The following is a 144,179-nucleotide window of genomic DNA, read 5'->3' as shown; positions in this document are numbered from 1 at the left end:
TCTTTACCCTCTTAGCTTCCCTGAGTGTGGATTCATTGGAGATGGAGACGTTTCCCAGGTGTGACCACGGGGAGCTGTGATACTTAGAATATCACCACTTATAGTACACACCAATGACTTGCTTTTTGTGTGCTGAAGGAAGGAAATGGGATAAGGAAGGGGGCTAGAACCAGGATTTAAAATGAATAAATCGTAATTCGCAAGTGGTCTGATGTCCCCTTCTGGCCTCTGTAGGTACTGCATGCTGATACATGCAAAAATCCATACATATGTGTATGTGTTTGTGTGTAAATGACGCTAAAAAATGTAATTTTCTACAATGATGTCATAGCCCTGAGAAAGACAGAAGCCTCGGTTAGTTGAAATAACTCTCTTTCTTCTTGCATGATGGCAGCTGCGTCTCTCCTCGGAGCCTGCCTTCTCATAGGCAAAAGCCACCTTATTCTGAATTAAGTACAGCTCAGCGTAACTGCTAGTCTATGAATTGGAAACACAGCGCTTATAGTTGATATTTCACTGATGTACTCTGTATTTGTGTTCTCTGTCCTCTGTATGTGTGAGAATTGTACTGATATTTTTTTTAATCTGTCTTTTAGGGTATATGTTTGGATCGAGTAGTTGGATTTGCTCTGTAAGTCTCTGTCTGCTTTAAGGCCTAGATGTGCAGTCTCCTGTTCCTATTGAAATTGTTCAGAGCATAACCTGGGGCCTGTCCTAGAAGAGTCTCAAGGAGGACAGCATATGAGGAATGCAAAATCTGTTTTAGGCTATTCCTCTTTGAGTAGTAGCCAGAGAGGAATGCATTCTCTCATTAAAGATATTTTCCTTCATCGATTCCTTAGGTGTCTGGAGTGCGTGTACCCTGGAATGAATATTCACTCTAGAACAGCTGCACACCAGCCTTTTACAGAAATATTTCTGAGTCAAACTCTCCAAGGTTGAATCAGGTGACTTTGATCCTACACTTAACTTCTTCAGTTAAAGGGATGTGTGTATCACCATCCAGTTTTTCCGTTACTTATTTGAGTCATATAGCCAACTGTCCATTGCAGTCACAGGAAAAAGAGTTGCATGTGGAATTCAGCTTCTGCTGTCAGACCACAATAAGAGGTCTAGCTTATGGTGAACATCTCAGATAGAAATAGGACACTCAAAATAGCTTCTGATGTCACCATTGTGAAAATGAACTGATCGGGGCAGCCTGAGTGATTTTGTAATTTCCCAGCATCTATGAATTGATGTCAGCTGAGTGAAGACAGACCAGGTTGGTGAGTGTACAGTTTGGGGAGGATAGAATTGTGGTGATCAGCAACCAGGTGAGGGAGGTGTGAAAGGTAATGGTTCCCACATCGAATCCTAAGAATCAGACACTGGAGACCAGACTGAAGATGCCAGCCTCAAGCACCAGGAAAAATCAATGAGGTTAGTGTAAACCTAAAGAAATGTGCCAGGGTGGAGGGCTAAGGTCCCCTAAGGAGACTTCTGTAAAGAAGGGGGAAGCAGCCACAGCCCTAGCTTCAGGTCTATTTTGAGACTTCACTAGTTGCTAGGAGTCCCTAGCAGATCAACACTGTGTGCAGTGGATCAGGATTTTTAGGGGAGTCGTAGGAGTCACCGATGCTTCACTCGCCATTCCCTGTGGGCCTCCAATAGGCGTGTCTCCACACTCCCCACATAGAACAATCCAGTGACTATTGACTGTATAACCAGAGGACTCTCCATTGCAGATACATGCAGTCCACAGGCACATTTAAGTCAGCTCTGAAGGTTGAGGCACAGGCCATTCACTGTAGCTGTGTGGATAAGGTTACTGATCTAAACAAGAATCTGGTTTAAAAAAAATTGAACCTATGTGAAAACAAATTGTCTAACAATTGCGATAGATAGTTCAACCAAAAGAGAAGGTCCTGGTAAAATGGTATGGCCCAGCCTAACAGACTGTTAGTTTCCACGTTTAAGATGTTTACCCTGAATTAAGATGTATTTGTAATATCTGACATGCTCTCATAAAAATCCCTGGAACACAAAAGACTGTAAAAGCTTGTATCCACATTTTAAAATATTTTATGGGATCATAATTACTTCATTTCTACAACTCTTTCGAGCCTCCAATCCCTCCCCAAGACCCCTCATGTTTTTTTTTTTTTTTAATTCATGACCACTTTTTGAGTCCTGTTTGAATGTGACTTGTATTTGGCTATAGAAACAAAGGTTACACTGGACATTTGGTCTGTAATGGAAGCTGTACACAGAGGACCCTGTGCCTATGAAGAGAAAGGAGTGTTATGGGCGAGTGGAAGAATTTCTACCAAAGTACAGATTTCCCAGATGAGCTCTCTGTCTGCCCCGGGGTGTTAGGGCAGAGCTCAGTAGGCCTGTGCTGCCTGAGTCCTTTTATCTTTGCTTACTCAATAGGAAAGCTATTTTTTTACCAACCTGAGGGAGAGCTGAGCAGCTTATCTGATGATGGACTCTATGAGGGCCTAGCAATCAAGAGCACCTATAAGAGGCATGCTGTTGAGTTTATCCCCAGGACTTTCCTCTGTTGCAGCTGTAGGTAGTTGTGAAGGAGATCTCAAGCAATATCATAGTGAATTTTGGGTCCACTTCCCCATATCTGGAAGAGCAGGTTGGCTGAACTATCAGAGTTTGATCTGCTGAAACTTGAATGGACCCTGAACCACACTTTTCTTTTGGTACATGTGGTGACCTGAATGTGGATTCCCTTGGGAGGGGCAGGCTCTGCAGCCCTGGCAACAGGAAGCTATGGTGCTTATAATATCACTGTCAAGTGTGCATGCACAGACATCGCTTTTGGTGTGCAGCAAGACAGTTTGAAAAAAATGAAGGTCCGGTTTCTAGAAACCTTAACATTGCGTCTAACCTTCAGTTTTCTGTGATCAATTCTACTAATCATTTAGATACTGGTAGAATGGAAGTGATAGAGTTCCTCTTTCAGCAATATTTCATTAAAATCTCTTTATCTTTCCACAACCAGCATTCACAGTGGTGTACTTCAGGAAGATTCAATTCCAGGGTACAAAGGAGTTTTTGAGCTGCAGAGGTTTTGCAAGCAGGCATGTGTTATGCAGATAGATAGGGCAGATTTCACATCTTGTGCCATTATCCAGGTGGCAGGAAGCAGACACACAATTGTCCTTCAACATTGTTTTCTGTGTGGGCATCATTGAGGCTGGGTTTCCTGAATTCACAAAGAGCATGGGGTGCTACAGAGCCATAGCCCACCTTTGTGATCACCACCCTTTACTGAGAGAACTATATGGCATGGGACCTCTCTGTTTGGAAGAGAAATTAGTAGTAGGTGTTTTGGAGAGCTGCTTATGTGTCAAGCTGCTTTATTCTTGAGTCTGCAGTGGAAAAACATGTTTGCACCTTGGCCTTCACCTTCAGACAGAGATGAGAAGATGTTTTGCCATGTTCCTTTAAACTTGTTTGTGTGAGCGGGGACCCTATCTGCTACAGGGAAGTAGTTTAAGAAAACAAGTTTGTAACATAAAAAATTAATAAATGATATAAAAAAACAAGTCTGGCGGTGTCATGAATTTCTTTCTAGTATTGATGTGACTTGGTTGTGCTTTACCTATGAAAAGGAATGGTGGAATAAACTTGTGACTGCTGTCTTACTGACAGCTGATCCCATGTGCCCTGGACTGTTTTAATTATTTCAATCCTCACTCCCCACTCAGGGACTGTTTGACTGTGCCTGAGGGCTCCAGCAAGCTGTGGAGTCAGAAATATAAGAGTTTAGAAGTAATTTTGAATCAATTTTATGTGAGTTATGAAATTGGTTCTTCTTTATTAATCTTTAAGTGTATGGAGTGATTTCTCCTTGCAAGGGTATTAATTCTAGAACAGCTGCACCTTGAGACATTTAGAAAATATTTTGGACAAACTCTCCTGTGTTGACTCAGTTCCTTGATCCCAGTCTGTTGCCTTGTTGTACACTTGATTAAGATAACAAAAGTCTTCAATTAAAAGGATGTGCCAACACTCAGTATTAAAATTACCCATTTCAGTCATACAGTCAAATGTTCATTGCAGTAACCGAAAAAATATTCACATGTGGAGCACAGTTTTTACCTTCAGACCAGAATAAGATGAGTAGTTTATTGTGGACAAAACAAGGAAAATTAGAGTATGTGAACAGAGGCAGATGTCACCATTGTAACGAAGGACATGATAGATAGTAGAGTGAGTGATTTTGTAATGTCCACATTTACTCATTCATCTCAGATGAATAAAGACAGATCAGATTGGGGGGTGTACAGGTTATGGAGGTGAGCTTGATGCAATGAATATTGAATTTTCTATGAGGGGATTGTTCTTTACAGATGTGTCAAATCCACAGTTAAGTCAGCTCTGAGGGTTGAGACACAGGCCATCGGCTGTAGATGTATCTATCAGATTGCAGGATTCAACAATTAACAATGTACTTCGGGGCCAGATTAGACAGCATCTTTTTAATGTTATTACCTTTGCCAGGGAATGGTCTGCTCTTTTTCAGAGTCACTATTACTCTTGTTTTTTTTTTTTTTTTGTTATTGTTGTTGTTGTTTTGGTTTGGTTTTTTTTTGCAATATTTTTATCATTCTTAAAACTTACTTATTATTTTATCTTTAAATTTGATTTTCTATAAATGCACCATTGCTTGGACTTCTTATTTTTAGCTATTCCCCATTGTTTCAGTGTTAATAAGAAGTTTTTTCAATTTTTTCAGTGATATTAATTATTTATTTCTGTATCAAGCAATATGGCCAGGATTGCATCATGCTATGCAATCGACAATGGCTTTGAACCCCCAATGCTGCCTCTGCTTCCCAGTGCAAAGAGAACACCCCTACTACTCCTTTCAGGCTGGACGTTGGCTGGACAGTGAAAAAAAGAAATAGCTACTTTAATTATGAAGTACATAAAAGAAGGTCTGTGCAATAATTAAGTTCTATGACTAAACTGAAGATGGAATAATCACAGTACCAAAAGAGATGGACAGCAAGGAGGGTGAAAGCTTTCCACCTCTGCCAGTAGCTGACATTAGCAAGGAGTAGTGAAGGAATCAGTTGCTGATGATCAATAAATGTCCTGACATCTGGACATAGCGGCATACTCAGGGCGGCAAGCAGATGACTGTGAATTCATGGTCAGAATGGTCTTCAAAGTGAGTTCAGGACAGCCAAGGCCACATACAAATGTCCTGTCTCAAAAAAATTTAACATAAATAAAAAAAATACACAAGTAAACTAACTAATATACTGGTGGGAAACTTCCCCAAGCCCACAGCGCATGGAATAAAGAATCTGATTTTTTTTTTAAATAAAACTGAATTTATCATGAAACTAAATTACTGTCCTTACAACAGTCCAACCAAAAGAGAAAATCTTGGTCAAATAGTTTGGCCCTGCCTAACAGGACCACAATTTCCCAGGTTTAAAATATTCAGCCTGATATATCCAAAAGAGGCTCAAGTACACAAAAAGGACATTTGCTCAACCATGTTTGTAGCGGCTTTATTTGTAATAGCCAGAAGCTGGAAACAACCCAGATGCCCCTCAACTGAAGAATGGATGCAGAAATTGTGGTACATCTACACAATGGAATATTACTCAGCAATGAAAAATAAGGAAATCATGAAATTTGCAGGTAAATGGTGGGATCTGGAAAGGATCATCCTGAGTGAGTTGTCCCAGAAGCAAAAAGACACACATGGTATATACTCACTCATATAGACATACAACATAGGACAAACCCACTAAAACCTGTGCATCTAAAGAAACTAAGCAAGAGAGAGGACCCTAACTAAAATGTCCAATCCCCATCCGGAAAGGCAAAGAGGATGGACATCAGAAGAAGAAGAAAACAGGAAACAACCTAGGAACCTACCACGGAGGGCCTCTGAAAGCCTCTGCCCTTCAGACTATCAAAGCAGATGCTGAGCCTGATGGGCAACTGTTGGGCAGAGTGAATGGAATTTTAGGTAAGAACTGGGAAATAGTAAGAGCTGGAGAGGACAGGGTCTCCACAAGGAGAGCAACAGAACAAGAAAATTTGAACACAGGGAACTTCCCAGAGACTCATACTCCAACCAATGAGATAACCCAGAACCCCTGCACAGATGTAGCCCAGGGCAGTTCAGAGTCCAATTGGTTCATGGAGATAACCCAGAACCCCTGCACAGATGTAGCCCAGGGCAGTTCAGAGTCCAATTGGGTTACATAGTAATGTGAAGATGGACTGCCTCTGGCATAATCTGATTGGCCTGCTGTTTGATCACCTCCCTCTGGGGGGGAGCAGCCTTACCAGGCCATAGTAGAGGACAATGCAGCCACTTTTGATGTGAACTGACAGACTAAGATCAGAAAGGAGAGGCGAACCTCCCCTATTAGTGGACTTGGGGAGTGGCATGCAAGCAGAGGGAAGAGGGAGGGTGGGATTGGGAGGGGAGGAGGGAGGGGCTTATGGGGGGATGCAGAATGAATAAAGTGTAATTGATGAAAAATTAAAAAAAAAGGGATAAAAATAATTTCAGAACCTTAAATGACTTTCAAAAGTGGAGGAAAACATGGAGTTAGTCAATTGGCATGGAGCACGTCTCGCCCCTGGGGGCAATGGTCTCCTGAACCTACTCAGACCTCGGACACCACCACTGCTAGTTCTAGAACTGACACAGGATGTTCCAACGAGGGGGTTAAGGCTTCTCATAATATTTCCTATAAGCCCACACCTGTTTGTCTATATCCCCCATTTTTAGTCATTATTAGCCAGATAGAGCCAAGTAATTGTGGTAATGATATTTGCTTTTTTGCCCAATGCTGGAATGCTAGTAAGTTTAGGTATGCCCTGTTTACTCGCATGCCTCACTGGGTGCCTGTGCCCGTTGATGCCCCTCACGCTATGACTCTCTTCAGACAGAAAAAGGATCTTGGAACTACAGCCACTATTGTTACTACCATCTCATTGGTGGCTGTTGGAGCTACCACCAGGGCATTAGCCATGAGTCATACTGGGCAGACTGCTCAGACCCTGAACAATCATTTAGCCAATGTAGCTCATGCCTTAGTTGTACATAAAGGAATTAATGCTCAACTAAAAGGAAGCTTGATGGTGTTCAATCAGAGGATTGACCTCGTGCAGGAGCAAATTGATACCCTATGGCAAATCGCTCAACTTGGCTGTCAATGAAAATATGCTGGACTTTGAGTCACTAGCATATAACATGAGAATTTTTCCTGTGCTGCAAATCTGTCTAAACAATTGTCGAGCTATATTTTAGGTAATTGGACTGAAGAATTCGATACTACGATGGAGCAGCTGAGAGTGGCCATTGTCACAGTAAATTCTACCGGAGTGGACGCAGGACTAGCCACAGGATTATCAACATGGATTGCTGCAGCCATGAATCATCTGAAGGAATGGGCAGGCATGGGAGTGTTAGCAGGCCTTCTGGTGTTGGTCTCCTTGGTTTGCCTGTGGTATATATGCAAGATTAGAGTCTCACAACAGTGTGATGCAGCCATGATCATTCAGGCCTTTACAGCCATTGAAGCAGGACATTCTCCCCAAGCATGGTTGGATACCATAAAAAGCTAAAATGTTACGCTCATGATGCGAGGCTAAGCACTGCACTCAGGGTCAGCCGCTTTGGACCCAGAGAAGAGCATGTCTGGTTGCATGCGGGTTGATGCCCCATGTCCCGCCTCTGAGAAAAAGGTTTCGGATGGGTCTGATGCTCTTTGGGTGGATGACGCCTAAATGAACATCGGTACAAAGTCCCAATTTATTTCTAATATCAGAGATCAGACCTCTACTCTTGCCTGATGCGTCTAGAACAAAAAAGGGGAACTGTAGAGAGCTGCGGAATGCTATGCCTTAAAGATGGAGCTGGTTTCCACCTTCCACCTTCCCGATGGTGAGTGCTCTCTGTCAGGAACAATTCCACATTTGGCTAAGGCTGAGGATCTGGCTTGCTTCCATGTATGTGAACCTATCTGCATTGCCCACGTGGCACGCCTGGGTTGGCTACCCAGAGGCTATTTAAGCTGTGGGCTGGCTTTCCCCAGGGTCCGAGGATTGTTCAAGGTTCCTGAATAAACTGCATTGAAAAAAAAAAAATTCAGCCTGAGAGAAAAGGCATGAGTAATATTTAGTATGACCTAATAAAAATCCATAATACCTGGAGCACATGACTCTACAGCCTGGTTTTAAAAGTGATTTTGGAGATTAAAATTACATAATTTCCACCATCTCTTCCCTGCTGTCAAGTCCTCCCATAGTTCTCTTGATTGTTTTCTATTCAGGCCCTTTTTAACCTTAATAACCGTTAATGCCTGAATGTGACTTACTTAGCTTTAAGACTTCACAGGTATGATTCAAAGGGATGGCTGAGCTTTGGTGTGTAATGGAATGTGCACACAAAGGACCCTGTGTCTTGGAGGCACAAATAGTGCTCTGCGAGACTGGAAGAATTTCTACAAAACTAGAAATTTCCCAGGGGACAGCCCTGGCTGGAAGTGCAGAGCGGGAAAGGACTGTGCTATCTGAGCTATTTGATCTCTGCTCAGCCAGTAGGACAGCTATGACTGACCTGAGGCTGAGCTGGGTGTCCTTAGCAAAGGATGGACTTTGGGAAGGCCCAGCAATCAGTGACACCAGTAAGTGGCAGCCTGTGAGCTGTTTCAAGGATTTTCCTGGTGGGCAGCTGCAAGGAGATATGAAGAAGACCTCAGGCCATTCCACAGTGAGTGTCAGGGCTGCTGAGCCTACACCAACATGAATAGGTTGGATGAGCTACCAGAGTCTGATCTGCTGAGACCAGAAATGACTGTGAACTAGACTATAGTTGATTGAAATTACATACCCAGAGGGAAGTGTTCATCCCTGAAACCATATTGAACGAACAGAAATTGACTCAGCAGGTTTTCCTTCTGCATTAACACAGACTTATGCACAAGCTTAAAAGGAAAAAGTAGAAGGGAAAGATTGGGGAAGAGATAGAGAAAGGACATGGAGAAAGGAAAATGGCATAAATGATTTTAATTAACATGTACAAAAATAAATTTACAATAAAAGGTGGCTAGAAAGATAGCATAGCAGTTAGGAGCCCTTGCTTTGTTACAGAAGAAACAGGATTGAATTCAGAAATCAGCTGGTAGCTACCAGGCTCCTATAACGTCATTCCCAAGTGATCTGATGTCCTCTTCTGGCCTCTGTAGGTACTGCATGCAGATACATCAAAAATCCATATGTGTGTGTTTGTTTGTGTAAACAATGTTAACAAATGGAATTTTCTATGATGATGTCCTAGCCCTGAGAAAGACAGAAGCCTGCATTAGGTGAAATAACTATCTTCTTGCATGGTGGCAGCTGCATCTCTCCTCGGAGCCTGCCTTCTCAGAGGCAAAAGCCACCTTATTCTGAATTAAGAATAGCTCAGCGTAATTGCTAGTGTGTGAATTGGAAACACAGAGCTTATAGGTGACATTTCATTGATGTACTCTGTATTTGTGTTCTCTGTCCTCTGTATGTGTGAGAATTGTACTGATAATTTTTTTAATCTGTCTTTTAGGGTATATATTTGGATCGAGAATTTGGATTTGCTCTGTAAGTCTCTGTTTGCTTTAAGGCCTAGACGTGCAGTCTCCTGTTCCTATTGAAATTGTTCAGAGCATAACCTGGGGCCTGACATAGAAGAGATGTAAAGAGGACAGCACATGAGGAATGCAAAATCTGTTTTAGGCTGTTCCTCTTTGAGTAGTAGCCAGTGAGGAGTGCATGCTCTCATTAAAGATATTTTCCTTCATCGATTCCTTAGGTGTGTGAAGTGCGTGTGCCCTGGAATGAATATTCACTCAAGAACAGCTGCATACCAGCCTTTTACAGAAATATTTCTGAGTCAAACTCTCCTAGGTTGAATCAGGTGACCTTGATCCTACACTGTTGCTTTGTTGTCCTCTTGGTGAAGCTAAGTAACTTCTTCAGTTAAAAGGATGTGTGTATCACCATCCAGTTTTCAATTACTGATTTGAGTCATATAGCCAACTGTCCATTGCAGTCACAGGAAAAACAGTTGCATGTGGAATTCAGCTTCTGCTGTCAGACCACAATAAGAGGACTAGCTTATGGTGAACATCTCTGATAGAAATAGGACAGTCAAAAGAGCTTCTAATGTCACCATTGTGAAAATGAACTGATCGGGGCAGCCTGAGTGATTTTGAAATTCCCCAGCATCTATGAATTGATGTCAGCTGAGTGAAGACAGACCAGGTTGGTCAGTGTACAGTTTGGAGAGGATAGAATTGTGGGGATCACGAACCAGGTGAGCAAGGTGTGAAAGGTAATGGTTCCCACATCGAATCCCGAGAATCAGACACTGGAGACCAGACTGAAGGTGCCAGCCTCAAGCACCAGGAAAAATCAATGAGGTTAGTGTAAACCTAAGGAAATGTGACAGGGTGGAGGGCCAAGGTCCCCTAAGGAGACTTCTGTAAAGAAAGGGGAAGCAGCCACAGCCCTAGCTTCAGATCCATTTTGAGATTTCACTTGTTGCTAGGAGTCCCTAGCAGATCAACACTGTGTGCAGTGGATCAGGATTTTTAGGGGAGTCGTAGGAGTCTCCGATGCTTCACTCGCCATTCCCCATGGGCCTCTAATAGGCATGTCCCCACACTCCCCACATAGAACAATCCAGTGAATATTGACTGTCCAATTAGAGGACTCTCCTTTGCAGATACATGCAGTCCACAGGCACATTTAAGTCAGCTCTGAAGGTTGAGGCACAGGCCATTCACTGCATTTGTGTGGATGAGGTTACTGATCTAAACAAGAATCTGGTTTAAAAAAAAAATTGAACCTATGTGAAAACAAATTACTGTATTGTTTAACAATTGCGATAGTTCAACCAAAATAGAAGATCTTGGGAAAATGGTATGGCCCAGCCTAACAGACTGTTATTTTCCAGCTTTAAGACGTTTACTCTGAATTAAGATGTATTAGTAATATCTGACATGCTCTTATAAAAATCTCTGGAGCACAATAGACTTTGAAAGCTTGTGTCCACCTTTTAAAATATTTTATGAGATCATAATTACTTCATTTCTACAACTCCTTCGAGCCTCCAATCCCTCCCCGCGACCCCGCATTTTTTTTAATTCATGACCACTTTTTGAGTCCTGTTTGACTGTGACTTGTATTTGGCTATAGAAACAAAGGTTGCACTGGACATTTGGTCTGTAATGGAATTTGTACATAGAGGACCCTGTGCCTATGAAGAGAAAGGAGTGTTATGGGAGAGTGGAAGAATTTCTACCAATGTATAGATTTCCCAGATGAGCTCTCTGTCTGCCCTGGGGTGTTAGGGCAGAGCTGGGTAGGCCTGTGCTGCCTGAGTCTTTTGACCACTGCTTACTCAATAGTAAAGCTGTTTTTTTACTAACCTGAGGGAGAGCTGAGTAGCTTATCTGATGATGGACTCTAGGAAGGCCTAGCAATCAAGAGCACCTATAAGAGGCATGCTGTTGAGTTTATTCCCAGGATTTTCCTCTGTTGCAGCTGTAGGGAGTTGTGAAGGAGATCTCAAGCAATATCATAGTGAATTTTGGGTCCACTTCCCCATATCTGGAAGAGCAGGTTGGCTGAACTATCAGAGTTTGATCTGCTGAGACTTGAATGGACCATGAACCACACTCTTCTGTTGGTACATGTGGTGACCTGAATGTGGATTCCCTTGGGAGGGGCAGGCTCTGCAGCCCTGGCAACAGGAAGCTATGGTGCTTATAATATCACTGTCAAGTGTGCATGTACAGACATCGCTTTTGCTGTGCAGTAAGAAGACAGTTTGAAAAAAATGAAGGTCTGGTTTCTAGAAACCTTAACATTGCGTCTAACCTTCAGTTTTCTGTGATCAATTCTACCAATCATTTAGAAACTGGTAGAATGGAGGTGATAGAGATCCTCTTTCAGCAATATTTCATTAAAATCTCTTTATCTTTCCACAACTACCATTCACAGTGGTGTACTTCAGGAAGATTCAATTCCAGGGTACAAAGGAGTTTTTGAGCTGCAGAGGTTTTGCAAGCAGGCATATGTTATGCAGATAGATAGGGCAAATTTCACATCTTGTGCCATTATCCAGGTGGCAGATAGCAGACAAACAATGATACTTCAACATTGTTTTGTGTGTGGACATCATTGGGGCTGGGTTTCCTGAATTCACAAAGAACATGGGGCACTACAGAGCCATATCCCACCTTTCTGATCACTCCCATTTACTGACAGGACAGAACTATAGGGCATGGGACCACTCTGTGTGGAAGAGAAATTAGTAGTAGCTGTTGTGGAGAGCTCCTTGTTTGTCAAGATGGTTTCTTAAGGAGTCTGGAGTAGAAAAACTTGTTTTTACCCTGGCCTTCACCTTGAGACAGAGATCATAGGATGTTTTGCCATGTTCCTTAAAACTTGTTGCTGTGACCTTGGACCACATCTGCTACTGGGAAGCAGTTTAAGAAAACAAGTTTGTAATACAAAGAATAAATTATATATATATATATTATATAAATTATAATATATAATTTATATAATAAAAAATTTATAAATTATATAATATATTATATATATATATTTATTATATATATATATAAAGAAAACAAGTTTGGCAGTTCCATGAACTTCTTTCTAGTATTGATGTGACTTGGTTGTGCTTTACCTATGAAAAGGAATGGTGGAATAAACTTGTGACTGCTGTCTTACTGACAGCTGATCCCATGTGCCCTGGACTGTTTTAATTATTTCAATCCTCTCTCCCCACTCAGGTACTGTTTGACTCTGCCAGAGGGCTCCAGCAAGGTGGGGAGTCAGAAATATAAGAGTTTAGAAGTAATTTTGAATCAATTTTATGTGAGTCATGAAATTGGTTCTTCTTTATTAATCTTTAAGTGTATGGAATGTTTTCTCCTTGGAAAGGGTATTAAGTCTAGAACAGCTGCACCTTGAGACATTTAGAAAATATTTTGGACAAACTCTCCTGTGTTGACTCAGTTCCTTGATCCCAGTCTGTTGCCTTGTTGTCCTCTTGATTAAGATAACAAAAGACTTCAATTAAAGGGATGTGCCCACACTCAGTTTTAAAATTACCCATTTCAGTCATACAATCAACTGTTCATTGCAGTAACCAGAAAAATATTCACATGTGGAGCACCTCTTTTACCTCCAGACCAGAATAAGATGAGTAGTTTATTGTGGACAAAACAGGGAAAATTAGAGTATGTGAACAGCTGCAGATGTCACCATTGAAGAAAGACCTGATAGACAGTAGAGTAAGTGATTTTGTAATGTCCACCATGTACTAATTCATCTCAGATGAATAAAGACAGAACAGATTGGTGGGTGTACAGTTTAGGGAGGTGAGCTTGATGCAATGAATATTGAATTTTCTATGAGGGGATTGTTCTTTACAGATGTGTCAAATCCACAGTTAAGTCAGCTCCGAGGGTTGAGACACAGGCCATCAGCTGTAGATGTATCTATCAGATTGCAGGATTCAACAACTAACAATGTATTTCGGGGCCAGATTAGACAGCATCTTTTTAATGTTATTACCTTTGCCAGGAAATGGTCTGCTCTTTTTCAGAGTCACTATTGCTCTTGGTTTGTTTTTGTTTTTTTTTTTTTCTTTTTTTGTTGTTGTTGTTTTGTTTTGCAATATTTTTTATCATTCTTAAAACTCAATTATTAATTTTTCTTTAAATTTGATTTTCTGTAAATGCACCATTGCTTGGACTTCTTATTTGTAGTTGTTCCCCATTATTTCAGGGTCATTACGAAATTTTTTCAATGTTTTTCAGTGATATTGATTATTTATTTCTGTATCAAGCAATATGTCCAGGATTGCCTCATGCTATGCAACGGACAATGGCTTTGGACCCCCAATGCTGCCTCTGCTTCCCAGTGTGGAGAGAACACCCCTATTACTCCTTTCAGTCTGGACGTTGGCTGGACAGTGAAAAGAAGAAATAGGTCAGTGAATGTGGGTCCTTTAATTATAAAGGACATATAAAGAGGGCATGTGCAATAATTGAGTTCCATGACCAAACTGAAGAGGGAATAATCAAAGTACAGAAAGAGATGGACATCAAGGAGGGTGAAAGTTTTCCAGGTTTGACGGAAGTTGACATTAGCAAGGATTAGTGAAGGAATCAATTGGTGATGATCAATAAATGTCCTGACATCTGGACATAGCGGCACACTCAGGGTGGCAGGCAGATGACTGTGAGCTGATGGTTAGAATGGTCTTCAAAGTGAGTTCAGGACAGCCAAGGCCACATACAAATGTCCTGTTTCAAAAAAATTTAACTTAAATAAAAATACACAAATAAACTAACTCATATACTGGTTGGACACTTCCTCAAGCCCACCGCGCATGGAATAAAGAATCTGATTTTTTAAAAAAAAAACTGAATTTATCATGAAACTAAATTACCGTCCATACAACAGTCCAACCAAAAGAGAAAATCTTGGTCAAATAGTTTGGCCCTGCCTAACAGTACCACAATTTCCCAGGTTTAAAATATTCAGCCTGAGAGAAAAGGCATGAGTGATATTTAGTATGATCTAATAAAACTCCATAATCCCTGGAGCACATGACTATACCGCCTGGTTTTAAAAGTGATTTTGGGGATTAAAATTACATAATTTCCACCATCTCTTCCCTGCCGTCAAGTCCTCCCATTGATCTCTTCATTGTTTTCTATTCAGGCCCTTTTTAACCTTAATAACCGTTAATGCCTGAATGTGACTTACTTGGCTTTAAGACTTCACAGCTATGATTCAAAGGGATGGCTGAGCTTAGGTTTGTAATGGAATGAGCACACAAAAGACTCCGTGCCCTGGAGGCTCAAGAAGTGCTCTGGGAGACTGGAAAAATTTGTACAAAACAAGAAATTTCCCAGGGGACCGCCCTGTCTGGAAGTGCATAGCTGGGAAGGCCTGTGCTATCTGAGCCATTTGATCTCTGCTCAGCCAGTAGGACAGAGGACAGGTGTGACAGACCTGAGGCAGAGCTGGACGTCCTTAGCAAAGGATGGCCTCTGGGAAGACCCAGCAATCAGCGACAGCAGTAAGAGGCACCCTGTGAGTTGTTTCAAGTGTTTTCCTGGTGGGCAGCTGCAAGGAGATATGAAGAAGACCTCAGGCCATTCCACAGTGAGTGTCAGGGCTGCTGAGCCTATAGCAACATGAATAGGTTGGATGAGCTACCAGAGTCTGATCTGCTGAGACCAGAAAGGACTGTGACCTAGACTATAGTTGATTGAAATTACATACCCAGTGGGAAGAGTTCATCCCTGAAACCATATTGAACAAACAGAAATTGACTCAGCAGGTTTTCCTTCTGCATTGACACAGGCTTATGCACAGGCTTAAAAGGAAAAATTAGAAGGGAAAGATTGGGGAAGAGATGGAGAAAGGACATGGAGAAAGGGGAATGGTGTAATCAATTTTAATTAACATGTACAAAAATAAATTTAAAATAAAAAGTGGCTAGAAAGATAGCATAGCAGTTTGGAGCCCTCGGTTTGTTACAGAAGAATCAGGATTGAATTCAGAAACCAGCTGGTAGCTACCAGGCTCCTATAACTTTATTCACAAGTGATATGTTGTCCTCTTCTGGCCTCTGTAGGTCCTGCATGCAGAAACATCAAAAATCCATATGTGTGTGTTTGTGTGAATTTTCGATGATGATGTCATAGCCCTGAGACAGACAAAAGCCTGCGTTAGTTGAAATGACTCTTTATCTTCGTGCATGATGGTAGCTGTGGCTCTCCTCGGAGCCTCCGTCTCACAGGCAAAAGCCACCTTATTCTGAATTAAGAATAGCTCAGCGTAACTGCTAGTCTATGAATTGGAAACACAGCGCTTATAGGTGACATTTCATTGATGTACTCTGTATTTGTGTTCTCTGTCCTCTGTATGAGTGAGAATTGTGGTACTGATATTTTTTTTTAATCTGTCTTTTAGGGTATATGTTTGGTTCAAGAAGTTGAATTTGCTCTGTAAGTCTCTGTCTGCTTTAAGGCCTAGATGTGCAGTCTCCTGTTCCTCATGAAATTGTTCAGAGCATAACCTGGGGCCTAACATAGAAGAGTCTTAAGGAGGACAGCATATGAGGAATGCAAAATCTGTTTTAGGCTGTTTCTCTTTGAGTAGTAACCAGTGAGGAATGCATGCTCTCATTAAAGATATTTTCCTTCATTGATTCCTTAGGTTCTGGAGTGCGTGTGTCCTGGAATGAATATTCACTCTAGAACAGCTGCATACCAACCTTTTACAGAAATATTTCTGAGTCAAACTCTCCTAGGTTGAATCAGGTGACCTTTATCCTACACTGCTGCTTTGTTGTCCTCTTGATGAAGCTAAATAACGTCTTCCAATAAAGGGATGTGTATATCACCATCCAGTTTTTCAGTTACTCAATTGAGTCACATAGCCAACTGTCCATTGAAGTCACAGGAAAAAGAGTTGCATGTGGAATTCAGCTTCTGCTGACAGACCACAATAAGAGGACTAACTTATGGTGGACATCTCAGAAAGAAATATTACATTCAAAAGAGCTTCTGATGTCACCATTGTGAAAATGAACTGATTGGGGCAGCCTGAGTGATTTTGTAATTTCCCAGCATCTATGAATTAACGTCAGCTGAGTGAAGACAGACCAGGTTGGTCAGTGTACAGTTTGGGGAGGATAGAATTGTGGGGATCAGGAACCAGGTGAGGGAGGTGTGAAAAGTAATGTTTCCCACATCGAATCCCGAGAATCAGACACTGGAAACCAGAATGAAGGTGCCAGCCTCAAGCACCAGGAAAAATCAATCAGGTTAGTGTAAACCTAAGGAAATGTGCCAGGGTGGAGGGCCAAGGTCCCCTAAGGAGACTTCTGTAAAAAGGGGGAAGCAGTCACAGCCCTAGCTTCAGGTCCATTGTGAGACTTCACTAGTTGCTAGGAGTCCCTAGCAGATCAACACTGTGTGCAGTGGATCAGGATTTTTAGGGGAGACATAGGAGTCACCGATGCTTCACTCACCATTCCCCATAGGCCTCCAATAGGCATGTCTCCACACTCCCCACATAGAACAATCCAGTGAATATTGACTGTCCAACTAGAGGACTCTCCTTTGCAGATACATGCAGTCCACAGGCACATTTAAGTCAGCTCTGAATGTTGAGGTACAAGCCATTCACTGTAGCTGTGTGTATCAGGTTACTGATCTAAAGAAGAATCTGGATTTTTAAAAATTGAACCTATGTGAAAACAAATTACTGTATTGTTTAACAATTGCGATAGTTTAACCAAAATAGAAGATTTTGGTAAAATGGTATGACCCAGCCTAACAGGACTGTTATTTTCCAGGTATAAGACTTTTAACCTGAATTAATATGTATCAGTAATGTCTGGTATCCTCTCATAAAAATCCCTGGAACACATAGGACCATAAAAGCTTGTATCCACATTTTAAAATATTTTATGGGATCATAATAACATCATTTCTACATCTCTTTCCAGCCTCCAATCCCTCCCCCAGACCCCTCATTTTTTTTAATTTATGACCTCTTTTTGTTTCCAGTTTGAATTTGACTCGTACTTGGCTATAAAAACAAAAGGTTGCACTAGACATTTGGTGTGTAATGGAATTTGTACACAGAGGACCCTGTGCCTATGAAGAGAAAGGAGTGTTATGGGAGAGTGGAAGAATTTCTACCAAAGTACGGATTTCCCAGATGAGCTCTCTGTCTGCCATGGGGTGTTAGGGCAGAGCTGGGTAGGCCTGCGCTGTCTGAGTCATTTGATCTCTGCTTACTCAATAGGAAAGTTCTTTTTTATTAACCTGAGGGAGAGCTGAGTAGCTTATCTGATGATGGACTCTAGGAAGGCCTAGCAATCAAGAGCACCTATAAGAGGCAAGATGTTGAGTTTATTCCCAGCACTTTCCTCTGTTGCAACTGTAGGGAGTTGTGAAGGAGATCTCAAGCAATATCATAGTGAATTTTGGGTCCACTTCCCCATATCTGGAAGAGCAGGTTGGCTGAACTATCAGAGTTTGATCTGCTGAGACTTGAATGGACCATGAACCACACTCTTCTGTTGGTACATGTGGTGACCTGAATGTGGATTCCCTTGGGAGGGGCAGGCTCTGCAGCCCTGGCAACAGGAAGCTATGGTGCTTATAATATCACTGTCAAGTGTGCATGCACAGACATCGCTTTTGCTGTGCAGTAAGAAGACAGTTTGAAAAAAATGAAGGTCTGGTTTCTAGAAACCTTAACATTGCGTCTAACCTTCAGTTTTCTGTGATCAATTCTACTAATCATTTAGAAACTGGTAGAATGGAGGTGATAGAGATCCTCTTTCAGCAATATTTCATTAAAATCTCTTTATCTTTCCACAACTACCATTCACAGTGGTGTACTTCAGGAAGATTCAATTCCAGGGTACAAAGGAGTTTTTGAGCTGCAGAGGTTTTGCAAGCAGGCATATGTTATGCAGATAGATAGGGCAGATTTCACATCTTGTGCCATTATCCAGGTGGCAGGAAGCACACACAATTGTCCTTCAACGTTGTTTTGTGTGTGGGCATCATTGGGGCTGGGTTTCCTGAAATCATAAAGATAATGGGGAGCTGCAGAGCCATAGCCCATTGTTGTGATCACCCCCATTTCCTGAGTTAACTATAAGGCAAGGGATCTCTGGAAGAGAAATTAGTAGTAGCTGTTGTGGAGAGCTGCTTCTTTGTCAAGCTGCTTTATTATTGAATATGGAGTGAAAAACGTGTTTTCACACTGGCCTTCATCTTGAGACAGAGATAAGAGGATGTTTTGCCATGTTCCTTAAAACTTGTTGCTATGACCTTGGACCATATCTGCTACAGGGTAGTAGTTTAAGAAAACAAATTTGTAATATAAAAAATAAATTATATAACAAAAATAGAAAACAAGTTTGGCAGTTCCATGAACTTCTTTCTAGTATTGATGTGACTTGGTTTTATTTTGCCTATAAGAAGGAATTGTGGAGTAAACTTGTGACTGTTGTCTTACTGACAGCTGATCCCATGTGTAGTGGACTGTTTTAATTATTTCAATCTTCACTCCCCACTCAGGTACTGTTTGACTCTGCCAGAGTGCTCCAGTAAGCTGAGGAGTCAGAAATACAAGAGTTTAGAAGTAATTTTGAATCATTTTATGTGCGTTGTGAAATTTGTGTTCATTTAATTTCTATACACATACAATTGTAGTTCACACTGGTCAAGTTCACCTTCTTCCTGACTGTGTTTCCTCCTGTCATTTCATGAAATGTTGAATATATTTTGGGGCTTATAGTTTTGAATCCTTTCTGTATCCAGTTATTCTTTCACTAATATTGTATTCCTTTTGATTCTTGTAGTATCAGGTCAGTACAGAAGTTATATTGTGCCAAGGTGTACATAATTTCTTCATAATCCTACTGAGCATTCTAAGTTTTTTTTTCACATGGCACATATCTTCTGGATTACTCTTCCTGTTACAAATGTTTTAACTTTTCTTCAGATTGTTTTCTTCAATTCAATCTGCAAATTGAACATACCCAAAATCTTTTCTCTTTTTCTTTTGAAAAACAAAAACAAAAACAAACAAAAAAATAATTTTTGTTTGTTTTTGTTTTTTCAGGCTGGGTTTCTCTGTGCAGCCTTGTTTGTTCTGGACTCACTTTGTAGACCAGGCTGGCCTCAAACTCAAAGATCTGCCTGCCTCTGCCTCCCAGAGTGCTGGGATTAGAGGCATGCACCACTTCATTTTAAAGGTGGTGTTTACAGTTGTTATAAGACATTATTTTATAATCATTAATTTAGCAAAAACAGTAAGTGTGTGAAACTGAAAGTTTCATGAAATAATGTACAAAGGCATACAAAGAAAACTTTAGAATAGAGTTTAGTGACACAGAATACATTCATATAGGTCACATAACAACCACCTTATACAGAGTTTTCATAAAAGGACAGAATTGCTGTGGATCCCAGCTATCTTTTCCTTAGACTTTCCATGCACATGAAATTGATATTGAGAAATATCAAAGCCACCGGAACTCAGGTAGCTTTAGTTGGCATTCACATTCTAAAATCAGAGCAGCAATTTTTGAAGCAGTCAGTGCTATCAAAAAGACACTTGATCTTCAATGTAAGCATAGGAATGGTGCCTTAAGGGTAAGGCCCCACTCAGCTGAGCCCTCATCATCTGGAAGTACAATGCAAGCCGATTCCTAGTTGCTGAAATCAACTTCATTCAGACCCCATGCTGCTGCTCTGTTCCAAGGGCAGCGGAGTCCATTCACAGCCAGATCCCACCAGAGCAGTAACATCTAACTGCTCCTTATCTAGAAGTAAGGAAAGGACAAAATTTCAAGGTCACTGATTCCTCCTCTGTTGTTTCAGTTCAGCACAGCTGCAGCTATTTACATTTTATGTTGTTGCAACTCCTGACAGGGCATAACATAACATTTTGAGGATGAAGCCTGAGTTGCATTTTGAGACTACAAAATTTTGAGATACTCAAGTTAGGAAATACTTGCCATAGAGATCTGCATACAGCAGGTGAAAATAGCCAGAGAGAGCAAGAGCAAGAGAGAGTAAGAGAGTGACACTGAGAGAGAATACCCCAAAGCTAAGTCCTTATTTCCTCAGCAAGTGGAAAGAGAGAGAGAGAGAGAGAGAGAGAGAGAGAGAGAGAGAGAGAGAGCACTCCATGGGCCTAGGTCTGTGTCGAGCTCCTAGGATGATGTATGTGTTAGGGGTATCTAAGTGACCCCGGTCTGTGTGTATCAGTAAGATGAATGAGTGTGTCTATGGGGGATGGGATTCAGCTTTATCTTTTTGTAAGTCCTGAGTGTTCATTTCTTCAAGAAGCTGGGATCCAGATGGGTCAAGATCAGCAACTGTGTAAGGTCTCCTCAGAAGACTCTGAGTGATGTTTTTAGTGGTGCCCTTGACCAGGAGGGGTGCCAAGCAGCAGGCTGAGCTGATGTCTGTGGATTCAGTTGGGAATCTTCACATGTAAGAGGCAAGGCATTGGTTTGTTTAGAAGGAAAGAGTACATGACTCTAATATTGGTGTCCGTGGATAAGGTGAGTTTCGAGGCTAGACAGAGAAGACAGAAGGCCAAGTGAAAAGTTTGAATGGATGAAAATGCAAGGGATTTTGTGCCAGACTTTGTGTCTCTGTCACTCAGACTCATCTGGCCTGGGCCATCCTGGATCCATGATCCAGGTGCTTCCACACATTGCCTGGTCTCCATGAGGTGACCAGCAAACTGTGCTGGGAACTCAGCTCCAGGAACCCAAATTTTACCTTCAGGAGACCAGGAGGGATCTGATATCTGGGTGCTAAAGTCCCTAACCTGGGAATCCCCACTCTCTGGCATATGTCAAAAGTTTTGGGGGCACAAGTTTCTTAATTCTCAGACATGGGAGACAGCCATAGGGGTCCCAGAACTGACTGACCCCAAAATATCCCAGGAATCCTGAAGTTGCCTGAAGGGGAGCAAGAGAGATTAGATGTCTGGTTGGAAGAATGGAGGTTCCCTAGACCTGGGGATCCTCACTTGCTGACATAAGCATAAAGTGCAGGGGTTCATGACTCTCAGACCTGGGAGATGGCCAAGGGAGGCCTGGATGCGATCCACCTTAACTGCCCCAGGAATACTGAAGCTCCCTTCTAGGAGAGAATTGGCCATCTGATATATGGCTTCTGGAGCAGGAGTTCCTGGACCTGAGACTCTTCACTGGCTGGGATGGGCAGAAAGGGCAGGGGCTCCACATTTTTTACTCTCAGACCTAGGAAACAGCCATCGGGGGTGGGAGGTCTGGTCCAATCGGCCTCAAACCACAGGATGCCCCATCTTATCCAGGAAGCGCCAAGGTTGATGCCCTGGATCCAGCTGCCTATCCACTCACCTATTTCTGAGTCTCAGATCTTCTGTCCCTCTAATAGAGGGCATATTTGTCACCACCATCTTGGAAACCTCCCACACATTGAACAATTTCAATAGGAATTGAAGACTGCAAGTCTAGTTGCTAAGGCAGATGGAGATTTGTAATGCAAATCTATCTTCTAGAGCATCATGCATGATCTAAATGACACATTTATTAGATGCATCAATGCCACAATTCTCTCACATACCAAGGGCAGAGATCACAAATACAGAAAACATCAAGGAAATGTCACCAATCAGCACTGTGTTTGCAATTCTTAGATGAACAGCTATGCTGAGCTGGTCCAACCTCAGAACAAAGCTGCTTTTGCCTCCAGGCAGGTTGGCTCAATGAAGGAAAAGGAGTTCATTTCAACTACCCAAGACTGCTATCTTTCTAGGAGATATGACATCAGTATAGAGAATTATACTTTTTGTAAAATTTAATTAATTTTATTTTATGTGTATGGATGTTTTGGCTACAGGTATTCTGTGGAAGGTGTTGGACCCTGGAGTTTTAGGCAGTTGTGAGCTGCCATGTGGTTGCTGGGAATTAAACCTAAGTCCTTTGGAAGACCAGTCAGTGCTCCTAAGCACTTAGCCATCTCTCCAGCCCTGAGAAAGCCACTTTTTAAGCTTTATGTATCTTGCATTTATATGGATGTTTTGTGTTCATGTGTCTGTCTCCAATACCTGCAAAGGCCAAAGGGGACATCAAATCTCTTGAGAACATAGTTTCATTGTATGGTTATCTACCAGGTGATACCTGAAATGAAACCTATCTTCTGTAACAACACCCAGTGCTCTTAATGTCCATGCTCTCTCTAGCCACCTTTTATTTAAAACTTATTTCTACAGATGTTAATTAAAATATATTACACAATTTTCCCCTTTCTGTCTCCTTTCTCCATGCCTTTCTGAATTCTCTTTAAAAAACTCTTAACAAAGAATGTGTGACTAAGTGTGGACCTTTATATATAAACAAAACCTACTGAGTCTATTCCTATTGCTTTTGTGGATAATGTTTCTGTGCTGAACCCTTTCTATACGATATATATTTAAGAAGGTCATCCCTGCCTGAGGCTAATTCCCCCACTTGCAAGAGAGTTCTAGTGTTCAATGCCCAATAGTAGTCTTACCCTGAAGTGACCTAAGCTGTCTTGGACAGGAAACATTAGAAAGAACAGGGTGGCAAATTCCTTAGAGGGTGCTGGCACATGGTGCTGGCATAGCCCTGATGTTCTAGAACTGCAGGGAAAGGCTATGGACATTGGTCTTAGCCAATCAGTCTATCCTTGTCCTGTTGGCCTCCCATTATACCACTGACCTCAGAGTTTTCCTTGGATGACTTTGAAATCTTGAAATTCCTGCCTCCTCTTTCTGAACACCATGACTACAGGCCTGTGTTACCATGCCTGGCTTAGGTGGTTTCAACTTCAGTGATTTAGGAGAATGTTAGAATGAGTGCAATGAGTAGTTACACCTAACTATACGGAGAATCTACTTATGTGTGTGAGGTTGGTTTTCACTCTCAGTTGAATAAGGACAGAACTCTGATCTACTTTGATGAGTGATAAGAAATCAATGTTAAAGAAAAATGTTATTTTTCTTTATAATGGAAAGAGAAGACTTTAAGCTAAAGAACTGCATTTGAAAAAAGTTTTTTTTTCTGTTAGGATCAGAGCCTGTGTCCTGTCTAACATGACCATTGGGACTCAGTGACTCATTCTCAATAAGCCCATTAAAAGAACTGAGTCATTGAGATAGACCATGACCAACTATACTACAGGTACTAGGGAGGCAAAGCAAGCAGATCTAGTATGTATACCAAGTTCCAGGTAAGCCTGAGATTCAAAACTAAAGCTATTCTTTCAAAAGGAAAACAAAAAGAGAAAGCAATAGTTGAAAATGAAATTATTTTTAATTAACTTATTATAATTTATTTACTTCCTTTCCTGGCTGTATCCACTTCCATCTCACCCCTTCCCATCCACACCCCCACCTCTCTTTATGCACCGTCCTTAGTCTACTGATAGGGGGCTAGAAAAAAAAAAGAAAACAATGGTTGAAACACAAATTAATAATGAAAACTGTAAACATGTTAACATGTTTATTCATTACGACCAAGTTTGACCAGTGATGAATATATAAGGTTATACATTATCTTTTTTTCCAACAGGTAAACTTTGCTACTTGAAGACATTATAAATTATTTAAATGCAGGCTTATTGCAAACAGTTCTCAGGGAGTTCTCAGTTCCCAAGGAATAGGGCCAGGGAAGCTCCCATGCAGGAGGCATAAGTGTGGGCAAAAAGAAGTGTGTGTAGAGAGAGGGAGAGAGAACAGAGAGGAAAAAAAAAGACAGGAAGAGAAGAAACACAGAAAGAAAGAGGGAGAGAAGAAAAGAATATAGAAGAAAACAAAAAATAATCTGGCTCTACAGGGAAGAGCCTCTGGGAGAGGGCAAGCCCATTCTACTGGACTGGAAAGTTAAGGGTAGAGGTGGGGTATGCCAATCATGTCCTTTAGAAGGTAGGGACTGAGGGATGCTGTCAAAGAGGCACCTCAGAAGCTTGTCATGGGTGTGAAGCACAACATATTATAAGTAAATCATCCTTTAGGTTTAATAGGTTTACATAGAAGGCCAGAGATGTCCACAACTAAGTAATCTCACCAGGCCATATATTAAAAATTTCCCATCTGCAAACTCCTCCCCCATTCTAAGCTTACTTGTTTCCTGCAAGGTATTCACATGACATAATGTTATTGAGCAGAAAATATCTCACCCAGGGGAAGAGGTCTATTCAACAATGACATTACAGAGGAGATTAAAATTACATGGAGTCCATTGATTGACTAGATGTTCACCTAAGGGAGATACAGGGATGTTTATTCAGAATATTCTTATTCCTGCCAGGTAGAGATGGATGACATAGGGATGAGAGAGTTGGGACTGGGGAGATTTAAAATCCAATTCGAGACCACCAAGTAGCCACCTGCGTGGTAATTCTGACCGACACATGTATCTGAAAAGACAAGGAAAGAGTGGAAGAACTGGAGAATTGACCCACCACAGCTGAGTAGATGCAGAGAATGCAGCATGAGGCAGCTTGTCCTCAGGTACAGCCCAAGAATTAATTGCTTTCTGGAAGTTTAATCCTTTCTTTAACATCCAAATACCCTTCCCTTATAGCTACTCCATGCTGCACAGGTCTCTATAAATGCCTGATTTCTCCAGCCTTAGATTGACATCTGTTTGAACCTCAGGTTTCCCTAACAACTAAAACATTTGGAGTCTTCAAAACTCAGGGCTCCTAACTGAATGTTTGCATGCATCAAGGAAGCAGAATAAAATCCATTTCAGAAAAGTTAGTCTTCATGCCTTCAAGTTCTTTTGCTCTCTTTACATTAGGCATAATCTCAAGAAGGGGTACACCTGACAAGTGTCCTTGTGGGCTCTCATTGATGCCTATTTAGCACGTGTAAGATAAACTCAGTCTGGTGGCTTTGGTCACGTGCTCAGGCACTTTTTTAAATGCTTGTGTTGTCAGTTTCTGTCCTGATCATTTTTGGATGCTTACATATTTTTGTGGAGAGTTTGGCTCAGAAACTTCTTTAAGCACAAAGCTTAAGTTACTTTCATATGCTCTCAATCTTCTATTTCTTCTGGGTCATCAGGGCTGAGTTAAAGATGAACTTAGGATCAAACTTTCAAACCTAAATGCTATTCATCACACTTTCATGGTGCTAAACATGTGGGTCCGCACCAAGGAGAACTGACTGCTCACTTTCATTTGCAAACAAAATTTGTCAATCAAATTGCCCTGATTTCCTCGATTATTACATGGCAATATGTTTACAATGTGAAAAGACAATATTTTATCAATATAATATCTCAACTACTCTTATTTGAGCATCAGGGAAATACATCTGTAGGAAGGGTTTTTGGTGGCCAAAGCTGGAAACCAGACCTCAATCATCATATGGATATGTCCAAAGGAGATGGGACAAAGTCCCACTCTGTACATATCTATTGTGGCCTAAAACCCCATAATCACGTTATATGCACACACCAGAAGTGTTTCTTTTAAAGTAAATATCATTGCTGTTACATTATCTAGAATCTTTATATTACATATTTCCTGTAGAATTCTGTACTTTAAGATGAAATCATAAATGGACAATTAGGAGGAATGTACTGAAATATAGAACATCCAATCATATATAAATGCTCATATCAAATCAAGCTATGTAGTGAGATGCAGTTGGTTGCTGATTAGACTAATTCATTACATCTCTAGGATACTTGAAAACACAAAGCTTTGAATTACCATATTAAACAAATTCAGTTTCTCTTCAGTTTGATTCATTCATGAAAGTGAAGCTTATAGAAATGTCCAAAGATTTCATCATGCTAAAAATAGTCATAAAGTTTTCTCTCCAGTATGATTTCTCATGGCTTTGAAATAATGTGACATGGAAAGGCTTTCCTGTTTATACTCATAGGGTTTCACTCCAGTATGAGATTTTTCATGCTTTTGGAGATCACAGCAATGTGCAAAGGCTTTACACACATTGATTAAACTCATAGGGTTTTTCTCTAGTATGTGTTCTTTCATGATTGTCGAGACTACTGAGATGTGAAAAGGCTTTATAACAATGATTTTATTAATAGGGTTTCTCTCCAATATGTGTTCTTTTATGCACCTGGAGAGTACTGTGGTTTGAAAAGGCTTTACCACATTGAAAACAGTCATAGGGTTTCTCTCCAGTATGTGTACTTTTATGCCTTTGGAGATTTCCATGTTGGGAAAAGGCTTTCCCACACTGATTATAGTCATACTGTTTATCTCCAGTATGTGTTTTTTATGCTTCTGGAAACTACTGGGATGTGAATTCACTGGTAAACCTCAGGCACTGATAGTGGAAATTTACCACAACTTGTGGCCTGGGCTGGTTAAGAAAACTTACAGAGGAGTAGACAGTGACCTTGTAAAAGAACATAGCAACAAACAGAGTTCCACCATAATCTGTGACTTCAGTTAATACCCTGAGTTCCTTTTCTGAGCTCCCTCAATGTGTGGGTCCTGCCAGCATCAGCCAAAGAAGCCTATTCATCACCTGTGTCATTTTTATTTATTGGCATTAATGACAGCAACAGATAATAAAGGTAGAACAAAATTTGTACCCTCAAAATGGGCTTGTTACTGTCAAAAAGTCAGAATATTGTTATTTGGACCAATACACAATATGTAAAATATCGAGATATCAAAAGCCATTGCAGACTCAACATGGACCTTAATGGTGCTTTCCAGGAAGAACTGAACTGAAAAAAGAGTGGTGAGAGTAATGCAGGCAATGGAGGTCAAGGTAATGAGGATCTAGTGGAAAATTTGGCTACAGGTCATGTGGTAGGCTGAATGATAATGGCCTTATATGATTATATAATTGGAGTCTTGGGCTCAGTTAATGGAACTGAGGAAAAATAAAAGATATGGCATCATTGGCTGAGGTGTGTCTCTCTCTAGAGTCTAAGTATTCTCAAAAAGAATATTGTAGTAGGGACAAGCAGGTGAGAGAGCTTTCACCTCACAATCTTCTGTCTATTGTCTGAGGTAGAGGGCCAGTAGAGGGCACTCTATAGAGTCCATGGAGGTATGTGTGTGAGAGAGAAAGAGACAGACAGACACAACGAGAGAGAGAGAGAGAGAGAGAGAGAGAGAGAGAGAGAGAGAGAGAGTACTCAGCAGGTCTACGTCTGTGTTGAGCAGGTAGGATGATGTATTTTTTATGGGTATCTAAGTGCCCCCAGTCTGTGTGTGACTCTCTCAGTCAGAAGAATGGAGAGCCTGTGTCCATGGAAGATAGGATTCAGCATTATCTTTTGTGAAGTCCTGAGTTTCTACAATAACATGTAGCCATCTCCTCTGCCCTGAGAAAGCCACATTTTAAAGCTTTGTATGTCTTTCATTTATATGGATGTTTTGCATTCACGTGTCCATGTGTCATACCTTCAAAGGCCAAAGAGGACATCAGATCCTTTGGGAATGCATTTACAGGGTATACTTAGCTAGCTTGGGATTCCTGAAATGGAACCTGTCTCCTATAACAACACCCAGAGCTATTAACTCCTATGCCCTCTATAGCCTCTTTTTAGTAAATTTATATTTACAGATGTTAATTAAAATGAATTACACCAAGTGCCCTTTTCTTGTCCTTTCTCCACCCCATTTCAAATTCTCTCCTTCCAATGTCTTAAAAAAAGGTGTGAATAATTATGGACCTATATATATAAGCTGAATCCATTTCATTGATTGTGTGTATAAGGTGTGTGTGCTGAACCATTTCTATAGGATATATAATTAAGGAGCACATCACTGCCTGTGGCTCATTCCCACACTTGCAGGAGAGTTCTAGTGTTTAATGCCCAACAGGAGTCTGACCTGAAATGACCTAAGCTGTATTATACAGGAAACATTAGCAAGCATGGGTTGGCAAATTGTTTAGATAACATATGATGCTGGCATAGCCTTGAAGTTCTGGAGCTGTAGGGAGTACTATGCACATTGATCTTAACCAATCAGTCTCTCTTTGTTCTGTGGACCTCCCATTATACCATTGACCTAGGATGTTTCCTTGGATTACTTTGACATCTTGAAGTTTCTGCATCCTCTTTCTGAACACCATGACTACAGTCCTGTGTTACCAATCCTGGCTTGGATGGTTTCAACCTCAGTGATTTAATAGAATGTTGGGATGAGTGTAACACATAGTTACACTTAACTATATTGAGAACTTATTTATGTCTTGGAGGCTGTTTTTCACTATCTGTTGCATAATAATAGGACTCCAATCTACTATGATGAGTATTAAAAACTCAGTGATAAAGAAAACCAATAATTTTCTTTAAAATTAAAGGAGAGGATTTCAAGACAATAAACTGCAATTGAAGAACACTTTCTATTACTATAGTTAGGATGAGAGCCTGTTTGGACCATGACTATTTGGACTCAGTGACTCATTCTCAATAAGCCCATTGAAAGAACTATGTTACCGAGGTAGACCATGCCCAAATATCCTGCAGACACTAGGGAGGCAAGGTAAGCAGATCGAGTATGTACACTAAGTTCCAGGTCAGCCTGAGAATTATACTGAGACTATTCGTTCAACTGAAAAAAAAAAAAAACAGAGAACAAAGGTTAAAAATCAAAATTTTGTAATTATTTATTTATCATAATATATTCATTTTGTATCCTGGCTGTAACTCTTTTCATCTCCACCCTCCCCATTTCCCCCTGTGCATCTTCCCTAGTCCTCTGATAGGTGGCTAAGGAAAAAAAGAAAACATAATGGTTAAAACATTAATTATTAATGTAAACTGGAAACATATTAACATATTTATTCAGTGTGACTAATTTCTACCATTGATGAATATATAAGGTTATACTTTATCTTTCTTCCCACAGGTGAAATTTGCTAATTGAATACATGATAAAACATTTAAATGCAGACTTGTTGAAAACAGTTCACAGAGGGTTCTCAGTCCCTAAGGAATAGGGCCATGGAAGCTCCCATGCAGGAGACATTTAATGTGGGCAAAGAGAAGTGTATGTAGAGAGAGGGAGAGAGAACAAAGAGAAAAAAGACAGGAAGAGAAGAAACACAGAAAGAGGGAGAGAAGAAAAGAATATAGAAGAAAACAAAAAAAATCTGGCTCTACAGGGAAGAGCCTCTGGGAGAGGGCAAGCCCATTCTACTGGACTGGAAAGTTAAGGGTAGAGGTGGGGTATACCAATCATGCCCTTTAGAAGGTAGGGACTCGGGATGCCTTCAAAGAGGCAACTCAGCAGCTTGTCATGGGTGTGAAGCACAACATATGATAAGTAAATCATCCTTTAGGTTTAATAGGTTTACATAGAAGGAAAGAGTAGTCCACAACTAAGTAATCTCACCATGCCATATATTAAAAACTTCCCATCTGTAAATTCCTCCTCCATTCTCAGCTTATTTCGTTCCTGAAAGATATTCACATGACGTAATGTTATTGAGCAGAAAATATCTCATCCAGGGGAATAGGTCTATTCAACGATGACATTCCAGAGTAGAATGGAATTACATGGATGGAGTCCATTGATTTATTAGACCTAAGGGAGATATAGGAATGTTTATTCAGAATATTGTTATTCCTGCCAGGTAGAGATGTGACAGGGATGACAGAGTTGGGGCTGAGAAGATTTGAAGTCCAATTCGAGCCCACCAAGTGGCAGCCTGCATGGTATTCTGACTGAGATGTACACCTATCTGAGAAGACAAGAAAAGAGTGGAAGAACTGGAGAATAGACCCGCCACAGCTGAGTAGATACAGAGAATACAATAGAAGGCTGCTTGTCCTCAGGTACAACCCAATAATTAATTGCTTTAATTAATTGCTGGGACTTTAATCCTTTCTTTAACATCCAAATCTCCTTCCCTTACAGTTCCTCCAGGCTCCACAGGTCTCTGTAAATTCCTGATTTCTCTAGCCTTGTATTGACATCTGTTTGAATCTCAGGATCCCCTGACAACAATCTTCACAACATCTGGAGTCTTCACCATTCAGGGCTCCTAATTGAACATTTGCATGCATCAGGGAAGCAGAATACAATTCACTTCAGGAAAGTTGGTCTTCATGCCTTTAAGATTATTCATAATCTCAAGAGGTACACATGACACATGTCCTTGTGGGCTCCCATTGCCTCCAATATGAGATAAATTCAGTCTGGTGGCTTTGGCCACATGGTCAAGCACTTTTTAAACACTTGTACTGTCACTTTCATGGGGTTTCTCTTCAGTATGTTTCATTCATGAAAGTGAAGCCTATAGAAATTTACAAAGGCTTCATCACAGTGAATATATTCATAATTTTTTTCTCTTGAGTATGATTTTTTATGGCTTTGAAAAAAATGTGACATGCTGCCACGGACCGGCCCAGTTGGGGCCCTGGCGTCCGTGGGAGAACAAGGCTTTGGACAGGAAGACACAGTTTCCACGATGAATTGATAAACAGAGAAACCTTGATGGTTTTGACTTTGCTGTGACATTACTGAAATCAAGCTAGTATTTTTATAATGATTTCACAAAAGGTACCTAAAAGTTGGCATACTTCATAGAACATTCAGACTTTTACCGAGAATACAAAGTTTACATTTTAACTCAAAATGTAGTCAAACATAAAGCAGTGCCCACAAGAAATCTTGGCATAAAAATTTTTGATCAGAGCAAACAAAGAAAAAGAAACCTCAAATGTAGTTTCATTATTGCTAACCAGTGAAGAAGAAAGTCAGGAGCTAAGTCAGATGCCTGCCAAAATCTTTCTCTGTATCAAAATTTAACTACACCTTTGTTAACCATCCTCCCATATGTCCTGCCCAAGGTTTATAATCTTCCTTAGAAACAAGGCACTGAAGGGAAGGGAAACTCCCTCCAGCTGCACCTCTCATGCTACTTTTTCTTAAGAAGGAGCCTATCATTTTCTCACTATTTTTAATGCCTATTAATATTAAATCTAATTCATTACTTTTCTTATTTATTCCTTTTACATTCTATTTTTATTAAAGCCTTTAATAATCTATGAATAATAAATTTTTTTATAAATCTAGTTGTGCTGTTTCAGGAGTCACAGAGAAAGATCAAAAAACTTATTAATCCAGCCCCAGAGTCACAATTGAAAAAGCATAGAAATCTCAGAATACATCTCTTTTCCAAGTGGGATGAGTCTGCCAGGGACCTTCCAGGGAGCAAATTTCTGAAGAAAGCATGTCTCCTGCCCTGTAGCACATGCTACTATGGCGACATTGGCGTGGGTGCTTGCAACATGCAAAGGCGTTACTAGTTATAGTCATAGGGTTTATTTCTAGTATGAAATCTCTCATGCCTTCGGAGATCAGATCAATGTTCAGAGGCTTTAACACACTGATTACATACTTAAGGGTTTTCTCCAATACGTGTTCTTTTATGTACTTGAAGACTACTGAATTCACTAGGCTTTACCTCCTTGATTACATTCCTAAGGTTTCTCTCCAGTATGAATCCTTTCATGCCTCTGGAGGTAGCAGCAAAATGCAAAGGCTTTACCACAATGAATACATGCATAAGGTTTCACTCCAGTGTGAACTCTTTCATGCCTCTGGAGATTGCTACAACGTGCAAAGGCTTTACCACATTGATTACATTCATAGGGTTTCTCTCCACTGTGTGTTCTTTTATGCGTTTGGAGATGTCCATGCTGTGAAAAGGCTTTCCCACACTGATTACATTCATAGGGTTTGGCTCCAGTATGAATCCTTTCATGTCTCTGGAGGTTGCACCAATGTGCAAAGGCTTTACCGCATTGATTACATTCATGGGGTTTCTCTCCAGTATGTATTCTTTTATGTTCTTGGAGATGTCCGTGTTGAGAAAAGACTTTCCCACACTGATTACATTCGTAGGGTTTGGCTCCAGTATGAATCCTTTCATGTCTCTGGAGGTTGCACCAATGTGCAAAGGCTTTACCGCATTGATTACATTCATGGGGTTTCTCTCCAGTATGTATTCTTTTATGTTCTTGGAGATGTCCGTGTTGAGAAAAGACTTTCCCACACTGATTACATTCGTAGGGTTTGGCTCCAGTATGTATTCTTTCATGCTTTTGTAGACCACCAATTTGTGAAAAGGCTTTACCACAATGAATACATGCATAGGGTTTCACTCCAGTATGAAGTCTTTTATGCCTCTGGAGACTGTTACAATGTGCAAAGGCTTTACCACATTCATTACATTCATAGGGTTTCTCTCCAGTATGTATTCTTTTATGCAGTTGGAGACTACTGGGTTGTGAAAAGGCTTTCCCACACTGATTACATTCGTAGGGTTTCTCTCCAGTATGTGTTCTTTTATGTAGTTGGAGACTACTGAGGTGTGAAAAGGCTTTCCCACACTGATTACATTTATAGGGTTTCTCTCCAGTATGTGTTCTTCTATGCATCTGGAGATTTCCATATTGTGAAAAGCCTTTCCCACACTGATTACATTCGTAGGGTTTCTCTCCAGTATGTGTTCTTTTATGCAGTTGGAGACTACTGGGCTGTGAAAAGGCTTTCCCACACTGATTACATTTGTAGGGTTTCTCTCCAGTATGTGTTCTTTTATGTAGTTGGAGACTACTGAGGTGTGAAAAGGCTTTCCCACACTGATTACATTCGTAGGGTTTCTCTCCAGTATGTGTTCTTTTATGCAGATGGAGACTACTGGCTTGTGAAAAGGCTTTGCCACACTGTTTACATTCATAGGGTTTCTCATAAATATGTATTCTTTTCTTTCTGCAAAGATAATTCAGATATGTGTTAGTTTTACCCTATTCATTACTCTGATAAATGTTTTTTTAAATGATTTATTTACTTATTATTAATACTGTGTTCTGCTTGCATGCTAGATAAGGACACCAAATCTTATTATAGATGGTAATGAGCCACCATATGGTTGGCTGAGAAATGAACTTAGGACCTTTGGAAGAACAGCCAGTGCTCTTAACCTCTGAGCCATCTCTCCAGCCACTGATGAATCTTTATGTCAGTATAAATTAAGTTTGCAATTTGCTTTAATCTTAAAATGAAGTTACTTCTTAACCTTTTATCACTTTCTTTACATTCATAGTTTCCCCCTTGATTGTGGATTTCTGTACCTTACAAGATACTTTTGATGGTAAAAAACTTCATACACAGCTCACTTATAGCATCATTTTCTGTAAGTGGTTTTTCACATATTTAAAGACCTAGAAGGAGTAAGCTTTACCACAGGGACTGCATTCATAGATTTTCCTATAGTTATAATCACACTGCATTTATAAATAGAACCAAAATAAACACAACAATTTCCACAGGGCCAGTTATCACAGGAAATTTCTGTAGTGTGATTTCTTTGGCTATATTCCCATTGAGCTTGGAAATCTAATTAAGTATATTAGTTTAATTTTTAACAGTCCTCTGTTTTGAGTAGACTTTCTGAAGGTGATAGGAGTTCATAATTCATTTGTTATTAATCATGAATGGATGAACACAAAAAATATTAATTTATAGTGTTGTCACTATCATGCTTTCTATTGTACACATGTACAGGATAGTTTAGAATGCAATAGTCTATGATGATGTGCATCTGGAAAAACCCAATCAGGGAAAGTGGGCATTGCTGGATCCTTCCCAAAAGCATCTCTACACAGATGTAATGATGGAGATCTACAAGATCATCACTTCTATTGTGGAGACAATAAATATCCTTTAACAGTTAATTTATAATTTAGTGATAAATAATGATTAATGAATTAAATGTAAATTTGCACCACATTCAGAAAGTCTGTACAAAATTTGACTATTATATATCTTCTATTTGTTCTGTAAGAGAGAATTATATTTCTTTTTTCGATATTTCTATGCTCACATGATTTCTGTCAATTTTGGGAAAGAATATGGAGGCAACCAGCATGTAATATATTTGAAAACCAGAGCAACTGAAACTCTGAACTTGGTGAGTGGAAGGTCAGCTGAAGCCAGAACATCGACATTAAGGCTTCCTGGGACTACATGTGACCTGAGACCATTTAGATCCACGTCATCCAAGGACTCCTGTGGGGAATGAGTGGTAAACATTTGATCTCCCTGCTCACCACCTTGTCAAGTCTCCCTTGTCCTCAGCAGAGGTGGCCCGCAGTGCCCGAGGCTCCTACCACAGAACTCCTTGATTCCTGATTGAAACAGCAGAGGCAGGCGACCTAGGTCCTCCATGGTGGCTGCCAACTATACCAGCCTTTCATGTGCACGGTCCACGAGCAGCTGTATGGGCCCTGCATGGGATCCCAACCAGCAACTCTACCAGCCATCCAGTCCCTAAGTGGTGGGCAGCTGGCTGTATGAGCCACCCAGGTCTCTGGACTGCTCTAGCAGCTCCCCAGGGCTTCTCGGCAGGCATTTATACCAGCTTTCCAGTTCTGCAGCTGTGGCTGGACTCCCACTGGACCGCCATACCAGCTTCCAAGTTCTGCGGCTGCAGCACCACTGAGCTGACAGCCCTCCTACACCCGCATTTGCCCCAGCAGGCCAAATCTGAGAGTAGAAAACACGGGGAACCCTTCTGTTCTCAACCTGCTAGAGAGTAAGGGCACCATCAAGTGACTGCATGCAGAGCCCCACATCCAGGATCTCTCTACATTAGCAGCCAGACATCGGAATCCTCACCCCAACACACCTGCTGTGGGCAACATTGGGATTCTTGGGACAGCATTCTCAACATTGAAGCCCCTGTTCTTTGGGTCTACCAGTGTATTCTAGGCAAAGAACTCCTGGAGCTCAGACAGAGCTGAATACCATAACACTCAGGTACTCAGAGAATCTCTGTATGCTCATTGGACCTGTGAACACAGCCAGTATCTACAATGTGGATATTAACTATTTATCATTTATATAAACAATTTTAATTTAGAACATGGCTGCTCTGGCAAAAGATCCCATCCAAATATCTTCTCTGTCAATATGGTCTGGCTAGAATACAAACGTGCCTTTAATCCAGGAGACAGAGGCAAGCAGATCTGACTTCAATGCCAACCTGGTATAGAGCAATATCCAGTAAAGAAAAGCTTGGATTCAGGCATGGTGGTACATGCTTTTAATCAGAACTATGGGTGTAAAAATAACAGGTAGAAGGAAGCACCCATATTTGAAAGTGCTGTCCCCTTTCTCATGCCATTAATTCAGTGGCAGCAAAGGGGACAAATTCAGAAAAATATTGGACAGCACAGGGTACATGTATCTCTCATGAGAAGAGAGAGGAAATGAAGCTCCCTTAAGGGGCACTAAATGGAAAGCAGAGGGAGTTTTACTGGGATGGTAATAGAAAGACAGGTTGGAGAGAGAGACCTAAGGTCAAGATGAAATGAGCCAGAGAATAAAAAAGAGCCTGAAGATTAGAAAAGACTGATAGAGTTAAGTTTGAGACTAAACAAAGCAATTTAGAGGACAGTAGAAAAGCCAGATCTAATAACTAAAGTAGGAGAGGAGTTTGAGTCAGAATAGCTGAATTGAATCAGCCATCCATGAGCTCAGAAAGAACAAGATAGCATGTGCATATTAAGCAGTCATTCTAAGAGGCAGAAAATCTTCGAGGCCTAAGGTAGATTGTATGGAAACTAGCAACTGCCCTGTCCAGGCCTAGGGTAGCAGACAGAGGGGTATTTTAGGAGACCATAATTTCTAGTTCGAATAAAATACGTTTTTACAGTAATATCTGTTTACCAAGGGATTCACTGTCTTCTTTTGCATTGAAATGCCTGGCAAACATAAATAATATACCGACACTGAGGAACATGGATTTGGGAGAATTTAATGTTCCTTAATACTCTTAAAGTGGTATTCGTTTTTACACTGTTGCTTTTCTTTAAAACCTCTGGGACACATACAAATTTCTTCACAGGGATGGTGAGATGACTTGGAGGTCAAAAGCAGTGGCTATTCTTCCTGAGGTCCTGAGTTCAATTCCCAGCAACCTCAAGGTGGCCCACAATCATCTATAATGTGATCCCATGCCCTCTTCTGGTGTGTAGGCACACGTGCAGGCAGAATAATATATAAATGATGAATAAATATATCATCTTTAACTAATTTTTCACTGGCATATTTATATAAGCTTCCAAGAGATAATTACCTTCCATATCTTCTAGAACTTTGATAATGTTTTTCAATTTTATGCTCTTCCCATTTGTAGCCTGAAATATGTACCAAAAAGTGAATTATAGATTAGTAAAAATTAGGCAAAATATAAGTTAATATCTTCAGTAAACCTTAGAAACATGCCTGATTTATTCTTTCTCATTCCAAGTGAACTTATATAAGAGCATTAATAAGAAAAGTCAACAATAACAATAGATGTCCCTTTTACCTTAATAGCGAAAGAAAATTCACTCTCTTACCTATAGCTGTAAGGTGCTGGCAGGTCTCCAGCATCACATCTTTGTAGAGACTCTTCTGGGAAGGATCCAGCAGAGCCCACTCTTCCTGAGTGAAGTTCACATCCACATCGTCATAGGTTACGGAACTCTAAATGGTCCCGACATGAGTATAACAGAAAGCACGATAGTGACAACAGTATAAATGTATACTTCACTGATAATATATTCATATAATTCTGGTGCTTCCCTGATATGTCCTGACAAAGAGGTTTCAATGAATTCACCAAGTCATTTTAGAAGGAAACTAAATGAGGAGGTTCACCTCATTTTTGCACCCTTTGTATAGAATACAGCCTTACAAGAGAAATGCCAATTAACAGATATAAAGAAAGCAAAACAAGGAAGTCAATGAACACTACAGACCACAGATCACAGAAATTGTATGCACAATTACTAACTAAAAAATTATGGGCAAACAGGAAGTATTGGCTCACGATTTTAATTCCAGCACTCAGGAAGCAAATGTATGTGTATCTCATTAAGACAGAAGCCAGCCCAGCCTCTGAAACAAGTTTCCTGACATCCAGTAGTACATTTAAGACCTGTATTCACAGCAAAAATCAATCAAATAAGAAAGATACAAAGAACTCAATAGTTTTTACTTAAGATCCTACTAAGAATTATATATTCACTACAGTTCTGTATCTACTAGGAAGCAGAAGTGGCCCAGTTTAAACTGTAATATTAATGAGAGCTTACTAAAAGGGAATTCATCTTCAAATATGTACAAATGGACAGATGAAAACATTAGACCTGGAATAGTTGGTAGTAAATGAGCAACATAAGGCAGTTGAGGTGGCTTAGCAATGAAAACCTCTTGTTGGTGTTGCAAATAACTGGGCTCAATTAACAGTGCTTACATGGAGGCTCACAACTATCCATAACTCCAAATTCAGGAGATCTGAGGTCATCTGCTGACTATTGTGAAAACCAGTACACAAGAGGTGCATAGTCACACATACAGGCAAAATACTACTCATATTCACTTATTTAAAATAATCAACACAAACACAAGAGGCAGGAAAAACGTCACCACCTGTAATCCAATGACTCAGAAGTCTCAGGCAGTATCAGGATGTCATGTATTCATGTATGAATACATGACATCCTGAGAAATAGAATATACTCTCTGATGAATACCAAAATTCAAGTGTGGATGTGGATGAAGACCAGCACAACAGCATATGCTTGATATGTGCATAAACCCACCTATCAGGCCCATCAGCCTATATTTCAAAACAAAAATGCCATGCATACTAGGCCTCATTTAATGCTAGCCCTCTAGAGCCACTATGAGATGCACCTCTAAGTTTGAGGCCTACCTGGATTGCATACCTACATTCTGCACAGCCAAAGTTATACAAAGAAACTTAGTCTTCAAAAACACCAGAAGTAAAAATGTAAAAACCTCAGTATACAAAATTACATTAGCACTGAATATCAATTGCTTTGACTCTTTCTTACGTGCCTTAGAGTTAGAGTCGATGAGGGTGAAGGCATGAGATCATGAGAAGGAATCAGAATGATCAGTTTCAATCCCAACTCAGTAGATAGTAACAACAGGAAATCAGTTGAGACTATAGAAACTCAAAGCCAATCCCCAATAAGGAATGTAGACAAATTCCTCCACAAAAGCTTTCATAACTTCCCCCAAAGAAACACACCAAAAAGAACACCAACACAGGCTCTAAGATCAACAATGAATAAATAGGATTTAATGAAACTGAAAAGATTCTGTAAAGGAAAGGACACTGTCACCAGAACAAAATGGCAGCCTGCAGAATGGGAAAGAATCTTCAACTACCATACATGTGACTGAGGGCTGATATCCAGAAATATATTAAAGAACTCAAGAAAATAAACACTGACAAACCAATTAATCAAATTTAAAAAATGGGGTGCACTGCTAAACAGAGAATTCTCAAGAGAATAATATGGAAAAGCAGACAAACACTTAAGGCATGCTCAGCATCTTTAGTCATGTGCAGAGACTGATGAATCAAGCAAGCATGTCAATCCAAAAAAACTCACAGGAAGACACATGCTGGAGATGTTCTAGAGAAAGGGGAACCTTCCTCCATTGATGGTGGGAAGGTAACCTTGTATAACCACTTTGGCAATCAATCTGGTGCTTCCTCAGAAAATTAGGAATAGTGTTACCTCAAGAACCAGCTAGACCATTCCTGAACATATATATGAAAGATACTCAATCATTCAACAAGGACATTTGCTCAACTGTGTTCACAGCATCTTTATTCATAATAGCCAGAACCTGGAAACAACTTATTTGTCAGTCTACCAAGGAATGGATGAAGAAATTGTGGTACGTTTGCACAATGGAATACTACTTAGCCTCTAAAAACAAGAAATCATGAAAATGGCAGGCAAATGAATGGCACTAGAAGAAATCATCCTGAGTGAGGGATCCCAGAAGCAGAAAGACACACATGGTATATACTCACTTATAAGTGGATATTAAACATATTATGTAGATAAACATACTAAAATCCATAGTTCTAAAAAAGGGAAACAGCAAGGAGGACCCTAGGAAAAAGGCTTAATCCTCATTCAGAAGGGGAAACAGAACAGGATACGCATCAGAAGTGGGAGAAGACAGAGAACAGGACAGGAGGCTTCCACAGAGGGCCTCTTAAGGACTCTATCCAGCAAGATATCACAGGAGATGCTAAGACTCATAGCCAAATTTGGGCAGAGTGCAGAGAATCTTTTAGAAGAAGGGGAGATAGAAAGACCTGGAGGAAACAGTAGCTCCATCAGGAGACCAATAGAGATAAATTGGGCCTGTGGAGAATGATGACTAAAGCAAGCCTTATAACTGTGGAGGACCTAGAACTCCTGTTATGATGTAGCATCAGAAGCAGGGGCTGTCTCTGACATGTACTCAGTGGTTGGCTGTTTGATCACTTCCCCATGATTTGGGGCGGGAATCCTTGCCAGGCCACAGAGAAAGACAATGCAGTCAGTCCTGATGGTACCTGATAGGCTAGGGTCAGATGGAAGGGGAGGAGGACATCCCCTATCAGTGAACTTGTGGAGAGTCATAGGGAAAAAAATGGGAAGGGGGAAGGAGAGTGCAACTGGGAGGAGAAAAGGGAGGAGGCTAGAGCTGGGATACAAAGTAAATGAATTGTAATACATGTTAAGTAAAATTAAGGGGGGGAAAAAGACCTCCACGTAAAGTCAGAGGAAATCTGCTAGAGGAGAAAGTGGGTAACAATCTTGAACTCACTGGCATAAGAGACAACTTCCTAAACAGAACACCAACAGAACAAGCTCTAAGATCTACAATTAATAAATGGGCCATCATGAATCTGAAAAGCTTTTGTAAAGCAATGGACACTATCAATAGGAGGTGATTGCCATCTACAGATTGAGAAAGATCCTCACCAATCCTACATATGACAAAGGGTCAATATCCAAAATTATATTAAAGAACTCCTGAAAATAAACAGCAACAAAATAATCCAATTAAAAAATGAGACACAGGGTAAGAGAATTCTCAACAGAGGAATCTTGAATGGTGCATAAGCAGTTAAAGAAGTTCTCAACATCCTTAGTCATTGGGGAAATGCAAATCAAAATGACTTGAGTTTCCATCTTATACCTGTAAGAATGGCCAAGATCAAAAACTCAAGTGAAAACACATGCTGGCAAAGATATGTAGAAAGAGGGACACTCCTCCATTGCTGGCTGGGGTGTAAACTTGTATAACCCCTTAGGAAACCAATCTGGTACTTTCTTAGTAAAGTGGGAATAGCCATACCACGAGACCCAGCTATACCGCTTCTAGGTATACACTTGAAAGATACTGCACTCACAACAAGGACATCTGCTCAACTATGTTCATAGCTGTTTTATTTGTACTAACCAGAAACTGGAAACAACCTAGCTATGTCTCAACCAAAGAAAGGGTAAAGAATCTGTGTAACATTTACCCAATGGAATGTTACTCAGCCTTTACAAACAAGGAAATCATGAAATTTTGCAGGCAAATGGATGCAACTAGAAAAGGTCATCCTCAGTGACATAACAGAGACCCACAAAGACACACAAGCTATAAACACACTTATTAGTGCATTTTAGTCATTTACTACAGGATAGACCTACTACAATGCACAGACCTCAAGAACATGAGAACAATGGGCATCTTAAGCTTCATGTCAGCCCACTAGTTAGTGGAGTGGGGGATATATCTGACATGGACTATGATGAGACTTCCCTACCAGGACATACAGGAGGAAGATGAACTCCATCCTCTGTGAATAGATGAGATGGGCTCTCTGATTAGGAGGACTTCTCTATTCTGAGGAATAGTGGAGAATCAGAAGGGATTTGGGAAATGTAAGGAAAGGAGGGAGGGACCTACAACTGAGATTTCAATTTAATAAATTAATAAAAAAACTAGTGTTTTAACTGCCTCTTACATAATCTGATTGGCCTGCTCTTTGATCACCTCCCCCTGAGGGGGGAGCAGCCTTACCAGGCCACAGAAGATGACAATGCAGCCACTTCTGATGAGGACTGATAGACTAAGATCAGAAAGAAGGAGAGGAAGACCTCCCCTATCAGTGGCCTTGGGGAGGGGCATGCATGCAGAAAGGGGAGGGAGGGTGGAATTGGGAGGGGAGGAGGGAGGGGCTTATGGGGGGATACAAAATGAATAAAGTGTAATTAATGAAAGTTAAATAAAAAAGAAAAAAACTAGTGTTTTAATAAGTATTCACAAAAATCCGTATGTAATGATATCATCATTACTATATTATTTATATAATACATAAAACATAAACTGATGTGTAAAAATATTAAATCTTTAAACACATTCTCCAAAGCAAAAGTGAAAAGGTTACAATCTAAGACATGGTATTTAATCAGAAGAAAAAAGTGAGATGAGAGAATTTTCTAAGACTAATACATTTTTCTTAAAGTATAATTTATTGTTATTTATATTGAAACAAAATGGGTAAGTCTATTTCCTAACCTCATTTTTCCTTTTTCATGCTGTATGACACATTTGCAGGAAGCTTTCATACCTTTCAAATAAAATGGCTTTCTGCATTTAGACAGTACACTAAAATAGCAATTTGCTTCTCATAACAAATCTTGCTACAAAAATCTTGGTATTTAAATTTTCTTCTGCATACACCAATTAAAAAGTTAAAAAATCTTTTAGTACTTAATTGCCTCTATTAGCTTCCGTGCTTTCTGCTCTTCATTTTTTATTACTACCTCTAGACAAGATAGCAGAAGCTCTCACATAATCATGACAAAAAAGAGCCCAAGAAACATGAACATCAGTCAGGAAAAAGGAGGTGAACACTTTTTTTGTGCTAAATAAGTGAGTAGTGAATAGTATTTTTACCCTTTCATACAACTGTAAACAACACCATTAATATGATGTATTTTCAAAATAAGGGTTCAGTATGTTCAATTTGCAGCATAAATCAATACATTCCAAATTACGTTCCTAACAACTTAGAACAAGAAAGCTGATTTCAAAACTATGTGCTATGTGAAATAGTATACAGGTAGGTACAATATGACTTCTGTACTTACCATGAAGCTAAAACTACCAAGAAAGTGCATATTTGTGAAGAAATAAACAGATATAGAAAAAAAGACCAAAAAATTATACTTAATTTTTATCAAAATTCCTAAGGAAAATAAGCCAGGAAAAATGTGAACTTGACCAATGTTACCTATGATTGTATGTGTATAAAAATGAAACAAACACAGAGGTCATCACTCCTACAAAAAAACCCAAATAGGCAGTTTGTAGCCAGTTTTTAAACATAAGTTTGTAAACAGAAGCACCATGTTTGAAAGCAATGTTTAATTGAGTGGCAGAAAGAGTGTCCAATCAGGGAAAAAGACTTGACAGACTAGCCTAAGCCCAACTTTCAGGAGAGGAGAGAGGAAAGGCAAGCTACTACAGGGGCAATGCATAGAGACAGGAGACAGTTTTACAGATGTTTACACAGAGAGGTTCACTAAGAGAACAAGCTAGTCAACAGTGAAGACAGTAAGAGCCAGAGAATGAGAAGGAGCCAGAAGATTAGAGCAGATTGCTGGAGTTAGTTTGAGGCCAAGAAAAACAACTCAGAGACTGAGAGAGAAACCAGATTGAATCACTAAGCAGAGAGAGGAGTCTGAGCCAGAGCAGCTCAAATGAACCAGTCAGCCAGAACTCAGAAATAACTAGAGAGTGTGAGTTTATTAAGCAGTAAGGCTCAGGGGCTGAAAACATTCCAGGCCTAGATTACAGTATATGGAAGCTAGATTCATCCAGGACTAGATCTTGTTATACCCAGTTCGCGAGCCCCCAAAAGATCTCCAGGAATCGACTCCGTTGCAAAACACATGAGGGTCTTTTTTTATTGAAAATTATAAGCTGCAGCTTTGGCTACACAGCCTCACCGCCAAAGCGGTGGGAGCTGAGCACGCCGCCCCAGGTTAGTTGGGTGATATATAGATTCTGGTTCTTCCCAGCATGCCCAAGGCAGGGGCGATTCCTTCCTGGCAAGCATCTATTGGTCAAAATGCTACACTCTGATTTGATTGGCTATATGAAGGTCCCCAGACCATAATGACCTGGTGTCCCTCCCTAGAAGGATGGGCCAGTTTCCTAGCAACTGTTATCTCTAGTAGGTGGGGAAAGAATGCAGTAAGGCGGTCCTTCCCCTCAGGGCATCAACAGACTTCTCCACCCACATAGTCTAGCCCTTAATAATAGCTGCTAATTTTAATTTTTTTGGTCTCTCAATCTAGGTAAGCAGGAGATGGTACTAAGCCTCAAAGACAACTAAAACAGGAGAATAAAAGTCCCTTTTAGAGGCCAGTGCTGCAGAGTCTCCTCCTCTCCAGGGAATCCCCAGTCACAGAGGCTGACAGGGCAAAGGCCTCTGCCCAGGTCGCTACATGCAGTCTGGCTCACACTCCATCCCACTGCTAACACGTGGGATTCAGATAGCTCAGCATTCCTAACGCCAGGACAAAGGACCTCACAAGAAGCTGATGGCTGCAGGTTCTCACCAAGCCCGGGAGAGACCAACCACACCAGCTCCTGCTCTTCAGCCTCCAGCTCCACCACCACCTTGGGGTGGCAGCCAAACACTCACCATGTCGCCACTTTGTAACACGCTTGAAATCCCCTCACGGGACTCAGCAGCTGAGCTCAGACCACAGCACGCCAAACATTCCACACACCTCAGCTACGGATCTGAACCCGCAACATGGCGTCCGGAAGAACCCGCCTCTTCCTCTGAGTACAGGCCTCGTCTGGAAGTCCTGATTGGCCAGTGAGTCTTGAGCGACATGAGCACTTCCCCTAGGATCACCGTGTACTGAAGAGAAAAAGCATTGTGCTTCCTGGCCCAGGAGGGATGATTGCATGTTTTGCTAATTACAAAAGTAATGAGGGCCTGGCTTAGGGAGAAACCTGACCCTGGAGAAGCCTATGCTCCAGGCAGGGACCTTGGATCCATGACTTGGGCCACACCTTTTCTTGATCTGCAGAGATTTGTGTTTCAGCAGACTTGTGCCTGTTGTTTAATAGCCTACCCTTCTGTCTTCCAGCACTCAGGATGGCACTTCCTCTCCTCCTCCTGGAATCAAGGTGGATAGTTTGAACAATTCAATATTCAACTTGCAGTGGAGTGAACCATCTGTCCACTGGAGAAAGGCCACCAACGATATCAACAGTTAAACAGCGATCGATTTTAGGAAACAAAATGAGATTGTTCTGTCACTTCACATTGGGGTCAGCTAAACTGCAGCTACTTTTCACCTGGTAGATATCAGAAAACCCTGAGAGAGAAGCAGTAAACAGGTGATACACAATTTGGAGCAGGTATGTCTTCCTCTGTGGATTCTAGAATAATAAGAAATGAAAACCACAATGGTATCAGCAAAGGCAGTGTAGATGAACACAGCAGACAGAATGACTCTCTCTATGGATGTAGAATAGAGATCTTTTAAGAATGGTCGGAAGGCTCTTATATAACTAGTCCAACAATGCCCGTTAGCAAAGGGGAAGTTGAAGAAGTAGCTCTGCTCAGACCATATGGCAGGTTTTCTCAGCTGGTCATCAGTAGATACCAGAATTCCAAAGAAGTAGGCTCCTTTGTGTGTGTTTCCATGGTCACAGTGGGTTTTTACAGCCACAAAACTCTAAATTAGCTCACCTTCATGGAAAGGTGAGTTCACCTCTCCTAAGGCACAAGGCCCTGTGGGATGCATAAGTTAGATGTGCACTATCAGACTTCCTTTTCTTTATAAAAATATGTTAGTTTGGCCTGGATAAAGGAGGAGAATATTCCTATGGTTGGGGTAGTTAGACAAGGAACAAAGGAAAGAATTCCATTGTCTCATCCAGAGACTGTGGAGTGCAAATATCTTAGCACAGGAACTGCAACTGTCGAAGCAAAGCCTTGTCATCCAGGGATTCTACCTCCTCTGTCCCCAGACACAAGAAGGTGAATGACCCCATTGTATTGTGGTTGACTGTGATGGGGCTGAGCTCAGATGGATCTGGGACCTTTTATATGAGCTGGGATTTAGTACTTTGGGAAACACACTTTCTGAAATAGTGTATCATAAGTAAAAGATTGGCAGTTTGTGTGTGTGTATGTGTCACTTTTCCTCAGGAAAGCATTGTCTTATGGCATTGAAGACAGTCAAAATTAACCACCCCAAGAGACTGCCATTGACTGCAGAGCTGACCTAAATGTTGCCATCTTTTTCTGTGGAGACTGATAGGGAGGGAAACTACAGAAACTACACACACTCAGAGGCTAGAGAATTGAACCAAAGTCTGAAGCCTGGATGGAAATCTAAGTTGGAAGCCTTGCAGTGTTCAATCTCTCCCTAGTCAGAGAAGGGCAGGTGAGATGAAAGAAGCCTGTCACACAGCAAGAGAGTAGTTGGCTGCCCTGTGCTAATAATTTAAGAGAGGAAATAATTTCTCTCTTCAGTTTATCTGTTTCTACTTTCTTTTTCTCTAGAGCTATCTCTACCTAGGTGGCTCACCCATGTTGGTTTACATTTTGCTCAAAGTCTTTTATGAGATTTCTTGCACCCAAATATCATATCAAACACATATCTCAACCCTGAGATGACCCAATTATCAAAGCAGTACTTTTTGGTTCTCCACAGCTTTTCTTAATTTTGGTGTATGCACAGATGGTTCTTGCTGCCCTGGTAATTTCCTTGAACCACAGTCACTGTAATGTCTAGAGACCTGCACCCTCAGATTCCTTTACTCAGTGGGAGAATAGTTAAGGTACAAGGCCATTAAAGAAGCAGGTGGGAGGCATTTATCTTCAGAGGATGATTCAGGTGGTTCTTTAACTGACTTACCTTCTGAGACTAAAATATGAATTACTACAAATAATTGCCAAACAAAACTACCTTTTCTCTTCATCATGAGGTTGTGCTTCTAAAAAGGGAACTTACCTAGTTGGGAGAAGAGCAGTTCCTCAATAGCAACTGCCTTTGGTTTTATCCTAAGGAATGTGGTGGTGACTGAGTTTTTTCTCCAAAATTTGTGGTCAGAACTCACAATCTCCTTCACAATGTGAGTATGAAAGGAACTGGCGCATATGGAAAGAAGGAGGAAGGGGAAGGAAGACACTGCTCCAAGGAAAAAAAAGTTCACTGATCCTGGTGATCAAACACCTAGAATTCAGACATGTTCCTGGGAAGGAAGAATATTATGCTGGATGGAGGACATGTTGAGATTTGAATTCCATATGTTAAACATAAGTTGTACACTCTTTGAGCAAAAAGACTTATGGTTGACATTTCTTTTTATATTTCTTTTTAATTTTTATATTCATTTTACATCCCAATCACAGTCCTCTCCCTCCTCTCCTTCCTGTGCCTCCTTCTCACCCTATTTGTACCACCCCTTGTCCTCAAAAAAAGGAGCCCCTTTCCACCAATGACACATCAATTCATATCAAGAGTGAACTCTTCTTCATTCTCAGGCCAGGCAAAGAAGCCTGGTAAAGATGAAGTAGTGAAAATCAGGCCACACAGTCTATGACATAGACAGCACTTATTTCTTACAAGCATCTGTGTGGCTGCATCTGTAGAAACCAGAGATTAACTGGAGAAGCATAGCAGGCTATTCTGATCTGCACCATGTGTGGAGAAAACTCCCCGGAGGGATGCCTCTCTATCTGGAAAAAAAATATCAGTTCCTGGAAAGTCAGTAACTCATTTCTTGGCATATCTGTGTTTTTCAAATGTTGCTGTGTTAGCTTGTGGTTTTCCTACTAAGATGATTGAGATGGCTAATACATTGGTTTTAAATTGTTAAAAATTCTTATACCTTGTCTGTGTGTGCTCGTTGGCTTTAGTTATCAATGTTACATAGCTTAGCATGATGTGAGGGAGTACCAACTGGGGGTTCCCCAGATGAGAATCACTGGTGGGTAAGTTTGTGGGTGACTATAGTGGTTGTGAATTCAGTGGCAAACCCTAGGCACTAATGGTTAAAATTCACCTCAACTTTTGGCCTGGGCTGGTTAAGAAAACATACAGAGAAGTAGACATTGACCTTGTAAAAGAACATAGCAACAAACAGTGTTCCACCATAATCCATGCCTTCATTTGATAGCCTGAATTTCTTTTTTGAGCTGCCTCAATGTTTGAGGCCTGCCAGCATCAGTCAAAGAAGCCAATTTATCACCTGAGTCATTTTTGGTTATTGGCGTTAATGACAGCAACAGAGAAGAAAGGCAGAACAAAACTTATATCCTCAAAATATGCTTGTCATTGTCAGAAAATCTGAATATTGTTGTTTGGATCAATACACAATACATAAGAAATCAAGATATCAAAAGCCACTTTATGCTTAACATGGGGCTTAATGTTGCATTCCAGGAAGTACTAAAAGAAGAGAGTGCCAAGAGAAATACAGGCCATGGAGGTAAAGTTAAGGAAGATTCAGTGGAAAATAGACTCTGTGAAAAGTTGGCTAGAGGTTACATGATGATTTGAATAATGATGGCCCAATATGCTTATGTAATTGAAAGCTTGGTGCTCAGCTAATGGAACTGACTGAGGAAAATTAAGAGATAATGGAATCATTGGATGGGGTGTGTCACCCTCTGGAGTCTAAGTGTGGCGCCATTTCAAAAAGAATATGGTGAGAAGGACAACCTGGTGAAAGAACTGTCACCACACAATCTTCTATTTTCTGAGTTTACTGGAACAGTTGAGGGCACTGGGCTGGTGGAATTCATGGAGATGTGTGCATGTGTGAATGTGTAGGTTTGTGTGTGAGAGACAGAAAGAGAACAAACACCCAAAGGGCCTGGGACTGTGTTGAGCCCCTAGGATGATGTATGTGTTACAGTCTGTGTGAATCTCTCAGTCAGAAGAACAGGGAGGATATGTCCATGAAAGATAAGATTAAGCATTAACTTTTGTGAAGTCCTGAGTGAGTTTTCCTAAACACAGAGCCATCTCGTCAGCCCTGAAAAAGCCACTTTTTAAAGCTTTGTATGTCTTTCATTTATTTGGATGTTTTGCATTCATGTGTCCCTGTGTCATACTTGGAAAGGCCAAGGAGAACATCAGATCCTTTTGGGATGCATTTACAGGTTATGCTTATCTAGCTTGTGATTCCTGAAATGGAACCTGTCTTCTATAACAACACCCAGTGCTAGTAACCCCCATGCCCTCTATAGCCAATTTCTATTTAAAGTTAATTTTACAGATGTTAATTAAAACATGTCATTTCCCCTCTTCTTGTCCTTTCTCCATCCTATTCCAAATTCTTTCCTTTCAATGTCTTAAAAAAGAATGTGTGAATAAGTATGGACCTATATACATAAAAAAAAAACTTACTGAGTCCATTTATATGGCTTGTGTGGGTAAGGGTTTGTGTGCTTAACCCTTTATATAGGATATATAAATATGGAACTCATCACTGCCTGAGACAAATACTCCCACTTCCAAGAGTGTTCTAATCTCAATGCCCAAAATGAGTCTGATTCTGAAGTTGCCTAGCTGTCTTGGATAGGAAAGATTAGCAAGCAAGGGGTGGCAAATTCCTTAGGTAACACATGGTGCTGGCATAGCCTTGAAGTTCTGGAGCTGTAGGGAGGACTATGCACATTGATCTTAGCCAATAAGTCTCAATTTGTTCTGTGGATGACCCATTATATCATTGACTTAGGATGTTTCCTTGTATGACATGTTGCTGGCATGGCCTGGGTGTTCTGGAGCTGTAGGGAGGACTATGGACATTGATCTAAGCCAATCAGTCTCCCTTTCTTTTGTGGAACATTGACCTAGGATGTTTCCTTGGATTACTTTGACATCTTGAAGTTCCTGCCTCCTCTTTCTGAACACCATGACTAAAGGCCTGTGTTACCATGCCTGGCTTAGGTGGTTTTAACGTCTGTGATTTAATAGAATGTTGGGATGAGTCTAACACATAGTTACACTTAACTATATTGAGAACTTACTTATGTCTATGAGGCTGGTTTTCACTATCTGTTGCATAACTATAGAACTCCAATCTACTATGATGAGTATTATAAACTCAATGTTAAAGAAAAACAATTTTTTTAAATTAAAAAAGAAGATTTCAAGGCAATCAACTGCAATTGAAGAACACGTTCTATTCCCGTAGTTAGGACCAGAGCCTTTTTCCTAGCTACCATGACTATTTGGACTCAGTGACTCATTCTCAATAATCCCATTGAAAGAACTATGTTATTGAGGTAGACAATGCCCAAATATCCTGTAGACACAAGGGAGGCAAGGTAAGCAGATCTAGTATGTACACTAAGTTCCAGGAGAGCCTGAGAATCATACTGGGACTATTCATTCAACCAAAAAAAAAAAAAGAGAGAGAGAGAGAACAATGTTTGAAAATAAAATTATTTTTAATTATTTATTTATCACAATTTATTCATTTTGTATCCTGGCTGTATCCTTTAACATCTCCACTCATTCCCACCCAACCTCTCCATTTCCCCCTGTGCACCTTCCCTAGTCCTCTGATAGGGGGCTAAGGAAAAAAGGGAACATAATGGTTAAAACAGAAATTATTAATTAAAACTGGAAACGTTAACATTTATTCAGTGTTACTAATTTTGACCATTGATGAATACATAGGTTATACTTTATCTTTCTTCCCACAGGTGAAATTTGCTAATTGAATACATGATAAAACATTTAAATGCAGGCTTCTTGAAAACAGTTCACAGAGGGTTCTCAGACCCTAAGGAACAGGGCCATGGAAGCTCCCATGCAGGAGACGTAAGTGTGGGCAAAGGGAAGTATATGTAGAGAGAGGGAGAGAGAACAGAGAGAAAAAAGGCAGATAGAGAAGAAACACAGAAAGAAAGAGGGAGAGAAGAAAAAGCATATAGAGGAAAACAAAAAAAAATCTGGCTCTACAGGAAAGAGCCTCTGGAGAGGGCAAGCCCATTCTACTGGACTGGAAAGTTAAGGGTAGAGGTGGGGTATGCCAATCATGCCCTTTAGAAGGTAGGGACTAAGGGATGCTGTCAAAGAGGCACCTCAGTAGCTTGCCATGGGTGTGAAGCGCAACGTATGATAAGTAAATCATCCTTTAGGTTTAATAGGTTTACATAGAAGGCCAGAGATGCACACAACTAAGTAATCTCACAGGGCCATATATTAAAAACTTCCCATCTATAAATTCCTCCCCCATTCTCAGATTATTTCTTTCCTGCAAGATATTCACATGACATAATGTTACTGAGCAGAAAATATCTCATCTAGTGGAATAGGTCTATTCAACGATTCCTGAGGAGAATAGAATTACATGGAGTCCATTGATTGACTAGATGTCAACCTAATAGAGATATAGGAATGTTTATTCAGAATATTCTTATTCCTGCCAGGTAGAGATGTTACAGGGATGACAGAGCTGGGACTGAGGATATTTGAAGTCTTATTCGAGACCATCAAGTGGCCATTTGCATGGTATTCTGACTGACACTTACAGGTCTCTGAAAAGACAAGGAAACAGTGGAAGAACTGGAGAATTGACCCACCACAGCTGAGTAGATACAGAGAATACAATAGAAGGCTGCTTGTCCTCAGGTACAACCCAAGAATTAATTGCTCTCTGGGACTTTAATCCTTTCTTTAACATCCAAATTTCCTTCCCTTATAGTTCATCCAGGCTCCACACATCTGTAAATGCCTGATTGCTCCGGCCTTCTATTGACATCTGTTTGAATCTCAGGATCCCCTGACAACAATTTGTACAACATCTGGAGTCTTCATGACTGAGGGCTCCTAACTGAATGTTTGCATGCATCAGGGAAGCAGAATACAATTCACTTCTGAAAAGTTGGTCTTTATGCCTTCAAGTTCTTTTACTCTCTTTACATTAGACATAATCTCAAGAAGGAGTACACCTGACATCTGTCTTTGTGGGCTCCCATTGCTGCCTGACTGCCAAACTGAGATAAACTCAGTTTGTGGCTTTGGCCACGTGGTCAAGCACTTTTTAAACACGTGTACTGTCAGTTTCTGTACTGATCATTTTGGATACTTCCATATTTTTGTGAAGATATTGGATTAGAAACTTCTTTCAGAACCAAGCCTAAGTTACTTTTTATGCTCACAATCTTCTATTTCTTCTGGGTCATCAGGGCTGAGTTAAAGATGAATTTAGGATTAACCTTTCACAACTAAAAATGCTATTCATGACACTTTTATGGGACTAAATACATGGCTCAGCACCTAGGAGAACTGGCTGCACACTCTCATTTTCAAACAAATTTTATCATTCAAATTGCCCTGAATCCCTCAATTATTACATGACAGTATGTTTACAATATGAAAAAACGATAATATTTTATCTATGTAATATCTCAACTACTCTTATTTGAGCATCGGGAAAAAAGCTCTGTAGGAGTTTTTTGTTGTCCAAAGCGGGAAAGCAGACCTCAATCCTCATATTAAGATGGACAAATGAGATGCGATAAAGTTGTCTCCCACTCTGAACATATCTGTCATGGCCTAAAACCCCATAAACACTTAACATGCACACCCCCCAAGTGTTTTTACTTTTAAGAAAAAATCCTTGCTGTTACATTATTTAGAACTTTTGTATTATATATTTCTTAAAGAATGCAGTACTTCAAGATGAAATGACAAATGGATGATTTGGAGGAACATACACAATCAAAGAACGTCCAATCATATTTACATGTTCATATCACATCAAGCTATGTAGTGAGTTGCAGTTGATTACTGATTAGACCTCTTCATTATATCTCTATGAAACACGGAAACACAAAGCCTTGAATTCCCATATTAAACTCATTCATAGGGCTTCTCTTCAGTATGATTCATTCATGAACGGGAAGCATATAAAAATGTACAAAGGCTTCGTTATACTAAAAACACTCACAAGGTTTTCTCTCCAGTATATTTTCTTTCAAGGCTTTGAAAAAATGTGACATGCAAAGGGTTTACTGGTTATATTCATAGGGTTTCACTGCAGTATGAAATCTTTCATCCATATAAAGATCACAGAAATGTGCAAAGGACTTACAACATTGAGTATATTCATTGGGTTTCATTCCAGTATGAAATCTTTCATGCCTTTGTAGATCACTGTAATGTGTGAAGGCTTTGCCACCATGATTACATTCACAGGATTTCTCCCCAGTATGTGTTCTTTTATTATTTTGGAGATTTCCGTTTCATGAAAAGGCTTTCCCACACAGATTACATTTTTATGGCTTCCCTCTAGTATGTGTTCTTTTATGCACTTTGAGACAACTGGGTTGTGAAAAGCATTTAACACATTGATTACATTCAAAAGGTTTCTTTGCAGTGTGAATTCTTTCATGTCTCTGAAGACCACTACAACATGCAATGGCTTTAAGATATTGATTACATTTGTAGGTTATCTCTCCATTATGTGTTCCTTTATGTCTTTTAAGACTACTGGGTTTTGGAAAGGCTTTACCACATTGATTATATTCCTAGGGTTTCTCTCCAGTATGTGTCATTTTGTGCACTTGGAGACTACTGGATTGTGCAAAGGCTTTACCACAGTGATTACATTTGTAGGGTTTCTCTCCAGTATGTATCCTTTTGTGCACTTGGAGACTATTGGATTGTGCAAAGGCTTTACCACAGTGATTACATTTGTAGGGTTTCTCTCCAGTATGTGTCCTTTTATGCACTTGGAGATTACTGTGTTGTGAAAAGGCTTTACCACAGTGATTACATTTGTAGGGTTTCTCTCCAGTATGTATCCTTTTGTGCACTTGGAGACTACTGGAGCGGGCAAAGGCTTTACCACAGTGATTACATTCATAGGGTTTCTCCCCAATATGTGTCCTTTTGTGCGCTTGGAGAGCATTGGACTGTGTAAAGGCTTTACCACACTGATTACATTCGTAGGGTTTCTCTCCAGTATGAATTCTTTCATGTTTCTGGAGACCACTACTACAAGCAAAGGCTTTACCACACTGATTACATTCATAGGGCTTCTCTCCAGTATGTGTTCTTTTATGCTTTTTGAGATTTCCGCATAGTGAAAAGGCTTTCCCACACTGATTACATTTGTAAGGCTTCTCTCCAGTATGTGTTCTTTTATGCATTTCGAGATTTCCACGCTGTGAAAAGGCTTTCCCACAGTGATTACATTCATAGGGTTTTTCTCCAGTATGTGTTCTTTTGTGCATTAGGATACCACTGGTTTGGGAAAAGGCTTTACCATACTGCTTACATTCATGCTTCTCAAAAATATGTCTTCTTTCATTCCTGTAGAGATAATTGGGTATTTGTAAGATTTACCATAGTCATTACACTGATGAATCTATTTGTTGGTGTAAATTAAGTTTGCAATTTCATCTAATTGTAAAATGAAATTGCCTCTTAACCTTTTATCACTTTGTTTACATTCATAGCTACTCCCTTGAATGTGGGTGTTTTGTACTTTCCAAGATACCTTTGGTGGTAAGAAACTTTATTACATGGCTCACTTATAGCATCATTTTTATGTAAGTGGGTTTTCACATATTTAAAAAAGACCTAGGAGTCAGCTTTACCACAGTGACTGAATTCATAAACTTTCCTGTTGTTGGAGTCATACTACATTTGTAAATGAACTATAATAGACACAACAGTTTCCACAGTGCCAGAAATTATATGGATTTTCTGTAGTGAGGGGTTTTTTGGCTGTATTCCCAATGAGTTTGGAAAACTAAGTATATTAGTATAATTTATTAATAGTCCCCTGCTTTGCCTAGACTTTCTGAATGTGATACAAGTTTATGATTATTTTTTATTAATAATGAAAGAATGAACACATGAACAAATATAAACTTATAGTGTTGTCACCATCATGCTGTCTGTTGTATACATGTATAGGATAGTTTAGAATGCAATAGGATAGTTTAGAAGCACATGATGATGTGCTTCAGGACAATGCCTACTCAGGAAAAGCAGGCTTTGCTGGATCCTTCCAAAAAGTATCTCAACAAAGATGCAATGATGGAGATCTACAAGAACATCATAGCTATGGAGGACACGATGAACATTCTTTAACAATTAACTAAAAATTTCACTACGAATAATTATTAATAAATTCAATGTAAACTTGCACCACATTAAAAAAGCCTACTGAAAGTAAGGACTACGATATGTCTTCTAATTGTTTTGGGAGAGCGAGGTATGTTTCTTCTTTCCATATTCTTACCCTCACATGACTTGTATGAATTATGACAAAGGATATACCTATTAAAAGAGGAATAACAAATGAAAGATTCCCAAATTTACAGAATTTAACTCTTTGTTCTTCAAAGACTTGTTCTATAGGGATTATGGTTCCTCCACAACAATATTCTTGACTCTCCTACCTTCTGTGTAAATTAGCTTAGCAACTTCCAGGATTTGAGTAAAATCACCTTTGCTATGGAATATTTTCTCACAAGGAGGTTTTGAATATTAAATTATCACCTATTCAATGAATATGCTTTTTGCAGTATGAGTGGTATGATACTCAACAGATGGGGATTTCTACAGAGTATCTAAAATGTGGATATGAGTAATGATGTATCATTTTTTAGAGGAATTTTCACACTGCATTTGTAAAGTTAACCAGAATGAACACAACAATTTCCACCAGGGATATTTTGTTGTGTGATTTCTTTGGCTATAATCTCAATGTGTTTGGACAAGTAATTAAGTATATTAGTTTAATTTATTAATAGTCCCCTGTTTTGACTGGACTTTCTGAAAATGATGGGAGTTTATGATCCAGTTGTTATTAGTAACAAATGAATGAAAACATGAAAAATATTAATTCATATGATAATCACTATCATGCATTCTGTCATACAGAAGTATAGTATAGTTTAGAATGCCCTAGGAAAAAATAAGGCATAGAAACCCAAGAAGAGTAGATGAATGGAAATATACAAGCTCAGGGCTGAAATCAATAAATTAGAAACAAATAAAACAATTCAAAGAATCAATAAAACCAAGAGCTGTTTTTTTTTTTTTTGTGAAAATCAAGAAGATAAACAAACCCTTACCCAAAATAAATAAAAGGCAGAGAAAAACTATCCAAATCAGCAAAATCAGAAACAAAAATGGAGACATAACAACAAACACAGAGGAAATCCAAACTATCATTACGTGGTAGTACAAAAGTGTATATGCCAGAAAATTTGAAAATGTAAATGAAATGTACATTTTTCTTGACAGACTCCATTTGCTAAAATTAAATCAAGATCAGGTAAATAGACTGAATAGTCCTGTATCCCCCCAACAAATAGAAGTAGTCATCAAAAGTCTCCCTTCCAAAAAGAGCTCAGGGTCTGATGGTTTCAGTGCAGAATTCTAGCAGACCTTCAAAGAAAAGCTAACTCCAGTTCTCTTCAAACTATCCCACAAAATAGAAAAAGAAGGAATATTACCAAACTCATTCTGTGAAGCTACAGTCACATTGATACCTAAACTACACAAAGACCCACCAAAAAAGAGAACCTCAGTCCTATCTCTTTTATGAAATTAAAAGCAAAAATACTAAATAATATACTTGCAAACTGAATCCAAGAACACATAAAAGATATCATCCAGACTCCAAGATGGCGGCGAGTACAGCGCACCGTTTCGGAGAGGCAGGAGACATGAATCTCCGTAATTGGTGAGTGGAGAGTCAATCAAAGCTAGAATTTGGACTGTGGGGCTTTCTAAAGGAGAGGGGCCACCACAGAAGTGTGGAGTGCCAGTAGATTTAGATCGGGCACGGACTTCTCCGGCAAGGAAATAGGGCACTTCCCTTGTCCGGGCCTCCCGTGGGGAAACCTGCACACAGCACCAGGCAGCTGAGCACAAAACTCACATCCAGGAGATCAAGGCAGCAGAGACAGTGCTCGAGGCCCCTTACAGCAGCAGTCTGCTGTAACCACCTGTTGAACACCCGACCCTCCTGGGACATGTCCCGCTCGGGGCCCTCCGGTCCTGAGGATCGTCCCCTCCCCCATTCCACTGATGTGATCCCAGGGCTTAGAACACAGCAGGAAGTGCAGCGGAGCTCACGCCCCAAGTGGCCAGAGTGCAATAACCCCAGAAACCTCCGCACAGGAGGAGCGCAGGCCCAATCACAGAGCTCCAACCACTGAGCCCTAACCACAGAGACTCAGATCCACAATACAATTCTTTCTGGATACCAAAGCTGCAAAGCTCAGTGCCTGGGAACCAAGACGGGCGGAGGCAGGGCTCCAGACCCCGCAGCAGCAGCGGAGAGCATTAACGGCCTGCAGAACGCCACCACTCAGAGGAGAACACATCCGACCTAGAGCCCTCTCACTGAGCTCTTGGCCCCGCGGAACACACTTCCCACTATCACCTCCACCTGGCTCTGCAGGAGTGCACGCACCGCCGAAACTCCACCCCGCCAGAGTGCACGCCCAATACAGTGCTAGCCACAGAGACTCAGACCCACAGTACAACCCTTCCCAGACCCCAAGCCTGCCAGTGGCAGCACAGACTACACAGGGTGGCCCAGCCAGTGACTGTATGGGCCACCCAACCCCTCAGTGGCAGAAAACCAGCTGAATAGACACCAAAGACCAGCAGACCTGTAAAATCAATACGCGCACGCATTCTTCAACAGCGCTTGTGATCCCTAAGTGCCTGCAACAACTTCAGTGCCTGCAAAGCACACCTCTCACACACTGAAGGCCTCTTCATTCACCAACACCCTGTCCCTTAGGACACACCCACAAGCACACGCTCAAACACACGCTATCCCGCATTTGCCCTTCTGCGCCTGCGAACTTCCCTTCTACAGGTATAGCTGAATAACCAACGCACACACTGAAACCACTAGACTTCACTAGACCTTCATTCTCCAGAAGAATTCTCCAGATACCAGAGAAAAACCAGTCTGACCTGCAGAATCCAGGAACAGACAGTGAACACGACAGATAACCAAATGGCCAGAGGCCGGCGAAAGAACACAACCAACGCAAATCAAGATATCATGGCTTCACTGGCAACTTCCAAAATTATTGGACACTCCAACTCAGCATAAACAGAAAAAGGAAATGATTTTAAAGCTATGATTATCCAGTTATTTGAGGCACATAAAGAGGAAACCAAAAAATCTCTCAGAGAAATAGTCATAGAGATTCAAACAGTTAAAGAGGATACAAAAAAATCTCTTAACGATTTGGCCTCCCAAATAGAAACAAAGACAAACGAGGTGAACGAAGAAGCTCTTAAAGAAACACATGCAAATATAGCCAAACAATTGGAGGCAGAAGCAGAGGCACTAAGAGAGGAAACAAACAAAAAAAAATAGAGTCCATCTTGGAGACACAGGAATCCACACTCAAACAGATGAAGGAAATGTTGCAAGACATGAAAACAGAATTATAATCAATAAAGAAAACACAAACTGAGAAAACCCTGGAACTGAAGAACTTATAGAAAAGAGAAGGAATCTCAAAGGTAAGCATCACTAATAGAATTCAAGAGATGGAAGAGAGAATCTCAGGTGCTGAAGATACACTCACAGAAATTGATACATCTCTCAAAGCAAAAATAAAATCAGAAAAATCCCAAACACAAACCATCCAAGAAATCAAAGATGCCATGAAAAGGCAAAATATAAGAATAATAGGAATTGAAGAAGAAGAGGAGTCCAGGTTACAAGGTCCAGAAAATATTTTCAAGAAAATCATAGAAGAAAATTTTCCCAACCTAAAGAAAGAGATGTCCACAAACATACAAGAGGCCTACAGAACACCAAATAGACTAGACCAGAGAAGAAACTCCTCACGCCACATCATAGTCAAAACACTTAATCTACAGAACAAAGAAAAGATACTAAAAGCGGCAAGGGAAAAAGGCCAAGTAACATATAAAGGCAAACCTATCAGAATCACACCGGACTTCTCATCAGAAACTATGAAAGCCAGAAGAGCCTGGGGAGAGATCATGTGGGCCCTAAGGGACCACAGGTGTCAACCTAGACTACTTTACCCAGCAAAGCTTTCAATCAACATAGATAGAGAAAATAAAATATTCCACGACAAAACTAAATTTAAGCAATATTTGAACAGCAACCCAGCCCTACAGAAGATGCTAGAAGGAAAATTCCAATCCAATGAAAACAAATACACCCAAGAAAACATAGGTTAAAGATAATTTCCAACAAAAGTCAAAAGCAAACAAGCAATGATTCACAGTAACATCGCCAACTCCACAATAATAGGAAATAACATTCAATGGTCATTGTTATCTATCAACATCAATGGACTCAACTCTCCAATAAAAAGACACAGACTAACAGAATGGGTGCGGAAACATGAGCCAACATTCTGCTGCATCCAAGAAACACACCTAAGCAACAAAGATAAACATTACCTCAGAGTAAAAGGCTGGAAAACAGTTTTTCAAGCAAATGGACCCAAAAAACAAGCAGGAGTGGCTATCCTAATATCTAATAAAATAGATTTTCAACCAAAACTAATCAAAAAAGACATAGAGGGGCACTACATTTTCATCAAAGGAAAAATTCACCAAGAAGACATCACAATTCTAAACATCTATGCCCCAAATACAAGAGCACCCACATTCATAAATGAAACATTATTAAAGCTTAAAACACATTGATGGCAATACCCTAATAGTGGGTGACTTCAACACCCCACTCTCACCAAGGGACAGATCAACTAGACAGAAACCAAATAGGGAAATAAAAGCACTTAAAGAGTCCCTAAATCAAATGGACCTAATAGACGTCTACAGATCTTTCCACCCAAACTCAAAAGAGTATACCTTCTTTTCAGCACCTCATGGAACCTTCTCCAAAATAGACCATATAGTTGGTCACAAAGCAAGCCTCAACAGGTATAAAAGGATTGAGATAATCCCTTGTATTCTATCGGACCACCATGGACTAAAGCTGGACATCAACAACAATGGAAACAACAAAAAGCCGACACGCACATGGAAACTGAACAACTTGTTACTCAATGACAGCTGGATTAAGGAAGAAATAAAGAAATTAAAGACTTCTTAGAATTCAATGAAAATGAAGGCACAACATACCCAAATTTATGGGACACATTGAAAGCGGTGCTCAGAGGAAAATTTATAGCACTAAGTGCCTACAAGAAGAAATTTATAACATCACATACAAGTAACTTAATGGTCCAACTGAAAACCCTAGGAAAAAAAGAAGCAGATACACCCAAGAGGAGCAGAAGGCTGGAAATAATCAAACTCAGGGCTGAAATCAATCAATTAGAAACAAATAAAACTATTCAAAGAATCAATGAAACAAAAAGCTGGTTCTTTGAGAAAATCAACAAGATAGACAAACCCTTAGCCAAGCTAACTAAAAAGCAGAGAGAAACTATCCAAATCAACAAAATCAGAAATGAAAAGGGGGACATAACTACAGACACTGAAGAAATCCAAACAATCATTAGGTCATACTACAAAAGCTTATACGCCACAAAATTTGAAAATTTAAACGAAATGGACAATTTTCTTGATAGATTCCATCTACCAACATTAAGTCAAGATCAGATAGAAAGACTGAATAGCCCTATATCCCCCAAGGAAATTGAAGAAGTCATTAACAGCCTCCCCTCCAAAAAAAGCCCTGGGCCAGATGGTTTCAGCGCAGAATTCTACCAGACCTTCAAAGAAGTGCTAATACCAATTCTCCTCAAACTATTCCACAAAATAGAAACAGAAGGAACATTACCAAACTCATTCTATGAAGAGACAGTTACCTTGATACCCAAACCACACAAAGACCCAACGAAAAAAGAGAAGTTCAGACCTATCTCTCTTATGAATATTGATGCAAAAATACTCAATAAAATACTTGCAAACCGAATCCAAGAACACATCAAAGATATCATCCACCATGACCAAGTAGGCTTCATCCCAGGCATGCAAGGGTGGTTCAACATACGGAAATCCATCAATGTAATCCACCACATAAACAAACTGAAGGAGAAAAACCACATGATCATCTCCATGGACGCTGAAAAAGCATTTGACAAAGTCCAACACCCATTCATGTTTAAAGTATTGGAGAGATCAGGGATACAAGGCACATACTTAAACATAGTAAAGGCAATATATATCAAGCCTACAGCCAACATCAAACTCAATGGAGAGAAACTTAAATCAATCCCACTGAAATCAGGGACAAGACAAGGCTGCCCATTGTCCCCATATCTCTTCAACATAGTACTTGAAGTCTTAGCCAGAGCAATAAGACAACTAAAGGAGATCAAGGGGATACAAATTGGAAAGGAAGAGGTCAAAGTGTCACTATTTGCAGATGATATGATAGTATACATGAGTGACCCAAAAAATTCAACCAGAGAACTTCTTCAGCTGATAAACACCTTCAGCAAAGTGGCTGGATACAAAATCAACTCAAAAAAATCAGAAGCCCTTCTGTATACCAAAGACAAAAGGGCCGAGAAAGAAATTAGGGAAACAACACTCTTCACAATGGCCAATAATAACATAAAGTACCTTGGGGTGACACTAACCAGGCAAGTGAAAGACCTGTTTGAGAAGAACTTCAAGTCTCTGAAGAAAGAAACTGAAGAAGATCTCAGAGGATGGAAAGATCTCCCATGCTCATGGATTGGTAAGATTAACATTGTGAAAATGGCCATCCTGCCAAAAGCAAGCTACAGATTCAATGCAATTCCCATCAAAATACCAACTCAATTCTTTTTAGACCTTGAAAAAAAGATTCTCAGCTTCATATGGAGAAACAAAAAAACCTAGAATCTCCAAAACAACCGTATACAACAACAGATCATCTGGAGGTATCTCCATTCCCGATCTCAAGCTGTACTACAGAGCAATAGTAATAAAAACTGCATGGTATTGGCATAGAAACAGAAAGGAGGATCAATGGAACCGAATTGAAGACCCAGAAATAAACCCAAGTACTTATGAATACTCAATTTTTGACAAAGCAGCCAAAACCATTCAATGGAAAAAAGATAGCATCTTCAACAGATGGTGCTGGTCTAATTGGATTTCTACATGCAGAAAAATGAAAATAGATCCACATTTATCACCCTGCACAAAACTAAAGTCCAAGTGGATCAAAGACCTCAACATAAGACCAGATATGCTAAATCTGTTAGAAGAAAAAGTAGGGAACAGCCTAGAACTCATTGGCATAGGAGACAACTTCCTGAAGAGAACTCCAACAGCACAGGCTTTAAGAGCAACAATCAACAAATGGGACCTCATGAAACTGAAAAGCTTCTGTAAAGCAAAGGACACCATCATCAAAACAAAATGACTGCCTACAGATTGGGAAAGAATCTTCACCAACTCTTTATTTGACAGAGGGCTAATATCCAGTATATATAAAGAACTAAAGAAGGTGAAAAGCAGCAAAACAAGTAATCCAATGAAAAAATGGGGAACGGAGCTAAACAGAGAATTCTCTGCAGAGGAATATAGAATGGCAGAGAAACACTTAAAGAAATGCTCAACGTCATTAGACATTAGGGAAATGCAAATCAAAATGACCCTAAGATTTCACCTTACACCCATCAGAATGGCCAAGATGAAAAACACAAATGACAACACATGTTGGAGAGGTTGTGGAGAAAGGGGAACCCTCCTCCATTGCTGGTGGGAATGTAAACTGGTACAACCACTTTGGAAGTCAATCTGGTGCTTTCTCAGACAATTAGGAATAGCGCTTCCTCAAGACCCAGCTATACCACTGCTAGGCATATACCCAAAATTTGCTCAAGTACACAATAAGGACATTTGCTCAACCATGTTTGTAGCAGCTTTATTTGTAATAGCCAGAACCTGGAAACAACTCAGATGTCATTCAACGGAGGAATGGATACAGAAATTGTGGTATTTTTACACAATGGAATACTACTCAGCAATCAAAAAGAGGAAATCATGAAATTTGCAGGCAAATGGTGGGATCTAGAAAAGATCATTCTGAGTGAAGTATCCCAGAAGGAGAAAGACAAACATGGAATATACTCGCTTATATAGACCTAAAAGATAGGATAAACATAATGAAATCTATACACCTAAAGAAGATAATCAAGAAAGCGGACATGGGGTATGATGATCTATCCTCATTTAGAAAGACAAATGGGATATGCATTTAACATATGACAGGAGTCTACTGCAGAAAACATCTGAAAGACTCTACCTAGCAGTGCTCCAAAATAGATACTAAGACTCACAACCAAACATTCGGCAGAGTGCAGTGAATCACATGAAAGAAGGGGAGTTTGATGTGGAAAGGATAGGAGCTCCACAAGGAACAAACGTATCTGGGCACAGGGTCTTTTCTGAGATGGACACTCAACCAAAGTCCATGAAAGGATAAAACCTAGAACCTCTGCTCAGATGTGACCCGTGATAGCTCAGTAATCAATTGGTTTCCCATAGTAAGGGGAACAAGGAGTATTTCTAACAGGAACTCAATGACTGGCTCTTTGACCTCCCCACCTCCCAAGGGAGGAGCAGTACTGTTAGGCCAAAGAGGAGGACTTTGCAGCCAGTCCTGAAAATACCTGACAAAAGGGAGTCATATAAAAGGGGAGGAGGTCCTCCCCTATTAGTGGACTTGGAAAGAGGCAGGGAGGAGATGAGGGAGGGAGGGTGGGATTGGGGAGGGAATGAGGGATACAGCTGGGATACAGAATTGTAACTAATGAGAAAAATAAAATTATGAAAAAAAAAAAAACCCAAAAACAAAGGATTACTGTGCCAGAGGTTAATAAAATATTCATGAATGTTGATGGAATGACTGTAAGCCATTACCATGAGTTAAAATAGAATGTAAATTTAAGTATTTGAAAAAAAAAGATATCATCCACTAAGACCGAGTAGGCTTCACCCCAGGTATGCAAGGGTGGTTCAAAAGAGGGAAACCCATCCATGTAATCCACCATATAAACAAAGGGAAAGAGAAAAACCACATGATCATCTAGATGCCAAAAAAGCATTTGACAAAATCCAACACCCATTCATGTTTAAAGTGTTGGAGAGATCAGAGATACAAGGCACTTACCTAAAAATAGTGAAGGCAATATAGAGCAAGCATTTAGCCAACATCAAACTAAACCCAGAGAAACTTAAATCAATCCCACTGAACTAAGGGACAAGGCAAGGCTGCCCACTCATTCCATATCTCTTCAACATAGTACTTGAGGTCCTAGCTAGAGCAATAAGACAACTAAAGGAGAGAAGAGGATACAAATAAGAAGGAAAGAAGTCAAAGTATCACTAATCACAGATTATATGATAGTACACATGAGTGACCCCAAAAATTCAACCAGAGAACTCCTTCAGCAAAGTGGCTGGATACAAAATTAAGTTAAAATAATCAGAAGCACTCCTGTATACCAAAGACAAAAGGGCTGAGAAAGAAATTAGGGAAACAACACCCTTTACTAATGACATGAAGTACCTTGGTGTGACTCTAACCAAGCAAGTGAAAGACCTCTTTGAAAAGAAAAACAACTACAAGTTCCTGAAGAAATAAATTGAAGAAGATATCAGAAGATGGAAAGATCTTCCATGCTCATGGATGCATAGGATTAACTTAGTGAAAATGGCCATCCTGCTAAAAGCAATCTACAGATTCAATGCAATTCCCTTCAAAATAGCAACATCAATCTTTGCAGACCTGCAAAGAACAATTCTCAACTACATATGGAAAAAGAAAAAAACAAATTGCCCAAACGATCCTGTACAACAACAGTTCGTCTGTAGGGATCTCCATCCCTAATCTCAAGCTATACTACACAGCCATAGTAATAAAAATTACATGGTATTGGCATAAGAACAGAATGGTAGATCAATGGAACCAAATAGAAGACTCAGAAAAAAACCCACACACCTACGGTCACTTGATTTATTACAAAGAATCCAAAAGCATACAATGTAAAAAAGACCAGCACCTTCAACAAATAACGGTGGTCTAACTGGATATCTATCTGCAGGAAAATGCAAATAGATCCATACTACTCACTCTGCACAAAACGAAAGTCCAAGTATATCGAAGACCTCAACATAAAACCAGACACACTAAATCAGTTAGAAGAAAAAGTAGTGGCAGAAAAGGAGACACAATCAGAAAAATATTTGGCAGAATATGATACATGCATCTCTCAGGAGACAAGAATGGAAATGAGCTTCTTAAGGGGTACTACATGGAGAGAGGAGGGAGTTTTACTGGGACAGTAATAGAAAGACCGATTGGAAAGAGAGACCTGAGGTCAAGATCAAATGAGCCAGAGAATAAAAAAGAGCCTAAATATTGGAAAAGATGAATGGAGTTAGCTGGAGACTATACAAAGCAATTAGGTGAGACTAGAAAAGCTAGATTTAATAAGGAAGCTAGAAGAGGAGTTTGAGCCAGAAAAGCTGAAATGAATCAGCCATCTATGAGCTCAGAAAGAACTAGATAGGGTGTATCTATTGAGCAGGAATTCTCAGAAACCAAAAAACTCCTAGGCCTAAGGTAGGTTGTATGGAACCTAGAATCTGCCCTGCCCAGGCCTAGAGTAGCACACAGAGGGGCAGTAATTTTTGGAGACCATGATTTCTAGGTTGAATAAAAGTCCTTTTTACAGTAATATCTGTTTAGCAAAGGTTTCAATGTCTTCATTCATATCAAAATGCCTTGAAAACATACGTAAGATAGCTTACATTGAGGAACATGAGTTTGGGACTATTTAATATTCCTTAATACTCTAGAATATTGGATTCTTTACACTATTGCTTTCTTTAAAACTCCTGGGACACATGGAAAACTTTTCACAGGCATATTTATATCAGCTTCCATGAGATAATTACCTTCCATATCTTCTAGAACGTTGACACTGTTCTTCAATATTATGGTCTTCCCAATTGTAGCCTAAAATATATACCAGAAAGAGTTGATATTTTATTGAAAATTAGGGAAAATTTAACTTTCTCACTTCAGTGAATGTTGGAAACATTATTGATTTATTCTACCTCATTCCAATTGAAATTACATGAGCACATCATTGAGAAAAATCAACAACAGATGTCCCCTTTACCTTAATAGTGAAAGGAAATTCACTGTCTTACCTATGGCTGTAAGGTGCTTGTGGGTGTCTATCATTACATCTTTGTAGAGACTCTTCTGGGAAGGATCCAGCAAAGCCCACTCTTCCCGAGTGAAGTACACATTCACATCATCATAGGTGATAGAATTCTAAATTATCCCAAATATGGGTATTAGAGAAAGCAGAATAGTGAAAACAATGTAAAAATATACTTCATTGACAATATATTCATATAATTCTGTTTCTCCCCTGAGTTATCTCCTGACAGAGAAGTTCTGATGTACTCACCTGGTCATTTTAGAAGTAAACTAAATGAGGAGGTTCATCTCATTTGGCACCATTTGAATAGAATTTAGCCTTACAAGAGAAATGTCAATTAACAGACATAAAGTAAGCAAGTCATGGATGTTGATGAACAGTACAGACCGCAGATCAGAGAAATTGTATGCACCATTACTAACTACAATAATTATAGACAAGCAGGATGTATTGCCTCATGACTTTAATTCCAGTAGTCAGGAAGCAGAGGTATGTGTATTTCATTGTGCTGCAAGCCTGTCTCACCTCCAAAAGAAATTCCATGACATCCAGATGAGATAGAGTTGAGGCCTTTATCTGCTGCAAAATCATTCATTTAAGAAAGATAAAAAGAACACCATGGTATTTCTGAAGTTCCAACAAAGAATTGTATATTCAATACAGTTCTGTATCTATCTTCCAGAAACCTGAAGTGTTCCAGTTTAAACTCTAATATTAATGAGAGCTTACTAAAAGGCAATGAATGTTTAATCAGGTACAAATGGACGGATGAAAACATTAGTCCTGGAATAGTTGTCCATTAATGAGCAACATAAGACGGTTGAAGTGGATCAACAATGAAAAGCTCTTGTTGATCTTGCCAATAACTGGCCTCAATTGCCAATGCTTACATTCAGGCTCACAACTACCCATTACTCCAAATTCTGAACTTCTGAGGCCATAAGCTGACTATTGTGAGGATCAGGTACACAAAAGGCGCATAGTCACACATACACGGAAAATACAACTGATATTACCTCATTTAAAAACTCAAAACAAACACAACAGGTAGGAAGAATGTCACAGACATGCAATCCAATGACTCAGAAGTCTCAGGCAGTATTAATGTCCTGAATACATGACATGCTGAGAAAAAGAATATACTCTCTGGCATATATTAAAATATAAGGGTGAATTTGGATCAGAACAAGAGCATATGCTTGCATGGAGACTAAGCTGTTATACCGGGGATCATCCCCAATATCTTTGTTACCACAAACCCAATTCTAAGGATCTTCCCTAGTGCTCCAACTGAACATGTGTGGCTCCTTTCCCACCATACCATCCTGCAAACATATCACCATGAATACACTAGCCAAGCAGGCCATTAAAATAGCAACACTCATCCAACACACTTTTTGAAACTGCAGAGTGCTAACATAACCCCAAGAACAAAACTCCCACATATCAAATCAGCACTTAGACCTATAATTGCCCCAAACCTAGATGCCTAGACAGCAGTTTAGGAATAGATTCAAGAACAGTCAGGCAATATGTCACCACCTGAGCTGAGCTATATTACCACAGCAGGGACTAACCATCTGAAAATTACAAAACTTTTTACAGAAACATAAAGGAATATATCTTCTCATCATTTCATGAAACATACTCTATAATTGACCACATACTCAGACATAATGTAGGTCCTTAGAGCAAATTGAAATAACATCTTGTATCCTATCAGAACACCATGGCTTAAGGCTAGATATACATAGCATCAGAAAGAACACAAAGCTTATAAACTCATGGAAAGTGAATAACCTTCAACCAAGTGAAAAGAAAAAGGTTTCAAACAGAAATAAAAAATTTGAAAAGCATAAAATTCATAGAAAATAAATACATATCAAATGCAAACTCATGGAAAATAATGAGGAATGAAAAGTGATGCTAAGAGGAAACTTCATAGCACAAAGTGCCTACATAAAGATATTAGAGAGGCATCATGCCATCAAGGTAACAGCAGACCTGAACAGTCTAGAACAAAAATATGTTAGCACAGAAAAGGAGTAGACATCAAGAAATTATCAAATTGAGAGCAGAAAAAAACTAAAATGATGATAAAGAATCCATGAAATAAAGGTTTGGGTTTTTGAGAAAAATCAACAAGATGGACAAACTCTAATCAAAACTAACTAAAAAAGAGAGAGAATATATCCAATCACAAAATCAGAAACTGTATTAAGAATTTCTGTTTCTTTAAAATCCCACTCATGTTATGTGAATGTGTTTTTCTTGTAACCCCAGGTGTGGAGCACGAGGCTGCTTCAGTTTATCCACAGCTGTTAGTTATGATTGTCTCGTGCTCTAGCAGGCCTGTGGTTTTGCCACCTGCGCATAGTTATTTCTGAGTCTTCTGGAGAGGGTACACATGCAAAGCCATGAGAGGGCCTGGGGTTTTTAAAGAAGGAAGAAGCTGCTGCTCTTCCTGATGCTGTTTACCCACACTGCTTCTCTGTTTGTCACTGCGGCTTTGTTGGACTGCTGGATATCCTGGTGACTAACAGGTATTGCCCCAAAGAACCTGGCCCCCCTACACCTCACAGATCAGCTTAAAGAGCCCTACAACTCTTTCCCTTCTAGATTTTGTTCTCTTTTACCTAGCTGGCGTGTTGGAAGGAATATGGTTTGGAAGGGAGGTAGAGTTTTAGAAATGAATAAATAAAACAGTTTTACGAAAATAGTTCCATTTGCTCTTTGAGTGATCCATGTGAGGAGAGGGAGAAGATGAGAAGGGCATGCCAAACCATGAGACCATGACAGTAAATAGATGAAACAGGTCAGGTAACCAAATTGGGTAGATAACAGAAAAAAGTTGATGGTGGGTTAAGGGCCCGAGTCCTGGGCTAGAGGGCAGTGTATGCCAGCCATACCCTGTAAACAGGTAGGGACTCGGGGATGCTGGGCAAACCTGGTAACTAATTCTGCTCTGAAATGTTAAATAGACACCTCAGCCATTTCTCCCAGGATTTTAGATGTGCCCAGGGCGCCACATCCAGCCTGCTCACAGTCCATCCCACTTCTGACACCTGGGACTCACACAGATCAGCATTCCTAAGGCCAGGACAAAGGACCTCACAAGCAGCTGATGGCTGCGGGTTCCTGCCCAGCACCCGAAGGATAAACCACACCAGCTCCTGCTGCTCAGCCTCCTATTCTACCACGTTGGGAGCTGCGGCCACAAACTCACCATGTCGCCTATTTGGAAGTCGCCTGAAATCCCCTAACAGGACCCAGCAGCTGAGCTCAGACCCCAGCACGCCAAACATTCCAGACAGCTCAGCTTCCAAACCGAATCTGAAATCTGATAACCGGAAGTACCTTCCTCTTCCTCTGAGTACAGTATTCGTCTGGAAGTCCTGATTGGCTAGTGAGTCTTGAGCGACATGAGCACCTCCCCTAGGATCATAGTGTACTGAAGAGACAAAGCATACTGCTTCCTGGCCCAGGAGGAATGAATGCATGTTTGCTAATTACAAAGAGCAAGGAGAAATTGGCTTAGGGAGGAACCTGACCCTGGAAAAACGTATGCCCCAAGCATGACTTGAACTTTGGGCCCATATGTGGAGAATCAGGGGCCACACCTTTTCCAAATCTGCAGAGATTTCTTTGTCAGTAGACTGGTGCCTGTTGTCTAATAGCCTACCCTGCTGTCTTCCAGCACTCAGGAATCACTTCCCCTTCTCCTCCTCCTGAAATGAAAGTAGATAGCTTGAAAAACACATTACTCAACTTTCAGCGGAGTAAACAATCTCTCCACATGATGAAGGCTACCCAAAATACTAACAATTTAGAAAGATTTCAGGAAACAAAATGAGATTTTTCTGTGACTTCACAGTGGGGTCCACTAAACTGCAGCTACTTTTCACCTGGTAGGTATCAGACAACCCTGGGAGAAAAGCAGGAAACACTTGGTACACAATTTGGATCAAGCATGTCTTACTCTGTGAGACTTTGAAAACAAACAAACAAGAAACTTGAAAAACACAGTGGTATCAGCAAAGGATGTGAAGGTGAACAGAACAGATAGAGAGAATCTCTCTATGGATGTAGAAACTGGTTCTATAAGAATTACCCGCAGTTTTTGGTCGACCTAATCAAACAATCCCTGTCTGCAAATGGAAATTTGAAGAATCTAGTAGCCACTCAGACCATGTAGCTGGATGTGTCAGCTGGTCTTCAGCAGATACCAGAATTCCAAAGACTAGGCTTTATTCCCAGTTCCAAAAGATATGACCTTGATAGCCAGAGTTTGAGCAAGCAGAAAACAAGAAAGAGCTTTTTTCAAAGGACTTTATAGGTGTACACTGCTATCAGAAATGTGGCTTAAATGAAAGAGATACCTTTTCACCTCAAATTATCCAGATTAATCACCAGAGAGTGGTGGAGCATGCCTTTAACTCCAGCAATCCAGAGACAGAGGCAGGCAGATCTCTGTGACTGAAAGGCCCACCAGGTATACAGAGGGAGTCCCAGATCATGCATGGCTACCCTGTCTCAAAAAAGCAAAATAAAAAATTAATATGAATAAAAACAAAATCAAGATTAAGGAAGGGGTTTCCTACTTCACAATACCCAACTGCTTGGGATTTAGTTAACAGAACTAGCATAAGTAGTGGTCCATACCACTACCTTGGATGGTCTCATGCCACCTCTACCCAAATTTCTGCTGGGAAACTCTGACCCTCTTTGGGATATGATGATCAGTAACAATCAGGTTTTAAAAGAATCAAGATCAGATCAGACTGACTCCTGTTGGCTATGATACAGTTCACACCCCCTAATTATAAAGGGATAGGTTTAATTGAAAATTATACCATTGAAGCTGATTCCAGCAATGTCAAGGGCAGTGTGCTGGGCCATGATTGACTCTTCAATCAGTGTCAGGACAAGGAGTTTGTTTGGGACAGGTACCGTTGTCCAACTAGTATCTATGTAACATTACCCTGAGTGTTCTGTCCTATCAGACAAACACATACTTGAGTCCACCCAGCCAGGGATGGTGGGCTTGGGACACTGGGCTCACTCCTTGCCTTCATAGCAGCATTCTGAACAATGCCCAAGATTTTTGTATTCTAGTTCAACTGGTTCCAGTGGTTACACATCATTCAGAAGATAAAATAGCTAATGTCCTTTTGGGAATGCCAGGAACACTGACTCAGTTCAAATGAGAACCCATGTCCTTTACTCTGGCTCTGATCTTAGGTGCAGGCTTGGCTGGGGCAGGAACAGGAGTTGCAGTTTTAGCGGATCAGAGTAAAAATTGTAATGCTTTAAAGGCTGATCTAGACCAAGATATTCAACCCCTGAAAATTCAATCTCCCAACATGAAAGAAGCGTCGAATTTTTGGATGAAGTGGTTCTAAAAATAGAAGAGGGTTAGACCTCCTATTTTTACAACAAGGGGTTTCCCCAGATGAGGATCCTTTGTGGCTCTGTTTGCGGGTGAATACAGTGGTTGTGAATTCAGTGGCAAACCCCAGGCACTGATGGTGGAAATTTACCTCAACTTGTGGCCTGGGCTGGTTAAGAAAACTTACAGAGAAGTAGACAGTGACCTTGTAAAAGAACATAGCCGCAAACAGAGTTCCACCATAATCTTTGCCTTCAGTTGATATCCTGAGTTTCTTTCCTGATTTCCCTCAATGTTTGGGGCATGCCAGCATCAGCCAAAGAAGCAGATTCATCACCTGAGTCATTTTTGGTTATTGGTGTTAATGACAGCAACAGAGAAGAAAGGCAGAACAAAATTTGTACCCTCAAAATGTGCTTGTCACTGTCAGAAAGTCTGAATATCGTTGTTTGGATCAATACACAATATATAAAAAAACAAGATATCAAAAGCCATTTAATACTCAACATGGAGCTTAATGTTGCATTCCAGGAAGAATTGAACTGAAAAAAGAGTGGTGAGAGTAATACAAGCAATGGAAGTCAAGGTAATGAAAACAGACTCCATGAAAAATTTCGCTACAGGTCTTGTGGTAGGTTGAATGATGCCCTTATATGATTATATAATTGAAGGCTTCGTGCTCAGTAAATGGAACTGACTGAGAAAAATTAAAAGATATATCATCACTGGTTGAGGTGTGTCTCTCTCTGGAGTCTAAGTATTCTCAGAGAAAACAGGGTAGTAGGGATAAGCAGGTGAGAAAGTTTTCACCTCACAATCTTCTGTCTATTGTCTGAGCTTGAGGGCCAGTAGAGGGTACTGTGCTGGTGGAATTCATGGAGATGTGTGTGTGAGAGAGGAGACAGACACAGGGAGAGAGAGAGAGAGACATACAGAGAGACAGACTGAGCGAGACAGAGAGAGAGAGAGAGAGAGAGAGAGAGAGAGAGAGAGAGAGAGAGAGAGAGTACTCCACAGGTCTAAATCTGTGTTGAGCACGTAGGATGATGTATTTGTTATGGGTATCTAAGTGCCCCCAGTCTGTGTGTGATTCTCTCAGTCAGAAGAATGGAGAGCCTGTGTCCATGGAAGATAGGATTCAGCATTATCTTTTGTGAAGTCCTGAGTGAGATTTTCTTAACACGGTACCATCTCCTCAGCCCTGAGAAAGCCACATTTTAAAGCTTTGTATGTCTTTCATTTATATGGATGTTTTGCATTCACGTGTCTGTGTGGCATACCTGCAAAGGCCAAAGAGCACATCAGATCCCTTGGGAATGCATTTACAGGGTATACTTAGCTAGCTTGGGATTCCTGAAATGGATCCTGTCTCCTATAACAACACCCAGAGCTACTAACTCCTATGCCCTCTATAGACTCTTTTTAGTAAATTTATATTTGCAGATGTTAATTAAAATAAATTACACCAAGTCCCCTTTTCTTGTTCTTTCTCCATCCCATTTCAAATTCTCTCCTTTCAATGTCTTAAACAAAAGGTGTGAATAATTATGGACCTATATATATAAGCTGAATCCATTTCATTGATTGTGTGTGTAAGGTGTGTGTGCTGAACCCTTTCTATAGGATATATAATTAAGAAGCACATCCCTGTATGTGGCTAATTCCCACACTTGCAGGAGAGTTCTAGTGTTCAATGCCCAAAAGGAGTCTGACCCAAAGTGACCTAAGCTGTATTATACAGGAAACATTAGCAAGCATTGGTTGGAAAATTGCTTAGATAACATATGATGCTGGCATAGCCTTGAAGTTATGGAGCTGTAGGGAGGACTATGCACATTGATCTTAACCATTCAGTCTCCCTTTCTTCTTTGGACCTCCCATTATACCATTGACCTAGGATGTTTCCTTGGATTACTTTGACATCTTCAAGTTCCTGCCTCCTCTTTCTGAACACCATGACTACAGGCCTGTGTTACCATGACTACAGGCCTGTGTTACCACCTGGCTTGGATGGTTTTAACCTCACTGATTTAATAGAATGTTGGGATGAGTGTAACACATAGCTACACTTAACTATATTGAGAACTTATGTCTATGAGGCTGGTTTTCACTATCTGTTGCATAAAGATAGAACTCCAATCTACTATGAAGAGTATTAAAAACTCAATGTTAAAGAAAAACAATAATTTTCTTCAAAACTACCCAGAGACTCATACTCCAACCAAGGACTATTCATGGAGATAAACTAGAACCCTTTCAATGTAGCCACTTCTGATAACTGATAGACTAAGATCAGAAAGGAGAGGAGGAACTCCCCTATCAGTGGACTTGGAAAGAGGCATGAATGCAGAAAGGGGGGGGCAGGGTGGGACTGGGAGGGGAGGAGAGAGGGGCTTATGGGGGGATACAAAATATATTAAGTGTAATTGATAAAAGTTAAATAAAAAAAATTTAAAAAAATTAAAGGAGAGGATTTCAAGACAATCAACTGCAATTGAAGAACACTTTCTATTACTGTAGTTAGGACCAGAGCCTGTTTCCTACCTACCATGACTATTTGGACTCAGTGACTCATACTCAATAATCCTGGACTCAGTGACTCATTCTCAATAAGCTCATTGAAAGAACTATGTTATGGAGGTATACCATGCCCAAATATCCTGCAGACACTAGAGAGGCAAGGTAAGCAGATCTTGTATGTACATTAAGTTCCAGGAGAGCCTGAGAATCATATTGAGACTATTCATTGAACTGAAAAAAAAGAGAGAACAATGGTTAATAGTAAAAGTGCTTTTAATTATTTATTTATCACAATTTATTTATTTTGTATCCTGGCTGTATCCCTTTCCATCTCCACCCATTCCCTCCCACCATCACCATCTCCCCCTGTACACCTTCCCTAGTCCTCTGATAAGTGGCTAAGGAAAAAAAAAGAGAACATAAACACACAAATTATTAATGAAAACTGGAAACATATTAACATATTTATTCAGTGTGACTAATTTTGACCATTGATGAATACATAAGGTTATACTTTATCATTCTTCCCACAGGTGAAATTTGCTAACTGGAGACATGATAAAACATTTAAATGCAGGCTTGTTGAAAACAGTTCACAGAAGGTTCTCAGTTCCTAAGGAACAGGGCCATGGAAGCTCCCATGAAGGAGACATAAGTGTGGGCAAAGAGAAGTGTGTGTACAGAGAGGGAGAGAGAACAGAGAGAAAAAAAGACAGGAAGAGAAAAAACACACAAAGAAAGACGGAGAGAAGAAAAGCATATAGATGAAAACAAAAACAATCTGGCTCTACAGGGAAGAGCATCTGGGAGAGGGCAAGCCCATTCTACTGGACTGGAAAGTTAAGGGTAGAGATGGGGTATGCCAGTCATGCTCTTTAGAAGGTAGGGACCGAGGGATGCTGTCACAGAGCCACCTCATCAGCTTGTCATGGGTATGAAGCACAACATATGATAAGTAAATCATCCTTTAGGGTTAATAGGTTTACATAGAAGGCCAGGCAGTGGCTGTGCATGCCTATAACTCCAGCAATCCAGAGACAGAGGCAGGCAGATGTCTGTGACTGAAAGACCCACCAGGTATACAGGGGGAGTCCCAGGACATGCATGACTACACAGAGAAACCCTTTCTCGAAAAAGCAAAATCAAAAAATAAGTATGAATAAAAACAAAATCAAGATTAAAGAAGGGGTCTCCTACTTCACAATAAGCAACTGCTGGAGATTTAGTTAACAGAACTAGCATAAGTAGTGACCCCAACGACTACTTTGGATGGACCTACCCAAATCTACCCAAATTTCAGCTGGGAAACACTGACCCTCTTTGGGGCATGATGATCAGTAACAATCAGGTTATAAAAGAATCACGATTATATCAGACTGAATTCTGTTGGCTATGATATAATTCACATCCCCTAATTATGAAGGGATTGGTGTAATTGATAATTTTACCATTGAAGATGATTCTAGCAGTGTCGATAGCACTGTGCTGGGCCATAGCTGACTCTTCAATCAGTGTCAGAACAAGGAGTTTGTTCGGGACAGGTACTATCGTCCAATTGGCATCTATGTAACATTTCCTTGAGTGTTCTGTCCTATCAGACTAACACATACTTGAGTCCACCCAGCCAGCGATGGTGGGCTTCTGACACTGGGCTCATTCCTTGCCTTTATAGCAGCATTCTGAACACTGCCCAAGATTTTTGTATTCTAGTTCAACTGGTTCCATAGATTACACATCATTCAGAAGATAAAATAACTAATGTCCTTTTGAGAATGCCAGGAACACTGACTCAGTTCAAATGAGAACCCATGTCCTTTACTCTGGCTCTCATCCTAGGTGCGGGCTTGGATGGGGCAGGAATAAGAGTTTTAGTTTTAGTAGTTCAGAGTAAAAATTGTAATGCTTTAAAGGCTGATATAGACCAAGATATTCAACCCTTGAAAATTCAATCTCCCAACATGAAAGAAGAGTTGACTCTTTGGCTGAAGTGGTTCTAAAAATAGAAGAGGGTTAGACCTCCTATTTTCACAACAAGGGGGCTTATGTATGGCCTTAGAAGAAGAATGTTGTTTTTATGTCAACCACTCTGGAGTTATCAGATTAACTTTAACTAAGGTCAGAGAAAGTCTAGAACAAAGTTAAAGAGAAAGAGAGGAATCTAAAGGATGGTTTGAGTTTTGGTTTGATGCACCCCCCAGGCTGAGTACTCTGATATCTACTCTCCTGTATCCTCTTTTTATTTTTGTAGTACTTTTTGCTTTTGGTCCTTGCACCTTAAAGAAGCTTCTACAGTATTTGAAGCAGAGATTGGGAACAATAAAGTTAATGGTTATGAGATCCAACTACCACTAAGGTGCCCATGATTGTTCATGAGAAGTTTCTAGTAGAGGGGCAAATGAGAGAACAAGAGCAGAACTAACTTTTTCTTGTTTTTTCAGATGCCATTTTGAATGGCCTGTCCTTTAAGTGACCCAAGTTCTCCCACCAGGAACCCATGTGTGTTTGCATCAGACTTGTGTTACTGGTGGTCTCTTGGGGAGGGTCTCAAGATAAGGCATAACACCAGCACACAATTATCTGTAATAAAGAAAGCTCCAAGTCTGTACAACTTGTGCAGGCAGATATATTTGATGATGTAACAGAGTCAACCAGGTGTTGTTGATTGTGAAGTAATGAAAGGCTCTTTGACAAGTGCTGAGGCTTCTGTGATTCAGCCAGAGTACTTGGAGACAGGTGAAAAGGAGGCATCCATAAGACTCATAGCAGTACAGAAACCAGCATGTTAGGGAAGCCATGAGAAGAGAACCAAGAACAGCAGTAAATATTGGTTTGTTTGTTTGTTTGTTTGTTTTTTAGAGTTGACTGGACTTACAGATAAGTTGTGTGATGTGTGCACAGCAAAACAGGAAACAGAGAGCTGCCTAGGTCTTTCAGAGAACAGAAAATCATGAGTTTCAGATATTAGACACTAAGGTATTTAACATGCTTTTATTTTGGTTTGGGTTTCATCTTATTGTGATTTGATATTTCTTCCCTTTTAAGTAAGATTGGAAGGATAACATTTTGTGCAGGGATAATTTTATGATTTCAAATAGATAAATAATGCATAGTATACACAAAGATGCTGTCCTATTTTCTCCTGTAGTATAAAGGTAAAAGTATCAAATTCTGTAGTCTTTGGCCGTGCAAAATTTACTGTAATGAAGTTTGTATACATGGCACAATTGAACATTAAATAAGTTCAAATCAAGAAAAGTGTTTTACAAATATATGTTAAATGGAAGAGGAAAGCAACATATTCTTTACATGTAAGGGCTTTTTCCTTATATAATTTGAAGTAAATTCCTTAAATACATTGTTTAAAACTTTTAAATAATGATATTTTTGCTAAAAATGAGCAATATAATTTACCTCAAATACCAAATGCATAACAGCTGAAAAAATATACACATTACAACATGGAAGGGAAAAAATTCTAAGACTTGTATTGGATGTGTAAAGAAATTCATTATTTCTCCATATTATTGGTTAAAATCTCCTTGATCTTTTCCACAAAGTAATTGTGGTAATTGGATATAATGGATCACTTCTGTATACAACTGTGATGTTCAGGTAACATCCTTTCCCCAAGGGAGTGGCTCAATCTTTCCAAAGCATATTTTATAATAATTAACTGTATTCACCTAGAGTTATATGAAATTATAAGATTCTAATAAAACTTATAAATTCCTGTACCTTATATTTCATACATAATCTATAAAGTTTTTAAAAATTGTATAGCTTATACCGCCCTTGACACTGAAAAAGCTCATTTCTTTTATAGTACTCATACATTTGTGCTTTAGACCTCATGAACTGTGAGATTAGTGGATGGTTTAATTTTTTTCAAGTAGTATCTTATTCTCAGTTTCTTCTGACACCATTGTAAATAGTAAAATCAATACTATGATTTGTTGGAAAACAATTTCCCCAACTGAAAAAGAGATATGTATTAAAGAACAAGAGGAAAACAGAACACATAATTGGTAGGATCAGAAATGAAATCCCCCACTGCACATAATTATGAAAACACTAAATGTACAGGGCTAAGAAACTACTGAATGCTACAAAGGAAGAAAAGCAAGGCTTAACCAATAGACTAACCAATGACCTTAACATAGATATTCTGAAATATACAGGTGGAAGCAATTCTGTTTGCAGCACACAGTGTAGAACTCACATTTGCTCCACAGGGGCTGTACTAGACTCTGCTTCCCAAGAGGCTGAGCTTACAGATATGATGCACTATTCCTGGTTGCAAATGTAGTTTTGCCTTGATAAAAGTTCTTCCAGGTACCATTTAGAGTCACTCAAAGTTGTTGTGTTTCCTATCATAAGCAAACGTTAATTTTTTATTCTGTTATAGGTTCAATTTTGTCATAGCTAATACACAATTATAATGATACCTGAGACTCTATTGGAAATACACTCCTTTTTATTATCAAAGACATTTATGAAATGTTTCATCAAGAGTAAACATATCATGCATTCCTGCTGCTGACTCATGCTTAGCAGTGTGGCAGAAAAATGATTCGGTATGGAGTCAAATGGCTAGTAATAGAAGTATTGTTAGTTTATTGTGAAAACAAAGGACCCATGGAGCCTCCCAAGCCTAACTACTATAAAGTTCCAGATTTCCATCCTGACTAGTGTTGGAGGCACATGATGATGAAAATTCTACAATCGTCTCTGGAACTCAATTCATATATTATACACAGTATATATAATATATGTGTCAAAAATAAATCAAAACAAACACATATCATACATCATGCAATTCTGGTGTCCCCTGTTAGTAAAATTGGCATAGTACCCTGAAAGCTCAGTGAGAGCAGGAAGTTAATGAATGCCTCCATATTCTTTTATGCCACAAAAGCAGTAAGTCACATGGCATTTACCTTTTTATCAAATAATTAGTAAAAATTTGGCTAATTCATGTTTGCTTCCATGGCGGTAAGGCTACCAGCCAAAATAGGATCGAAACACAGGATTCCATTGTGCTCAAGGTCAGTGTGGTGGGTTGAATAAGAATAGCTCTCGAGGCTCCTGTGTCTGAATGCTTGACATGTTGGGAGTGGCAAGGTTGAGTAGTGTGGCCTTGTTGGAGAGGGTATGGCCTTGTGGGAGGAAGTGTGTCACTGGGAAGGTGGGATTTGACTTCTCATATGCACAAGCAGGCCTAGGGTGATTCTGCAGCTGACTGATCAAGATTTAGAACTGTCAGCTCCTTCCCCAGCCACATGTCTGCCTGCTTGCTGCCATGTTTCCCTCCATGGTAATCATGGACTAAACCTCTGCAAATGCAGTAAGCTCCTATTCAATCTTTTTCCTTTCTATGTACTTCCAAGGTCACTGCATGTTTTCATAGCAACAAAACCATAAGAAGAGTTAGCTCACCTTCAATGGATGGTGAGCTCAACACTAATTAGTCACATGGCCCTGTGGGATACATGGTTTAGATGAGTCCAGTCAGATTCCCTTTTCTTTATAAAACCATGTTTGGCCTGGATACAGGAGGAGAAGATTTCTATGGCTGGGGAACAATGGAAAGAATACTGTTGTCTCAATCAGAAACTGTGGAGTCCATATATGTTAGCACAGGAACTGCAAAGCCTTGTCATCCAGGGATTGTACCTCCTCAGTACCCATACACAAGAGGTTGCCTGACCCCACTGTATTGTGGTTGACTGTGACAGGGCTGAGTTCAGATGGATCTGGGAACTTTTATATTGAGAGACCAAAAAGATTAAAAATTAGCAGCTATTATTAAGGGCTGAACTTTGTGGTGGAGAAGTCTGTTGATGCCCTGAGGGGAAGGACCACCTTACTGCATTCTTTCCCCACCTACTAGAGATAACAGTTGCTAGGAAACTGGCCCATCCCCCTAGGGAGGGACACCAGGTCATTATGGTCTGGGGACCTTCTTATAGCCAATCAATTCAAAATGTAATATTTTGACCAATAGATGCTTGCTAGGCAGGAATTGCCCCTGCCTTGGGCATGCTGGGAGGAACCAGAATCTATATATCACCCAACTAACCTGGGGCAGCGTGCTCAGCTCCCACCGCTTTGGCAGTGGGGCTGTGTAGGCCCGAGCTGCAGCTTGTAATTTTTAATAAAAAGACCCTCATGTGTTTTGCAAAGGAGTTGATTCCTGGAGATCGTTTGGGGGCTCGCGAACTGGGTAAAATAATATGAGCTGGGATTTAATACTTTGGGAAACACACTTTCTGAAATAGTGTATCATAAGTAAATATTGGCAGTTTGTGTGTGTGTATGTGTCACTTTTCCTCAGGAAAGCATTGTCATATGGCATTGAAGGCAGTCAAAATTAACCACCTCAAGAGACTGCCATTAACTGCAGAGCTGACATAAATGTTCCCATATTTTTCTGTGGGGACTGGTAGGGAGGGAAATTACAGATAATGGCACACACACAAAGGATAGAGACTTGAACCAAAGTTTGAAGCCTGGATTGAAACCTAAATTGGGAGTGTTGCAGTGTTCAATCTCTCCCTAATCAGGGTAGGGCAGGTGAGATGAAGGAAGCCTGTCACACAACGAGAGGAGTTGGCTGCCCTGTGCTAACAGGAAATGATTTCTCTCTTCAGTTTATCTGTTTCTACTTTCTATTTCTCTAGACCTATCTCTACCTTGGTGGCTCACCCATGTTGGTTTTCATTTTGCTCAATGTCTTTTTATGTGATTTCTTGCACCCAAATTTCATATCAAACACATGTCCCAACCCTGAGATGACCCAATTAACAAAGCAGTACTTTTTGGTGCTCCACAGCATTTCTTAATTTTGGTGTATGCACAGATGATTCTTGTTGCCCTGGTAATTTCCTTGGAACTCAGTCAATATAATGTCTAGAGACCTGCACCCCCAAGTGTTCTTTTACTCACCTGGACAATTCTGAAGTTATAAGGCCATTACAGAAGCTGGTGGGAGGCATTTATCTTCAGAGGATGATTCAGGTGGTTCCTTGACAGACTTACCTTCTGAGACTAAAATATGAATTGCTACAAATAATTGCCTGGACAAGACTACAATTTCTCTTCATCATGAGAATGTGCTTGTTAAAAGGGAACTTACCTAGTTGGGAGAAGAACACTTCCTCAATAGAAAATGCACTTGGTTTTATCCTAAAGAATGTGGTGGTGACTGAGTTTTTTTCTCCAATATCTGTGGTTAGAGCTCAAAATTTCCTTCACAATGTGAGTATGAAAGGAACTGGTGCATATGGAAAAAGGTGGAAGGGGAAGGAAAACACTGCTCCAGGGATTGAAAGGTCACTGATCCTGGTCACAAAACACCTAAAATTCAGACATGTTCTTGAGAAGGAAGAATATTATGCTGGATGGAGGACACATTGAGATTTGAATTCCATATGTTAAATGCAAGTTTTACACTCATTGAGCAAAAAGACTTATGGTTGACATTTCTTTTTATATTTCTTTTTAATTTTTATATTCATTTTACATCCCAATCACAGTCCTCTCCCTCCTGTGCCTCCTTCTCACCCTATTTTTCCCTCCCCTTGTCCTCAAAAAAGGGAGCCCATTTCCACCAATGACACATCAATTCATATCAAGAGTGAACTCCTCCTCATCCTCAGGCCAGGCAAAGCAGCCTCTTAAAGATGAAGTAGTGAAAATCAGGCAACACAGTCTATGTCATAGACAGCACTTATTTCTTACAAGCATCTGTGTGGCTGCATCTGTAGAAACCAGAGATTAACTGGAGAAGCATAGCAGGCTATTCTGATCTGTCCCATGTCTGGAGAAAACTCTAGAGAGGGATGTCTCTCTATCTGGACAAAAAATCTCAGTTCCTGTAAAGTCAGTAACCCATTTCTTTGCATATCTGTATTTTTCAAATGTTGCTGTGTTAGCTTGTGGTTTTCCTACTAATGATTGAGATGGCTAATACATTGGTTTTAAATTGTTAAAAATGCTTATACTTTGTGTGTGCTCATTGGCTTTAGCTGTCAATGTTACATAGCTTAGCATGATCTGTGGGAGTACCAACTGGGGGTTCCCCAGATGAGAATCACTTGTGGCTATGTTTGTGAGTGACTACAGTGGTTGTGAATTCAGTGGTAAACCCCAGGCACTAATGGTGGAAATTTACCTCAACATGTGGCCTGGGCTGGTTAAGAAAACTTACAGAGAAGTAGACAGTGACCTTGTAAAAGAACATAGCAACAAATAGTGTTCAACTATAATCCATGCCTTCATTTGATAGCCTGAGTTTCTTTTTTGAGCTCCCTCAATGTTTGGGGCCTACCAGCATCAGCCAAAGAAGCCGACTTATCACCTGAGTCGTCTTTGGTTATTGGCGTTAATGACAGCAACAGAGAAGAAAGGCAGAATAAAACTTATACTCTCAAAATTTTGCTTGTCATTGTCAGAAAATCTGAATATTGTTGTTTTGATCAATACACAATATATAAGAAATCTAGATATCAAAAGCCACTTTATGCTTAACTGGGGCTTAATGTTGCATTCCAGGAAGTACTGAAAGAAGAGAGTGGCGAGAGAAATACAGGTCGTGGAGGTCACGGTAAGGAGGATTCAGTGGAAATTAGACTCTGTGAAAAATTTGGCAAGGGGTTACATGATGATTTGAATGATGATGGCCCAATATGCTTATGTAATAGAAAGCTTGCTGCTCAGCTAAAGGAACTGACTGAGGAAAATTAAGAGATAATGGAATCATTGGATGGGGTGTGTCACACTCTGAGTTCTAAGTGTGGCTCTATCTATCTATGTATCTGTCTATCTATCTATCTATCTATCTATCTATCTATCTATCTATCTATTAATTAATTTATTTATACATACATACAGTGTTCTGTGTGCATGTGTGCCAGCACACCAGAAGGTACCAGATCTCCTTACAGATGGTTATGAGCCACTATGTTGTTGCTGGAAATTGAAATGAGGACCTTGTGAAGAGCAGACAGTGCTCTTAAGCACTGAGACATCTCTCCAGCCCCTGTGGCCCCATTTCAAAAAGAATACGGTTAGAGGGACAACCTGGTGAAAGAGATGTCACCACACAATCTTCTATTTTCTGAGTTATGGGGCCAGTTGAGGGCACTGTGCTGATGGAGTTCATGGAGATGTGTGCATGTGTGAATGTATATGTGTGTGAGAGACAGCCAGAGAGAGAACAAGCACCCACAGGACCTGGGTCTGTGTTGAGCCCCTAGGATGAGGTATGTGTTACAGGTATCTAAGTGCCCCCAGTCTGTATGTGGATCTCTCAGTCAGAAGAACGGGGAGACTGTTTCCATGGATGATAGGATTCAGCATTATCTTTTGTGAAGTTCTGAGTTTTTTCCAAAACAACGAAGCCATCTTCTCAGCCCTGAGAATGCCACGTTTTAAAGCTTTGTATGTGTTTCATTTATATGGATGTTTTCCATTCATGTGTCTGTGTGTCCTACCTGCAAAGGCCAAAGAGTACAGCAGATCCCTTGGAAATGCATTTACAGGGTATGCTTAACTAGCTTGTGATTCCTGAAATGGAACCTGTCTTCTATAAAAACATCCAGTGCTACTAACTCCTATGCCCTCTATAGCCAATATTTATTTAAATTTAATTTTACCGATGTTAATTTAAATATATTACACCATTTCCCCTATTCTTGTCCTTTCTCCACCCTATTCCAAATTCTTTCCTTCCATTGTCTTAAAAAAGAATGTGTGAATAAGTATGGACTGATGTATATAAAAAAAACTTACTGAGTCCATGTGTATGGCTTGTGTGGGTAAGGGTTTTTGTGCTTACCCCTTTCCATAGGATATATAAATGAGGAACTCACCACTGCCTGAGGCTAATTCTCCCACTTCCAAGAGTGTTCTAATCTTCAATGCCCAAAATAAGTCTAACTCTGAAGTGACCTGACCTGTCTTGGACAGGAAACATTAGCAAGGAAGGGGTGGCAAATTCCTTAGGTAACACATGGTGCTGGCATGGCCTGGAAGTTCTGGGGCTATAGGGAGGACTATGGACATTGGTCTTAGCCAATCAGTTTCCCTTTGTATTGTGGACCTCCCATTATACCATTGACCTTGGATATTTGCTTGGATGACATTGAAATCTTCAATTCCTGCCTCCTCTTTCTGAACACCATGACTATAGGCCTGTGTTACCATGCCTGGCTTAGGTGGTTTCAACCTCAGTGATTTACTAGAATGTTGGGATGAGTGTAATGAGTAGTGACACATAGGTATACATACTTATGTCTGTGAGGCACCTGCTCAGTATCTGTTGAATAAGGACAGAACTCTGATCTACTATGATGAGTGATAAAAACTCGACGTTAAATAAAAAATATTTTTCTTTATAATTATAGGAGAGGATTTTAAGCCAAACAAGTGTAATTGAACAAAGATTATTTTTTCTCTTACTGGAGTTAAGACCAGAGCCTGTGTCCTGCCTACGATGACCATTTGAACTCAACAATTCATTCTCAATAAGCCCATTGAAAGAACTCAGTTACTGAGGAAGACCGTGCCCAACTATACTGCAGACACTAAGAAGGCAAAGTAAGCAGATCTAGTATGTATATTAACTTCCAGGTAGGCCTGAGATTCATGTTGAGACTATTCTTTTAAATAAAAAAAGTAATCAATGATTGAAAATGAAATCATCTTTAATTATTTATTTATTACAATTTCTTCATTTTGTGTCCTGCTTGTATCCCCTTCCAACCCACCCATTCTCACCCACTTCCCATCTTCCCATATGCACTTTCGCTACTTCACTGATAAAGAGCTAGGGAAAAAAGAAAAAAATGGTTAAAACACAAATTATTAATGAAAACTGGAAACATATTAACATATTTCTTCTGGGTGACTAATTTTGACCAGTGATGAATATATGAGATTTCACTTTGTCTTTCTTCTCACAGGTGAAATTTGCTAAATGAAGACATGATAAAGCATTTAAATACAGGCTTATCGGAAACAGTTCTCAGAGGCTTCCCAGTTCCAAAGGAACTGCAGGGAAGCTCCCATGCAGAAGATGTAAATGTGGGCAAAGAGAAGTGTGTGCAGAGAGGGAGAGAGATAACAGAATGAGAGAGAAAAGAAACACAGAAAGAGGGAATGAAGAAAAGCACATACAAGAAAACAACATATCTGGGTATATCGGGAAGAGGTTCTGGGAGAGGGCAAGCCCATCTACTGGACTGGAAAGTTAAGGATAGAGATGGGGTATGCCAATCATGCCCTTTAACAGGCAAGGGCTGAGGGATGCTGGGAGAACCTGGAAGGCAGATTCCCGTCTGTCAAAAAGGCACCTCCGCAGCTTCTCTCAGGTGTGAGTACAACATATGGTAAAACATTCATCCTTTACGTTTAATAGGTTTAGAGAGCAGGCAAGAGATACACAACTAAGTAATCTCTCCAAGCCATATATTAAAAATTTCCTGCCTATAAATATCTCCCTCCTTTTCAGCTTATTTCTCTCCTGCAAGGTATTCAAAGTATGACATAATGCTATTGAGCAGAAAATATTTCATCTGGGGGAATAGGACTTTTCAACAATGACATTCCAGACCAGATTAGAATTACATGGAGTCCACTGTTTTATTAGATGTTCACCTAATAGAGATATAGGAATGTTTATTCAGAATATCCTTATTCCTGCCAAGCAGAGAGGTTACAGCAATGACAGAGTGGGGACTGAGGAGATTTAAAGTCCAAATTTAGGCAACCAAGTAGAAGCCTGGTATTCTGAGTGACACATACATGTATCTGTGAAGACAAGGAAAGAGTAGAAGAACTGGAAAGATGACCCACCACAGCTGAGTAGATACAGAAAATACAGCATGAGGCAGCCTGTCCTCAGGTACAGCCCAATAATTAATTGCTTTCTGGAAGTTTAATCCATTCTCTAACATCCAAACATCCTTCCCTTATAGATACTCCATGCTGCACAGGTCTCTGTAAATGCCTGATTTGTCCAGCCTTAGATTGACATCTGTTTGAACCTCAGGTTTTCCCTAACAATAATCACATTTGGATCCTTCAACACTCAGGGCTCCTAATTGAATGTTTTCATGCATCAGGGAAGCAGAATTCAATCCATTTCAGAAAAGTTAGTCTTCATACCTTCAAGTTCCTTTGCTCTCTTTACATTAGGCATAATCTCAAGAAAGGATATACCTGACAAGTGTCCTTGTGGGCTCCCATTGATGCCTATTTACCACCTGTAAGATAAACTCAGTCTTGTGGCTTTGGTCATGCGCTCAGGCACTTTTAAAACACTTGTACTGTCAGTTTCAGTCCTGGCCATTTTTGGATACTTCCATATTTCTGTGAAGATATTGGCTCAGAAACTTCTTTAAGCACCAAGCCTAAGTAACTTTCAAAGCTCTCAATCTTCTATTTCTTCTGGGTCATCAGGACTGAGTTAAAGATGAAGTTAGGATCAAACTTTCACACCTAAATGCTATCCATCACACTTTCATGGGGTAAACACGTGGGTCAGCACCTAGGAGAATTGACTGCTCACTTTCATTTGCAAACAAGTTTGTCAATCAAATTGCCCTGACTTCCACTATTATAACATGGCAATATGTTCCCGATGTGAAAAGACAATATTTTATCAATGTAACTTCTCAACTACTCTTATTTAAGCATCAGGGAAATAGTTCTGTAGAAAAGGTTTTTGGTGTCCAAAGCTGGAAAGCAGACTTCAGTCATCACATGGAGATGGCCAAAGGAGATGGGACAAAGTTGCCTCCCACTATGTACATATCTATCCTGGCCTAAAACCGCATAATCACGTTACATGCACACACCAGAAGTTTTTCTTTTAAAGTAAATATCCTTGCTATAGAATGCAGTACTTTAAGATGAAATGATAAATGGATAATTAGGAGGAATGTACTGAATCATAGAACATCCAATCATATATAAATGCTCATATCAAATCAAGCTATGTAGAAAGATGCAGTTGGTTGCTGATTAGACCAATTCATTACATCTCTAGGATACTTGAAAACACAAAGCTTTGAGCTACCGTATTAAACAAATTCATAGTTTCTCTTCAGTATGATTCATTCATGAGAGTGAAGGTTATAGAAATGTCCAAAGATTTCATCATACTAAAAATAGTCATAAGGTTTTCTCTCCAGTATAATTTCTTGCATAGCTTTGAAATAATATGACATGCAAAGGCTTTACTGCTTATACTCATAGGGTTTCACTACAGTATGAGATTTTTCATGCTTTTGGAGATCACAGCAATGTGCAAAGGCTTTACCACATTGATTAAATTCGTAGGGTTTTTTTCTAGTATGCGTTCTTTCATGATGGCGAGACTACTGAGATGTGAAAAGGCTTTATAACAATGATATCATTAATAGGGTTTCTCTCCAGTATGTGTTCTTTTATGATTTTGGAGATTTCCATATTGTGAAAAGGATTTCCCACATTGATTACATTCGTAGGGTTTCTCTCCAGTATGTGTTCTTTTATGCACCTGGAGAGCACTGCAGTTTGAAAAGACTTTCCCACATTGACAACAGTCATAGGGTTTCTCTCCAGTATGTGTTCTTTTATGCCTTTGGAGATTTCCGTGTTGGGAAAAGGCTTTCCCACACTGATTACAATCATACTGTTTCTCTCCTGTATCTGTTTTTTTATGTACCTGGAGACTACTAGGATGTGAAAAAGCTTTCCCACAGTGAAGACATTTGTATGGTTTCTCTCCAGTATGTGTTCTTTTATGCATTTGGAGAGTACTGCGGTTTGAAAAGGCTCTACCACATTGATGACATTCATAGGGTTTTTCTCCAGTATGTGTTCTTTTATGCACTTGGAGATTTCCATGTTGGGAAAAGGTTCTACCACATTGATGACATTCATAGGGTTTTTCTCCAGTATGTGTTCTTTTATGCTTCTGGAGATTTCCGTGTTGGGAAAAGGCTTTCCCACACTGATAACATTTGTAGCATTTGTCTCCAGTATGTATTCTTTTATGCTTCTGGAGACTACTTCGGAGTGAAGAGGCTTTAGCACACTGAAGACATTCATAGTGTTTTTCTCCAGTATGTGTTCTTTTGTCCATTTGAAGATTACTGAGGTTTGAAAAGGCTTTACCACACTGAAGACATTCGTAGGGTTTTTCTCCAGTATGTGTTCTTTTATGATTCTGGAGATGAATGAGTTGTGAAAAAGCTTTACCACAATTGTTACATTCAAAGGGTTTTTCTCCAGTATGAAATCTTTCATGCCTTCGAAGATTACTGCAATTTACAAAGGCTTTATCACATTGATTACATTTGTACTGTTTCTCTCCAGTGTGTGTTCTTCTACGCATGTGGAGATTTTCATGTTGTGAAAAGACGTTCTCACTGGCATTACATTCATAGGGTTTCTCTCCAGTATCTGTGTTTCTATGTATGTGGAGTTCACTGTGTCGTGAAAAGCCTTTACCACATTGATTATATTCGCATGGTTTCTCTCCACACTGATTCCTTTTATGCCTTTGAAGATCAGTGTGATGTGTGAAGGCTTTACCACACTGGTTACTTTCATAGGGTTTCCCATAAACATGTGTTCTTTCATTCCTGCAAAGATAATTAGGATATGTGTAAGCTTTACCATAATCATTATAATGATGATCTTTTTGTTGGTGTAAATTAAGGTTGCAATTTGGCATAATTGTAAAATGAAGTTACATATTTACCTTTGATCACTTCGTTTACATTCATAGTTTCCCCCTTGATTGTGGGTGTTTTGTACCCTACAAGATACCTTTGTTCGCAAGAAACTTTATTACATACCTCACTTATAGCATCATTTTTCCATAAGTGGTTCATCACATATTTAAAAAGACCTAGAAGAACTCAGCTTTATCACAGTGAATGCATTCATTTAGTTGTAGTCACACTGATTTTGTAAAGTGAACCATCATAAACACAACAATTCCCAGAGGGCCTGTAATCATAGTGTGATTTTTTTGTAGTGTGATTTCTTTGACTTAATTTTCAATGAGTTTGGAAAACTAATCAAGTAATTAGTTTAATTATTAAAAATCCCCTGCTCTGACTAGACTTTATGAATGTGATAAAAGTTTATGATTCATTTGTTATTAATAATGAATGTATGAAAACATGAACAAATATTAATTTATACTGTGGTCACTATCATGTGTCCTATTGTACACAAGTATAGTGAAGTTTGGAATGCAATAACTTAAGATAATATACATCAGGAAAAATCCCTCTCAGGAAAAGTTAGCTTTGATGAATCCTTCCCAAATGTACCTCTACACAGATGTAATGATGGAGACCTACAAGATCATCACTGCTACTGGGGAGACAATGAATATTCTTTAACATTTTATTAATAATTTAGTTATGATTAATGATCAATAAATTAAATATAAACTTGCACCACATTAAGAAAGTCTGAATAAAAGAAGAACTACTACATATCTTCTACTTGTTCTGGGAAAGAGAGCTATGTTTCTATTTTATGTATCTGTATGCTCACATGACTTGTATCAAACTTGACAAAAGTATATTTATTAAAAAAAGGATAATGGGGGATCCAAGATGGTACAAACATCATATCTGAGAGGCCGAGGATCTGAAACTCTGAAATTAGTAAGTGGAGAGGCAGCTAAAGACAGGCCATCGAAATTGAGGGTTCCTTGGTGACAGGAGACAACACATGAGCTGAGACCATTTGGATCCATGTCATCCAAGGACTCCTCTGGGGCCTGAGAGTAGGAACATTCCATCCCTCTGCACTTTCCCTTGTCAGGTCTCCCTTCTCCTTAGCCGAGGCAGCCCACAGTGCCCCGCAGCTCCTAGCAGAGCTCTCCCTGCTTCCTGACTAAGTCAGCAGGGGCAGGCCTCCTAAGTCCTCAGCGGCAGTTGCTGGCTATACCAGCCTTCCATGTCCCAGGTCTACAAGCAACTGTATTGGCCTTTCAGAACCTCCCAGCCAGTGACTGTACCAGCTGTCCAGACCCTAAGTGGAGGGCAGCTGGCTGAACAGGCCACCCAGGACTGCAGACCGCTGTAGGGTCTCCACAAGGCTTCCCATCAGACATCTGTACCTGCCTCCCACTTCTGCAGCTGTGGCTGGACTCCCAGTAGACTGTTTTACCAGCTTTCATGTTTTGCAGCTGCAGCACCACTATGATGCTAGGGATCCTACACCCACATTTGCCCCAGCAGGGACACATCTGAGATTAGAAAACAGGGGGAAACCCTGTGTTCTCTGATTAGACCAAAGAGCTCTGAGCATGCCTTCAAATGAGTGCCTGCAGAGCCCCAGATCCAGGGTCCCTCTACTCCAGCAGCCAGTTGAAGACATTGGATACCTCCCACCCACACTCCCACAATGGACAACATTGGTGTTCTTGGGACAGTGTTCTCAACATTGAAGCCCCAGTTCTGTAGATTTACCAGTGGATTCCAGGCAAACAACTCCTGGAGCCCATGCAGAGCTGAATACGAGTGGCCTGTCGACTACTGAGATATTCAGGGATTCTGTGCATGTGCATTGTGTCTGCAAACTCTAGCAATGTAAACAACCACTCTTGTGCCTGCGCTATCTCCAGCAACATATTCCAGGCACAGTGTCCTTCAAGGCACATTGCCATGCACACGCTTGCTCACCCACATTTGTGCTTCTGTGCTTGTGGATTTTCCAACACACACTCAAACCTGTGGACCTCTCCCAACTTCCTGAAGATTACTCCATATACCAGAGAAAGATGAAACCAGTCTGAACTACAGACTTCAAGAACAAAAAGTGAAGATTACTGATAAGCAGGAGGCCAGTGGTCTGAGTAGAAACAAATCCAACAAAAATCAGGACATCATGGCTTCACCAGCAACCCCCCAAATCAGTGGATACTCTCATTCATCAGAAACACAGGAAAATGATTTTGAAGCTATACTTATTCAGGTATTAGTGACAAATAGAGAAATGAACAAATCTCTCAAGGTGTAGCCACACAAATGGAGACAAATAAAGAGGAAATGACCAAAGTTCCTAAAAAAAATACAGGCAAACATAGACAAATGAATAGAGGCACAAGTAGAGGCATAATTAGTGCCATACAGAGAGGAAACCAGCAAAGAATAGAGACCATCATAGAAAGACAGGAATCCACATTTAAAAAGATGAAGGAAATGGTACAAGGTGTGAAAACAGAATTAAAACCAATAACAAAAACACAAACAGAGAAACCCCTGGAGCTGGAGAACTTATAGAAATCATCAGGAACCACAAAAGTAAGCATCACCAATAGAATCCATGAGATGGAAGACAGAATCTCAGGTACTTAAGATACACTTGCAGCAACTTAAAATTCTCTCAAAGAAAAAGTAAAATTTCAGAAAAGTTGAAGACACAATCATTCCAAGAAATCAAGGATACTCGAGAAGACAAAATCTATATAAAGAACTAAGGAAGTTAAACAGCAAAAAATCAAGTAATCCAATTAAAATTGGAGTACAGAGCTAAAAAGAGAATTGTCAATAGAGGAATATCGAATGGCAGAGCAACACTTAAAGAAATGCTCAACCTCATTAGCCATCAGGGAAATGCATATCAAAACGACCCTAAGATTTCACCTTACACGTTTCAGAGTGGCTAAGATAAAAACCTCAAGAGACAACACATGCTGGAGAGGTTGTGGAGAAGGGGAACCCTCCTCAAATGCAGGTGGGAATGTAAACTTGTATAACCACTCTGGAGAGCAATCTGGCACTTTCTCAGACAACTAGGAATAGAGCTTCCTCAAGATCCAGATATACCACTCCTAGGCACATATTCAAAACAGGCTCAAGTACACAGTAAGGACATTTGCTAAACAATGTTGGTAGCAGCCTTATTTGTAATAGCCAAAAGCAGGAAATAGCCCCGATGCCCCTCAGTGGAGGAATAGAAGCCCAAATGGAGGTAATATAAAATAGACTATTACTCAGCAATAAGAAAGAAGGAAAATGTTGCACCCGGTATGTACTCACTCATACAGACATATAATATAGGATAAACCTACTAAAATCTATACACCTACAGGAAATAATCAAGAGGGAAGACTCTTCCTAAACTTCTCAATTCCTATCCAGAAAGACAAAGAGGATGGACATCAGAAGAAGGAGAAAAGAGGGAACAAGTCAGGAGCCTGACACAGAGGACCTCTGAAAGACTCTGCCCTGCAGACTATCAATGCAGATGCTGAGACTTATGGGCAACCTTTGGGCACAATGCAGGGAATCTTAGGAAAGAAGTGAGAAACAGTAAGATACGGAGAGGACAGGAAGTCCACAAAGAGAGCAACAGAACCAAAAAATCTGAGCACAGGGGTCTTTCCTGAGACTGATAATCCAACCAAGGACTGTGCATGGAGATAACCTAAGACCCCTGCACCGATGTACCCCATGGTAGTTCAGTATCAAAGTTTGTTCCATTGAAATAGGAACAGGGATGTCTCTGACATGAACTGATTGGCCTGCTCTTTAATTACCTCCTCCAAAGGGGGAAGCATCATTACCAGGCCACAGAAGATGACAATGCAGCCACTCCTTATGAGACCTAATTGACTAGGATCAGAAGGAAGGAAAAGAAGACCTCCCTTATCAGTGGACTTGGGGAGGAGCATGCATGCAGAGGGTGGAGGAAGGAAGGGATTGGGACAGGAGGAAGGAGGGAAACACAGGGGGGATACAAAGGGAAAATAGTTTAATTAATAAAGAATAAAAAAAGAAAAAATCTAAGAATAATAGGAATAGATGGAAAAGAAGATTCCAGGCTCCGAGGTCCTGAAAATGTTTTCCAGAAAATCATGGAAGAAAATGTTCCCAACTTAAAGAAAGAGATGTCCATTACCACAAAAGAGGCCTACTGGACACCAGTTGACAAGGCCAGGATAGAAACTCACATCACATCATAGTCAAAATGTAATCTACATATAAACAAAATGAAGGAGAAAAACCACCTGATCATCTCCTTAGATGCTGAAAAAGTATTTGACAAAAATCCAACACCCATTCAAATTTAAACTGTTGGAGAGATCAGGGATACAGGCCCATACGTAAACATAGTGAAGACAATATAGAGCAGGCCTATAGCCAACAACAAACTAAAGGCAGAGAAAATTCAATCAGTCCTACTGAAAACAGAGACAAGGCAAGGCTACCCACTCTCTCTATATCTCTTCAACACATTACTTGAAGTCCTAGCTACAGCAATAAGACAACTAAAGGAGAGAACGGGACACAAATAAGAAAGAAAAAGGTCAAAGTATCACTAATCACAGATGATATGATAGTATACATGAGTGACCCCAAAAATTCAACCAGAGAACTCCTTCAGCTGATAAACTCCTTCAACAAAGTGGCTGGATACAAAATAAATGCAAAATAATCAGAAGCCCTCCTGTATACCAAAGACAAAAGGGTTGAGAAAGAAAATAGTGAAACAACACCCTTTAAAATAGCCACAAATAACAAAGTACCTTTGTGTTACTCTAAACAAGCAAGTGAAAGACCTCTTTGAAAAAACTTCAAGTTCCTGAAGAAAGAAATTGAAGAAGATATCACAAGATGGAAAGATCGCCTGTGCTCATGGATCCATAGGATTAACATAGTGAAAATGGCCATCTTGCCAAAAGCAATCTACAGATTCAATGCAATTCCCTTCAAAATAGCAACATAAATCTTGCAGACCTGCAAAGAACAATTCTCAACTACATATGGAAAAAGAAAAAACCCCAAATTGCCCAAACGATCCTGTACAACAACAGTTTGTCTGTAGGTATATCTATCCCTATTCTCAAGATACACAGCCATAGTAATAAAAACTACATAGTATTGGCATAAGAACAGAATGGTGGATCAATGGAACTGAATAGAAGACTCAGAAAATAATCCACATGACTACAGTCACTTGATTTTTGACAAAGAATCCAAAAGCATACAATGTAAAAAAGACCACCACCTTCAACAAATGGTGCTGGTCTAACTGGATATCTACCAGCAGGAAAATGCAAATAGATCCATACTACCTACTCTGTACAAAACTAAAGTCCAAGTAGATCAAAGACATCAACATAAAACCAGACACACTAAATCAGTTAGAAAAAAAAGTAGTGGCAGAAAAGCTGACACAATCAGAAAAATATTTGGCAGAATATGATACATGCATCTCTCACGAGACAAGAACAGAAATGAGCTTCTTAAGGGGTACTACATGGAGATGGAGGGAGTTTTACTGGGACAGTAATAGAAAGACAGGTTGGAAGGAGACAACTGAGGTCAAGATCAAATGAGCCAGAGAATAAAAAAGAGCCTGAAGATTGGAAAAGACGGATGGAGTTAGTTTGAGACTATACAAAGCAATTAGGTGACAGTAGAAAAACCAGATTTAATAAGGAAGCTAGGAGAGGAGTTTGAGCCAGAAAAACTGAATTGAATCAGCCATCTATGAGCTCAGAAAGAACAAGATAGGGTGTGTCTATTGAGCAGTAATTCTCAGAGGCCAAAATACTCCTAGGCCTAAGGTAGGTTGTATGGAACCTAGAATCTGCCCTTCCCAGGCCTAGGGTAGCAGACAGAGGGGCAGTAATATTTGGACACCATGATGTCTAGATTGAATAAAAGTCCTTTTTACAGTAATATCTGTTTAGCCAAGGTTTCACTGTCTTCATTCATAAACTTTCTTACTCATGAAAACATAAGTAAGATAGCTTACATTGAGGAACATGGGTTTGGGAGAATATTCCTTAATACTCTAGAATATTGGATTCTTTACACTATTGCTTTTCTTTAAAACTCCTGGGACACATTGAAAATTTTTCACAGGCATATTTATATCAGCTTCCATGAGATAATTACCTTCCATATCTTCTAGAACGTTGACATTGTTCTTCAATATTATGGTCTTCCCAATTGTAGCCTAAAATATATACCAGAAAGAGTTGATATTTTATTGAAAATTAGGGAAACTTTAACATTCTCTCTTCAGTGATCTTAGAAACATGATTGATTTATTCTTCCTCATTCCAACTGAAATTACATAAGAGCATCATTGAGAAAAGGCAACAACAGATGTCCCCTTTACCTTAATAGTGAAAGAAAATTCACTGTCTTACCTATGGCTATAAGGTGCTTGTAGGTGTCTATCATCACATCTTTGTAGAGACTCTTCTGGGAAGGATCCAGCAAAGCCCACTCTTCCCAAGTGAAGTACACATTCACATCATCATAGGTGATAGAATTCTAAATTATCCCAAATATGGGTATAAGAGAAAGCACAGTAGTGACAACAATGTAAACCTATACTTCATTGACAATATATTCATATAATTCTGGTTCTTCCCTGAGTTATCTCCTGACAGAGAAGTTCTGATGTACTTACCTGGTCATTTTAGAAGTAAACTAAATGAGGTGGTTCATCTCATTTCTGCACCATTTGAATAGAATATAGCCTTCCAAGAGAAATGTCAATTAACAGACATAAAGTAAGCAAATTAAGAATGTTGATGAACAATATAGACCGTAGATCACAGAAATTGTATGCACAATTACTAACTACAATAATTATGGACAAGCAGGATGTATTGGCTCATCACTTTAATTCCAGTAGTCAGGAAGCAGAGGTATGTGTATCTCATTGAGCTGGAAGCCTGTCTGGCCTCCAAAACAAATTTCATGACACCCAGTTGAGGTAGAGTTAAGGCCTTTATCACTGCAAAAATCATTCAATTAAGAAAGATTCAAAGAACTCCATGGTATTTCTGAAGTTCCTACAAAGAATTATATACTCAATACAGTTCTCTATCTATCTTCCAGAAACCTGAAGTGTCCCAGTTTAAACTCCAATATGAATGAGAACTTACTAAAAGGGAATGAGTGTTCAAACAGGTACAAATGCACAGGTGAAAACATTAGTACTGGAATAGTTGGTCATAAATGAGCAACATAAGGCAGTTGAGGGGGCTCAGCAATGAAAAGCTCCTGTTGGTCTTGACAATAACTGGGCTGAAATGCCAGTGCTTACATTCAGGCGCACAACTACCCATTACTTGAAATTCTGAAGTTCTGAGGCCATCTGCTGACTATTGTGAGGGCCAGGTACACAAGAGGTGCATAGTCACACATACAGGGAAAATACTACTGATATTACCTCATTTAAGTACTCAAACACAAGAGGTAGGAAGAATGTCACACACCTGCAATCCAATGACTCAGAATTCTCAGGCAGTATTAATGTCATGAATACATGACACCCTGAGACAAAGAATATACTCTCGGGAAAATATGAAAACATAAGGGTGGATTTGGATCAGTACAATAGCATATGCTAGGCCATGCTTGCATGGACACAAAGGTGGTATACTGAGGATCTTCCCCAATATCTTTGTTACCATAAACCCAATTCTCAGGATCTTCCCTAGTGCTCCAACTGAACACATATGGCTCCTTCCCCTCCATACCATCCAGCAAACATAACACCATGAATACACTAGCCAAGCAGGCCATTAAAATAGCAACACTCATCCAACACACTTTCTGAAACTTCAGAGTGCTAACAGAACCCCAAGAACAAAACTCCCTCACATCAAATAAGCACTTAGTCCTATAATTGCTCCAAACCCAGATGCCTAGACACCAGTTTAGGAATAGATTCAAGAACAGTCAGGCTATATGTCACCACCTGAGCTCAGCTATATTACCACAGCAGGGACTAACTATCTGAAAATTACAAAACTTTTTACAGAAACATAAAAGAATATATCTTCTCATCTTTTCATGAAACATCCTCTAAAACTGACCACATACTCAGACACAATTTAAGTCCTAAGAGCAAATTGAAATAACATCCTGTATCCTATCAGAACACCCTGGCTTATGGCTGGATATATACATCATCAGAAAAAACACAAAGCTTACAAACTCATGGAAAGTGAATAACCTTTGACCAAGTGAAAAAAAAAATGGTTTCAAACAAATAAAAAATTTGAAAAGCATAAAATTCATAGAAAAAAATACATATCACATGCAAACTAATGGAACATTTTGAGGAATGAAAAGTGATGCTAAGAGGAAACTTCATAGCACCAAGTGCCTACATAAAGATACTGGAGAACATTCATACCATCCATGTAACAGCAGGCATGAAATGTCTAGAAGAAAAATATGTAAGCATAGAAAAGGAGTAGGCATCAAGAAATTATCAAATTGAGAGCAGAAATAAAAAAAAATAAAGAGAAGATAAAGAATCCATGAAATAAAGGTTTGGGTTTTTGAGAAAAATCAACAAGAAGGACAAACTCTAGTCAAAACTAACTGAAAGAGAGAGAGAATATATCAAATCACAAAATCAGAAATTGTATTAAGAATTTTTGTCTTCTTTTCTATCCTTCTGATCTTAGTCAATTAGGTTTCATCAGGAGTGGCTGCATTGTCTTCTTCTGTGGCCTGGTAATGCTGCTGCCCCCTCAGGGAGAGGTGATCAAAGAGCAGGCCAATCAGAAGGAAGGAAAAGAAGACCTTTCCTATCAGTGGACTTGGGGAGGGGCATGCGTGCAGAGGGTGGAGGAAGGGATGGATTATGACAGGAAGAGGGAGGTAAGCATGGGGGGGATACAAATTGAATAAAGTGTAATTAATAAAGAAAAAAAGAATTTTTGTTTCTTTAAAATCCGACTCATGTTATGTGAATGTGTTTTTCTTTTAACCCTAGGTGTGGAGCATGAGGCTGCTTCAGTTTGTCCACAGCTGTTACTTACGATTGTCTCTAGGAGGCTTGTGGTTGTGCCACCTGCACATAGTTTAATTCTGAGTCTTCTGGAAATGGTACACATGCAGAGCCACGAGAGGGCCCGGGGTCTTTGAAGAAAGAAGAAGCTGCTGCTCTTCCTGATGCTGTTTACCCACAATGCTGCTCTGTTTGTCACTGCTGGTTTGTTGGACTGCTGGATATCCTGGTGACTAACAGGTATTGCCCCAAAGAACCTGGCCACCCTAAACCTCACAGAGCAGTTTAAAGAGACCTATAACTCTTTCCCTTCTAGCTTTTGTTCTCTTTTACCTAGTTGGGGTATTGGGAGGCATAAGGCTTGGAAGTGAGGTAGAGTTTTAGAAATGAATTAATAAAACAGTTTTAATAAAATAGTCCCATTTGCTGTTTGAGTGGACTTCTGGAATCCAGATGACAGAGACTGGTAATGCCCTAAAGAAGTCAATGATCCTAACCAGTATTTAGTAGCTGTAGAGATACATGCTCCTTGCGTGTACTAACCTGTTTCTTTCCTGTCTAGGGCAGTAGAGTGGAAGGGAGGTAGAGGCATTTAAGAACCATAAATAAAGTAGGTTTTTGAAAAAGGAAAGCCTACAGTTTTGCTCTCAGCAATATGAAATATAAATCCTTATTGAAAAAAAACAAACTCATGTCACATTTTGTGTGTTCTTTCCATAGCTTAAATTGTGGCATCCATGCTCATTTAATTCCAAAGCAACACTTTTGCTTCTGCTGGGGGAGGATGAGAGATCAGGGGACTCAGACAGCACAAACCATCTCAGCTCTGCCCTTCCCTTCTACGGGCAGACACAGGGTTAGCCTGGTAAAGTAGTAGTTTAGTAAAATTTTCCACTCTCCTAGGGTATATGGGTTTATTTTTACAAGTCACATGGTCCTGCATGTATACATTTCATTACCCTCTCAGTGTCCAGTGCAGCCATCTCTACCTAACAGCTGAGAGTTCTTGCATCAACCCTCAGTCAAACACAAACAGTAACAACAACTGAAGCATAAAGGAGCTTGGAATTTGAAAGCAAGGAGTAGCAAATGAGAGCTGAATGAAAAAATAAAAATTAAGTGACATGACATGACTGGTGGGGAGAAAGTTTATTATAGATAGAAATGCACACCCACAGGTTGGAACATCTGGAAGAGCCCAAGGTGAACACACCTGTGATCCATGGGAGGAGAGGACAGGGGCACGCCAAACCATGAGACTATGACAGTAAATAGATTAAACAGATCAGGGAACTAAACTGCGTAGATTAGAGAAAGAAGGGCAGCTAGGATAAGGGCCCGAGCCCTGGGCTAGAGGGCAGTGTATGCCTGCCATGTCCTGTAACCAGGTAGGGACTAGGCGATGCTGGGCAAACCTGGTAGCTAATTCTGCTCTGAACTGTTAAATAGGCACCTCAGCCATTTGTCCCAGGATTTGAGTCTTAACAGTGCCCAGGTCCCCACATGCAGTCTGCTCACAGTCCATCCCACTTCTAACATGTGGGAGTAAGACAACTCAGCATTCCTGAGGCTAGGACAAAGGACCTCACAAGCAGCTGATGGCTGCCGGTTTCCATCCAGCCCGGGAAGGACCAACAACACCAGCTCCTGCTACTCAGCCTCCTACTCCACCACCACGTTGGGGTCGGCGGCCACACACTCACCATGTCGCCACTTTGGAAGTCGCCTGAAATCCCCTCACAGGACCCAGCAGCTGAACTCAGACCACTGCATGCCAAACCCTCCAGAGAGCTCAGCTTCCAAACAGAACCTGAAACCTGGCACCCAGAAGAACCTTCCTCTTCCTCTGAGTACACGATTCGTCTGGAAGTCCTGATTGGCAGTGAGACTTGAGCGACATGAGCACCTCCCCTAGCATCACAGTGTACTGAAGAGACACAGCATAATACTTCCTGGCCCAGGAGGAATGAATGCATGTTTGCTAATTACAAAAGCAATGAGGGCCTGGCTTTGGGAGGAAGCTATGCTCAGGGCAGGGACTTTGTATCCTTGACGTGAACTTTGGGTCCATATGTGGACAATCAGGGCCACACCTTTTCCATATCCGCAGAGATTTCATTGTTAGTAGACTTGTGCCTGTTGTCTACTAGCCTACCCTACTGTCTTCCAGCACTCAGCAGATACTTCCCCACCTCCTCCTGGAATCAAGTGGGATAGCTTGAACAACCCATTACTCAACTTGCAGTGGAGTGAACCATCTATCCACAGGAAGAAGGCTGCCAAAAATGCTGACTATTAAGGAGAGATTTTAGGAAAGCAAATGACATTGTTATAGTGTGCCTTTATAGTGGGGTCAGTGAAACTGCAGCTACTTTTCACCTGGTAGGTAACAGACTACCCTGGGAGAAAAGAAAAAACAAACAAACAAACAAAAAACCAAAACAAAAACAAGAACCCCAGGTGTCACACAATTTAGAGCAGGCATGTCTTCTTCTTGAGAAGGTTAGTTCTTTATTCTGATTCTTGAATGCCTGTGCTCTAGAACACACAAATGTCCAATCAGGATATTTATTTTATTATCCATAATTGACAACCTCAATTCATATTGTTAATGTCAAGTACTGTGAAAGCAAGAAAGCTTCCTCCCTCTTCTTGCCCATCCTTTTCAGTGCTGTGACTACAAAAGCTCCAATACTAGTCAATTATCTCACTTCTTACACAGTTACTTCTTCATTTCTAAGGCCAAAATAAAGGCCAGAGAGGTTGGAGGACTCTCAGTCACTGGCCTACTTTTTCTTCTCATTGACCAGTAAGGCCCAGCCTGGATGGAGTCAGGACTGTCTTCTCAGCACTTGGAAGCAGACACAGATTTCAGTATTCAAGGCAATTTGCAATTACATAGCATGAGACAAGCCTGGGCTATAGGAGACAATGTTCTCTATGGAAGTAAAGAATATAGAGCACTTGAGAAAATAAAAAAATAACATTGTAATTACTAAGAAACACTAGGGGCTAAATAATAATAAGAGATTAAAGCTATGATGCATTTAAAGAAAATGCAATTTAAAGAGAGAAACCAAGAGTTGCCTTTTTGAAAAGATGAATAAAGCTGAAAAATGCATAGCTATAGTGACCTTGAGAAAGTTCAGGCCATTCCCTGGCAGAAAGAATGTCATTAATAAGACATCTCTAAGACATGTTTATGTGTATATATAAACATACATATAGTTTGTAAAAAAGTTATGACACATGGGCTACCAATGCTCTCCACAGAGGATGTAGACTACTATGTAATAAAAGCACCAGTGCCATGCATGGAAAAAATTCTCTTTCACATGAACAGTGTCCAACGCACGTGAAAAACCCTTAGGTTGCTGCTGTTACCTTTGGTTCTATTCCAGAGTTTGAAGGCAAGCCCCCACTTCTTGAAGCCAACATGAACTTCAGAAACAGGCCTCAGAGAATTCAGCTTGGATTTGACCTGAAAGCCTCCTGCATGAAGACTAGCTTTCACAGCACTGGATGTTTTTATGTGGGCTTATGATGTCGGCAAGCAACCAACAGTGTTACACAGCTGTACCTATAAACTACAACAGTAATTACCATGGCAAGATATCCCTATGGTTTCCATAGCGGCACTCATATCTTGATGGTAACTAGCACCTGTTCAGTTGAACTGAAGGCCCAACAAAATAAATGGAAAACATGTCTGATATTAGAAACCTAGCCAAGTACTCCAGAAGAGTGAAGTCATGGATCTTAGAAAAAGAACTTACAGCATTCAACTTAATAAACCACAACTATTGACCTAATTCTAATCTATACACTTCTATCTACTTTTCTATATCCACTGACTTCCTCATAGATAATCATTGAAACATGAAAATTAGGTGAAATGCCATAACAACATATTGCACAATAACCAGGCTCTCTCTCTCTCTCTCTATTATATAGATAGATAGATAGATGAGCATATATATATAGCATTATTTATAAATATGTCATATGTACCTATAAAATGTAAAATTCTATACCATGGAAGACATAAAAATCAACTCTAATGTTAGGATCAAGAACCATGAATATTATGACTATGTTTTAAAGAGATTGTCATTAAAGTAGAATTCAATGCAATATATTTGGTACAATGGTGAATATTAAGTGTATGTGTAAAAAGCAATCTGTAATACCAGGCAAAACTACGTAAAAAGTATTCATCACTTGGTGAACAAACTAGCTGTGTAACAGTGTATGAAATAAGTAAAACAATTATTCCCAGCAATATAAATGAAAATATAAAAAGAGTTATGTGAAGCTCACAGGTTTTTTACCAATGTTTTCGGTAGGGATAAGGTTATTGTGAAATTAAAAAGCCTATTTCTCTATCCTCTTTTGTGGTTGGAGCCTTGTTCTGAGAATCTCCTATCTTAATGTTGTATAAACTCTGCTCCCAGTGGTCCCCTGATACATCAATAAAGCAGCTATAACCAGTTGCTGAGCAGGACAGAGAATAGGGCTGGACTTCCTGACAGACAGAGGAGAAGGATTTAGAAGAGGAATTAGGGAATTAGGCTAGGAGATTCAGCCACAGGAGAGGACCAGGAAACAGACCAGGAGAGAGAGCTTAGCAGGAAAGCTACAAAGAGCAATTATCCTGGGATGTAGGCTGGGAGGAAAGCAGATCAGCTCAGAGGGTTAAGAGTCAAGTAATAACTATTAAGTTCTCTTGTTGTGAAGCTTATTATTAAACAAATATTACAGAATCTCAATTTTTTGTATGTTAGCTGGGTTAAAAGAGAAACCGAGAAATTAACACATCTGTATAAGAATAAGCATAACAAATGGTGTACCACCGTGGGGGCAGAATTTACAGTGTTCTAGCAATAGTTTATGTAGAAAACAAAGTACAGAGCAGTTTGTTAGTTCTTTACAAAAAGAGAGGAACCCCAATTTCTAAGGCAGCAGCTCACAGCTTCCTGTTCAGAAGAAGCAGCCAGACCTCCAGCCTGCTGCAGAAAGACAAACACTGTTACAAAACCCAGAGAGAGAAAACAGAGGCATTCCATTTAGGAACTTAGCACTTACAAATAAAAAGAAAGTGGCTCTTTAACACAAGCGAAATTCTCAAAGCCAGAACTTTCTACCCAAGAAAAAATGATGAATCTCTTTGAGAAAGGTCTTCTGCAGACATGACAGAGGCAAGCTAAGGGGAGCAAACACTTGTGGATCCAGTAAATAACCAGAGTTGGCGAGGGGTGAGAATCCAGTGAGGAAGGCAGACAAAAGCCTCTCCTTGGAAGCAGGAGCCAAACACAAATGGAGAAGCTTCAAGCACCTGAACTGGTGAGGTCTTGAAGGGAAGCTGGGTCTAAGAAAGTAAGGTCCTTAGGAAGAGATTTTGAGATTAAAGAAAATTAATTTCTGTGTTGAAAATGGAGGAAGGCACAGTGACACAGTGCTTCTGGATTCCATTTGACTTTGTTTCTCTTAGCATACAAATAATTTATTCTACTGATGCTTACAGTTTGTATATCCTCTTTGGGAGAGATCAGGAATAGCCAAACTTGAAGAAGGAAGAGACTGAGAAATTATATGCTGAATTAAAGGACACAGAACATAGGTTGGAGGAATATTTGAATCAAAATAGGAAACCTTCAGAGAACTCCAATCTGGAATTAAAATAATACCACAAAAGGTATTTCCAGATGAAGCAAATCCAAAAAGGCTTAAAGAAATTGCAGAAATGCATTTCATTGACATGCTGGAAAGAAAGGTTTGGCAAGCGGCCAACTTGGTCAGACTGGGTATTGTATGTGTATTATCAAGGTTCAGAAAAATGATATGCTAAAGTAGAAATGCAGATCCTACTTGGCATTGCCTCAGAACAAGCTCATGCAGTGACATGTGTGCTCCATTTTGCAGAGTTTGGGGAACTGAAACATATGTACCATGCCATAGGTTCATATACAGAATTCCAATGTCCTATTGCCTTAAATTCTGGAAAGCATCATTCTAAGGTTATGCAATTGTTAGAGATGGCAACTGTCTTCGAGATACCTCTGCACATTCAGGTTAATGGTGCTTCAGCATGTTCATCTATTGGAATGCAACAATGTTCTAGACATTATGACATGAAAGCTTTCCAAAATATAAAATATAATTCTCTAGGTCAAACAGTTATGAAAAGATCTAACCATTTTAAAAGTGTGGTCATAAAACAGATAGGCAAAATAATATCTCCACAAAGTAGATTCAATATGATTTTTCACTTTAAAATTTTCTAAATGAGAAAAGTTGCACACACCTGCTAACACACATTAGAGTTTACAAAGGACTGCTTAATCAGATCAGCACATAAACATCCCCATTCCAAAATGTATGTCAGAGAATATATTGTATTGGGCTGGAGAATATGTATGCTCTTGATTCAACATGACACAAAATGCTATATATTCCATCTAAACTGACAGAAATCAGATTTGATGGGAAAGACCTCCTAAAGATCCTGGCTGCAGACAGATAAAAGGGAAATGGAAAAGACCAAACAGGCCAGGTAACCTAGTTTATTGATCCTGCCCAGGGGAATATCTCTGAGACTGACTAAGATGTGAAAATGTCTCCAGCCAGAACTTCAACTGGGCATTGCAAATAAATCTTTGACTACAAACTCACCTGGACTTATTTACCATATTATTCTTTTAGATGACATAGATAAAAATGTATATTTTATAGTTTGGTTCTTTACCTAATTGAACATGGAGCAGAGTTTCACCTTTAACTGAACTGTGTTCAGTATACAGACCGTATATTTACCATGAATATAAAACATATATGATGCCCTTAGAAGTTATTCTTTTGCAGATCAAGAGAACCAGACACCAAAACAGAGAAGACAACTAGCCCATGTGATCCTGCCTCACAGATGGCCTTACTGACAACGCTTCTTCAAAAAGCTGCTTCCAGGGCCATTTAAAAATGGCTAGCTAGATTGTCCAGCATTGCAAACTGTTCCAGTCAGGACTTCAGATAAGCCCTGAACTTGTGTTAGCATGCAGATACTGGAAAGCAAATGTTACCAGCTAGCTTTCTTAAGACTGGACAGTATCCCACCCACTGGGTGAGAAAATCCCTTCCTATCTATTAGAGTGTAAATGCTGTCCAAACAGGACGAATGGCACACTGGAAATTCGACTGCCGATCTTTGCGAGGACAAGGTAGGCAAGTCTATAACTTGCTTCAAAGAAAAGTCTGACAAATGTTCTGAGCCAGAAGGCTAAATGTGTTTCAGCAAACAATTTGGAAGGTTTCCAGGCAGCCAAATGTCTAAGTCATTTCTGTACTTTTAGAGGATACTTGCCTGCACTTGTACATATTGGGTAATATTTATTTCTTCTTAAGTAAGTCTCTGACAGGGTTGAAGAGCAGATATTATAGTCTCACAGTTAAACTGAAATTGTTTAGGATGATAGAAATTGATAGTAAAATACTTTCTCCTAGGGTTCTGAAAACATACAAATGTTAATCTTACATGATAATTTTATAATTATTATTATTACATATAGTTTGTTATTGTAAGAAAAAGCCCTTCATTAGGCTAAAAGGGGGAATATGTAGGAACAAGGTTACTGTGTAATTCAAATGCTGATTTCTGAATCCCCCACATCTGGTGGCAAGCCTTGTTCTGAGAATCTCCTGTCTTACTGTGTATAAACTCTGTCCCCCAGTGTTCCCCTGATAAGTCAACAAAGAGGCTTACAGCTAGATGCTGAGCAGGGGAGAGAGCAGAGCTAGACTTCCTGCCGGTCAGGAGAGGAGGAGTTAGAAGAGGAATTAGAAAATTCAGACAGGGGAGTCAGCTGCAGGAGAGGTTCAGAAAAGAATAACAGAGAGAATTCAGCAGGCAAGCTACAAAGCGCTAGAATACTGGCTTGTATTCTGGGAGTGTTGGTATTTAGGCGGCCTGCTTCTGGGTTGCCTAGAAACCTATGATGTCATCATGTATCACCTGCCAGGTAGTCCCACCTGGATTGCATGGTTCAATGGCTCCACATAGGGACCAACCTGCCACTTTGAGGCTCTCTTGCTCTCCACTCACTTTTGCAAAGGTTACAGGTTGCTCTCCACAAACCTCCTACCTTGTCTCTCTCCTTCCCTCTGTCTTTCCATCTCCATCTCCACCCAATAGACCTCATTGGATTTCAGAATGTTTCTATGCATGGTCCTTTTATTAAATACTAACACTTAGTGTTGCAACCCAGGAGGCATTTTCTAGCAACGTTAAGACATGCTGGAATCCTCTCCTCATGCCCACTCACTACAGATCTTTCTCTCACACCCTCTTCTCCTGCTTTTTTTCTCGATGGCTTCACCTGTGTGCCTACTGCTGCTGCTACAGCCACATGCATCTGTTCCTCTTCTGGGGGCTGCTCGGAAATTTTTCTCACCAACCCCCTCATCTGCTCTGGTCTTTTAGCTTGGAGTTTGTGCTGGACTTCACTATTAGGTAATCCAGGCCTCAGGACTCAACCACGTAGTATGGACGGTTTTTAAACTGCCCTCCAATGGCTTTAAATATTGCTACTCCCTCAGGACTCAAGAATTAGAGTTTTAAATTTTCAGCCTCGCTTGTGGCTACACTCGACTCATGGCTAGCCACCATGTTGATTCTGGGATAAAGAGGGTGAAGCTATGGCTTCACTGACATATCCAAAAAGGGCATGGCTTCACTGCCATGTTAATCCAGAGCAATCAAGGGAAGTCACGTGATTGGCAGCCAACTTGGTTATAAAAAATGTGGTTTCCCTAGCTGCCAGCTGCTCTTACTACTTTTTTTCTGTCTCATTGTTTACACAGGTACAGAACTACCCTCTCTTATAGGTACTAAAAGGCTGTTGAACCCCTTCCTATCCCCATTTAAAGCTGCCTATCTACCCCATCCTTTCCCACAGATGATATTCCCTCTAGGAGAACTCAGCCTTACTGCTGATAATGACCTGGTACTAGTCAAGGAGCTTCTTGGTCTTAGCTGGCCTAAGCCCCTGACCTGCAGTCCTATTTGGTTGACGAACCACTAGCCATATGGCCCAGTTCTATTTCCCCTTTCTCATGCACAGGAATGGCTTCTTCATATTCTCTGCTCTTTCGGAAACATCTAGTTTCTCCACTGATATTTGCCCTACTCAAATGTCTCATACCAAGGAACACTAAGAGTGATCAGAAAGTAAAAGCGATTCTCTGTATTTCTTTTCTCAAAGCCCTGTCTCTTTCTCACTTCCTGCTATCCCACTAAATATAAATAATCCCTGGTTGCTTTTCATACTCTCAAAACAAATCTTAAAATTAAACTGTAAACCTTAAGGTGACCACATGAAAAAAATTGTATGAACACTTTTAATCATAATTAATTCTCTGTTTATTTTATCCCCTGTTAGATGAAGACAGGAATAACTCTCATTTTAAATTGGTATGGAATTTCTAAAAATTCCAAGTTATATATTACAACATTTTATACAAAATCCTCCAACTCTGGTTCAACATAATTTTTATATGATGCTAAAATTTCAAGGTTATAAAAGTCTATTCAAATTAACCAATTTAAAATGCATATCTAACTGCCTGTGACTTTATCTATTCCTAAATTAATAAATAAATGGTATTTTTCCTGCCATGAGCTGCCTGTGATCCGGATATACCACTAGGCTTTCTGTCTAATGCATTTGGTAAAATAAATTCAAAGGTAATTTTAAAATTGTTTTATCATGTCCTACTATAGTGTTGTTTATTCTAATCTCACAACTTGAGGGTTAGTAAGTTAAAGTTTTGGCCAAAATACCTTTAAACTATATGATATAGTTCCAAGCATACTATAAATTAATATCTGTTAATTAGAGAGTCATTTATTTATTCATTTTAAAAGTTGGTCATTATGCTATATCTTCACTATCAAGGTTAAAATATTCTTTTTCTTATTTTCTAAATGTAAAAACATTATTGATCTACAATACAGCCTTAGACTTGTATAAGTTATAGACTATGTTTATGACCTTTAAGGCTCTACCTTGACAGGGATAAAACCTAAAGCCCTAATATTTGATGGTTAACAAATGCAAGTTAACAGATCACACAGGATCAAGTCTTCAAACATGTCCAAAATTACATTTATAGTCCTATAGATGCAAACATGGTCGCAATGCTATCTTAATTAAACATCTAAGGATGGTTCCTGAGTCACCATATAGGATCTGGTAAAAAGAATAATAGAGGTGCCTTCCCGACAGTCTCATCTATGGTTTAAACTGTGCTCAAGATCTTGGATGCTGCTATGAGACTGTTGGCATTCCCACACAGAAAACAAGAGGTCTTCAGTGACCCATCCAGTGGGGGTATAGCCAAAAGTCAACTCTGCAAGGTGACTGCTTGAAATACAGCCAAAGGGGACACTGGTCCCATGGGTGCCTCAACAAGCCATGACTCCCTGCTAGCAGACTGGCTTCTGATAGTCAGAATGCTCCCAGGCAGGCTTTTTCTCTGTGCCCAGCCATGGAGGCTCAACCAGTACAAGAGCCACAGATACTTCCAGCCTTCCTGCTCCTTGGCCTGGTAGAGAACAAATGGCTCCTAGATTCAGTGACCCCCACCACCCTTGCCCAGCCCATGGTAACACTTCAGGTCTGTTTTGACCTCACACTAGAGTTCCTTGGTCATATTGTCAATTTCTGTGTTGGGAGACTTCAGATGCCTTCTCAGTTCTCTTCATATGCAGGAGACCAGGCCTTAAGCCTCACTGGTAGAGTTATAAGGTCTAGGTAGTCTAGTTTGCTTCAGGCTCAAAAAATAAGCCTCAGATGTAACCTTTTGCCATCCCTTAGGCTAAAGAACAATAAATGTTCACAGAAGTCTCACAGATGTCTCATGCTAAGTAACTAGATACAAAGGCCTATGGAGAAGACGTTTAAGTTATAAAGCTTCTACAAAATGTTTGAGGGTCTAAGAAAGTGTTTTAAGGTTGGAAAAGACAAATTATAAGTGTTTGAGGGTCTAAGAAAATGTTTAAGATTGATAAATATAAACTTAAAAATGGGTGAAGCCTGTTTTCCATAATGTATAAGCTTGGTAAAAATTAAGACCAAGTGAGCTTTTGTCCCTTCTACTTCATGAAAGGCTTCTGCCTTTCCACAGTTCACCTTTGAAAATGTTGATGTTGTTAACACAAAGGTGTATGTCTACCACCTTTTCTACAATGTGTATTTCAATGCATGTTAAACTGGTGATGCTGCCATCTCTAAAAGTTTATCTCCTTTATAAAACTTAAAAGTGATTTTTGTAAGCTGCAGAACAGCCACCTTAACCCACCTCTCAGATCAATTAGGCTCCAGATAAGTACTGCACCTATTGTATATCTCAAAAGGTGGGATTCTTCCCTCTCCCTTCCCTGGTTTTAGAACTCCTCTTTCTTGGCTATCCAGTTGCTATATCCATACATGCAACACCAATTGACGGATGCTTTCCTTTCCACGTTCCACATAAATGTTCCCCTTTGTCTGAGAGACTGATGGGTATCTTTCCATTTCCCTGGGAAAAGGAAGTATCCTCCCTTTTGGCCGATCCCCACACAGATGCCTTCCCTTGGTTGAATCTTCTTTTTCTTTTTACCAACAAGGTTTTTGGCTTTGTTTTCCTCTCCTGTGTAGCCTGTTTCCTTTGAAAATCTTAGTACTAGGTGAGTTGTGTCTCCCAACACTGTTCCCTGTGGACCCTGTGTTGTAATCGGTGATTAATATTTACTATTGGTTTATCTTTTATTAAAGCTTGCATTTGTTAACCATCAAAATATTAGGGCTTTAGGATTTGTCCCTGTCAAAGTAGAGCCTTAAAAGTCATCTCTACATTATTAAAGCAATGTTTTATTAAACATTGCTCTTAATCCTAAACAGCTATATAACCAAATCACCACACAGAGACCTGGTTTATTTAGGTAACCTAGAACACAGTGCTGGACAATAGTTACACTCTTCTAAACCTCCAAACCCTCATAGTTTCCTAACATTTAGATTTTACCCATTATACTTGCTTTTTGTGAAATCTTAGCTCTGGTTCATTCTCTCCATGCTGTTCCAAGATCTCTCCTCCAGGTCTCTCGTAGTTCTCCTCCAGCCTTGCTCTCCCAGCTCTCTTCCCATCTTCCTGTCCTCAAGCTCCTCCCTCTCTGTGTGCTTCCTTTCCCTGCTCAACACTGTGCCTAGTTACTTTATTTTGGATGTTTGCACAAAGTTGAGACAGGTGATGTTTACAATAAGTATCACAATGCATTGTCTGGATTGAAACCAGAGAGTGGGGGAGAGAAATCAGCATGAAAGCATTTCTTAACTTCTAAACAACTTAATCTTAATTGTGGCACTGCAAATCGTTGGTCTTCAACCCCATCAGAGACTTGAGAAGGAATAAAATTAGGTGTTAGAGTAAATAGGAAGTGCATGTTAGCAACTTCCAAAAATTAAAAATTGACAGAGACAGTTTGCTGCCTGAACAGTCACCCATTACTCTCTGTAAGGTTGGAGCATCATCTTCAGCCTTCTGGCTCAGAATATTTGACAGACATATATGTGAAACAGGAACTATTTAGGACTTGCTTACCCTGCCTTGGCAGAGTTCAGCAGCCAACTTGTTCTGCATAAGCTTGCCCATTATTGGCAGAATTTGTCATGAAGTAAGGGTATTTATCTGAGTGGCTTGTTTGCCACATTTGAAGCCATCTCCATATGGAGGTTCTTTGATGCTCATTAGATTCTTTCAGGTAGGTGGGTGCTGCCAGGAGATGACCTGTCTCATTGTCAAAGAATCATTAAAATAATAAAAACATTTCAAAATGCCATATTCTGCAGGTCTCTGAAGTTTTTGAAGGCTACCTATCTTTATATCATCGATCTGTCTACCAAATCATATCTATCTGTTAAAACTTGAATGTATGCACATGTGATAAATTAGACTAGTGTCTGACATGACTATGAGTTAAATTACTAGCAATTAACTTGCATTGCCTAATATCCTAACCAGTTTTTAATAGCAGTTTAAAAGTATTGGAAGTAACTTTGAATTTGTATCAATATACTAAAGCTTATACCAATGTATCAAAAATACTTATTTTTGTAACAATATGCAAATTCCTATACCAGAGTTAAAATTAACCTTACTTGAGAATAACAAATAAAACCCTAAGCTGAATAGATTCAATAATCTACCTTTTGTATTATTCCTATAAAAAGACCCTGTATACTATTTTCTTTTTAACCCCTTTTCTCCTTATCTAAGAAAGAAAAAGGAAAAGAGAGAAATCCCTGAGTATTACCTTGTTTCACTCTGAATATGACCATTAATAATTATAAACAGCTCTCAATTACAATAAAATTTCATAGTCATAGCAAACAACCAAAAACATACCCAACCCCCTTTAAGGAAAATCAGACGTTGTTTTCATGGATTTCTTCTAGCTAAGATTTTGGACATGTGAAAATCCTGTAGTGAGCCCAAGTAAAATTGGGAAAAAATGGATAATTAAGCAAGCATAACATTTGTGGTCCAGTCTTTGAATATTGAGAAATTTTAGGCTTAATAATAGTCCTCTTTGGAACAGTCTAAAATGCTGGACCAATAATTATTAGTAGCTTTCTTCAAAGTTCTTTTGGGAGCAGGCTTTGATGAGCTACAGCAATTGAAGCAGTTGATGAAGGAACAAGCACAATGCTGGGACATACAAGATGCTGGAACAGATGTGTTAATTTCTCAGCAAGTTGAAGAATGATTCTGTTAGGTTTGAACCAGCATCTCTGGTGTTCAGTTCTTTTGTTCTGCAAACATAATTTCTCACAAGCATTATAGAGTTCTAAAATTATAAATATATGAGATGTGCAGGATGTAACTAAACTGTAAGACAATTTTATCTATGCAAATTAAAAGATTAGCATAATATATTTTGAGGACATTATACCAAGAATTTATTGGCCAAGTATTGTTGAAGGTCTGCCTAGAGATATTTTTTTTTAATCTCTCAGTTACTTTTAGAGTTGTTCCTGTGTAAAGGGATCAGAGCAATATAAATTACCATTATTATTGAACATACAGTCATTATCCTGTTGAAATCAAAACAAGGTTGGATAAGTTAAAATGGATTTTTCGTCTCTTGCGTGCCTGTTGTATTAGGCCAAGTTGCTACCTATTTCCCTAGAAAAGCCTCCCATTAGAGAGACAAGCTGGTTGTCTTGAGCAATAGAAAACGCATGTTTTAAGTAAAATTTATATAAACTCCTTTTTAATTTAGAACATAAGCATACCACAAGTGTCTTGTACATGTTTAGAAGTTTAGCCCTAGATTTTTATAGATGGTGTCCTATCCCCTTTTTATATAGAATCGGTAGTTATGCCTTTATAGCCAAACTTTATATAAACTCCCACTTACCTTTAGCATTTAAGCATACCCTAGTCATTTTCTACCTGGGCTTTACATTGATTATGGCTATTTTTTGGCTTGTCCCATTTTCATGCATAGTGGACAGAAAAGCCTTTACAGCCAAACTTTATATAAACTCTCAGCATTAAGAATATAAACTCTCTTACCCTTAGCATTTAAGTATATCCTAAGCATCGTGTACCTGGGCTTTTACAGTGGTTTGGGCTATTATTTGGCTTGCCATCTTTTTGATATAGGATAAACAGTTTTGTTTTTTGAACATATGAATATAATTTTTGAGTGTTTTGACCAAGCCAGGTTGGCATATACTTTGCCATCTTTAAGCCCCTTGAGTCTTTTTTACATAGGCATGACCAGCAATTTTTCCCTGTGAAAATGTCTCATGTTTAAAAGGATAAGGCAGTTTTCAGAGCAGTGTGACATTATCTCTCTTTACATAAACCTAAAATATATGTGAATCCAACCTTTAGATCAGTAAGGACATAACATCTATTATTAAGAAAAAAGAATTTACATGGTAACTTTAAGGAAAATTTTGTCATTTTGAACCTTAGAGTATCTCTGCAAGTGGCTAAACAGCAGGAGTTGCCACCTTGGCTTTCATTATGTAAATTAGCCTGATCCTGAACTCAGAGACTTGCCTGTTTCTTTTTATTTTGTGTTGGGAAGAAAGGCATGTGCCTTCACCAAATACTTGTTCAAATACATACATACTTTGCTATCTTTTGCTCCTGGGTGGGTTTAAGAGTCTTTCTTAAAGAGACAGTAATTGACCTGGGAATATTTAGGTTTTAAGTTTGGGTTTTATCACTGGGAGCTTATTACCCCCACAAAGTTATGATAAAGTATGATTTAAAGAGTTTGGATACTTAGATTAGTTGGGTGTTATTTGTTGTAAGTTGCTGTTAAAATTTATTATTAATTATCTTTTTGTAATGCTTGCTGTTAATCTTAAACAGCTGTGCAACCAAATCACCACACAGACACAGGGATTTCTTTAGTTAACCTAGAACACAATGCTAGGCAATAGTTACTCCATCCTAAACCTCCAAGCCCTCATAGTTTCCTAACATTTAGATTTCCCAATTATTCTTGCTTTCAGTGTTATCTTTGGTCCAGTCCATCTCTCCACATAGTTCCAAAATCTCTCCCCCAGTACTCTACTCTCTTAGCTCTCCTCTCATTTCCTGACCTCTGGCTCCTCCCATTGCTCAACATTGTGTCTAGTTGCTTTATTTTGGCCTGTTTACACAAAGTTGAGTCAGGATGCTTAGAATAATTATCACAATGCAATCAATATCTGATTGAAGCCAGAGGGGGGGGGAATCAACATTGGAATGAACAAGGGTAAGGTGTATACATTTCAAAGGAACATTAAAACAAAAGAGAACCCACTAGCACTCCATGTGACTGGGTCTGTGTCCAGCCCTAGGATGATGTATCTGTTAAGGGTATGGAAGTGACCCTAGTCTGTGTGTATATACCACTAAGATGAATGGGGAGGGTTGGTCTATGGGGGATGGGATTAAGCATCATCTTTTGGGAAGTCTGAATGTTCATTTCTTCAGGAAGTTGGGATCTAGAAGGGTCAAGATCAGCAACAGTGTGTGATCCCCTCAGAAGACTGTAGTGATGTGTTTGGTGGTGCCCTTGACCACAAGGGGTGCCAGGGAGCAGGTTGAGCTGATGTCTGTGGATTCAGTTTGTAATTTTCACACTGAAGTGGCAAGGCACCAGTTTCTGGAGAAGGAAAAAGTACAAGGCTCTGTCTTGGTGTCCTTGGAGAGAGTGAGGTTACAGGGCAGGCACAGAAGACAGGAGGCCAAGTGAGGGTTTTAGGGTGTAAAAGAGATTTTGTGCCAGACTTTTTGTCTCTGTCACTTAGACTCATTTGGGCTGGGCCATCCTGGATCCATGATCCAAGTGCTTCCACTGTTTGCCTGGTCTGAGTAATGAGTGATTTGTGGCTTCAATGTTGGAAACTCATCCCCAGGAAACCCAATACTGCTTTCAGGGGACCAGGAGGGATCCAATGTCTGGGTGCTGGAGAGGAAAGTACCTGGACCTGGTGATCTCCATTCACTGGCATATCTGTCAAGTGCTGGGGGTCCATGTTTCCTGACTATCAGACCTGGGAAACAGCTCTGGGGGTACTGGATCTATTGACCCCAAAATGTCCCAAGAATCCTGAAGATGCCTAAAGGGGATCAAGAGAGATTACATGTCTGGCTTCAAGAACAGGTTTTCCCTAGACCTGGGGGTCTTCACTCACTGGCATAAGCATAAAGTGTAGAGCCCCCATGGTTCATGACTCTCAGACCTGGCAGACAGCCATGGGAAGCCTGGGCGCAATTGAGCCTAACTGTCCCAGGAATACTGAAGCTCCCTTGAGGGGATCATGTACCATGATGTCTGGCTGCTGGAGTGGGTGTTCCTGGACCTGGGGATCCTCATTCGCTGGGATGGGGAGAAAATGCAGGAGCTCCACACTTTGACCCTCAAACATGAGAGATGACCATGGCAGGGCAGGGTCCAATAGGCCTCAACTCACAGGATGTCCCCTCTAATCAGGGAAAATTCAAGGTTGGTGATCTGGATCCAGCTTCCTATCCCCTCACCGTTTTCAGAGTCTCAGATCTTCTGCCCCTCTAATACAGGGCACACTGGTCGCCACCATCATGGATAACTCCCACACTTTGAATAATTCCAACAAGAAAAGAAGACTGCAAGTCTAGTTCCTGCAGCAGATGGATATTTTCCCAGCAAATCTATCTTCTAGATCCTCATGTGTGATATAAAAGATACATTTACAAGATTCATCAATGCTAAAATCTCTCACATACCAAGGGGAGAGATCACAAATACAGAAATCAAGGAAATGTTACCAATCAGGACTGTGTTTGCAATTCTTAGATCAACAGCTATGTTGAACTAGTCCAACCTTAGAATAAGGCTGCTTCTGTCTCTAGGCAGGTTGGCTCAATAAAGGAAAAGGAGTTCACTGCAGCTACCCAAGACTGCTATCTTTCTCAGAACTGTGACATCAATATGGAGAATTCTGTTTGTAAAATTTGCTTCTTTTTATTTCATGTGCATTGATATATTGTGAAAGTGATGGAACCTGGAATTATAGGCAGGTGTAAGATGCCATGTGGTTGTTGGGATGAAACCCAGGTCATCTGGAAGACCAGTCACTGCTTCAAATCACTGAACATTCCAAACCTGAGAAACCAAATTTTAAAGCTTTAAATGTCTTTCAGATATACAGATGTTTTGTGTTCATGTGTAAGTGTACCCTACTTGCAATGGCCAAAATTGGCACCAGATCCCATGGAAACGCTGGCTAGCAAGGGATATCTGAAATGGAACTTGACTTCTGTAACAACACTCAGTGCTGTTAACTTCCATGGTATCTCCAGCCACCATTTATTTAAAACTTTATCTACAGATGTTAATTAAAATATATTACACCATTTCCTCTTTCCTTCTGCTTTCCCCATGCCTTCCTGAATTCTCTCCTTCCAATGTCTTAAAAAATAATGTGTGAATAAGTATGGACCTGTATATTTATATAAAACCTACTAAGTCTATTCCTATCGGTTGTGTGGATAAGGTTTCTGTGCTGAATCGTTTGTATAGAATATATAATTAAGGAGTGCATCCCTGTCTGAGGCTAATCCTCCAATTTGGAGGGAGTTCTAGTCTTCAATACCCACAGGACTCTAACCCTGAAGTGACCTAAGCTGTGTTGGACAGGAAACATTAGAAAGCACAGGGTGACAAATTCCTTAGATAACACATGGTGCTGGAATGGCCCTGATGTGCTGGAGCTGTGGGGAGGACTACAGACATTGGTCTTATCTAATCAGTCTCCCTTTGTTCTGTTGATCTCCCATTATACCATTCACCTGGGATATTTCTGTGGATTAATTTGTCATCTTGAACTTCCTGCATTATCTTTCTGAACACCATGATTACAGGCCTGTGTTACCATGCCTGGCTTGGATGGCTTCAACCTCAGTGATTTACTAGAATGTTGGGATGAGTGTAATGAGTTGTTACCCTTAACTATATTGAGAATCTCCTTATGTCTGTGAGGCTACTTTTCACTATCTTTTGAATGAAGAACAGAACTCCAGTCTACTTTGATGTGTCATAAAATCTCAATGTTAAAGAATAAAACAATAATTTTCTTTATACTTAAAGGAGAGGATTTTAAGCCAAACAACTGCAACTGATCAATGCTTTTTTCCATTACTGGACTTAGGAACAGAGTCTGTGTCCTGCCTACCATGACCATTTGGACTCAGCAATTTACTCTCAATAAGCCCACAGAAAAAAACTGAATTATTGAGGGAGACCATGCCCAACGATACTGCAGGTACTAGGGAGGCAAGGTAAGCAGATCTATTATGTACACTAAGTTCAAGGTCAGCCTGGAATTTATAGTGAGACTATTATTTCAAATAAAAAAGAGAGAAAACAATGTTTGAAAATAAAAATACATTTAATTAAGCTATTTGTTTATTACAGTTTATTCCCTTTGTATCATGGCTGTATCCACTTATCATTCTGACCATTTCCAGCCAGCCTCCCAATCTCCCCCATGCACCTTCCCTAGTCCTCATATAGGGGGCTAGGGAAAAATCAACAACAATGGTTAAAACATAAATTATTAATAAAAACTGGAAACATTCACATATTTATTCAGTGTGACAAATTTTGATCAGTGATGAATATATAATGTTATGCAGTTTCTTTCTTCCCACAGGTAATATTTGCTAATTGAAGACATGGTAAAGTATTTAATTGAAAGCTTATGCAAACAGTTCTCAGGGGGTTCCCAGTTCCCAAGGAATAAGGCCATGGAAGCTACTGTAGAGGAATCCTAAATGTGGGCAAAGAGAAGGGTGGAGAGAGAGAGAGAGAGAGAGAGAGAGAGAGAGAGAACAAACAGAAAACAGAGAAAGAGAAGAAAAGCATATAGAAGAAAATAAAATATCTGGGTACCTCTGGGAGAGGGCAGTCCCATTCCACTGGACTGAAAATTTAAGGGTGGAGGTGGGGAACGCCAATCTTACCCTTTAGAAGGTAGGGACTGAAGTATCCTGGGAGAACCTGGAACCCAGAAAACCTTCTGTCAAAAAGGCACCTCAGCAGCTTGTCTTATGTGTGAAGTACAACATATGGTTAAACGTTCATCCTTTAGATTTAATAGGTTTAGAGAGCAGAGATACACAACTAAGTAATCTCTCCAAGTCATACATTAAAATCTTCCTGCCTATAAGTTGCTTTCTCATTCTCAGCTTATTTCTCTCCTGCAAGGTATTCAAAGAATGACATAATGCTATTGAGCAGAAAATATCTCATCTAGGGGAATAGGTCTTTTCATCAATGACAGTCCAGACCAGATTAGAATTTCAAGGAGTCCATTGATTTATTAGATATTCACCTATGGGAGGTATAGGAATGTTTATTCAGAATATCCCTATTCCTGCCAGGCAGAGATGTTGCAGTGATGACAGATGGGGGAGAGAGATTTAAAATCAATTTGAGACCACCAACAGGCAGCCTACATGGTATTCTGACTGCCATACATATACATGTATCTGAGAAGACAAGAAAAGAGTGAAAGAACTGGAGAGTTGACCTACTATAGCTGAGTAGATACAGAGACTACAGTAGGAGGCAGCGTATGCTCAGGTACAGACCTAGAATTAATTGCTCTCTGGGAATTGTATCCTTTCTTTAACATCCAAATCTACTTCCCTTTCTTTAACACCCAAATCTCCTTCTCCATGTCTCTTAGGTCTCTGTAAATGCCTGATTTCTCCAGCCTTTTATTGACATCTGTTTGAACCTCAGGCTCCCCTGACCACAACCTTCACAGCACCTACAGTCTTCACCACTTAGGGCTCCTAACAGAATGTTTGTGTGCATCAGGGAAGCAGAACACAATCCACTTCAGAAAAGTTGGTCTTCATGCCTTCAAATTCTTCTTCACTTTTTACACTAGGTATCATCTCAAGCAGGTGTCCTTGTGGGCTCTCATTGCTGCCTATTTACGACGTGTGGGATAAACACAGTCTGGCGGGTTTGGTCAAGTGGTCATGCACTTTTTAAACACTTGTAGTCTCAGTTTCTATCCTGATAATTTTGGATACTTCCATATTTTTGTGAAGATATTGGATTAGAAACTTCTTTCAGCACCAAGCCTAAGTTACTTTTTATGCTCTCAATCTTCTCTTTCTTCTGGGTTACTAGGGATGAGTTAAAGATGAATTTAGGATTAACCTTTCACACCTAAAAAGGCTACTCATGACACGTTTATGGGGCCAAATACATGGCTCAGCACCTAGGAGAACTGGCTGCACACTATCATTTTCAAACAAATTTTATCCTTCAAATTGCCCTGAATCCCTCAATTATTACATGACTGTATGTTTACAATGTAAAAAGAAGACAGTATTTTATTGATGTAATATCTCAACTAATTTAATTTGATCATCAGGGAAACAGAGCTGTAGGAAAGGCTGTTGGTGTCCAAAACTGGCAATAAGTCCTCAATCAACATATTAAGAAAGCCAAAGGAGTTCCAACAAACTTGTCTCCCACTCTGTACATATCAGTCATGGCCTAAAAGCCCATAATCACCTTACACACACACACCAGAAATGTTTCTTTTTAAGTAAATATCCTTGCTGTTACTTTATCTATAACCTTTATATTACATATTTCCTATAGAATGCAGAACTTTAAGATGAAATGACATATGGATAATTCGGAGGAACATATGGAGTCACAGAATCCAATCTTATGTATATATTCATATTACATCAAGCTATGTAGTGAGATGCAGTTGAAGGATGATTAGACCACTTCATTACATCTCCAGAATAGTTCAAAACACAAAGCTTTGAGTTAACAAAATGGACACATTCTTACAGTTTCTCTTCAGTATGTTTCATTCATGAAAGTGGAGCCTATAGAAATTTACAAAGGCTTCATCACAGTGAATATATTCATAAGGATTTCTCTTGAGTATGATTTCTTTTATGGCTTTGAAAATTTGTGACATGCAAAGGATTTACTTGTTATAGTCATACGGTTTATTTCTAGTATGAAAACTTTCATGCCTTCGGATATCATATCAATGTGCAGAGGCTTTACCACACTGATTACATTCTTAGAGGTTCTCTCCAGTATGTGTTCTTTTATGTACTTGAAGACTACTGAATTGTGAAAAGGCTTTACCACCCTGATTACATTGAAAATGTTTCTCTCCAGTATGAATCCTTTCATGCCTCTGGAGGTAGCAGCAAAATGGAAAGGCTTTACCTCATTGATTACATTCATAGGTTTTCTCCTCAGTGTGTGTTCTTTTATGCTTTTTAAGATATCCGTGTTGTGAAAAGGCTTTCTCACACTGATTACATTCGTAGGGTTTGGCTCCAGTATGAATACTTTCATGTCTCTGGAGGTTGCACCAACCTGAAAAGGCTTTATCACATTGATTATATTCATAGCATTGCTCCCCAGGATGTATTCTTTTATGCTTCTTGAGATTTCCGTGTTGTTAAAAAGCTTTCTCACACTGATTACATTCGTAGGGTTTGGCTCCAGTATGAATTCTTTCATGTCTGTAAAGGTTGCACCAATGTGCCAAGGCTTTACGACATAGATTACATTCATGGGGTTTCGCTCAAGGATGTATTCTTTTATGCCTTTGGAGATGTCCGTGTTGTGAAAAGTCTTTCCCACACTGATTACTTTTGTAGGGTTTCACTCTAGTATGTATTATTTTATGCACTTGGAGATTTCCTTTTTTTGAAAAGGCTTTACCACACTGATTACATTCATAGGGTTTCTCTCCAGTATGTGTTCTTTTATGTAGTTTGAGATTACTGTTATCTGAAAAGGCTTTCCCACACTGATTACATTCGTAGGGTTTCTCTCCAGTATGTGTTGTTTTATGTCTTTGGAGACTTCTACAACATGCAAAGGCTTTACCACATTGATTACATTTGTAGGGTTTCTCTCCAGTATGTGTTCTTTTATGTACTTGGAGATGTCCGTGTCGTGCAAAGGCTTTACCACACTGATTACATTTGTAGGGTTTCTCTCCAGTATGTGTTCTTTTATGTAGTTTGAGAGTACCAGTTTCTGAAAAGGCTTTACCACACTGATTACATTCGTAGGGTTTCTCTCCAGTATGTGTTCTTTTATGCCTCTGGAGATTTCCATGTCGTGAAAAGGCTTTCCCACACTGATTACATTTGTAGGGTTTCACTCCAGTATGTGTACTTTTATGCAGTTGGAGACTACTAGGTTGGGAAAAGGCTTTCCCACACTGTTTACATTCATAGGGTTTGTCATAAATATGTATTCTTTTCTTTCTGCAAAAATAATTCAGATATGTGTAAGCTTTACCATATTCTTTACCCTCATGAATCTTTTTTTTTTAAAGATTTATTTACTTAATATTTATACCGACTGCATGCTAGATGAGGACACCAGATCTTAGTATAGAGGGTTACAAGCCACCATGTGGTTAGCTGGAAAATGAATTCAGGACCTTTGGAATAACAGTCAGTGCTCTTAACCTCTGAGCCATCTCTCCAGCCACTGATGAATCTTTATGTCAATATAAACTATGTTTGCAATTTGGTTTAATCATAAATTGAAATTACATCTTAACCTCTTATCACTTTCTTTACATTCATAGTTTTCCCCTTGATTGTGGGTTTCTGTACCTTACAAGATACCTTTGATGGTAAGAAACTTCATTACATGGCTCACTGACAGCATCACGTTTCTATGAGTGGTTTTTCATATTTAAAAAGAACTAGAAGGAGCCAGCTTTAACACAGGGACTGCATTCATAAATTTTCCTATAGTTGTAATCACACTGCATTCATAAAGGGAACCAAAATAAACACAACAATTTCCACAGGGCTAGTAATCATAGGGATTTTTGTAATGTGATTTCTTTTGCTATATTTTCATTGAGCTTAGAAATCTAATTAAGTCTATAAGTTTAATTTTTAACAGTCCTCTCTTTTGAGCAGACTTTCTGAAGGTGATAGGAGTTCATAATTCATTCATTATTAATCGTGAATGGATGAATGAACACATGAACAAATATAAATTTATAGTGTTGTCACTATCATGCTTTCTATTGTACACATGTACAGGATAGTTTAGAATGCAATAGTCTATGATAATGTGCATCTGGAAAAACCCAACCAGGAAAAGTGGGAATTGCTGGATCCTTCCCCAAAGCATCTCTACACAGAGGTAATGATGGAGATCTACAAGATCATCACTTCTATTGAGGAGACAGTAAATATTCTTTAACAATTCTCTGCAGAGTGGAGGGAATTTTATAAATGAAGGAGAAGATAGCAAGGGAAGGACAGGAGCTCCACAAGGAGAACAACTGAATCAATATATTTAGGCACAGGGGTCTTTTCTAAGACTAATACTCCAACCAAGAATAATTCACAAATATAACCTAGAACCCCTGCTCAGATATAGCCCATGACAGCTCAGTATCCAAGTTAAATTCCCTAGTAATAGGAACAGGAACTGTCTCTGATATGAACTCAGTCACTAGCTCTTTGACTAACCCTTGCTGCAGGCACAACAACCTTGGCAGGCCACAAAGGAGGAATATGTAGCCTGTCCTGATGAAACCTGGGAAGCTAGGGTCAGACTGAAGAGGAGGAGGGACTCAAATATCAGTGAATTTGAGGAGGGGATTGAGAGGATATGAGGAAGGGAGGGAGAATTTGGAGGTAATGGGGTACAGCTGGGATACAATGTGAATAAACAGTAATTAATATTAAAATATAAATAAAAACGGAGAACAACAAATGAAACATTTCCACATACACACAATTTTGCTTTTTGTTCTTCAAAGACATGGGGATTATGGTTCCTCCACAACAGTATTCTTGACCCTCATAATTTCCATCTGATTAAACTTCACAACTTTGCTTCAGGTATTTGAGTAACATAACCTCTGTTATGGAATATTTGCTCATCAGTAGGTTTTGTACACAAAATTATCACCTATTTTATGAGTATGCTGTTTACAATATGAGTGGCAAGAGAGGATCAACAGATAGGGATTTCTACAGAGTATCTCAACATGGATATGATTAATGATTTATCATTTACAGAGGAATTTTAATTTAGAACATGGCTGCTCTGTCAAAAGACCCCATGCAAATACCTTCTATGTCAATGTGATCTGGCTAGAATTCAAACACGCCTTTAATCCAGGAGACAGAGGCAAGCAGATCTGACTTCAATGCCAGCCTCGTACAGAGCAATGTCCAGTAAAGAAAAGCTTGGATTCAGGCATGGTGATACATGCTTTTAATCCCAAACTATGGGTGTAAAAATAGCAGGTAGAAGGAAGCACCCATATTTGAAAATGCTGTCTTATTCAGTTTGAGGAAAGGTGACAAATTCAGAAAAATAATTGACTGCATAAGATACATGTTTCTCTCATGAGAAGAGAGAGGAAATGAATCTCCCAAAAGTGGTGCTACCAGGAGAGAGAAGGGAGTTTTACTGTGCAGTAATAGGCAGGTTGGAGAGAGAAAACTAAGGTGAAGATCAAATGAGCCAGAGGATAAAAAAGAGCTGAAGATTAGAAAAGACTGATGGAGTTAGTTTGAGACTTAACAAAGCAATTTAGAGGTCAGGACAAAAGCCAGATTGAGCAGTAATTCTCAAGGACAGAAAATCTTCTAGGCCAAAGAAAGAGTGTATGGAACCTAGAAGCTGCCCTGCCCAGGCCTAGGGTGGCAGACAGAGGGGCAGTAATTTTCAGAGATCATAATTTCTAGATTGAGTAAATGTCATTTGTACAGCAATATCTATTTAGCAAGGGTTTCACTGTCTTCTTTTGCATTGAAATTCCTGGCAAACATAAATAATATAATATACCTAACAGTGAGGAACATGGGTTTGGGAGAATTTAATGTTCCTTACTACTCTTAAAGTGGTGTTTGTTTTTCCACTGTTGCTTTTCTTTAAAATTTCTGGGACACATTAAATTTTTTTCACAGAGCTGGAGAGCTGGCTCAGAGGTTAAGAGCACTGGCTATTCCTACAGAGGTCCTGAGTTCAATTCCCTGAAACAACATGGTGGCTCACAAGCATCTATAATGAGATCCCATGCCCTCTTCTGGTGGGCAGGCACATGTGCAGTCAGAATAATATATAAATAATGAATAAATAAATCATCTTTAATCATTTCTTCATAGGCATATTTATATAAGCTTCCGTGATTAATTAGTTGATAATGTTCTTTAGTATTATGCTCTTCCCAATTGTAGCCTGAAATATGGACCAAAAAGTGAATGAGAGGGGATTAAAAATTAGGCAAAATTTAAGTTTCTATATTCAGTGATCCTTAGAAACATGATTGAGGTTTTTACTTCCTTATTCCAAGTGAACTTATATAAGAACATCAATAAGAAAAGTCAACAGTAACAACAATTGTCCTATTTACCTGAATAGAGAAAGAAAATTCACTGTCTTACCTATAGCTGTAAGGTGCTTGAAGGTCTCCAGCATCACATCTTTGTAGAGACTCTTCTGGGAAGGATCCAGCAAAGCCCACTCTTCCCGAGTGAAGTTCACATCCACATCAGCATAGGTAATTGAATTCTAAATGATCCCATACGTGAGTAGAACAGAAAGCACAATGGTGACAACAGTGTAAATGTATACTTCATTGACAATATATTCATATAATTCTGGTGCTTCCCTGACATCTACTGACACAGAAGTTTCGATGTATTCACCAAGTCATTTTAGAAGGAAACTAAATGAGGAGGTTCACCTCATTTCGGCAACTTTTGAATAGAATTGAGCCTTTCAAGGGAAATGAAAATTAACAGACGTAAAGAAAGCAAGACATGCAAATAGATGAAAAGTACGGAACACAGATCACAGACATTGTATGCAAAATTACTACCTAAAAACAGGGGCAAACAGGAAGTACTGGTTCATAACTTTAATTCCAGCATTCAAGAGGCAGAGGTATGTGTATCTCATTGAGTCAAAGGCCAGCCTAGTCTCTGAAACAAGTTTCATGACATGCAGAGGTACATTTAAGACCTGAATCCACCACAAAAATCATTCAAATAAAAAAAAAATACTGCAGACTCTGTGATATAGCTGAAGTTCCTACAAAGAATTATATATTCAATATATTTCTGTATCTATCTTCCAGAAACCTGAAGTGTCCGAGGTTAAACTGTAATATTAATGAGAGCTTACTAAAAGGGAATGCTTGTTCAGACAGGTACAAATGGACGGATGAATACATTAGTCCTGGAATAGTTGGTCATAAATGAGCAACATAAGGCAGTTGAGGTGGATCAGCAATGAAAAGCTCTTGTTTGTCTTACCAACAACTGGGCTCAATTGCCAGTGCTTATATGGAGGCTCACAACTACCCATTATTCCAAATTCTGAAGTTCTGAGGCCAGCTGCTGATTATTGTGGGGATCACGTACATATGAGGTGCATAGTAACACATACAGACAAAATACTATTCATATTCACTCAGTTAAAACAAAACAAATACATGAGACAGGAAGAATGAGACACACCTGCAATCCAATGACTCACAAATCTCAGTCAGTATTAATGTTATGAATACAAGACATACTGAGAAACAGAATATACTCTCTGCCAAATATAAGAATTCAGTGGACTCAGAAGGGGGAAGGGAGAAGATGAGGGAGGGAGGGGAGGATTGGGAGGGAAAGAGGGAGTGGATGCAGCTGGGATACAAGTGAATGTATAAAATTATTTAAAAATAAAAATATTAATAAAAAACTAAATAAATAAAATAGAAATAAAAAAAAGAATTCAAGAGTGGATATGGATGAAGATCAATCAGGATGGTAGCATATGCTTGACATATACAAAAAGCTACATACCACATCAGCCAACATATCAAAAGATAAACTGCCAGGCATATTGGGCCACATTGAATCCTAGCTCTCTGGAGCCAATATGAGGTGGATTTCTAAGTTTGAGGCTGGGATAGATTGCATTCCTACATCTAGGACAGCTAAATCAACACAAAAAATCTTGGTCTTCAAAAACAATAAAATTAAAAATGTAAAAATCTCAGGATACCAAAATAGCTTAGCAATGAATAGCAATTTCTTTCACTCTTTCTTGTGATTTAGAGAAAGACTGGATAACAATGAAGACCATGTGAGCACTGAAGGAAACAGAATGATCAGTTTCAATCATAAGACAGTAGACAGAAACAAAAGGAAATGGTTTGAGATCATAGACACTCAAATCTAATCTCCAGTAAGGAATCTAGACAATTTCCTCCTAGAAAACCTTTTATACCTTCCTCCAAAGAAGCACACAAAGAAGAAATAAATGTTCAATGGTATTCTCCTACTTGATTCTGTGGACCTTTTCCACTCTCTGTTACTGAAGACTCAATTCTCAATGCCCCTAGCACTCCAAAAGAACAGCAGTGGCAGCTCCCCTTTCCTGTGTCCAAGTCTCCCATGGATTACACACTCTCACTCTCTGTTCTGCTTCCGGGATCCCACTCCCAAGTCTTCAGTAAACCATAGGCCATGCTTGCATAGAGACCAAGGCAGTGTACCAGGGATCTTCTCCACTACCTTTGTTACATCACTCTCAATTCTCAGGATCTTCCCGAGTGTTCCAACAGAACACATATGGCACCATCCACTCCATACCATCCCAGCAAGCCTAACACCATGAATACACTAGCCAAGCAGGTCATTAAAAAAGTAACACTCTGCCAACACACTTTCTGACATTTGAGATAACTAACAGAAAACTAAGAACAAAATCCCCACACAAGAAAAGAGCACTTGCACCTACAATCAATAAAGTAGAAGAGAAGGAGAAGATGAAGAAACAATGAAACAAAGGGTTGGTTCTTTGGGAAAAACAAACAAGATAAACCCTTACCTAAACTAAATAAAAGACAGAGAGGAAATATCCAAATTAATAGCATCAGCAATTGTATTAAATATTTTTGTTTCTTTAAAATCCCACTCATGTTATGTGAATTTTTTTTCTATTATCCCCAGGTGTGGAGCAAGAAGCTGCTTCAGTTTGTCAATAGCTGTTACATATGATTGTCTCGTGCTCTAGCAGGGCTGTGGTTTTGCCACCTGCACATAGTTTAGTTATGAGTCTTCTGGAGAGGGTACACATGCAGAGCCATGAGAGGACACTGGGTCTTGGAAGAAGAAAGAAGCTGCTGCTCTTCCTGATGCTGTTCACCCACACTGCTACTCGGTTTGCCATTGCTGGTTTGTGGGCTGCTGGATATCCTGGTGACTAAGAGGTATTGCCCCAAAGATCCTGACCACCCTAATCCACAGGAAGTAGTTAAAGGGACCTCTGTTCCTTTCCCCTCTAGCATTCTCTCTCCTTTACCAATTGGGGGTTTTGGAAGGAATAACGGTTGTAAGAGGGATATAGGTTTAAGAATCCAAATAAAGGGCTGAAGAGATGGCTTATGTTAGGAGCACTGGCTGCTCTTCCAAAAAACCCAAATCAATGAGATTTAAACAAACAGTGCCATTTGTTGTTTGCTGTTTCAGTGGGGTTCTGGAATCCACACAAGTGAGACAGTTATTGCACTAAAGAACCCAATGAACCCTAATCAGCGTTAAGTAGCTGGAAATCTGCATTCCTTGTCTGTACTAACTGTTTTCTCTCCTAACAAGGGGTGGTGAGTGAAAGGGAGGTAGAGGTATTTAAGAACCAAGTATAAAGTAGGTATTTGAAAAAGGAAAGCTCACAGTTTTGCTCTCAGTAATATCAAATATAATTCCTAGTTGAAAAAAAAAAAACCTCATGTCACATTTTGTGTTCTTTCCATTGCTTAAATTGTGGCATTCCTGCTCATTTCATTCCAAAGCAATATTTTTGCTACCAAAAAAAATCCCATGCCTCAACCTTCAGGTCACCTGTGTCTGTGCCCTTACATCGAAATACCCACTACTGTGAGGCTACATCTGAAAGCCAGAACCCATTTGGGTTCTCCTGGACATATTTCATCAGATGTAAGACTGTTCCAAAGTCTGGAGATGAACTACTGGAGGCATCTCCATACCTGACTTCAAGATATACTAGGAGTAATAGGAATAAAAACTGCATGATACTGGCATAGAAGTAGGCTGGGTGATCAATGGAAACAAATCAAAGACCCTAAAATAAACCCACATACCTATGCACAATTGCTTTTGGACAAAGGAGCCAAAACCATACAATGGAAAAAGACAGCATCTTCAACAAATAGTGCTACTCAAAATACATGTCCACAAGTAGAAAAATGCAAACAGATCCATATTTCTACCCTGCACAAAACTCAATTCCAAGTGGAACAAAAACTTAAACATAAAGTCAGATTCATGAAAAATGCCAGAGGAGAAATTATGTAAATCCCTTGAACTCACTGGTCTACGAGACAACTTCCTGAATAGAACACCTGCAGCTCAGGCTCTAAAAGGTACAATCAAAAAATGGAACAAAAGCTTTTGTAAAACAATTGACACTATGAACAAGAGGAAATAGCCATCTACAGATTGAGAAAAGGTCTTCACAACCCTCCATCTGACAAAGGGCTAATATCCAGAATTATATATAAGAAATCAAGAAATTAAACATCAACAGACAAAATAATCCAATTAAAAATGGGACACAGGCATAGAGAATTCTCAACAGTGCATAAACACTTAAAAAAGGGCTCAACATCCTTATTCATCAGGGAAACGCAAATCAGAACTGTCTGTGAGACTGCATCTTACATTTGTCAGAATGACTATGGCCAAAACCTCAAGTAGCAACAAACGCTGGCAAAGATGTACAGAAAGGGGAACACTCCTCCATTGCTGGTGGGGGAGCAAATTTATATAACCACTTTGGAAATCAATCTGGCACTTTCTCAGAAAACTAGGAAAAGACACACCTAAAGACCCAGCTATACCACTCCTGGGCACACACCTGAAAGTTGCTCCACCATCCAACAAGGTTATTCCCTCAACCATGCTCATAGCAGCATCATTTCTACTAACCAGAAACTGGAAACAATCTCTATGCCTCTCAACCAAAGAATGGATAAAGAAACTGATATTTACACAATAGAATACTACCCAGCCATTAAAAACAAGGAAATCATGAAATTTTCAGGCAAATGGATGCAACTAGAAAAGATCTTCCTAAGTGACATGACAGAGACCCAGAAAGACACACAGAAAAGACAGTAGTAAGCCTCAAGGACAACATACACAGGACAATGAGAGTCCCTTTTAGAGGACAGAGCCACAGAGTCTCCTCTTCACCAGGGAATCCACACTCAGAAAAGCTGACAGGGCAAGGGCCTCTGCCCAGGGCACCACATACATACTGGCTCACAATCCATCCCACTTCTAACACGTGGAACTCTCCTAGCTCAGCAGACCAGCTTTTCTGGGACTGGCATCAATGAACCCCATGGTCTCCATGGCAAAGCTTGTGGTCCTGGATATTGATCACTTTAGAAGTACCAGAGAAGAATCTTGGAAAGACTCTGCAAGGTACTTTGTACTGGTCCTCCTTCCTGGCTGTGTAGCTTCCCCAGAGTCCATCATCATTTGCTTAAACCAAGCATTTGGGCCTCAGGGCTCTGGCAGATCCTCTATTGGAGGATTAGAGTTAAGGGGACTCAGCACAAACCATCTCAGCTCTGCCCTAGGGCAGACAGAGCCTCAGCCTAGTAAATTAATAGTTGAATAAATGTTTCCACTCTCCCAGGGTACATGTTTATTTTACAAGTCACAGGGTGCTGCATGTACACATTTCATTACCCTCTCACTGTCCAATGCAGCCATCTCTACCTCACAGCTGAGAATTCCTGCATCATCCCTCAGTCAAATGCAAACAGTAACAAAAACTGAAGCCTAAAGGAGCCTTGAAGTTGAAAGAAAAGAGTAGCAAATAAGAGATGAATGAAAAACTAAAAATTAAATGACATGATTCTTCCTAGGTATGGTGGGGAGAAAATTTATTATCCCTAGAAAGGCACACACACCGGCAAGTACTTCTGGGAGAGCCCAAGGTGCACACATCCCTGAGCCATGGGAGGACAGGGAGGAGAGGAGAGGGGCACGCCAAACTATGAAACTATGACAGTAAATAGATGAAACAGATCAGGGAACCAAGTTGCGTAAATAACAGAAAGAAAGGCAGCTGGGTTAAGGGCCCGAGCCCTGGGCTAGAGGGCAGTGTATGCTAGCCATAGCCTGTAAACAGGGAGGGACTCGGCGATGCTGGGCAAACCTGGTAGCTAATTCTGCTCTGAACTGTTAAATAGGCACCTCAGCCATTTGTCCCAGGATTTCAGTCTTAACAGTGCCCAGGTCGCCACATCCAGTTTGTTCACAGTCCATCCCACAACTAACACGTGGGACTCAGTCAGCTCAGCATTCCTAAGGCCAGGACAAAGGACCTAACAAGCAGCTGCTGGCTGCCAGGTTCCATCCAGCGGGGGAATGACCAACCACACCAGCTACTGCTGCTCAGCCCTCAGCTTCCTACTCCACCACCATGTTGGGGGCTGCAGCCACACACTCACCATGGTGCCGTTTTGGAAGTCGCCTGAAACCCCTCACAGGACCCAGCAGCTGAGCTCAGACCACTTGATGCCAAACACTCCTGAGAGCTCAGCTTCCAAATGGAACCTGAAACCTGGCACCCGGAAGAACCCTCCTCTTCCTCTGAGTACAGGATTCATCTGGAAGTCTTGATTGGCCAGTGAGTCTTGAGGGACATGAGCACCTTCCACAGAATCACAGTGTACTGAAGAGACAAAGAAAAGTGCTTCCTGGCCCAGGCGGAATGAATGCATGTTTGCTAATTACGAAGAGTAGTGAGGGCCTGGCTTAGGGAGGAAGCTCAGGAGAATCCTACGCTCCAGGCAGGGACTTTGGATCCATGATTCGACCTTTGGGTTCATATGTGGAGAATCAGGGTCACACCTTTCCCGAATCGGCAGAGATTTTTTAAGTAGATTTGTTCCTGTTGTCTAATAACCTACCCTTCCATCTTTCAGCTCTTTGTAAGCTGTTCCTCCTCCTGGAATCAATTGGGATAGCTTGAACAGCCCATTATTCAACTTGCAGTGGAGTGAACAATCTGTCCACAGGCAGAAGGCTATCACGAATATTAACAATTAAAGACCGATTTTAGGAAACAAAAGGAGATTGTTGTTCTGTGACTTCACACTGGTTCAGGTTAACTACAGCTACTTTTCACCTGGTAGGTATGAGATAACCTTGGGAGAAAAGCAGGAAACAGATGATACACAATTTGGGGCATGGGTATCTTCCTCATGATAAGGTTAGTTCTTTGTTCTCACTCCTGATTTGGTCCTCTATAGGCCACACAGGACATTTATTGATCATGTACAACTGATTACCTCACTTCACATTGCTACTGTCAACTCATTTCACAGCAAGAAAGCTTTCTCCCTCTTTCTTGCCCATTCCCTTTTGTGCTGTGACTTTCAAAGCTCCGATACTGGTCAGTTATCTCACTTCGTACACAGTTCCTCCTTCATTTGTAAAGCACCAATAAAAGCCAGAGAGGTTGGAAAAACTACATTCCCTTATAGGTCCTAAAAGACCACTGAACCCCTTCTTATCTCCACTCTAAAGCTGCCCATCTACCCCATCCTTTCCTACAGATGAGATTCTCCCTAAAAGAATTTGGCCTTTCTGCTCATAAAACCCTGGTACTAGGCAAGGTGGTTCCTGGTTTTAGTTGGGCTAAGCCCCTGACCTGCAGTCCTATTTGGTTGATGAACCACTAGCCACATGGTCCAGTTCCATTTCCCCTTTCTCATGCACAGGAATGGCTTCTTCATATTCTCTTTTCTTTGGGAAACATCTAGATTCTCCACTGATATTTGCCCTACTCAAATGTCTCATACCAAGGAACACTAAGAGTGTTCAGATAGTAAAAGTGATTCCCTGTATTTCTTTTCTCAAAGTCCTGTCTCTTTCTCTCTTCTTGTTATCCCACTAAATAAAAATACTCTCTGGTTTCTTTTTATACTCTCAAAAGAAATGTGAAAATTAAACTGTAAACCTTAAGGTGACCACATGGTATGAACAATATTAATCATAATTAATTCTCTGTTTATTTTATCTCCTTTTAGATAAGGACAGGAACAGCTCTCATTTTAAATTGGTATGGATTTTTCTAAAAATTCCAAGTTATATTTTACAACATGCTCTACAATATTCTCCAACCCTGGTTCAACATAATTTTTATATGATGCTAAAATTTCAAGGTTATAAAAGTCTATTCAAATTAGCAAATTTAAAATGCATGTCTAACTGCCTGTGACTTTATTTATTCCTAAATTACTAAATAAATGCTATTATTCCTGCCATGAGCTGCCTGTGATCCGGATATACCACTAGGCTTTCTGGCTAATGCGTTTAGTAAAATAAATTCAAAGGTAATTTTAAAATTGCTTTATAATGTTCTACTATATTGTTGTTTATTCTAAATCTCACAACTCGAGAGTTAGTAAGTAAAAGTTTTGGGCAAAATACCTTTAAACTATATGATATAGTTCCAAGCATACTATAAATTAATATCTGTTAATTTTAGAGTCATTTATTTATTCATTTTAAAGGTAGGTCATTATGCTATATCTTCACTATAAAGGTTAAAATATTCTTGGTCTTATTTTCTAAATAAAAAAACATTATTAATCTACAGTACAGCCTTAGACATTTTATAAGGTATAGACAATGTTTATGACTTTTAAGGTTCCAAATTAATAGGGACAAAACCTAAAGCCCTAATATTCAATGGTTAACAAATGCAAGTTAACGGTCAGTCATCTCATACATGATCAAGTCCTCTAACATGTCCAAAAATATATTTATATTCCTACAGATGCAAAAATGGTGTCACTGCTATCTTTTTTAATATTTTTATTTTTATTATTACTTACATTTTATTAACTCTGTATTGCAGCTGTATCCCGCTCCCCCATTCTCCTCCCTTTCCCTCACTGCTATCTTAATTGAACAGCTAAGGATGGTCCTTGAGTCACCATACAGGAGCAGGTAATAAGAATAAGAGAGGTGTCTTCCTGACAGGCTCATCTTTTGGCTTAAACTTTGCTCCAGACCTTGGCTGCTGCTCTGAGACTGTTGGCATTCCCACACAGAAAACAAAAGGTCTTCAGTGCCCCATCCAGTGGGGGTATAGCCTAAAGTCAATTTCACCAGGGGACTGCTTGAAATGCAGCCAAAGGGGACACTGGTCCCATGGCTGCCTCAACAAGCCATGACTACCTGCTGGCAGACTGGTTTCTGGAAGACAAAATGCTCCATGCAGGCTTGTCCTCTATGCCCAGCCACGGTGGCTTAATCAGTATAACAGCCACAGATACTTCCAGCCTTTCTGCTCCTTGGCCTGGTTGAGAACAAGTAGCTCCTAGATTCAGCGACCCCCACCACCCTTGCTCAGCCCACAGTAATGCTTCAGGTCTGTTTTGTCCTCAAAGTAGGGTTCCGTGGTCACATTGTCAATTTCTGGGTTGGGAGACTTCAGAGGCCTCCTCTGTTCTCTTTATATGCAGCAGACCAGGCCTTAAGCCTCACTGGTAGAGTTGTAAGTTCTAGTTTGCTATCACATCCAAAAAACAGGCCACGGATGTAACCTTTTGCCATCCCTTTGGCTAAAGAACAATGAATGTTCACAGCAGTCTCACATCAGTCTCATGGTAGGTAACCAGACACAAAGGCCTAAGGAAAAGAAGTTTAAGTTATAAAGGTTCTACAAAAATGTTTGAGGTTCTAAGAAAGGGTTTTAAGGTTGATAAATGCAAACTTAAAAATTGGTTAAACCTCTTTTCCATAAGGTATAATCATAGTAAAAGTTAAGAACAAATGAGCTTTTGTCCCATCTACTTCATGAAAGGCTTCTGCCTTTCCACAGTTCACCTTCGAGAATGTTGATGCTGTTAACACAAAAGTGTATGTCTACCACCTTTTCTACAATGTGTATTTCAATGCATGTTACAATGGTGATACTGCCATCTCTAAAAGTTTATCTCCTTTATAAAACTTAAAAGTGATAGTTGTAAGCTGCAAAAAAGCCACCTGAATCCACCTCTCAGATCAATTAGGCTCCAGATAAATACTGCACCTATTGTCTATCTTAAAACGTGAGATTCCTCCCTCTTCCTTCCCTGGTTTTGGAACTCTTCTTTCTTGGCTACCCAGTTGCTATATCCACACATCCAACACCAGTTGACTGATGCTTTCCTTTTCATGTTCCACATAAATATTTCCCTTTGTCTGAGAGACTGATGGGTATCTTTCCATTTCCCTGGGAAAAGGAGGTATCCTCCCTTTTGGCCGACCCCCACACAAATGCCTTCCCTTGGTTGAACCTTTTTTTTTCTTTTTACCAACAAGGTTTCTTGATTTTCCTTTCCTCTCCTCTGTAGGGTGTTTTCTCTGAAAATCTTAGTACTAGGTGAGGTGTGTCTCCCGACAGTATTCCCTGTGGCCCCTGTGTTGCAAGCTGTGATTAATATTTACTATTGGTTTATCTTTTATTAAAGCTTGCTGTTAATCCTAAAGAGCTGTATGAACAAATAACCACACAGAGACCTGGTTTATTTATGTAAATTAGAACACAATGTTGGACAATAGTTACTCTCTCCTAAACCTCCAAACCCTCATAGTTTCCTAACATTTAGATTTTACCCATTATACTTGCTTTTTGTGAAATCTCAGGTCTGGTTCATTCTCTCCATGCTGTTCCAAGATCTCTCCTCCAGGTCTCTCTGATAGCTCTCCTCAAGCCTTACTCTCCCAGCTCTCTTCCCATCTTCCTGTCCTCTGACCCCTCCCTCTCTTCGTGCTTTCTTTCCCTGCTCAACATTGTGCCTAGTTACTTTATTTTGGATGTTTGCAGAAAGTTGAGACAGGTGATGTTTAGAATAAGTATCACAATGCAATGTCTGGATTGAAACCAGACAGTGGGGAAGAAAAATCAGCATTTGAATGAACAACAGTAAAGTGTATTACATTGCAAAAGAACATTATACCAACATTTCCCACTTTAAGTCCAATAAAAGGCTCTTTTTCTTTCAATACAAGAATAATTTTGAAATTATGAAAACTGTTAGGTAAAATCTACATGTGCAATGTCCAGTGCATGTGTATTTAGCAACTTAGGAGAAAGTATCTGATCATCTTGTCTATCTTGACAAGTTTAAAATTCTATACCTAAATTAACTTTTATCCCTATTGGTATTACCTATAGGAAAGCATTTCTTAACTTCTAAACAACCTAAGCTTAATTGTGGCACTATAACTCTTTGGTCTTCAACCCCATCAGAGACTTGAGAAGGAATAAAATTACGTATTAGAGTACATAGGAAGTGCATGTCAGCAACTTCCAAAAATTAAAAATTGACAGAAACAGTTTTCTGCCTACAGTCATCCATAACTCTCTGTAAGGTAAGGTTGGAGCATCATCTTCAGCCTTCTGGCTCAGAATATTTGACAGACATATATGTGAAACAGGAACTATTTAAGACTTGCTTACCCTGTCTTGGCAGAGTTCCGCAGTCAACTTGTCCTGCATTATCTTGCCCATTTTTTGGCAGAATTTGTCTGTCGTGAAGCAAGGGTATTTTCTTTACCCGAGTGGCTTGTTTGCCACATTTAAAGCCATCTCCATATGGAGGTTCTTCGATGCTCATTAGATTCTTTCAGGTAGGTGGGGTGCTGCCAGGAGATGACCTGTCTCATTGTCAAAGAATCTTTAAAATAATAAAGACATTTTAAAATGCCATATTCTGTAGGTCTCTGAAGTTTTTGAAGGCTACCTATCTTTATAAAATCGATCTGTCTACAAAGTCATATCTATCTGTTAAAGCTCAGATGTATGCTCATGTGATAAATTAGACTAGTGTCTGACATGACTATGAGTTAAATAACTAGCAATTAACTTGCATTGCCCAGTATCCTAACCAGTTTTTCATAGCAGTTTAAAAGTATTGGAAGTTACTTTGAATTTGTATCAATATACTAAAGCTTATACCAATGTATCAAAAATACTTATTTTTGTATCAGTATGCAAATTCCTATACCAGAGTTAAAATTAACCTTGCTTGAGAATAACAAAGAAAACCCTAAGTTAAGTAGATTCAATAATCGACCTTTTGTCTTACTCCTAAATGATATCCCTGTATATTATTTTCTTTTTAACCCCCTTTCTCCTTGTATAAGAAAGAAAGATAGAAAAAGGAAAAGACAGAAATCCCTGAGTATAACCTTGTTTCACTCTGAATATGACCATTAATAATGATAAACATCTCCTAATTACAATAAAATTTCATAGCCATAGCAAACAACCAAAAACATACCCAACCCCCTTTAAGGAAAGTTGGATGTTGTTCTCATGGATTTCTTCTAGCTGACATTTTGGACATGTAGAAATCCTGTAAGCAGCCCAAGTAAAATTGGGAAAAAATGGTTAATTAAGCAAACAATAACATTTGAGGTCCAGTCTTTGAATGTTGAGAAATTTCAGGCTTAATAAAAGTCCTCTTTGGAACAGTCTAAAATACTGGACCAATTAAGATTAGTAGCTTTCTTCAACTTTCTTTTGGGAGCAGGCTTTGATGAGATACAGCAGTTGAGGCAGTTGAGGCAGGAACAAGCAGAATGCTGGAACATGCAAGATGCTGGAACAGATGTGTCAATGTCTCAGCATGCTGAAGAATGATTCTGTTAGGTTTGATCTAGCATCTCTGGTGTCCAGTTCTTTTATTCCTCAAACATATAATTTCTCACAAGCATTATAGAGTTCTAAAATTATAAATGTATGAGATGTGTAGGATGCAACTAAACTGTAAGCCAATTCTATCTATGCAAATTAAAAGGTTAGCATAATATATTTTAAGGACATTTTAGCCAAGGATTTATTAGCCAAGTATTGTTGAAGTTCTGGGTAGAGACAATTTTTTTTATCTCTCAGTTAGTTTTAGAGTTGTTCCCGTGTAAAGGGATCAGAGCAATATAAATTACCATTATTATTGAACATAGAGTCATTATCCTGTTGAAATCAAAAGAAGGTTGGATAAGTTAAAATATGTTTTTGGTCTCTTGCGTGCCTGTTGTATGTGGCCAGGTTGCTACCTATTTCCCTAGAGAAGCCTCCCATTAGAGAGACAAGCTGGTTGTCTTGAGCAATAGAAAACACATGTTTTAAGTAAAATTTATATAAACTCCTTTTAATTTAGAATATAATTATACTGTGTCTTGTACCTGTTTAGAAGTTTAGCCCTAGATTTTTTATAGATGTTGTAGCTATGTGCCCTATCCCCTTTTTATATAGAATCGGTAGTTATGCCTTTATAGCCAAACTTTATATAAACTCCCTCTTACCTTTAGCATTTAAGCATACCCTAGTCATCTTCTACCTGGGCTTTACATTGATTTTGGCTATTTTTGGCTTGCCCCTTTTTCATGCAGAGTGGACAGTTATGCCTTTACAGCCAAACTTTATATAAACTCTCAGGATTAAGCATATAAACTCTCTTACCCTTAGCATTTAAGTATATCCTAAGCATCATGTACCTGGGTTTTTACAGTGGTTTGGGCTATTCTTTGGCATACCATCTTTTTGATATAGGATGGACAGTTTTGTTTTTTGAACATATGAATATAATTTTTGAGTGTTTTGACCAAACCAGGTTGGCATGTACATTGCCATCGTTATGTCTCTTGTGTCTTTTTTTACATAGGCATGGCCAGCATTTTTCCCCTGTGAAAATGTCTCATGTTTAAAAGGATAAGGCAGTTTCCAGAGCAGTGTGACATTATGTCTCTTTACATAAACCTAAAATATATGTGAATCCAATCTTTAGATCAGTAAGGATATAACAACTATTATTAAGAAAAAAGATTTTACATGGTAACCTTAAGGAAAATTTTGTCATTTTTTAAACTTAGAGTATCTCTGCAAGTGGCCAAACAACAGAAGTTGCCATCTTGGCTTTTATTATGTAAATTAGCTTGATCCTGAACTCAGAGACTTGCCTGTTTCTTTTTATTTTGTGTTGGGAAGAAAGGAATGTGCCTTCACTAGCTTGTTCAAATCATTACCATTGTAACTCAAAGCCCTTAAATAAAAATCAAACAAAGAGACAAGAAAATTTTAAGTTTAGGTTCAGTTGTTCCAGTTTAGGCTGTAACAAACAAAGCTCAGTTGGTTATTTTAGTTGATGTTTTGGTGAATTGGAGGACCCTTACCAGAAAGAGCTGACAAGTATCTTGCAGCCAGAGAGCTTTGAATTTTAGCTGTTATTATTCTAATTATTAGGAAGAGTGCCCTTTTTCTTGTCTGTAACTTAGTATTCCAATCCTTGTTTTTTTTTTCCCCCATTTTTCTCCTTGAACTTTCTTGGAGAAGGCATGGAGAAGTACCATCACAATTAAACATATTGCAACTAGATCCATGAGTATGACAGCCAAAATGAAGTCAAAAGGGATTAAAACACCCTCTGCAATGGCATTTTTTTAAATTTAAGATGCAGTTTAGGCCAAACTCAGTCTAGAGGTTTTTCTGCCTCCAATTCCTCTCCTTCCCACCATGGCTGCTGAGCTGAGCTGAGCTGATCCAGCCACATGGTAAAGAAGCCATGCATGTTTACCCCTCAGTTAAACTGCTGCAGCAGTCAGTTTTGTTATGGAAGTCTCAGGTCTGCCCACAGGAGGCTATTCTTTGCTCCTCTGACGGGTAAAGAGTGTCTCTTAAAGAGACAGTAATTAACCTGGGAGTTTTTAGGTTTTCAGTTTGGGTTTTATCACTGGGAGCTTATTACCCCCACCAAGTTATGATAAAGTGTGATTTAAAGGGTGTGGATACTTAGATTAGTTGGGCATCATTTGTGGCAAGTTGCTGTTAAAATGTACTATTAATTAACTTTTAGTCATGCTGGCTGTTAATCTTAAACAGCTGGGCAAAAAATCACCACACAGACACGGGAATTTCTTTAGTTAACCTAGAACACAGTGCTGGGCAATATTTACTCCATCCTAAACCTCCATGACCTCAGAGTTTCCTAACATTTAGATTTCCCGCATTATACTTGCTTTTAGTGATAACTTAGGTCCATTCCATCTCCACATAGTTTCAAAATCTCTCCCCTACCTCTCTCCTCCCTTAGCTCTCTTCTCACCCTTTCTCCTCTCACTCATTTCCTGTCCTCTAGCTCCTCCCCACTTTCCTGCCCTCTGGCTCCTCCCATTGCTCAACATTGTGTCTGTTTGCTTTATTTTGGCCTGTTTACACAAAGTTGAGACAGGATGCTTAGAATAAATATCACAATGCAATATCCAAATTGAAGCCAGAGAGTTGGGGGAGGGGAGAAGTGAAATCAGCATTGGAATGAACAAGGATAAGGTGTATACATTTCAAAGGAACATTTAAAAAGAGCACACACTAGCACTCCATGTGACTGGGTCTGTGTCCAGCCCTAGGATGATGTATGTGTTAAGGGTATGGAAGTGACCCTAGTCTCTGTGTATATACCACTAAGATGAATGGGGAGGGTTGGTCTATGGGGGATGGGATTAAGCATCATCTTTTGGGAAGTCTGAATGTTCATTTCTTCAGGAAGTTGGTATCTAGATGGGTCAAGATCAGCAACAAGTGTGTGATCCCCTCAGAAGACTGTAAGTGATGTGTTTGGTGGTGTCCTTGACCTGAAGTGGTGCCAGGGAGCAGGTTGAGTTGTTGTCTGTATATTCAGTTGGTAATTTTCACACTGACGAGGCAAGGCACTAGTTTCTGGAAAAGGAAAGAGTACAAGGCTCTGATCTTTGGTGTCCTTGGAGATGGTGATGGTGCAGGCCAGACACAGAAGACAGGAGGTTAAGTGAGGGGTTTAGGAGGAAGAAAATGCAAGGGATTTTGTGTCAGACTTTGTGTCCCTGTCACTCAGACTCATTTGGGCTGGGCCATCCTATGGGAAGCACCATGATCCAGGTGCTTCCACTGTTTGCCTGGTCTGGGTGACCAGTGAACTATGGCTTCAATGTTGGGAACTCATCCCCAGGAACCCCAATACTGCTTTCAGGGGACCAGGAGGGATCCAATGTCTGGGTGCTGGAGAGGAAAGTGCCTGGACCTGGTGATCTCCATTCACTGGCATATCTGTCAAGTGCTGGGGGTCCAGGTTTCCTGACTGTCAAACCAGGGAAACAGCTATAGGGGTACCAGATCTATTGATACCCAAATATCCCAAAAATCCTGAAGATGCCTGAAGGGGATCAGGAGGTATCATATATGTGGCTGCAAGAATGGAGGTTCCCTAAGCCTGGGGGTCCACAGTCACTGGCATAAGCCTAAAGTTTAGGGCACCCATGGTTCATTACTCTCAGACCTGGGAGACAGCCATAGAGGGGCCTGGATGCAATTGACCATAACTGTCCCAGGAATACTAAAGCTCCCTTGAGGGTAGCATGGACCATCTGATGTCTGGTTGCTGGAGTGGAGGTTCCTGAACCTGGGGCTCCTCACTGGCTGGATATGCAGAAAGTGCAGGAGCTCCAATGTTTGTGCCTTTCAAACTAAGGAGATGGCCCTGGAGGCCTGCGTCCAATTTGCCTCAACCAAATGCTGTGCCCCTCTAATACAGTGCAGATTGGTCACCACCATCTTGGAATCCCCCCCACAGACCACACTTAGAACAATTTCAGTAGAAATTGAAGACTCCAAGTCTAGCTCCAAAAGCAGGTGGAGATATACTGAGCAAAACTACCTTTAAGTTCATCATGTATGATATAAACGGTATATTAACAAGATTCATCAAGCCACAATTCTCTCACATACCAAGGGGAGAGATCACAAATACAGAAATCAGGGTAATGACACCTATCACCACTGTTTGCAATTCTTAGATGGACAGCTATGCAGAGCTAGTCTAACCTGGGAATAAGGCTGCCTTTGCCTTTAGGTAGATTGACTCAATAAAGGAAAAGGAGTTCATTGCAGCTACCCAAGTCTGCTTTCTTTCTCAGAACTGTGACATCAATATAAAAAATTCCCTTTCGAAACTTTATTTTTATTTCATGTGCATTGATGTATTGTGATTGATGGACCCTGGAGTTCTAGGCAGCTGAAAGATGCCATGTGGTTGTTGGGATAAAACCCAGGTCATCTGGAAGAACAGTCACTGCTTCAAACCACTGAGCACTCTGACCCTGAGAAAGCCACTTTGTTAAGCTTTAAATGTCTTTCAGAAATACGGATGATTTGTGTTCATGTGTCTATGTACCCTACTTGAAATGGCCAAAGTGGGCACCAGATCACATGGGAACGCATTTACAGGATACTTGCTGGCTAGCAAGTGATATCTGAAATGTAACTTGTCTTCTGTAACAACACCCAGTGCTGTTAACTTCCATGCTATCCCCAACCACCATTTATTTAAAACTTTTTCTACAGATGTTAATTAAAATATTTTACACCATTTCCCCTTTCCTTCTCTTTTCTCCATGCCTTTCTGAATTTTCTCCTTCCAATGTCTTAAAAAAGAATGTGTGAATAAGTGTGGACCTGCATATCTTACTAATTCTATTCCTATTGGTTGTGAGGATAAGGTATAAGGTTTCTGTGCTGAACCCTTTGTGTAGGATATATAATTGTGGAGTGTATCCCTGCTAATCCCACAACTTGGATGGAGTTCTAGTCTCCAATGCCCACAGGAGTCTAACCCTGAAGTGACCTAAGCTGTCTTGGACAGAAACATTAGAAAGCACAGGGTGACAAATTCCTTAGATAACACATGGTGCTGTTATGGCTCTAATGTTCTGGAGCTGTGGGGAGGAGTATGGACATTGGTCTTAGCCAATCAGTCTCTCTTTGTTCTGTGGACCTCCCATTATACCATTGACCTGTGATATTTCCTTGGATTACTTTGTCATCTTAAATTTGCTGCATTCCCTTTCTGAACACCATGACTACAGGCCTGTGTTACCATGCCTGCCTTGGATGGTTTCAACCTCAGTGATTTACTAGAATTTTGGGATGAGTGTAATGAGTTGTTACACTTAACTATATTGAGAATCTCCTTATGTCTGTGAGGCTGCTTTTCACTATCTGTTGAATTAAGAACAGAACTCCAATCTACTTTGATGTGTCATAAAATCGCAATGTTAAAAAAAAGACAATAATTTTCTTTATACTTAAAGGAGAGGATTTTAAGCCAAACAACTGCACCTGAACAATGCTTTTTTTCCATTACTGGACTTAGGAACAGAGTCTGTGTCCTGCCTACCATGACCATTTGGATTCAGCAATTTACTCTCAATAAGCCCACAGAAAAAACTGAATTGTTGAGGTAGACGTGCCCAACTATAATGCAGGTGCTAGGGAGGCAAGGTAAGCAGATCTATTATGTATACTAAGTTCAAGGTCAGCCTGAAATTTAGAGTGAGACTATTATTTCCAATAAAAAGAGAGAAAACAATGTTTGAAAATGAAAATATATTTAATTAAGCTATTTATTTATTACAATTTATTCCCTTTGTACCATGGCTGTATTCACTTACAACTCTGACTATTTCCACCCAGGCTCCCAATCTCCCACTATGCACCTTCCCTAGTCCACATATAGGGGGCTAGGGAAAACTCAAAAACAATGGTTAAAACACAAATTATTAATGAAAACTAGAAACATATTCACATATTTATTCAGTGTGACTAATTTTGAACAGTGATGAATATATAACGTTATGCTGTTTCTTTCTTCCCACAGGTAATATTTGCTAATTAAAGACATGGTAAAGTATTTAACTGCAAGCTTATGGATACAGTTCTCTGAGGGTTCCCAGTTCCCAAGGAATAAGGCCATGGAAGCTACCATGGAGGAATCCTAAATGTGGGCAAAGAGAAGGGTGTACAGAGAGAGAGAGAGAGAGAGAGAGAGAGAGAGAGAGAGAGAGAGGGAGAACAAACAGAAAACAGTGAAAGAGAAGAAAAGATATAGAAGAAAATAAAATATCTGGGTACATAGGGAAGACCTCTGGGAGAGGGCAGCCCATTTTCTGGGCTGAAAATTTAAGGGTAGAAATGGGGAACGCCAATCATACCATTTAGAAGGTAGGGACTGAGGGATGCTGGGAGAACCTGGAAGGCAGAAAACCTTCTGTCAAAAAGGCACCTCAGCAGCTTGTCTTAGGTGTGAAGTACAACATATGGTAAAACATTCATCCTTTAGATTTAATAGGTTTAGAGAGCAGAGATAAACAAATAAGTAATCTCTCCAAGCCATACATTAAAATCTTCCTGCCTATAAGTTGCTCCCTCATTCTCAGCTTATTTATCTCCTGCAAGGTATTCAAAGAATAACATAATGCTATTGACAGAAAATATGTCATCTAGGGGAATAGGTCTTTTCATCAATGACAGTCCAGACCAGATTAGAATTTCAAGGAGTCCATTGATTTATTAGATGTTCACCTAAGGGAGATATAGGAATGTTTATTCAGAATATCCATATTCCTGCCAGGCAGAGAGGTTGCAGTGATGACAGATGGGGGAGAGATTTAAAATCAATTTGAGACCACCAACTGGCAGCCTACATGGTATTCTGACTGACATACATATACATGTATCTGAGAAGAGAAGGAAAGAGTGAAAGAACTGGAGAGTTGACCCACCACAGATGAGTAGATACAGAGACTACAGTAGGAGGCAGCTTGTGCTCAGGTACAGACCTAGAATTAATTGCTCTCTGGGACTTTTATCCTTTCTTTAACATCCAAATCTACTTCCCTTTCTTTAACACCCAAATCTCCTTCTCCATGTCTCTTAGGTCTCTGTAAATGACTGATTTCTCCAGCCTTTTATTGACATCTGTTTGAACCTCAGGCTCCCCTGAAAACAATCTTCACAGCATCTGAAGTCTTCACCAGTCACGGCTTCTAACTGCATGTTTGCTTGCATCAAGGGGAACAGAATACAATCCATTTCAGAAAAGTTGGTCTTCGTGCCTTCAAGTTCATTTTCTGTCTTTGCACTAGGCATAATCTCAAGAAAGGATATAGCTGACATAGGTTTTGGTGAGCTCCCATGGATGCCTATTTATCACCTGTGAGATAAACTCAGTCTGGTGGCTTTGGTCAAATGGTCAGCCACTTTTAAAACATTTGTATTGTCAGTTTCTGTCCTGGCCATTTTTTGGATACTTCCATATTTTTGTGAAGATATTGGCTCAATAACTTCTTTAAGCATAAAGCTTAAGTTACTTTCTTATGCTTTTAATCGTCTTTTTCTTATGGATCATCAGGGCTGAGTTAAAGATGAACTTAGGATCAACCTTTCACACCTAAACGCTATTCATCACACTTTCATGGGGCTAAACACATGGCTCAGCACCTAGGAGAACTGGCTGCACATTTTCATTTTCAAACAAATTTTATCATCCAAATTGCCATGAATTCATCAATTATTACATAACAATATGTTTATAATGTGAAAAAGGAGAATGTTTTATCCATATAATATCTCAACTGATCTTATTGGAGCACCAGGGAAACAGAGCTGTAGGAAAGGATTTTGGTGTCCAAAGCTGGAAATCAGACCTCAAATCCTCATATTAAGATGGCCAAATGATACGCAACAAAGTTGTCTCCCACTCTTTACATATCTGATATAGATTAAAACCACATAATCCTGTCATATGCACACACCAGGAGTGTTTCTTTTTAAGTAAATACCCTTGATGTTACATCATCTAGAATCTTTATAGTATATATATCCTATAGAATGCAGTACTTCAAGATGAAATGACAAATGGATGAGTAGGAGGAACATACAGAATCACAGAACGTCCAATCACATATACATGTTCATATCACATCAAGCTATGCAGTGAGTTGCAATTGATTACTGATTAGACCACTTCATTACATCTCTATGAAACATGAAAACACAAAGCCTTGAATTACCATGTTAAACACATTCATAGGGTTTCACTTCAGTAAGATTCATTCATGAACGTGAAGCCTATAGAAATGTAGAAAGGTTTCGATATACTAAAAACATTGTGAATGTTTTTAGTATAACATTCACAATGGTTTTCTCTCCAGTATACTTTCTTTCAACGCTTTGAAAAAATGTGACACGCAAAGGGTTTACTGGTTATATTCATAGGGTTTCAGTCCAGTATGAAAACTTTCAGGCTTCAAGAGATCACAGCAATGTGCAAAG

At 39.8% G+C, this 144,179-nt stretch overlaps 2 protein-coding genes across 2 annotated transcripts; both read right to left on the bottom strand.

Annotated features, from left to right (window-relative positions):
- Positions 1-26,667: 26,667 nt before the first annotated feature.
- LOC132650490 (zinc finger protein 431-like) lies at positions 26,668-37,007 on the bottom strand. The gene is made up of 4 exons (XM_060375822.1): positions 36,974-37,007; positions 36,709-36,769; positions 32,065-33,338; positions 26,668-26,774 (listed from the first exon to the last, which is right to left on the bottom strand). The coding sequence occupies exons 1-4, from the start codon at positions 37,005-37,007 to the stop codon at positions 26,668-26,670; spliced, it is 1,476 nt and encodes a 491-aa protein (XP_060231805.1).
- A 16,015-nt stretch (positions 37,008-53,022) lies between these two features.
- LOC110541946 (zinc finger protein 431-like) lies at positions 53,023-94,797 on the bottom strand. The gene is made up of 4 exons (XM_060375827.1): positions 94,764-94,797; positions 94,507-94,567; positions 87,008-88,215; positions 53,023-53,780 (listed from the first exon to the last, which is right to left on the bottom strand). Exons 1-4 carry the CDS (start codon positions 94,795-94,797, stop codon positions 53,023-53,025), a joined length of 2,061 nt encoding a protein of 686 aa, XP_060231810.1.
- Between the last annotated feature and the right edge of the window lie 49,382 nt (positions 94,798-144,179).

This window comes from Meriones unguiculatus (genome assembly GCF_030254825.1).
Source record: "Meriones unguiculatus strain TT.TT164.6M chromosome 13 unlocalized genomic scaffold, Bangor_MerUng_6.1 Chr13, whole genome shotgun sequence".
Taxonomy (NCBI): Eukaryota; Metazoa; Chordata; class Mammalia; order Rodentia; family Muridae; genus Meriones; species Meriones unguiculatus.
The sequence above is the reverse complement of the archived record's forward strand: the minus strand, read 5'-3'. Positions and strand labels throughout refer to the sequence as shown.

What these genes read in the sequence shown, in the direction of transcription:
- LOC132650490 (XM_060375822.1), bottom strand. Translation starts at nt 37,007, where the DNA reads ATGCTGGAGACCTGCCAGCACCTTACAGCTATAG. An exon ending in CCAGCACCTTACAGCTATAG is followed by an intron (nt 36,770 to 36,973) that starts GTAAGAGAGTGA and finishes TACATATTTCAG; the next exon opens with GCTACAAATGGGAAGAGCAT. An exon ending in CCAGAGGCATGAAAGGATTC is followed by an intron (nt 26,775 to 32,064) that starts ATACTGGAGAGA and finishes ATAAAAGTACAC; the next exon opens with ATACTGGAGAGAAACCCTAT.
- LOC110541946 (XM_060375827.1), bottom strand. Translation starts at nt 94,797, where the DNA reads ATGATAGACACCTACAAGCACCTTATAGCCATAG. An exon ending in CAAGCACCTTATAGCCATAG is followed by an intron (nt 94,568 to 94,763) that starts GTAAGACAGTGA and finishes TATATATTTTAG; the next exon opens with GCTACAATTGGGAAGACCAT. An exon ending in CGTTCTAGAAGATATGGAAG is followed by an intron (nt 88,216 to 94,506) that starts GTAATTATCTCA and finishes TTATCTTTGCAG; the next exon opens with GAATGAAAGAACACATGTTT.